The sequence below is a fragment of the Zonotrichia leucophrys genome, chromosome 9 (assembly GCF_028769735.1).
Source record: "Zonotrichia leucophrys gambelii isolate GWCS_2022_RI chromosome 9, RI_Zleu_2.0, whole genome shotgun sequence".
Lineage (NCBI taxonomy): Eukaryota > Metazoa > Chordata > Aves > Passeriformes > Passerellidae > Zonotrichia > Zonotrichia leucophrys.
The window spans coordinates 13,822,785-13,956,426 of record NC_088179.1 but is presented as its reverse complement, the minus strand read 5'-3'; the positions used below and the strand labels follow the sequence as shown (position 1 = coordinate 13,956,426).

Genomic DNA, 133,642 nt, shown 5'->3' with positions numbered 1-133,642 from the left:
CAGCATTTGTAACCTGCTGCCTGTTAGATGTTCAAATAGACTGCAGCAAGTGCAGCCCTGAGTTGGAAGAGCCACACACTCCTGGGAAGAGTCTTCCTTTATTCTACAGAGTTTAACACATGTCAGGTGAGAGAGGATGATTTTCCCATCAAAGAGGGATGTCCAAGCTGGGTTTGAGAGGCATTTTCAAGAACCAAGTTCTGAAAGCACTCAACACCTAGGTGAGATCAGAAAGGCTCCTGTTTCTGTTCCCATCTTCCACCCTTGCCCTGCTGTGGCCAGGAAGCCCTGGAATAGCAGAGTTTTTTAGCTGTCAGTGCTACACACACCTGCCGTGCAGACCAGAGCTGGCCACAACAGCTTAGCCAGCTAAGAGGGTTCCCAGGAGCACAGTCCTGCTCCTGCCCATCCCAGCCATGCATCACTATTGCCCTTTCCCAGAATGTATTTTTCTACTGCACATAATTAGCCTTTTCTGCCCAGCATTTCTCAGCTGACTGATGAGCAAAAAGTGTATTTCTCTTTCTTAGTCAAAGTGGTTACCCTTTAAAACTTAAATATCAGAACCAAGCAGCAGCTTCAGCAAACAGTGCTAAGAGGACATTCCTCTCTTTGTCAGAGGACCAGCTGCACAGATACTGAATGGTGAGGGAAAAAACCAGCAATCCCCTGGGCACGTTTACAGCATTTGCTGCATTAGGGGTCAGGTTTGTAGAGCACCAACTCCACCAGATATTCCTTCTGGGCTAGGGAAGGGATCACCTTGAAATCAACACTCAGCATAGACAGGAGAAGCTGGGATCACTCTCACCAAGAAGGAAAAACTGTATCAGTAAAAGAAAAAGGTGCCAGTGAAGATCTGTGTCGTGTGGGAGAAGCATGCATTAAAATAGCTGTGACCTGAGAATCCAGCGCCACATTCAAGTTCAGTGACATGCACTTTGAGGGCCTTACAGCAATGGCAGTTGTAACTGGAAAAGCAGGAATGGGCTGAAGGTGAGGGGACACTGGAGAGCTCTGATTGAAGCAAATACCTGGATCTGCACAGAGATCTTCCAGATCTTCCTCTCTCCTCCTGTCTTCGACTAAGGAGAGGGGACAAGGCAGCCACAAAGGCAATTTATTGCTTGGATTAGGTCAGTCAAATAAGATGTAAAGGGAGGAGAGAAAGAGCCCAAGGACAGAGTGATATAGGACACTTGAACAAATTTAGATTGGAAAAGGCCAAAGGGAAAAACAGCATCCCCCAAGGAACTTTGTGGATAACAGTCCAGGGAGAGAAGGGAAGAACAGAGGAGTAACATCCCAAGTGATATGAGTAAGGACATGAGAGGAAAGAAGGGCTGGCTGATGGAGGCACTTTGCAAGTCAAGGTGCAGTATTTAGAGAAACATGTGGGGGCTTGAATAGCAAGTTTGTTTTTTTAAGGAAGAGCTGCCAGAAGAGAGGGTGGGCTGAAGGGAAAGAATAACAGCATGGATAGGAATAGATGTAGGGAGTCTGGAAGATGGGAGAAGGTGCTGGTGCTCACATCCAAGAGACAAGGACAAGAAAGAAGAGCATATAATCTTGCATTTCTTTTTAAATGTCAGAAAAAGAAATGAAGGCAGAGGAGGAAGGTTTGGACTGATTCAAGGTGGCAGGAAGCCAGTTGTGACTGAATCCCATGCCAACAAGAAAGCTAGAGAAGGAAAACTATTTAGTCAGCAAGGTGGCAAAACTGAAAAAGTTTAGCACACTCAGCATGGCAATATAGTCTGAGACCCTCCAAGTAACAGGAGCAGAAGCCCAGGTTAGAGTGAGAAAGCACTGGGAATCAACAAGTGCCACATTGCAGTGGAGAAGATGACAGATTCAGGATGGGAAGAGATCAACTGCAGCAAACAAGAGGACTGACAACAAGGAAATAGGAAGATGCATTGTCAAGGCTGAGAGCACTAGAAAACCAAGTGATGGGATGTGCAGCCAAGTCGGGGGAGCAGGAAAAAAAAAAAAAAATAAGCCAGCAAGTGGGAAAAGCAGAAAAGCAATGGAATTGTTTTCCTGAGGAAGACATTTTCCTGTCAGATCAAGAAAGCACCATCAAAGGGCTCCAAACTAAAAACATTTACTGGAAACCATGCTTCATCCTGAAGATTTCCTACATCATGAGTATGTCAGCAAAAAAAACATAACATCCTCAGTGTCGGGGTCAGAGCTGCACCCTAGTGTGCCAGCCCGGGTGGGAGTGATGCTGAACCGGAGCTCCCGGTGCAGGCTCTCCCCAGCAGATCCCCGGCTGCGAACCCCAGCCAAGCTTTGCCCCCGCTCCCGGTGCGGGCCTCCTACGAGCACCGAGCGCTGCGATCCCGGCAGCTGCACACAGACACGAGCCACGCTTGCAACACAAGGCAAAGCTGCTCTCCGTGCCCGCTGCCACCTGCTATCCCTCCCCTTCCCGCAGCAGCCATTCTCTCCTCTTTGGGTTTTTTTCCCCCAACTCCTCTTCCCCGTGCGCTTTCCACCGCTACAGAGTCCCCAGGCACAGCAGAGCGCCCTGGTGCTGCGGCTGCCCCGCTCCGGACCGGGCATCCCGCCCCCGGACCGGGCATCCCGCCCCCGGACCGGGCATCCCGCCCCAGGCCCCGCTCCCGGCCGGGGATCCTGCTCCCCCTGGGCCCCTGTTCCCGGCCGGGGATCCCCGCTCCGGACCGAGCATCCCACCCGCCGTGCCCCGCTCCCCGGACCCCCCGCTCCCAGCCCCGCGGATTCCCCCCAGCCCGGGCCCCGATCCCCCCGCGCTCCCCCCGGGCTCCCCGCGGGCGCCGCCGCCCTCTCCCGGCGGGCTGGGGAATTCCCGGTGCCGGCGGCCGCTCTGCACCAGCGAGCATCAGGCTCGGTATCAACAGTGCCCGAGATGCTGCGGGGCTGCGCAGGATGATACAGGGCTGATACCGCTGCGAGCAGGGTAAATGGATATTGGCATTTCGCAAACGCCTTTCCGATAAATCGCATATAGGCACGGCGGTAAAAGCCCGGTGTAGATTGTGGCACTCAGCTGTGCATGGAGCTGCTCCAAGCACACCCATTATCCCAAACGCTAAGGTACAATTATCCCTGAGTAACACTCTGCTTAGCTGCTAGAGCCAGGTTCATTCAGGACATGGCAAAAGGTGCCTCTTTATTTTCCATTTAGCAGTTCTTATTCCCATGTGCACAAGTTTAGGTGGCTCTCACAGTAATTCATTTCTGGTTGGGGAGCTAAATAAACTGGGTACCAGTAGGACCTAGTGCTGCACGTGTCAGAAACTAAATCCCTGCCTTTTTGCCCAAATTCAGTTATAAGCACACAGTCCCCCTTTTAGGCACTACTACCAACACGTGTCCAAGCAGCTTCTTTCCCACCCCACAGTGGGAGAGCCTTTGCCAGAGATGGGATCAGGACATGGATCACCTCACCCAGCTCTCCTGTAGCAGTGGGCAAGCAGTCCTGCCTCAGCTGAAACCATCTGTTCCTCTTACTGGGCTGGGTCATTCTTGTTACCATCCCAAATCGTTTAAAGCTGGCAGCACATAACAGCTCCCTCACACGAGCACTTTGTGAGAATTAAAAGAAAACAAATGCAGGAATCTCTGTGGCCCCCAAACTACTTGATAACCAACTTCTCACAAACTGTGAGGAACATCAGGAGACTCCCATTGCAATACCAGTGACAGCAGAGCACAACCACACACATTCATTTATTTAAATGCATTACAGATATTGCCACAAACAAGGAGTTGCAACTGCTACAGATGTACAAGGGGGCAATCACCCATTATTTCTGCCTGATCCTGGCCTTGCAATCCCCATCCTGATTAAATTACTGAGGGCAGGATTATCAGCAGGATAATCAGATGCAGTGTCTAATCTGGATAACCCAGCATTACTGGGCCTCACAACACAGGATTTCACTGACCACTCAGCCAGAGCATTCCAGAGCATTACATCTCATTTTCACCACTTAAAGGATTCAGACACCCTAGAGGCTTGTGCAGAGGGGAAACCTAAGGAACATAATCACAATTTCAATCAAATGCAGTAGTATTTGCATAACTTGGGTGTTTCCAAGAACTCACAGAGCCATCACAACCAGAATTTTCAGAGCAATCACTTATCTGAACAACTCACTCTGTATTTACAGGCTTCAGAATCTACACCTTTGGGTTTTTAACAAAGCCTCAAGTTCTCAACACATATACCTTTTTTTGGTCTAGATACTTCCCGCAATCCTCCTCCAGGCTTCCCATTTCCTTGGCCTTAGCCTTGCCAAATAACAGTTGTGCTTGTAGGCAGCCAGGAAACCTCCCAAGAGGGAGATCTTGAGTATAGGGACAAGTCCTGGAAATAAGAATGGTCTTATACTTGGAGCATTTCAAAATCACAATTGTCAAAAATTCTTGCTTATCAGAAGCATGTAATTGCTCACAGCAGTCTGGCTTCCCCTCAGCTAAGACTTTCCTCTCCATGGTTCTACAAGTTTCTCAATCTGGAACAGAAGGCAGGACCTCAGTGATGTTCTGAATAAAAGATCCGGCTTCAGGAATCTGAACTTGCTTAGCTCTCATCACACAGCAAGCAGGGCTTTTGTTCAGTAACAAAATGGCCTGGATTGGGCACAAAGACAGAATGCAAACCTGATCTTTCACCTAGTCCTCCATTGTTCACAGACAGCATGAGAGGGTATTTTAAAATCTCTTCTGATGATCTGCACAGCCTGAACTCCTGTTCTGCTCAAAACATGAAACACTTGGAGGCTTTCATCACCTTATCAAAGTCCCTAGTGGCCCCTGCCTGCCCTCCTATGAAGAGTTTGATCTCCTTTTAGGAAGGGGATAAAGCTGTCCTTGAGCAAAGCTGCTTTTCTGTGAAGTATTGTGCAGTTTTTGTGAGAACATCAGACACCTCCAGGTGTCCCTCAGACATGTATCCCTCAATAGCTGCAGCTCAAATTTTTCCAAGCAGCTCACAGAAAATAGACTGTAGGCATCTGACTTGTGTTTGAAGGGCACATTAGAAATGTGCTTCATGGAAGAGATGTCTAGATTACATTTTTGATGCTGCATAACTGTGTGCGTCCATCTTATCTCCAATTACAAGGGCAAATAGGAAAAAAAAGTCTGGGAAGGAAGAAGTTGAGCTGAGAACAAATGAAAACATTGCAGGCTGCCTTCAGTTCATCCTCACTGCCAACAGCAAGGTCATGCAATACTATCTCCCTACATTGTTAAAAATCTCAAAGGTAAAAGGGTGCTATCATTTCAAGAATAAAAATGGCTGAAGAAACAACCTTATCTCCTGTGAGGGATGATGACTTTTTACCCAAGATAACCACATCCTCCAGCAATTACAAAAACACACAAGATCTAAAGAATCACTGCTGATTTAGCTCCTCTCCACACAGAAATCAACAGCCCTCATTCACCAAGCATCAGGGAAAGGAAACAGAACAGCAACTGGCTGAGTCAGACACCAAGAAGGGAGCACACTTTTGGCAACAGTGTTCATGATGCACGTACAGCCACCAGGCAAAACAAAAGTAGATAAACACCCTTCCCATTTGGTTTTCACAATCAACCAGAGGTTGGAATAGAGAAAAGAGAAACTCCCATTCTACCACCTGTAATGGAAAATGGTAGGTAAAGGCTGTGGTTGGAGCATCACAGGAGGGAGAGTAGAGGCAAAAGAAGGTGGTGGCTTTTCTTCTCTATGATCAGAACTCTGAAATTGAGAACTCTGATTTCTGTCCATTTCCACTGATGTACTACTCAGGCTATGCAGAGAAGCACAACAACAAACCTACCACCTGGCTGAGACACCTGCCTGAAATTTTTACTTCAGGGCCAGCAGAATGAGTCTCTCCAGCACTTGGTGGATTTGCTTCTTTGGAGTTTTGTTTGCATTTTTAACAAGTCACCCATGGGGAAGCTGTCCCTTGGCTCCACACCCTCAAAGTCACATGAGGGTTTCAGTAAGAAATGAGACAGCAGCTGCTCATCTCCATGTCAAGAACCAGCTGAGACAGAGAATATCACCAGGCCCCTTAGCTGTGCTCACATGCAAGGAGAGCTGGAACAACAGGATAGGAATTGTGGTCTAAACAACACTCCTCCAGAGCAGGACTTTTCTTTCCCAGGTCATTGTTTTCTTTCTTTAAGAAGGGTAGAGAAATGAGGCAGTTTAGCATGGTGAGGAATCACAGCATTTAAAATACAAGCCAAAACCAGTTTGCATTGCAGTTTCTGCTTTTAAAAATCTGAAGACTTCCAGGAGTGAGTAAGGGCTTTTATAATACAGCCTGGAACTCTTGTGCATTGCCATTATAACTTACACCTGTGCTCTGCTGAGGCCTCTCACACTGCTTGGGTCAGTGAAATCATTCCTGCAGGCATTTCAGGCAGGGTAATCCTAGGCCGATGTGCAGGCAGCACACTCCTCAAGTAAGGGAATAACCAAGCTACTGAATTCACTTGATCAAGAGATCTTAGAGTTCAGCTTAGGGCTCTGGGCTTCACAGCAGGCACCCTGCAAGGCAAACAGCCCCTCAGCCCAACACCCATCTGAGCAGAAACAGGGCTCACAGACACACCTGCACCCACACTGACCTGGCTGAGCCCTGGAGCACAAACACAAAGCACATGGACCAAACACTTTACAGGCTCCCTCAACTGCCCTACCAAAGAATGCACCTTCAACTGGAATCATAAGCCAAGGGAACACTTCACCTTCTGTCCATGGCACCTCACAAGGATTTACAACCACCTACAAGCACCTGCTAATGTCCAGCTTACTGATGAAAGCTGACTGTGTGCCAGGATGTGCCCTTTCTTTCCAGTCTGGCCACGCAATTCCCCACCAGGGAAGTCTGCAGGCTGGGTAGTGGTACCACACAGGAGCCAACAGCTCCAGCCAGCTCACACCCAGCAGGCTTTCCAAGGCTTCTGGCCCTCAAGAGCAAACAACTCTCTCCTGCCAGAGCAAACAGCTCCCCCCAAACCAGACTCCTCCAGAGAGCACATCTGGAAGGCAGCCGCAGTAACTTCTTGTTTTGCTTCCTTGATCCTTTCCTAGGGAAAGAGCAGGCAACAGGACAGCTGCTACTTCAAATTCCCAAAGCATTGCCTCAGGCTCTCTGGGCACCCACCAGCAAACCCTGGCCTTCCATCTCACTCAGCTGTCAGCTTTGCTGTAATCTCCAGATAAGAGGAAATGGAGAAGTAGGAAAGACAAGCACATACTTCCACCAAAATGAGAGTTCACCTTTTCCACTATTTCACAGCTCAAGATCTATCCCCTTTATGACCATAGGGTCTGCCTGAAGCTCAGGGGCCAGACTCAGGACACAGAGCTGCTTTTTACATTGTGCACAGATTCACACCAGTACTATAAAAAAAAAAAAAAAAAACAACTCACTTACTTCTCCATCCATCGCTGACCTTCCTCTGAGTGCAGCCCCCAGCCAGTCACCTTCAGAGCACAGAGACCTCTCCCACTGCCCCTCATTCCCTCTTTATAACCCTTCTAATGGCTGCTAATGCCTCTCACCTGTGCCCAGCCTTGCTGAGCAATCAGTTCCCCGTGCTGGAACCAGCTCCCGGTGGGAAGGATGAACCTCGCCAGGCACAGCCATGGCCAGGTGTGCCACAAGGGTCAGGGCTGCGCTGCAGAAAGAAATAAGAAAACTGAGGGATTTTTTTCTCCTAATCTACTTTGCTGTGTGTGACAGAGGGAGAAGGAGGTCAGTACTGCAATTGCTCCAGCTTACAGATGGAATAAAATGGTGATCCCAAACCCTCGGGGCCTGCCTGTCAAAACATTGGTCTCCCTCCATGTGTCACCTGTGTGTTCAGAGCAGATGAACTGGATTTCAGCATGAGCACATTGCTGGCCCAGCCACTGCTGAGGGCATGCAGCTCCAGCTGAGCTGGTGTGAGCAGCAGGGTCTGGCTCCAGGGACAGTCAGGGGCAGCTCCAGGCTGAGGGCTGGGTACTGCAATGCTGATGCAGTGTGGGGGCTCAGGGGCTGCACAGGAGGCTGTGACAGCCATGCACCAGCTCTGCCTAGAGCTGAGTCAGGGATATGTACTGCTTCGGTCAGAAGCAAGACAGAAACTCGAGGGCACTAAGCAGAGGGGGCAGAACCCAGTGAACTCTGTCCTGATAGGCTTCTTGGAGATAGCCCAGGATAGCTCATCTGTCCTTGAGTGTGTAAGCAACAGACATTTGTCCCAAAAAAGAGGTGCTCTTTTCTTAATTTTGGCTGCTACTACCTTCTACACATTCAGAAACTCTCTTTTTTCCCCCATAAGATACACAAACTACAAAAATAGGGAAAACATTGGGAATTATATAGGGAATGGAGGAATCAGTCCTGTTTCTTTGCTTGTTTGAGCAGGTGTAGTCTCTGGTGGGAGGCAGGGTTTGCATAAGGAACATTAAAGCTGCACTTAACAGTTTCAGCTGCTGCTGTTCCATTATCGATTGGCACCATTCAAGCTCAGCTTTAATGCCTGACAGCAGACATAAGCTATGAGGCAGCTATGTCCCTACTGGGAGCAATGATATATTATCACTCTCTTTAAATGAACCTGGAGCAGTACTATATATATTTAACAGAAAATCCTGTCTCTAAATGACTGCAAAGGAATTTCAGGGGTTGCAGAAGTGCAAACCAACACAGCCTCTCTGTGACTAGACTGAAAATCATGTACTAAAAGTGAGTTATGCATACAGGAGATTATTTTACAAACACATTCATTAATTTATGTTGCTATCGTGTCCTCATGCCCCATCTCTACAACCTGAATTCAGGTTGGCAAATGTGGACATTTGCTGAAGTAAAATTGTAAAATTGACAGCTGGCAGGAAATCCAAGCCTACCACAACATTAAAATGACCATGTGAAGCTCCTTTTCACTCTTGCCCCTGCTCTGTGGAAGGGCTGTGTACAATGTACTGCTTCTTAGGTGTTTTGGGTTTTTTTCCCCCACCCTCTTTCTCTTGAGCCATTATTCAGAAATGGCTTTCACGCTGAAGCACTGACTGTATTGAGTGAGTTTCACAGTGAAGCACAGTGCTGCAATCACAGGTGCCAGTGTGCAGGTACTGCTCCCACACCCTGCAGCCTCACTCCACCCCTCCACACAGCCACACTGCTGAGTTTCCACCTGCTCAATGAGCTGGAAGGTCACAAGCTGGAGGCTTTGCTCAGTTTCCTCCATATCTGGCTTTTCCTTGGGAAAGCGTGATTTCTGTGCATGCTGGACCTGAGTGCCCTGGCAGCTTGGGCAGCTCTGTGTATCAGAATAACAGCCAGTGCCTCTGAATTATTTACTCCAACTCACATGAACTTGCGTTTCTTTCCTTTTCTGCCCAGTCACCATGGTGTGTGCTGCTCCACGAGTAAGCTGGAGAGACAGATGACACAGACGATGGAGTCACAGTAGGTGATTATAACAAAATATGACAAAGCATTTATGCAGCTCCACTCAGCAGCATTTAATTTAATTTTATTTCATTAGAGTTCATTACTGCATAGCAGAACACCTCTGGAGAGTTTATTTAAAGATGGAGAGAGGAATGGGGCAGGCTGGGTGCAGTGCCAAAAGAGACCAGAGGAAACAGTTAAGATATATTTCTTTCCACACCTCCTGCTGCACTGGGTTTGACATTCTACCTTCAGTAGGTTTTTTGTGAAAAGAGCCATGCCTTGGGGAAAGAACAACTGAGGAACTGGTTTTGTGCTACTGCCCCAGCAATATAGGCCTTGGTGGACTTAGTCCCAATGGGCTGGTGGGACCCAGAACAGCTGAGTTCCATTTCTAGAATCTCCTTTACCTAGTAGGCTTGTGGCTTTCCTAGAAACCTTCTGTAATGACTTCCCCCCATTGTTCCATCTATTTCAATCAGTAGTGGAGATGATGTTAGTGCAACTAGCTCAAGAATTCCACAAGATAACATCTGGATGTACCCACAGCAGTCCAGGGGTTAAGTACACTTTCCAATCCCAGTTTTGCCACCACTGATTAACAAAATAATCTAATGAATTACAGCACTGAGGAGCACTGTGCACCTCAAGCAAGATCAGGCAGAACCATTAGCAAATAGAGGAAACTCTTGGAGAAGCTCAATGAAGTTGCAGCTTTGATTTTTATCATTACAGCTCTTTTGCCTGTTACAGGGTGTTAAAAAGTGTTGGCCTGGAGGTGGACCAGATGAGCTCTGGAGCCTAAACATGAAAACCACCAGAGACAGTTTGGTCTCCATCCCTCACGGTGGCAGAAGAGCCCCAGCAGCTGTGGCTGTACATGACACACAAAGCTCTGAGACACAAGGGTGCCTCTATGGTGGCACAAGTCATGGAGACTGCTCCTGGTCACTGCAAATGTCATGGTGCTAGAAAGGTTAGACTTTGCAGTGGCCTCCCTGCAGGAAGCATTATCTTTTCTGTGTTCTTTCAGATGAGACAAGTGGATTTATCTCATTGTGTAGGGAACCTGGCCTGCCATCATCCTCAGTGTACACAGACCCAGCCTGTGCCCTTCAAACACCACCAAAGTCTGCTCTGAGAGCACAGACTTCAGTCAGGAGCAGACTTACCTGGCAAGGGATGCTGAAGGTTGGAGACTGGTTTGCACAGAAACACCTTGGCATTCCCTCTGTGATCAGCTGCAGCCCACAAAAGTGGCAATTGATAAACTGTGTGCGTAAGCCTTGGCACGCAGGAGCAGGGGAAGGACACAATGGGTCAGCAGCCCTTCATGAAAAATGCCCATTCCTTTCTTTGCACAGTGCTGAACAAATCATAAAACCCTCTCCCATCCTGTCAATGTCATGGCAGGGCATAAGCAATGGAGACCTGGAGACAAAGCCATTAATGAGTGAAGTGCCTGACGTCCTCGGCCACAGATGTGGTTTGTACCCACTGAAGTGGACAAAAGCAGCTCATCTCTCTCCACCTCCCCAAAATAAAGCTAAAACAAAGGAGTCAGATGAGTTGAGAATCAAGGAGAAAAGTGGCTTTTTGGGCTCAGTTTTCACTTTGCACTGGAGCTTGCTTGACTTCAGAATCACACACAGTGTCTTCTGTGTGCTTAGCAAGACCTCAGTCATGTCTGTCACACTGATATTCCTAACACACAAAAACTGAGGGAAAGACAGGGCTGAGTCAGTTTGAAGGGAGCCTGATGCCCCCGATATGCACCCACATCTCTGCCTGGTGAATCAGGCTGTCTGGAGACTGAATAAGAGTGTGCTCCTCTACCACAGAAGGCCAGTAAGATAAAAATAACCCCCAAAAGCCTACATTCAGCCTGGAAGCACAGTGCTGAGCCAGGGACAATGATAATAGGAAAACACAATAGTTCCTCAGAGCAGTCCTAAAATAATAGATTATAAATGGCAAAAGGGGAGGAGAAGGGAGCGAGGGCTATTTTATCACTGCTCTAAAAGCATTCAGAGGAAATAAATTTGGATTCACTTGACAGTTCTCAAAAGCCAAAATGTGCTAAATATAATGCTGAATGTCCCTAAAACCAAAACATGTCAGCAAGAGTCCCTTGACCAGGGTGTTCTTTTTCCCCCCCTCCCCTGGTTTAGCCTTTGCCCCATGATGGCTATTTGCCTTTCTGGAGAGCTTAATCAGGAGCTATTAGAGACAGTGCTCTCTAAGCTGAATAATGTTAAAAGTCCATTAGCTCACCCCAAGCAAGGCTGGCAGGAGGGAGATGATGTACTTGCTGAAGTTGAACGAGCTATTTGCATGCTGAATACTTCTAATCACTGAGCAATGCCAGGAGAATGTGAACATTATTACCCTCAGCTGCCCAGCAACCTTTCAAACCTGCTCACTTTAATACAAGACAAAGTGGCAAAATGCATCCAGCACTGAACCCATAAAAAGGGACAGATGGATGTTTTTAAGCAATTCTATGCAAGGACTATGCATACCTTTAAAAATTTTTTTTATCAGAAACAATAATTAGCAAATCTATCTTCCTTCCCCTCTACCACATTGCATTGTGCATGGCCACTTGTATTATGCATGGGTTAAGAAAATATGATAAATGTCTGCTTAGTTTTGGTCTAACCACAATCAGATTTTACCCAGCAAAGCACACACACTTTGTTTTAAGCATATTTTCAAGTTTCCCAATGGAATTTATTGTGACTGCCACCTTTCAATGCCTGTTTCAGTCAATTTTTAGCAGACACAAGCCTGTTGCACAGCCCTCCATGGGGAGACCAAGCAGAGCTCAGGTGTCCAGCACAGAACCACCACAGCTGCCAAAGGAAGGCTGCTCTCCACTGGAACAAGGCAACCAGGGAAAAGTCCAAGAATCTAGATCATAAGTACTGCTATTTGTCACAATAACAACAGAGAAAACACACTAGTAAAAACCAGCTCTTTCAGAGGCTTCTATTTTGGGCAGTGCATGGTTAAAGTCCTGCTGGTATTTTGCTGCAAAGAGTGACTCTGATGCCCAGTTGTAGTTTTCTGGTTAGAGCACCAACACTTCTCTGGGCTAAAGTATTGGAATATGTTCAGAAACCAATTTATTACAGCCAGACAAGAGTGACTGAGGCTCCACACAACCTGCCTGAAGGAGCAGAGACTGCAGGCTGACACAAAGCTCTTGGTCTCTTGTTCCCTTCTGCCTTCACATGAGTTCTCCCAACACAGCACAGAGAGTAACCCCCATTAGCTGGTAGTTCTGTCACCTCTGCAGCAGCTCAGGTGTCCTTCTGAAGAAGTGACAGCTATTTCAGCATGTCCCAGAACTTACAACTGGAACCAGTCAAATTGGTGGCTTCTGCCACTGTCCTACTTGAGAGAAACCCTATGGAAATAGCAAAGGCAAAAGCATGTTCCAAGAGTAGGACCAGGACAAGATGCCCAAGGAGGATCACACTGGGAGAAGGCAGAGGAGCCTCTGAAGGGCACTTTTCCTTCCTCCTCACCTTTCTGATGCCTCCTAGCCAGACCCTCTTGGCTGGGACTCCCTCCCTTTTAACCCTGTAGTAGTCATTAATTCACAGACTCACAAGGGATCCATCCTACATGCTGCCAGACCCTCACAAACTGTCCCAGTCCTTTTGCAACATCACTCACGACAGGGGGAAGTCAGCAGAAAGGTTGCTAATGGGCAAAAGGAAAAGAAAGAAAGAAGTCTTACCGCCATAGCAGTGGGTGCAGAACTGAAGCTCCCGTGGAGACACTGGCTCACAGCACTGACTTGTCTCCTCTTGACATCAGCAGGGAAGATGCCTACATTGCTAGTTTAAAGCAAATTCCTTCTTATTTCAGTGTTTGTCAGATTGGCCAAGTCTGTAACCCCATGGGGCTGAGTGCTCTAAAATGCTTGTGTGAATGACTTTCAAGAACTCCCTAAAAGGAAAAGCACCATGGTTTCCTTGAAACTTGCAGAGAGAAGTAAAGAGTAAAAGGTCATTGGTATCTAAACCCACTGACTACTTTGAAATCCCACACAGAGACTTCTGCACCTCACAAGTCTGTGCCAGCATATACTCAAAGGCAAAAGGGGGCAATAGAAAAGGAAGAAAATAGTCTTTTGTATTCTCTAATATACAAAACACTTGTCACCTCTGGGCTGGCAGCTTGCTTCATTAAATTAACTATAGTATGTGGAGAGGAGCAAATACTAGACAGATACAAACCTACTGCAGATTAGGATTCTGTCTCCTGGGAAGACAGATGGTCCAGTTGGAGGATATAACATTCTCACAAACCTACCTGGAAAACTGGTAGGTTCAGCCCAGTAAAAAGTCAAGCCTCCATTCCCCCACAAGGGAAAAAAAAAAAAAACAACCAAAAAACCCAACAACAACAGCAAACTCCAACACACAGAATGCAGGAAGAACAAGGTGGATACTTTTCAAAATGTTTTTTTAATTAAAACCAAAAAAAGGAGCACACACCAGAGCTTGACATGGGTTAGTCAAACTGCTGGTCAGCAGGACATTGAACTGGCATGAGGAAGGCTGTGTTTCTGCATATCTCAGGAGCACTGGCACAGACAATGGGTCTCCTGGGAGAGTACTCTGCCTGCCAGGCTACTGCTGCTTTGTGCTGAGCAGGTTTCTCATGTAGTGATGGGAACTTCATCCTGCAGCCCAGACTCTTCTTTCAACAAACAGAAGTTCCAGAGGCTGGGGGAGAAACCATTTCAACAAATCTGCATTTTCCACGCACTTCTGGAGAGGATTCCCCATTGTTTCTCCTGCCTCCCCCAGGCAGGTTTCACAGGTTTATATGGAAACTCATCTTTGGCAATGGCCACATGGGTAGGACCCAGCTCTGCTTCTGCTGATCCAAGCCAATCCATGTCCTTCCCAGGACCAAACTGCAGCTGCACAGGACTCATGATCAAGAGCCAATTGTGCTTTAAGGTTAAATCCTCATCCACTCCATCAGGCCAGCAACTTCTGAGAGCTTCTTGTAAGTGTGTACCAGTAAATTCAGGTAAAAGTGAGCTTCTTCGCTATAGCAATGGGGTGAAGTTTTCAATTATGCCCAAGAGATGGAGGAACTAAAGTTTTAAGACATGACTTGGGCACTAGATCAGGTATTGGAACCTCCCTGCCATCTAATAAAGCAGTTGCCAAAGCTGTTGGTGTGCTGCTCCACCAGCCTGGTTTCTGTACCACAAAGGCTGGACTGAAAAAGTGACACATTTTTCATACACAATTTTTATCAGTTAGAATTTACTAGATATGCACCTCATTTGTCTGTCAAATATTTAAAAAATACTTCAACCTGCTCTAATAATCACATTTTAACACATGCATCAAGTTTGGATCAGAACAGCATCTCTGGGATAATCAGTAAGCCCAAATTGCTGATTTAAGGCCTAAATATCAGTCACTGGCCAGCCAGCCACAATAAGTCACTCTATCCTTGAACTCTTGGAATTATTTTTGGCTCAGACTAACCCTTGTTACCATACATCTTACTCTACACACAGAAGAAAAGTGTATGTGTTTTTCAAGGCTACAGTTGCACCACAAGTTTACACACAAACACAACTTTTGCAAACATGAGACCAGAGTAAGATCTCCCATGTCCCAGGGTGAGTCAGAAAGTTCTCAGGGGTCCAGGGAATGGTAACTGCCAGAAAGGATCAGGCCTAATACATGCATTAGAGAAGCAAGGTAGCTCCTTTGCTGGAGGTCTGGCTGATTCACTTTGCACATACCACTGCTTTAGCATTACATCCTTATCTAATGGTAAACCTGTTTCAACAACATGCAATACATATTAATGCAATATGCACTGCAACACACAATACGCATCCAAAGAAATATGCCAATGCAAAACTCTGACTGCTCACACATAGCTGGGCTAACAAGGAAGTCTTTTACAAAAGACAGTCAAGAAATCACCTGAAACCATGAGACCAGAGGGGTCTCAAGCAATCAGCAATATTGAGACCTAACAACAGATGCTAATTCATGAAAGAAACACAAACAGTGGGACTGAGGTAATGGCAGAGATTTCATTAGTGCAATTACATTTAAAATGGTATGTTCTTTAATAGAATTTAAATAAGGCTTTGAATAATTACACACACTAAAACTAACATTCCATAACCTTATTCCGCATGGAAAAGCAGCAGAAACAACCCTCTGGACTGTACAAGGTCCAATTAATGAACAATTACATTCAAAAAGTAGATCAAAACAGAAACAACTCTTTCCCCAAAAAGCTGCATCATCATCTGTAAAGTCACCTTTCTCCCCTGTATCAGAAATGTGAAGAACAGATGAACTGGGCTTCAGCCCAGTAGATTTGGCCTCGTCAGATTACCAGGAGTGCTTTCCAACCCAGCCTCTCCTCATTTCTTTAGGGTGATGGAAGCTCATGGAAAAAGAAGTGAATTTCTGAAGCAACGGAAGGGGAGTTGTTCTTTCTTCCAGCCCAACAATGTACATAAATTATGGAAGCTTGGAAAAACTCCTACATTACACTGTGGCTTGTATTTACGATGCATGTCCTCCTTTAGAAACTACTCACAGACAATGGGCAAGGTGGGTGAAAAAGAAAAAAAAAGCAGCATATGAAATAGTAATATACTGTTCCAAAATCTGCACTGTCCTGCAGAAACAGGATTTATAATTTGTTCAGATTGTTCTCAACAGATCCAATCTATGCTGGATATGTAAAAACCAAGAGACTAATTCATCAAGGAAAACCAAATTAAAAAACCTGCGCACTGCAAGAGTTTTAAAAAACAAAACAAATAAAAATCCCAAGAAACACTGACGAAAGCTCAGAAAAATTTATCATCAATTCTGAAGTGGGGCCTTGTGACATCATCTGGGTTGATGAAGACAGAGATGGACTTCCCGGGGTTCTCAGTCACTAGCTGCTGCAGCTTTTTGGCTAACCGGTCGTCGGGCTGGTTGGGGTCCCCTCCGTCGGACTGCGGGGAGGGGATGCTGGTGGTGCTGCCCCGCCGCTGCAGCTCCAGGGTGAGCCTGTTGGCTGCCTTGACGTGCTCGATGGCAGTCCGGAGGTGCTCGGCGGGGTCGGAGCGCACCGAGGACAGCTTCCGCGCGTGCAGCATCACCGTGTCCTCGGACAGGTGCTCCAGCATGTTGCACTGTGGGATGAAGTAGTTAGGGCACATCTTGTTGACCAAGCAGTGCTGGAGATCATCGATGAGCCCCAGGAGGAAATGGGCTGCGTAATCCTCCTGGGCCAGGTAGCTGGCTGGCAGCCTGTCACAAGCCCACAGCATCATGCTGCGCAGGTGATATGGACTAATGGCTTTGGGGCGGGACAGCAGTTTGATGATGATGGCTTTGCAGGCCTGGTAGGCTTGCATGAGGCTGCTGGAGATGCACTTTTTCAGCTGCACTTCACTCCTGGCAAATGACAGCCTCCATTCATTGTCCTTCTTCCCCTTGTAGGAACATGCAGGCACTAAGTAAAACCCACTTATGACTTCCTCCTCCGTGATCTTCCCGTCCCAGAAGTGGTTCTCCATCAGCCAACTCTGTGCCACAGCCGGCCAGCCTTTGAAGGACACCACAGGGACAATGTCATACAGCATGCGGCTGCTGCCCACTCCCAAAATAATGGATATGATAGTCCCGTTCTTTTCTACCTTCTCCACCTTTGGCATCCCTCGCTGGGGCTTCTTCTGGATCTCAGAGAGCACGATGCTAATGGACTCATAGAACCAGTCTGCAACTTTTGTTGGGGAGAAGAAGTAATTGGTGGCTCCATTGATATGGTCCACGATTGTGCAGCAGTCCTTCCACTTGCTGATGGTTCCCTCGTCGAAGAGGCGCAGGCTGAGCCAGGAGTGGCACAGGGCCGAGTGGCGCATGTCCAGCGTCACCGGCTGGTTGCGGTCGTGCAGCTTCAGCGCGGGCACCAGCAGCGTGAAGTCCATGTCATAGTCTGTGCCCCGGGCATAAACATTCAGCTCATCGAGGTCAATGTCCACTACACCTTCCCGCACGCCGCCCGACAGCAGCAGGTACTCGTTGGCTACAGGCAGCTTCTGGTCGAGTTTCTGAACCATGCCTGAAAAAGACAGAAAGAGAAATCCTTTAAAAAAAAATGATCCAGGATCTAACCAGGATTAAAACCCATTCCATGCCCAGCAGGAAAAGAAAGCAACCAGAGGTATCTATAACTTTTGCTGTGGCAAAAACATAAATCAGGCCCAGCACTCAGACAACCTTTGGTCTCACCTGACTCAGGGCAGGGCCTTCCCTGCATTCCTGAGAATGTGTGAAGTCCATCCTAAACATCATATTTCAAGCAATGGAAAAAAGCAGCAGCCTCTGATGAAACATAGCAAAGCTACTTCCAGAACTAAATGTAACTCTTTTAACACCTTCTAAACCAGTTTTTCACCATATTGACATTCATTTCCATAGTATCCAAATGTTTCACCAACACGTCATAGAGAAAAGAGAATATTAATTGACTCGCTGTTCTTATTTTCTCTCTGCTATAGAAAAAAGCTGGACCAGCATCAGGGAGTTGGTTTGTTCATGAGTGAATGAATAGCTACAAATGTTAGTTCAAGCAGGTCTGATTTTACAATCTGCTTTACATTTACTGATGAACAAGGCAACATGAACAAAAGAAATGCATCCTTATGGGTGAATGAAGCAGGTTAAATGATCAGGCAATTAGAGAAGCCAGCTCTGAAATTGGCTCTTCAAGCTGCAATGACATAAAATATCTGATCAGCTCTCCAGAACACAGACATGAAGACAGATTTTTACTTTCAACACCAAAACCAGACGCGACATTCACCCTGCAGTGCCTGTACCAGTTGTACAAAGCCAGCTTTTCACCAGGAATTCTATAAATACAGCCCACTATACTGTGTCCATAGAAAATGAACAGCAGACTGAGACTCTACACAGAAGCTGAGATATTAGCACCTCATTCAGTGTTCAAATTAGGCTTAAAATTGAGCTCTGCACTTCAACTGCTCTGCAGTCTGCTCCTGCTTTCTGGGCTGATTCACTGCTGGTGTTCCTCTTGTGGTTAAATGCTTTTTGGTTGCTTCCCAGCCTCAATTCCGCTGCCACACCTCAGCCATGAGGGAACAAAGGCCAGTGGCTCTGAATGGAGATGCTTAAGCTGTTATGAGCACTGCAAAAGGGATAGATTTTATTCCTTACAAGTACAAATGCACTAGTTTCTGTTGGCATGCATTACTGAGTCCAGCTTCTGAAAGGCAATATGGTTTGTTTACATCAAGAATGGTCAAATGGGCAACTTCCATTAAAAGGAAGCCAGTCTTAGAGAGACAGCAGTGGGAATAACTAGCCAGAGGCATAACAGAGTGAGCCGGAAAGCTGCCAGTCACTCTGTCAGCCCAGAAATCACAGGCAGACACATCAAGAATGTGAAACACAAATGATCAGCACTACAGTATGAGTACCCATGCTGTCATGGTCCCAGTGACTGCAGAGCCTTTCCTGAGGTAATGCACCCCTGTAGTATCACAGACACTGCCTGCACTGAGCGGGTCACCCTAGCAGAGAGCAGCAGCAGCGCCCCAGGGCACTGAGGGCTGCACCAGGCTCAGTGGCACTGCAGGGCTTTCAGACACTCACCTGTCCTTCCCTGCATGCTAGGACAGCAACAAGGAAACACTACCTGCATGCTTACAGGTAAGCCATGACCAGAGCAAAATCTAAAGCTCTGTGGACACTGATTCCTTGGGAAAGCCAAGGATATTGGAGGAAGAGGCCTCTGTGTGAGGCAGAATGCATCCTGGGGCAATATTCAGTGTACCTGAAAGTCCCCATGTGAAATTCCTTGTTAAAAACACTTTACCTGTTTCATTCCTTCCAAGAGCACTGGACTCAGTCCATTTTGCTGCACTGAGCTGGGATGATTTTCCTGCCAGACAGGCAAGGACATAAACCCTTCTATTTCATGCAGCTCCAGGGGCTGCAATAGAAGGAAATAGCTCTAAAGGAGTGCTAAGAAACTCTTCCTGATAAATCCTGAGCTAATCCCATTCTGCGATCTTGCCACACGCTGCCCTGTTCATCCTCAAAGGGTAATAACTAAGAAAAGCTTCTGTCAACCTCAAAAACATTTTCTGAGGCTTAGACACACAGTGAGCTGTGGAGCAGCAAAGTCTTACACAGGCTTCTCTATCCCAGAGGCTAAATAAGTAGCAGTCACTCTTTTGCTGTACCCAGAAGGGGTTTTCTAATGGGTACCTCAATTGATGTGACTTCTGCAGACACCACTGACACACTGCCTCTGAATCCTGTCCTTGAACCAGTGCAAGCAGCCTTAGTGCTTTACACCTCTGCTGGAAGCTGAGTCCAATACCCACAGAGTAGAGTCTGGATCAATCACATCATAGGGACAGGGAGCAATTATTTTCCCCCCCAAAGATTAATGTACTACTGGCCCTTACATTGGGGCAGCACAGCTATTCATGATATGAAGGGTTTGGATGGCCCATCCTGCCTCTACACTCAGCCACAATTTCCCACTCAGGACAGTGCTCTGCAGCATCTGCCATGCAAATCTGCACATGTTCCTGAGACAGACAGACAGAATGTAACTATCCGACAGAGGAAAATGTTCAAACCTATAGGACTCAATAAAGGATGCATTTTTCTAAATATTTTTAAACTTAAGGGATGAAAAATGCTCTGCAGTGGGCCCTTTGCACCAGAACTTCTATCCCAGAGCCTTCAACTAAAAAAGAAAATCAGGATTTTTCCAAAGAGATTCCCCACTTCAGAATCTGCTGTTGGATGAGTTGCTCTCCTTGGCCTGAAGAGATCCTTTGTCCTTACATGGGAGCAATGGAGTTGGTAGTCTAACCCAATTTAACCAGCAGCAAGTGGGACTCAAGCCCTGCCTTCTGTACACTGTCAATGAGTTACTTCGTTTTCCCTCTCCAGAACTCTGGACCTACCAGCAGAAGAGAAATATTGAAAAACAGTAAGGAAATGGTTACAGGAAATTATCTAACATGTCATCAATATCTCTCTACCTGGCTGGCTGCAGTTTAAATCAAACCCTTGAGCTCTGCTTGGCACAGAATTTCCCCTTCAAGTCCCAAACCAGCAACATCTGCAGCTCTGCCACAGAACAAGAGAAGGAATTTTTGCTAAATGATCACAGCAGCATTGCTGATCCAACTGAAGTGGTGGAGCAGGGAGTTGAGATAAGGTCCCCTTGAGGAAAGTATATTTAGAATAGGCATAGAGTGTTCTATAAATAGTTGAGCTGGCCAAATTCAGGATTACCTAAGGCTTTAGGGGTTTGCAGTGTCTTCAAACTGCCCCCCTTGCTGACAAATCTATTTGAAATGTGAAGGGATTTCAAGGAGTCCCATCAGCCACCACTGTGTGGCACACACCAGCCTGTCACAAAGCTTTCACCCCAAGTTTCTGCAGCCCATGAACGTGCAACACAAGTAGGCACTCCAGTTCAGCAAGCATGTAAGTGCAGATACAAAGAAAGATACCAAGACTGGTACTCAACCCAAGTACTTAATAGCATCAGTGGGCAGTTTGAGCTCTGTTCTTTTCATCTCAGTCCCAGGGCCACCCGGGAGGAGAAGGCAATAGGTGTTACGGAAAAACTAATGAAATTTATAGATCTGTGGAGTTGTCTGTAAAGACCAAACCAGAATTTGTAGGGTCAAACACACAAAACAAATTTTAGCTGAAGGACCAGCTCTCATGGTATCAAAGTAGGTTCACTGATACATAAGAAGCCTCTTGCTGCTACCAGGCAAGACATAATTTGCAGTAGTACCTTGTGTGACACTGAAAAGGTGTTTGGCAAAGCTAAGTGAGGGATTGGTGTACAGTTACCTCTTCTTTATAAACCACCTTAAAGGATTCTGTTTTTCTAGATATGTAACTAATTGAAGATCTTCCCAAACTAGTAAATTTGGCATTCTAACAGGTAAGTATGATTGCAAGCATGAGAAAGGCAAGAGTTGTAAGAATCAGTAGCACCACCTGTAGGCCAGGCCTGCTGGTTGGTTTACTAAACATGAATTCAGAGGAAGACAGGTGAGCAAGTGAGTTCCACCAACAGAACATTGTTCCTTTGTTGTTTCTTCAGTGTAAGGGAAAAAAGGATTTATTTCTACTTCAAGCACTAAGATACAAAGAACAGAGAAAAGATATTTTACTTTATATAACACCTACATTTGGGACACATCCTTGAATGAACTGTGACTCTGATGCAGATGACACAGAGACTATTCTTCCCACTGAAAACAAAAATTGCAATGCAAAGATGCTCTCCAACCATGACAGAATTTCAGATTAACAGATTTCATGACCATTGCAGTGTGTGCTGGGATCCACTGCTATTTCACGACTAGCTTTGTGTAAATAAGTGGGAGCACATAGATTTGTCTTTGAAAAAACTGATCACAAGAAAAACATGATGTAAAAACTTATTTCTAACATATGCATTTCCTAATTATGGGCTCCTTCTTGAAGTCTTTCTTCCTGACGCTTTAGATGCACAACCATTGCCACCAAAAGGAAATGTGGCAAAGCAAGATGCTGTTCTGTTAGTCTAACTTCGTCTCATCAAACTGAATGGGGTGATGTTCAGGGCAGTCACTGAATTCAGGGAGGCTTCTGCTGCATGGGAACCAGAGAGAGGTCAAAGGAGCAGTGGGGGGCTCGGAAAGGTTCCACAGAGGAGAATCAGCAGAACCTTGCACACAGAAGAAGCCTACCACAGGAATTCTTCTGGGAGCCAAGCCAGGCACTAAATGGTGTATGCCTCCCTTGAGTTCCCTGGCAGCCTAGGGAGAAGATATATAGAAGGGATCTTCCCTATATTTGTGATCTGTTCTATAGGGAAAGCTAAGGACCACTCACATATCCTATTGCCTCCCTCTTTTCTACTACTGCTTAATCCTTCCACAGGACCCAGCATGCAAAGTCAAGGCTCTTGATTTTTCCTCACAAGTTCATCCTTTTAGTTGCATAACCTAGAGAATGCCTCTTTTCTTCTATATGAAATCATTACCATCCTGTAAGTCCAAGACCTAAGGAAGTCTGACTTTCTGGATGATCAGACAGTGGCTGCTCAAAGGAAAGATTTCTGCAGAGGTCTCCCAGCTATGCCTGAGCAGTGTGTGTTGAATTTCAGAGGCTTCTTTAAGACGAGAGGCCTCTCTGATGCATCTGGACTGCGCAGATTCTTCTGTTTCCCTTGGTAATTGCAATTCTATTTATGAGCAGCACAAGTTTTTGTTACGCAGGAGAACTGGAAGAGTCAGCTCTTTAGGGGAGTCTTCAGTTACAAAGCACATTTTGAGAGGACTGTTGGCGGAAGCAGGCAGGGGGTGGGAGAAGAGTGGGGAGACTGAACCATGTGATACCAGCTCAGTCAAATATGGGATGTGAACGAAGGAAGCTGCTCCTTGCAGACTGATATACCAGTGTCCTACTGATTCTGCTCCTTTTAGAAATCTTGTGACATGGTGACAGAACACACTGCAGGGAGACAGCACCCCCTCGTAAAAGAAATCAGTTTCTTTCTCCAAAGTCTTCTTTAAAAACAATCTCAAAAGTGGTGTCCCAGTTTTTTGCTATTTTTCATGTGTCCTGGTGGAAGCCACCCACCTTTCTGTTTGGCAATGGAAAAGGGTGTTTCATGGTGCAAGCAGGAAAAAAAAAAAGAGAAAAAGGGCGAGCCTGTACAGTGAAGAATGGTGCTGTCACAAACATCTAAACCCACTCTGGCACCAAAACCAGCAGCAGTGTTTCTGTAGTGATCTGCTTGGCTAAACCAGTCAGGGCTCAGAGACCACAAGAGCAGGACCAGATTGCTCCCAGAGCTGGAACCAGCATTTTCAGAGGGAGCCCCTGCATTGCTGTGCACCTCTACTCTGGGCAGGAAGGGTTTGAGAGTCTGTTCCAAACTGATGCTGGGTTTCCACCATGCCAGTCTGCTTGTTGAAGAGTCTTATTTCCAGAGTCACATTAGCCAAACTAATAGGAGTGATGAAAGGTGAAAGCCTACATGGAATATGAAGTGCAATTCAAACAGGTGCTCTAGGGTCTGAAAAATGTGGGTGATGAGGTCTGAGAGCAGCTGACAAGCAGAACAGAAGGAACAGGGGACAGAGAGGATAGCTGAAAGAACAAGTTGCTGCTACACCCCAGTTAACACTGCACAGTGTCCATACGGTGTCCATATTTTCAAATGTGCATAAGACATGAAATTCCTTTTGGAAATGGCACAAGATGCCATCTCTCCTGGAACTGCAATGCCAGAGACAAAATATGCCAAGGGACAGATTGTTTTAACAGCTCCACCCTCTGGGACTGAGAGTGCCCATCTGGCAAGGGCTACACAGGGTCTAGATGGGCCATTTCTGCTCACACCCCTATGGAGCGCTGCTAAATACTCAGCAAGATGTTACCCTGGGGGAGACTCACCAGGATTCCTCTCTTGGATCTCATTACAAGGTAACAGCAGTGGGCACAAACCTGGTTGAGCATCTTGAGTGCAAACACGCAGCTTGCAGGAGAAGCTGTTCTGCTCTTGTTTTTCCTAGTTCCTCCCTGTTACTGGGATCCTCACAAGAGCCCAACAACCTCAGAGTGGTACATGACATGTCCACCTACTGTGGCACCCTGGCTCAGGCAACTGCTGCTGAGGGCTTTCAGAAGAGCATTAAGAGCAAGGAAAGCACAGCATATTATACACAAAATATTATATTATTTTCCCTCTGCAATCTCCAAGAATTCTCTGGCTTTGCTATTTCCCAACCCAGAGGCAGTATTTGCAGATTTGTCTTTAATAGCACTGACAGACTTATCTGCCTGGAATGTCTCTCATTGCTTTGTAAATCAGCTATATTTTTGTTATAGTCAGTGCCTTGCAGCACCGTGTTTCACAAAACACGTGTCAAAAGGACTTCCTTTTGCTAGCTTGCTAGGAAATGAAGAAAATCACCTAACCATGGCACCTCCCATAGATCACTGAAGATCTTACACAGCTTCATCAGTCATCTTTCTTCCACATTGAAAAGGACAACTTATTTAAACTTTGTTTAGCTGACTGTCCTGATCTGCAATTGTGTGGGCCCTGGTATTGCTACACTCAAGTGAAATGAGATGGTCAACACTGCATGAAAAGGTGACTTCACGTGAAAAGTGACTTCTGGGTGAATGCCTTCAGTCCTCTGGGAAATACCTCAGCAGCCTTGCTTGCTAAATTAGCCCCACTCCACTGCAGGTTTGCTCAATGTAATGGAGTCCTCCTCCCCAGTATTTAATTTCACCTTCAGGATGTTCCCCTTGTAAAAGCCAACACCAATCCCATCACTTTACAAAGGGTGCTGCTGACACTGCAAAAGAAGTGTGGAAGTAGGACAGGGTAAGGTTTTGGAGACTGCACATGGGAACAAAGTCCCCACCTCCCTCGTGCTCTCATCCCAATCTTAAGAGTCAGCACCAGGTGCCTCTCACAGCAAACATGTGGCAGCTCTCCACTGATGAGCAAAGCCATTCCCTTCCAAACCTGGGAACACACTCTCCTCTCACTCCAGTCGGCCACAGAGGCACAAGTACGTATCAGGCAGAACTTGACTCCAAGGTTGCAAAAGCACTTTGGGCTCCTCTGGGATGGTTTTGTGTTCTCAGTTACTGCCTGGTACCTTTCTCCCACCCTGAAAGGGCTAAGTTGCCACACCACTTTATGTTCTGGTGCCAGTGGGCTGTGCACAGAGGAATGCTACCACAAACTCACATCCTCTAAATAACATAGGAGCCTCCACTGTAAATGCACTTTGAGCTGTTCTAGCAAGACTCCTGCTTACAGCTATCCAACACACCACAAATTCTCTCCCCAGCTGCTAAATTACCAGCTTGCTTTCTTTTCCTTTAGTAGCTGTTTTCTACAAAGATAAGTCACAGACAAGACAAATCACAGCACCATACTTTATGAACTGGGCCTGAGCTAACACTGCCCATCCTCAGGGCCTGCCTTTTCTGTAATAACAGCTCTACCTTGCTGCAGAGCAGCAGGAGATTTGTCCTTGACTCAACAATTCTTCACTAAATCATCCAGAAAAGGTAAGCTTACATGTGGAGTACACATGGTGACTAACAGCCATCAGGGAGCTGATGGATAACCACAGCTGTAATTCATGTCCTTGATTTTCCCTTAAAATCCACCAAACTTGGCTCCTGGGGTCAACGACATGACCAGAATGGCACCTCTTTCAATTGCTTTCATTCTCTTAATCTACAAATAACAAAATCTATTTAGGTTTATACAATGGGACAGGTCAGAAAGAGAGGGAATGAAGGATGTTTCCAGGAAACCAGCCAAGCACCAAAAGAGTGCTGGAAATCCTGAGTTCTCTGAGGGCAGAAGGAAAGCAGCTGTCTTCAGAAGCCTTTCTGAGGCATGTAGTGGAGAAAATTATACGAACTGAATCTTCTCTCCAGCCCTTAGAATTCACTCAACTCCATCTGTACAGACCCTTTGACAAATCTGGTATCCAAACACTGGGAGAAGACAAGACAGATAGGCCAAATATGGCTGAGACAACCAATGCCAGAAGCACAATATAATTTTTCTCTGTCCTTGCATGTGAGCATGGATTGGACTAGCAAAACGAGGCAGGGAATGCAGATCCTTGTCAGAGAGTGCTGAAATCAAAAAGGCTTAAACAATACAGCTGTGTCTGAGCTCATGAAGCCAAGAGCAAGCTTTCCTGCAGTATTAACCAACTTCCCACCCACACTGAGAACATTCCCAAAGCCATGTGGAGCTGGATCAAGTCACCTATAGGAAATGCTTTTGCCAAAGCCTCATGTGCAGCATCAGCTGGATGTATGCTGGTTGGCTTTGACATTCATGCAAAATTCCTCTTCATCCACATCACCAGAAGTTGATACAGGCCAAATTTGTTGTTAGCAGAAAACAGAGCAGCTCTCCTGAAGTGAATGGAAATGTCAAGAGCATTTCTCCTTGCTTTCCATGGGAGACAGGCAGAAGAAAACCTATGTCCTCCAAGCTTGCCTGTCCATGTCCCACTGCTCCTATCATCCTGCTCCAGCTTCATCTTTCAGAGGTCATACCTGACAGCACACAAAAGCCACCAGAAGTTTCAAACCAAAATCTCAGATTTTACAGCCTTTTTTTTTGCAGCTGAGCACTGTCATCTGTCAAAGAGCACAGCAGGAAGCATTGTGTGGATTCTCTCCATCAAGCACCAAGCCCACAGCCCCAGCAGCTGCTAAGGATCTCTTATCCCTGCAGCACAGCAGTGGCCAGGAAGCATGGAAGTGAATAATTAGGGTAAAAGAGAAAGGCAAGAGCAACAGGGTAGAACCTGGACCACCTGGTGTGAAGGTATGCAGCAAAATGCCACTGTCATTTTGGAAATGCAAAGGTGAAATGCAGTCCCCTGAAGAAGGCAAGGTAAGTAATCACATTGCCAGGTGGCCCTGAAAGATCCAGGTATTGCAACCACCCTCCTTCCAGTCTAAGGTGTGGATTGGCTGGTGGGAAGGAGGAGCTGGTGGAGCTGGCACTGGCCCATGCCCTGAGGCATTTGCAGTGAGATGAGGGCTGTATTTTTGGAGCAATTCTCTGTTACCAGGAGCAGGGCTTGAAATGCCCTTTGCACAGAACTCCCATCCCATTTTACCCACTCTGCTCACTCAGGAGAAATTCCAAGAGAACAACCACATCTGTTGCAAAGCTTTTTTGTGCTTACCTGGAATGAAATAAAGCCTCACACACATATTTATTTAAAGAAAGGCCTGGTGATCTCTTGGCTCATCAGGATGAAAGCTACTTTGCAAGGTGAAGGAAGGAGGAGAAAGCAAAATTGTTGCTGATCAAATATGAAATTTGCAAAGTATGTTCCAGGAAGCTGTCCCCACCAATAGCTGAGTCCTAAAGTAATGTCTCTTCTAAAAATCTAATAGAATAACGGCATGAGCAAGATTTAGGTCCAGAAACAATCAGAAACCTACACAAAAAACCTCATGAAGTAGGATCTCAAAGTCTTCTTGTAATGGAAAGCTGATGACAATCAACGCTCATTCTTCAAATCTCATCTCCTGTCAGGGCTGCTTCACCTTCCTGACTCTGAAAGCTCAGGTGAGCAGAATCCCTTTCACCAATGCCCCCATGTTTTAGGAAGCAGTATCTCCAGCCCAAATATACATGAAAAGACAGGCCATGAAATCACAACAATGTCTTTCCAGTTTCCTTCTTCCCAGACATTCTTGCAAGGAGGACAGAGGAAAGGCAACTACTGCTCAAAATCCAACAGAAATATAATTCAATAGAATAGAAAATTCAGTTAGCTCACTTAGATTTCCCCTGAAAATGTGAGAACTAGAAATGCTTTGTTTACACTCTATTTAACAGAGAACCGCATATAACTCCAGTAAAATGCCTTAAGGAGAAACCACAGTATACTGGTAGAATTTTCCTACCTGCATTTGGAGTTTCTTTCAAAAATTAAATACCTTCTTTATTGTGTTATACAGTGATAATCTGGAATTTTAATCCTACAAATTCCCTTGTACATACAATCATGAAAAACGCTAAAAAGCTTTGCTCACAAATGATGATAAGAAATCATGTTTAGAAGAGGCAGGTACATGGAGAAATACAGATCCTTCAAATGGATTCAGTAATCTCACCTGTATTTTATAGATGTTGCTGTGAAAATACTTTGTAAAATTTCCACGTGCATATTCAGCTCCTGCAAGGCTTGCTATCCCTTGCATGAAAACACTTCCCAGCACAACAGAGACAGATATTGTTTGAATACAGTCCTGCTACACAGAAAGCAACGAATAACACAGAACTTGCTGGTTTCCCACTGACAGCTGGTCCCCACACTGTGATTAACAGACAAAGAAAGAAGATTACAGACCTCCTAAATTTGCTAACACAGTTTTCAGAATTAATTGCATGAGGTAGAATCAGGAATACGAGGGTGTGAGCTGGTCCTGTAACAAGGGTGCTTGTCCCTGAAGTCAGATAGAGCTGATGCACAGCTCACAGCCAGCAGAAATCTGAGCACAATCCTGCTTGTTTGTTCCTGGCTGCACCCTAGGAAGGGGCTGGCAGAGGCAGGAAAACACTGGTTTGTAGCTGAAGCCAACCATCACCAAAGCACAAATCACACCCCAAGCTGTGCTGCTGCTCTGGCTGGTATTGTTCTACTTGTGCCCAGGGACACCTGCCTTGGGTGATGGGCTGGGCCAAGATCTGAGGCCCCTGAACAGCCCTATTCTCCTTGCCTCACAAACAACGCACAGGGAGGAGGAATGTAAAAATACCTTCCAGATTTCCTTCCTGACTTGATGGGGTTTGGGGCACTTCCTAGTTAAGCTCAGGGATCAGCCAGCTCTTGCCCACAGGCAGAGCCCAGAAGAGGGCAAAAGTGTCAGTTCCCAAACAGCCACTGGCATCCTCTGCCTATACACAGGGCCACCGCTAGGAGGACCCTGCAAAATTTTTGTTGCTAAAACACAACTTCCAGTCCAAATTACATTCTGAGCATTCAGAAACTAAGAAATATTGCACAGAACTCAGTGGTTGAGGAAGAAGCAGCACTTTATCCCTTCCCAGAGAGACGGCTCATGAAATCACAGTGCTGCTAAAACATTTCTGCTTTCCCAAGCTGAGGACATTCTACTTTGCTGCAGGTTCTTTAAATCACCATGTTGGGCTTTAAATCTGAAAGGAATTAGGGATTTGTCTTTACAAAAAAACCCTGTGGGTCTGCTGCTAAATAAAGATAGATACTGAGAGATAAAAGAAACAATGAAAAGGATTCAACTAATTGATGAAAGGAGTGAGAGGGATTTGTCTTTACAAACAAACTGCAGGTCTGCTGATGAATAAAGTCAGATACTGAGAGATGAAAGAAACAATGGGAAGAACCATAAATTCCATAGGAGTTCCACTGACTGACACAAGGAAAAGAAAAGGAGGGTATACATTAGAAGGCAGTCAGGTATTAGGCACTCTGGGAATTCTGTACCTCTCAAGTACCTCAGCTAATGGGAAAACAGAGAGGGTCATGTGGCCAGGAAATGAGGATAAAAAGGAGGCTGCATCCTCCAAAAATTAGTGGCACCCCAGGGGAATGCCCCATGTGCTGTTATTTGAATAAAGTTACAGGACTACTCTGTCTCCTTTTTGGACATAAACCTCTGCTGTTTGTGTATTAATTTTCCTGACAAATCTGACTTCAAACAGATTTCCTTCCCGACTTGATTGGGTTTGGGGGATAATTCTAAACTTCACCGGCAGTTACCCAGCCGCCTTACCAGGAAGGCAGGAATCATTCCCGTGTTCATTGTCCCTCCGTGCAGGAGGTGCCGGGGAAGCAGCAGCAGGAGCAGGAGCGGAGCGTGCGACGCTCTGTGTCGGCAGCAGATGGCAGGAGCGCACCGGCACAGAGCGCAGCACAGCACGGCACAGCACAGCCGCGCCCGGGACCGCTCTCCCGCCGCCCTGTGACACTGCACGGGCACACACACACACCGCAGCATCCCCATCACCCGACAGGCTTACCCTGTCTGACACAATTACAGCTTTGAGACAGCACCAGGCCGCCACACCGCGTTCGCTCCATCCTTTCCACCGGCAGCAGACAATGTACGGGGTGGGAGTGAGAGGCGACTTTAAGAGGAGATAAGCCACAAGATAGACACCAAACCTACCTACAAATGCTATTTAATGCCAGATTTCCAGCTTGTGACGACTGAAGGAAAAGGCCAGCATTTTGTCTAAGCCATCTGTACACAGCTCCTTTTGTGCTGTTTCTCTTTGAGTGTTTATGCCACTTTGCACAGCAGCACAACTGAGCAGGCAGCGAGCACCACGGCTTCAAAGGAGAACAACTGCTGTTTATAGAACCACTGTCAAGAATTTATTGCTAATGCATTTTGATAAGTTATGAAAAGAGAATGAATCATTGCAGGTAAATTTAGTTCAAAAATTAGATTTTCTATTTCTTCATCAAAAACCAGGTAATCTCTCAGCAAGCACAGAGCTGCCCAGGAGCAGTTCTTGTGTTCAGAGGAAGCAGCTACTTCAGTTTAAGGACAGAAGCCTCCAGAGATTCAGATTAAAAGTGAAGTCAACATCTAACTAATCAGTTTCCCTTGTTTATTTTGCTCCTCAGAACATAGTGAATACAAAAAAAAGTAATCTAGGAGCATTCAAAATAAAATGCAAAGGGGATCATCTAGGAATGCACATACACCCATGTATTGAAGAGCAGAGCTGGGATTTTGGAACTGTTTCAGGGCAATAAATAGTCTATCTAGAAATGGGGGACGAGCAGAAAACCTTAAGAAAAAAACAATAAAAACAGTGTTGTAAAGTCGTGTTTGCGTGTTTTAATCCAGTGTATAAAATTTCTGAACTAAATTGATTTAAAATGCACCTAAATAGCAGAGACAAAAGAAAACAAAGACAGCTTCTTAGTCAAAGGAAGTGTATTTCTATTTTGTCAGTGTAACTTCCAGAGATTTAAAATACAGACCCTCCTCTATGGGTGATGTGCTGGGAAAGGGAGAAAGGGAGAAAAGGGAGGAGGTTACAGCATGACTCCACCTGTAGGAACAAGATCCATCAAACTGTCCATGTGTCAGGCTGAGTTATGGGTCAGGGAAGGAACAAATCCAGAGTGGGAAGTGGGTGCATTTAATGTGTTTAATTAATTGAATGTGCGTGCTCTAACAGATAGCTGTGGACATCTGGCAACACAGAACACATCTGGGATGAGGGAACATCAAAGGAACAAACCCAAGCATCCTCTGAGTTTACAGAAATAGCAAACTACCACCACAAGTGTTGTGTTGGTAACACTGCCACTGTGTGAACTACAGCACCGTGCCCAGTAAGAGCAGCAGCACACGGGGGCTATAGACACTTCTGAAGTTGCATTTAAATAGCTATTGTCACACCCACACTGTAGCTGTAGGCCAGCAAAAACCTTAATGGAGGAGACAAACATGTATTTCTCTGCCCTAGAACACTCCCCAGCCTCTGAACACTGCTCAGACACCGTCATAGGAGACATTGCTGGGATACCTCTCTTGCCAGCTCCAGACATGCATATCCAGAAGCAACCCACCAGCAAGCCTATTTCAAGTCCTAGAATTGATTTCCAAGTATTGGATAGTGATGCAGATGTCCTGTCATGTTCTTTCCCCCTTGCCCCCAACCCCATATTCAGTCTGGAGTCTGGTAAAAGGGAGGTCAGTGGATAATTCTAAATCTTCACACCTATTTTCCCATTCCACTTCAGTTAAAAGGAAAGGGCCCAGCCCCAGCAGTCAGTGTGAGGGACAGGGCATTTGTTGCAAGGGGGCTGGGTGGAGATCCAGTTTAGGGATCATGGGAGGGAATTCTCCACTGTGGGGAAGTCAGTAAGCAGGGACAACAAAACACATTTGGAAAACAGCAGAGGAAGCAGAAAAAATGAATGAAGTGGTAAACAGAGCCCTCCTAGGGCCATTAAAGTTGCAGATTCCGTGAGGAATACTTGTTGAATCCAATGGGATGTGGTCTGGGATTAAAGCAAAATTGTGGCAGTTCAGAAGACACGCTCAGGTTTTAAGCATTGAACAGCAACACTCACTAAAGCTCCTTAACTTTGGTGCTCACTCTGCCAAGGCAGATGAGCTGGGCATGGAGCAGAGAGGGGCAAGAGACTAATTCAGAGTCATGCTTTTGAAAGTCCTGAGTATTTCATCTCAGAGGCCTGAGACCAAAGCTTGTGTAACAGAAGAAACAAATGTGGAAACAAGTGAAGCAAAGAGAGCTTACAGCAGGGAGGAAATGCAAGAATTGGGCTTTGGGGGAGCCTGCACTGCTAAAGAGCAATCGCTTGATTGCACCAAGGACGAATGCTGGGAGATGTCTGAGTCTCCTGCCTGCTTGAGATGCTCAGCACACAAACAGCCCTGGCTCAGTGAGCCCCAAACCACAGCTGCATTCCCCACACCAGTGGATGAAGTGAGGGCAGCCTCTCTCATCTATTTCCCCTCCTGCTCGAGTGAGCTGAGCTGAATTTGTGATCATCACGCAAGCCTTGTATCCCTTGCAAGCTGAAGCACTTTTCCTGCTTTTCCCAACACGTCAGCTAGGGTCAGAATTTGCTCTGCCGACCCTTGTGCTCAAAACTTGCAACATGGACTTAGCCCATGGAAACATGGAAGGAACACGAGGTCCATTGCTTGTCCCCAAGCTACAAGCTGCCAGACTGCTTTCCTGACTTCCTTCCCCTGCCCAGAAACAAAGCTGGAATTCTCACAGCATCATCTACTGGCTCCAGAAGATGGAGCTTTAATGACAGCTCCATAAAATTTAACATCACCGTTGATTAAAAAGAGAAACAAAAAATATGAGTTGGCATCATTGCAAGGCACCCAGGTGGTATTTTGCCCCCTGCACTGGAGAATGCAGGGGCAAGTCCAGCCCTGGAGACTTGCACAAACACAGCTCGGGGGTAAACCCCCTTGGCCCCTGCCTGCTCAGGGCAGAGTTGGTGTGTGATGGTGAGAGCCAGCCTCTCTGCTGCCCTGGCAGGGGCATGACATGCCAGCAGCCTCCAGGGTAACAAGGAAAGATGTTTTTGACCTCTTCTCTATTGCTTCAAATGTGTGTCTCCACACACCACCCCACTGTCTGTCCTTCAAGGTCACACACACGCACCATTGAGGCAAGGGCTGGGACAGACAACCACCCTGCTGGCAGAATGGATGCTCTTCCCATTTTATGTCTCTTAAAAGCTGTTAACTTGAAGCAGAGAGAAAAGGAATCAATAAATGGAGGAGCTGCAATCTCTTTTGGGTATCTTAAGAGCCTGGCTTTTGGCTATTTTCAGCAAATTAGTGTGGGGCTCTTACACACTTCTGCTCCCTGTGAGGTGAAAGCAGGACTGCCGCCAGCTCCGTGACTCATACAAACACAGGGGAGGAAACATAAAACAAGCTGCCGGCTTGCTCTTTCCCAGGGCTTAATCACACCCTTTGTAACTATTTGATGTGCCTGCTCCAGCACATCCGAAGTTGCAGCATGAGAACAAGCGGGGCTGGGGCTGGGCTTCGGCAGCTTTGGCACAGAATTGCTGCCAGAGCCCCATCTCAGACTTCCCACTGAACAGAGAGAGGAAAACTGAGATCTGTCTGCACTTTTGAGAGAGTAGCTCTCAGCAGCCCCTGCCAGCTGGACAGAGTAACTGCTATGTTTTGTTACAAAATATTTTTGGCTAGGACACACAAGAAGATCCCTTCTCATCCATCACCTCCATCTACCAACCTAACAAACACCTACAGAGCTGTTCCTCCCTAAGTCTCCAAATCCTGAGCCATAGGTAAGTATTTGTATTGGATTCAAGTTCAGGGACTTGGCAAAGATGTGCTGGAGGTGCTTGAGAAATGTTCAATATTTGTTGTTATTGGGCCACATTGCCAATTCTCATCTTCTGTCTTTTTCTGAAAATCCAAGTTTCTGGAGTCCTAAGGCAGGGCAAAAGTCTCAGCTTAAATTTATGGAAAGAAATTACCAACTCCTATCCATCACAGCTGCAAATAACCAAAAATACCCTGAAGGAGATGAGTCTCACTTAAAAGTAGAAGAAAACAGAACAGAAATAAAAATACACCAAGAGCTTTTAATTTTAGAGTCAAACTCGGCTTCTGAATGCCTCAAGTTTCACAAACCAGCTCACTGCTGTTCCCCCTAAGCTTTCCTTTGGATGGCTGGCATCAGCTCTCTCTACAAATTTATTGAGTGAAAAAATGGCAAAGTAAAACCCACTGGCTCTCATATAGGGAGGGAGATAGAAAGATGGCACTGAGGAAAAGGACAGAGGGATCCCATGTATTGTTCCTGGGGCAGTGCTGTTCTGGGAAAAACACTCCAAAAAGGAATCTGCCCGCAGCCTAGGGATGGCAGAGGCAGGCTATACTCTTCCCTGGACAGAGAGCTTCCTCTGGAGTGCAGGAGTGCAGTGCATCTTCTCCCAGCACTGGTCCCTGTCTTGCTGTGGTGCTCTAAGTGCCCGCTTTCACATCACAAACTCTGCTGGATCTCTAACATCCCTTCAGAGCTCTTCCATGCAGGCAATCTCCCTCCAGACTCAAAGCAGAACAGCAGCACTGTACACTTGTACTGGAGAAGTTAGAAACACCACAGTGAGCAGGGAACAAAGGCTCTGTTCCAGGGACCACTTCCTGCCAGGTCCTGCAGTGCAGCACAGTTTGGGCACCTCTGCCAGGGAAAGAGATTTCCAGGAGCTCAGAGAGCCCTGACTTCCCCACCAGCTTTACTGCTGGGCTCCCTGCTTGCTTCCCTGCCCAGCATGAGTTAATTATTCCCACCAGAGCACAGTGCTTGCCCCATGGGGGCATCTGGAAGAAGCATTCACACAGGGCACTGGTGTGACTTGGTGGGGGACAGAAAAGCAAGTTGAGTTCAGCAATTTTTCTAAGACAGCAAACAGCAGCATGTCCAAAAGCCAGCTCCTGCCTTCCCTTCCAACTACTGCCACAGCTCTCACAACCCCACACCAGGCCAGGAGAGGCTCTGTCCAGGGCTCTGCACACCTCCAGGCTCCTCCACCTTCAGCTGATGTCCCACAACATCCCCTGGGACACTGACAAGCCTGTCAGCACCCAGCTTCACGCAGCTCTCAGGAGCGCCAGAGCTCTGCTGATCCCCAGAGCCCAGCAGCAGCAAACCCCTGCAGTGCCACGCTCTAACACCGACAGCTGCAGCCTCCCTCGCTGCCTGGGGATTATCCTCCTCTGACCCCCTCCAGCTCCTCTCTGTGATCTGCCCACCCCACGCCACAGCCTGGCACAAGGCCAAGCTCCTCTGCCTCCAATCTCCGTTACTCCATCTGTCCAAGCCCTGGCCTTTTCCAGCACCCTTGTGATGCTCCAGGGGCACAGCTGCTCAGCCCCAGAGTCTGACACCCCCAAAGGGCTCCTCAGGGGCTCACAGAAACTGACAAAACAAAGTTTTGAACACCATGGAAAGACCACTCGTTTTATCTTCTCCTCATCTGTGTGCACACAGGGAGCCAAGAGCCTCACTCCCTCGCTATTTCTGGATGTGGGCAGACCCTCCTCTGCCTCTGCTATTGAAGATGTCTGACATTGCAGACAGGCCAGGGCCTGGCATTTGGTTACCTTGCAGGCTCTCTTTCAGCTTCCACCCAGAGATAACAGATCCCTGCCAAGAAACTTAGTTGTCTAGGAGACCACTTTCAAACAAGAGTTTGCTAGAAACGATGTTATTATCCAGGGTAGCACATCTCCACCGGGGAGCACTGGGGTTAACTGCCTGCTAGCTCTGCCTCAGTTAAAACACAGCCTCAGAGACAGAGAGAGAAGATCAAAATGAAGTTGGCAGCATAACCAAGTCCCAGAGTTCATAATTTCACATACATACAGGATTCTCTGGAGGCACTGCAAGGTCACGAAAGAGAGCTGTGCTCCTCCTAGTGTCATGGCTCAGCCTCCCCCTCACTCTCTTACACTGATTTTATATTCCTAATTCAAGCCAAAATGCAAAGAAACAGATCCTAGCCTTTCACTAACATTGACTGTGTCTCCTCTGGGAACTGCATATTTCAGGTGGCAATATTTAACCTAGAAACAAATGAAAGCAGAAGCAGCTGCACAGGGAGAGCACAAGAGCAGACAGGTGGGTTGGGATGGTGTGAGCAGAGGGCTGGCAGGCACATAATGAAAGGTGCAGCCCAAGGGCATGCAAGGAGTTTCACTCTGTGGATGCAGTTTTCTGGCTCCCACTGCATGTTTCCTCCCAGTCCTGGCAGAGGACAGAGCTCTACGGCAATAAAATCGCGTTTTTCATTTGCCTCTGCCTTCAGCAATAACAATTCCTATTTTCTCCATTTCCTTCTTCACACATTGGGTTAGCTAAGAACAAGAAATCTGCCACTTCCACCCCTCTTACACTACAAATAAAGTAATGCTCCCTCACAGCAGCATCACCAGCTACCAATAACTTCACCAACACTGAAAAGGCAGCCAGAGAACAGCAGCCAGGAACAAAGAGTGCATGTGGGTAATAAGGAAGAGTTACCCTGCACGTAATCTTCAAAACCAGCCAGAGATGAAGCAGTTGAAGGAAAGAAAGGCATTTGCAAAACTACCAGGTGTCAGCTGATCTATTTCTAATTGCCTGAAATGACAGCTCCTGACAGCATGAAGCTAATCTTACATCTCTGGAGAGGAGTTTCAAAGGTAGCAGATATTTCCTGGCACAGGGAAAAAGCTGAGCTGGGAATTCAGGTTATAAGGCACATAACAGAGTGGGAGCCATTTTAAGGTCTTCAATCACTTATTACAACACAGAGCTTTATTTGGTGCAGCCTCTTCCGTACAAAACATGTAAAAATAGCAACTGGTGAGACATGAAAATCAGAGACAGTGAGCTTGTGCCAGAGACATTTAAGGACAATGATGATCTGCTGTTATGGCTTCAAGCAGAGATTTAAGTCTCCATAATTAATTCTTTGCTCTACACCGGACATGAATGAGGGGAGAGGTATCAAGGGTTATAGTTTTATCTTCAAGATAAAGCAAGCCTGAAAATGCACTGGATGTAAAGGAACAAAATTTAGCAAAGAACTCAGAATATGAAGTTGAGAGTTTCATTCCATACCAAGTTTTCGCTCAGTCTCCTACCACAACAAAGACCTAGACAGTTCAGCTTCTTATGCAGTTTGTCTAGAGATTGAATTCAGCACCAATTTATCATGTGGCAAAGTCTTCTCTGAAGAACCTTTCAATAAAAGACCAGAAACTCTTAGCAGGTAAATTCTTTTTACTATAAAGATTTATTGAAATCTGAATTCAGCCTACAGGGTCAAACTAAAGAATACAATAAAATTTTAAGCACCAAATTTCTTTTCTCCCTTTTTTTTTCCCCAGGAGACTGGTCACTAGATTTTCACACTTTCTTCTCAGTAATGTGCATTTAGCACCTCTGTCAATTTATATAAACTCTAAAAATTATCACATTAAGAGGCCCTCTATGCCCTCAGCACCATGATGAATGCATAGTGACTCCCTTAACCTAAGTAGTTTGTTTTTATTATGGGAAAATGGGTTCATAGCCCAGCACCAAAAGATTATTTGCTCCCTTATTGGGCCACTGGAGGCCCCTAGAATTAATGCTGAGTGGAGGGAGAAAGTAACCTTAAAAAGGAAACAGCAACTCCAGAAATATGTTTCCAGTGAAACCATGGGTCTTGGAAAAAAATTGGAAAAAAAAAAAGGTAAAATTTGTCCTCTTCTGTGCTGAAGTCTGTGGGGTTTTTTAAAATATCAAATAAATCCACAGAGCAGTACAGAAGACAGAAATCCACTATGGCCAAGATTGAAACATTCTAAAATTTGACTTCCTTTGGAGTTGAAACAAAGGACATAAAACCTCTGAAATGATCCACAAGAGGAAAAATCTAAAAATATTTCAGGTACTTAGGTACAGGAACAGCAAATAGAAAATAAACAAAACATTTCATAAACTTCAAGTGCTCTGTTCCAGAAAAGAAACATCAAATCTCATTATTTTTTCTTTATCATGGAAAATCAGGGCAATGCAGTCTTGTGAGTTACTCCACTCAGATGGAAAATGATCAAAGGTTTTTGCTACAGCTCTGCTTATCGGGTGTTTAAAACAGCCTCACTGATGCCCTTTGCCTTTCTGAGCAGGATGCTCCGGACTGAGAGGCCGAACCTGGCCAAGAGCAGCAAGGTGAACTTTTCCTTTGGGTGAGCCAGAGGACACCAAGCTGTGTGCCCAGGGAGAGGTGGTGCCCTGCAGACAGGGGAGGGCGATTCCTGTTGGAACCCAGCACATCCCTCTGGTCCTGAATGGCCAAGACCCCTGCCAGGGGGCTCAGAGACCCTGGCACAGAGCCCAGAATGCCTGTGTAGGTTTGATTATGACCCTTGGAGCAAGTTACCAACCTCAGATGAAGATCTGCAAGCTGCAACAGTTTAAGCAGAATGATAATGAATTTATCATGGGGTGAAAAAGCAGATTTTGGGGTTTTTAGAATGAGGGTTCAGGGGGCAAGATGGAGGGATCTGGGCGTGTCCAGCCTTTCTCCTTCTTCTTGGCCTCCATCTTCTGCTGTGATGTTGGCACTTTTGGATTAGTTTAAGTAGAAGCTCACTGTCTAACATAGGTGATAGGAATTGGAAAGTAATTGTAAATATTGTACACATAGTTTTTAGTATGAAAAGATAACACAGCCCTGGGGCAGGCAGAGTGCCTCAGACTGTCTTGCTGAGCAGACCTCAGCAGGACAGGACAAAGAATTTTATAGATAAGATACAATAAACAACCTAGAGAACTGAAGAGCTCTGACTCCTTCGAGTGCTGGGCTGGGAAAAGAGACTTTCTAACGTTTCTTGGGGTCCTTCTGACCACAGAGACCCCGAGAGATTCCCCCCGACAGCAGCAGAACCCCCGGCCAGGCCTGGGCGCGCGCGGGACAAAGGAGAACAAGCTGGAACCCGGCCGGGAGCGCTCTGCCAGAGCTGCCTGCCAGAGGGAAATCCCAAAAGACTGTGGCCTGGAGCCAAGGATGTGAGGACAGGGAATTAAAGAAGCCCATCTAAAGTTGACCGAATTTCCTTCTCCTCCAATTGCTCCTCCTTCCCCTCAAGACTGATGGGGTCTTTCTGTGGAACAGATGTCAGGATAAGGAGTGGAGCTCCTTTGGAAAAACCCAGGAGAGTGGAAAGAAGTATTTGTGAGGGTTTCTCATCCTCAACACAAGGATCCTCCACTCCTTGCTTTAATGAAAAATGACCACACAAACCAATGTTTCCACACAAAAAATTGCCAATGTCCTGTGCAGCTAAGTGCCATATGTGAGCAGGAGCATCACATAAGGACCTAGGAAAGATCTGGTGCCAAGATGGACTCCAAGCAGCTAGTTTGGGACCATAAAACAGGACTGGATTTTCCACAGAGTGGGAAAGGACACAGTACAAGTAATTTCTAATCTGGGAAGGTACAAAAAATCAGAGAGTTTGGTATCCACAGTTCACACCAGGACTTGGCCCCCTTTGCTCAAAAAAAGCCCTAGAGATACTCAAACAGAAAGAAATGAGACAGGGAGATCAACCAAAACCAATTAGCAGGCTCCAGCCAGAAGGCAGAATTATCCCTGCCATTACTGGCATGCTGAATTTCAGCTGCAGATGAAGGCTGGAAACTTTGACAGTAGGAGAAAATCAGCTTCAGGGCTTCCAACAGGCCGGTCCCAAACCACATAGTTAGATTTATTTAACAAACAAAATACACTACAACTAGCATTTTCCCTTATCACTGTTAAGTGGGGATTTTCCAGTTTGTTTTTTTCTTTAACTCTTTGTAGTTTCCTAAAAAATTCCAGGGTAGACACTGAATTTCTTAGTGAATATATAGCCTCCAGTAAGCTTGTTTCTCCCATCCACCTTTCAGAAGCCCTGGAGCAGCTGAATATTCCTTTTTAAAATTAATTGAGTTGGACTGAATGAGCAAGATGTCAGTCAGCAAAGCATCAGCATGTTCTCAGGGCTCAAAGATCCAGAGGGGTGGGGCAGAAATGAAGAGTTGAAAAGGATGTGACATATCCATGCCCAGGACTCAACAGATCACTTTCATTAGATACTTCCATGGCCAGTTATCCATGCTCATGTATTTGTGTGGGCAGATACCAGTACCCTTTCTCAAGATGCAGAGCAAGAAGTAATCCCAAGACAGCTCCACTGACATCCTAAAGATCTCTCCACGAGTAAGTTACAACTCTGTGAGAGCAAGGACACCAAAGATAGCCTATAGCAAGTCTGTAGCTCTCCTATCCTGGATTGATTTATTAATTTCTTCTGTGCTGGTGATTATAAAGAGGGGGAAGGGGATGAGGAGACAGAGACAAGGCCCTTGTGTGCAATGAAATTAAATGCACAGCAGCAGCCATCATTAATGATGCATTATGGAGTAACAAAGGGAGCCTGGCTGATTGACACTCCCTAACAAGTTGTGTATAATAAACACTTCTCTCTAAACAGAAGGTTCCTGATTATGGGATATGTTCCCCCTCATGTTAATGATGATGTTTATTGTCATAAACGCACCCCACTTGAAAGGGGAGTGGCACCCAAAATAAAAGGAGGATTGACTGGGAGATGCTTGACTGAAGAAGCCACAAGGCCACCTTGCTGAGGTCTGTACAGAGCAAAAGGCATAAGGCTGAAAAGTAATCCAGGAAAATAAATAACTGCATAAGATGAGGGGCATGGATGCTCTGGATTTAGCTGCTTCAGAACAGGATCTGGACTGAATTTTTATGATCTTCTTTAAATAGGTATTAGTGTAGAACCTTGGTTCTACAGCACATAAGCTTTCACATAGAGCACAGAGGCTGCCTGGGGAACCTGCCCGGGGTGCAGGCAGCCCTGCTCACCCACACACTCAGAGGAGCACCCTGCCATGGGGACAGGCTGCTTTCCTTCTCAGCACTAGCCTGGCTCAGAGCACACCTGGAGCATCAACACTTACCCAGGACTGCCCACTCCAAACTGGTGGGGATCCAGCCAGTTCATGCTGACGCATTCCTGTCCCCCAGGATCTCACCTGCTTTTAACAGCTCGTCCTTCTCTCCCCTGATATCTCTTAGTGCAATCACTGTCATCTCCTTCCCTCATCCCTCTACCAGTACTCACTCTTTCCATTTGATGCTAATGATCAGAGGCTGCTTCGAGCTTGTGAGAGTCCATGGCTGACAGACCACAAGCCAATACTGGTTGGGTTCAAGCCACAGTCCCTCAAGCAGGTAGAGTCCAGCCCAAGGGCTGTAGGGTCCTTGCAGGACCAGAACACATTCCAGGCTACTCAAGGCATGTAGAGCCACACCAGTTCAGATTTCCCAAACCCTGTCTCACCAGCAGAGAATTTATCTCCAACAGAAACAGGGTCATCTAGTGAGGGATAGAATTCTCATAAAGGGAGGGTTAACTTCATTGCAGGGTTTGAACACCTTTTGCTCCTCAGGACTGAATCCAAAATGAAATGGGATGAAAGGACCCAAGCACAAGAGAAGCAGAGGGGTTATTCCTAACCAGAAATGTTCACATTCAGAAATGCATCTGAGCAAGCATCCCAAACAAGCCCATTTCCAGAGGTTAGTCCCTGGAGCATGTCATGTGGAAGGCTGCTGGCAGACATTGAACAGAGGGTGTAAACTCTGAGTTTCCCAGAGAGCAATTAGAAGAGAAAGGCAGGAAATTTGCAGATCTGTAATTAATGCCAGTGAGAAGTCAGAACAGAGGGTGACATCACCACAGCTAATTACAACTAGGGGGAAGGGTAGGACTAATCGTTATCCTGACCCTGTGATCCATATCTGCCTTGCTTCAATTGTACTGCTGGCCAGACTTCCCAGGACGAGCGTGATTCCCATGGCATGTTTTGGGCTCTGTTCATCCCAAGCACGTGTGAGGCCAGACTCCCATGTATTTTACACAGCTATTTAAAAAGGAGAGTAGTCAGGAAGGAGTCTAGGGACAGATCATAGGGCTGCCCATGGGTCTTGCAGCAAGATAGTCCCTTAAAGCTTCTGCTGTAAGAAGATCCTCTGAGGCACAGAGGAGCTGCCAGCCCTGACCTCTCTTCCCCTTCCCGCATTTAACTGCCCAAATCCCTTTTTCCACACCCACCCCAGAGTTGGCATTACTCCAGCAGTCAGAAATAAGTAGACATCTGGCACCAAATGTGAGCGAAGCACTTCTGCACTCCTTGTGCCAAGACAATTCTCCCCAGGCTGTCACCATCGGTGGCCTGGAAGCGATATTTCCACATGCACACAGGGGATGGATGGCAGGGCTCTACAGCTCATTGCCATAGAGGGGGAGATGGGTCACAGAGCAAGAAAACCCAGAGTAATCAGGAGCTGTTTAAGGAAGGGCAGCTCTCATCTGCCAGGCAGACATGGGAAGACACTGTTGATACATCTTCTAGTCCTGATGCCATCGGTGTTCTGGGATGAGCCCATGAAAGGAACTTTGTGTCACCATAGGAAAAAGTCAAAGGTATGTCCTGATCTGAAAAGCAATTCTTTGGTCACTAAAACTTCAGGGTACCAGATTTTCAGTCATGATCTTCAGCTGATCCTCACAATCTGTTTAACCCTCTGACTCAGTGGCATTTAGCTCTCCTACTGCCACACAAAAGGATACCAGAAGACTGACAAGTGGTCTGCAGAAATGCAACATTACAGCAAAAAGTTCCTCTGAAACAGGAACTGAAACAAGACAGCCAGCATACTGCAGCTTGTGCCCTCCATCACCCTGCAGGGACATGCAACCACTCTGCCATGGAAAGGAAATGATTTCCAAAGTGGTTTGGCTGAAATGGCATATTGGTACAGGGAGCTGTCAGTTCCAAGGAAAACTCAACAAGGTCAAAAATTACCCAGACAGAAAAAGAAAAGCTATATCCACAGGAAAGGGAAGTTGCATCGTCTTGGTTTTATTAAGATTGTTCTTTATAGAAAACATGACGTTAGTATGTGGAGTCACTATTTTGGCATTGCATGAAAGCAACGGGCCCAGAAGCAGAAGCAGAGAAAGCAGCCAATTTCTGATGAACTCTTCAGGGTGAATCCAGTGCAGCAAGTTCAACCTGACAGCATAAAGAAAGAAAGCCCACCACACAGAATTTTACTTTGAGTCTTGATACAGGAGGTGTTAATAGCACACAAATTATTTTTAAATGCTTTTCTAAATTGCTGCGTCAATGAAGCAACCCTGCCAAAAAGGTTTAACTATTATATTGAAATATTGTCAGAGATGGCATATATTATATGTTAGTGAAAATTTCTTGGTAGAATTTAGCTACGCTTCAATAATGCTTCTAAGATTAAAAACATGATGGAAATCTACAGCATGACTTCAAAGTAAGACATCAGTCAGTTTACACAGAAAACCACAGAAACAGACCTGTAATACCTAACTGCTAGTCTGCAAAGGTTCATTACAAATTCCTTTTAAAATCTTTCTCACATCCTTCTCCCCTCTCCCTACTCTTGTTTTCAAAAAGACTGCAGGAATCCCCTGGATTAAGGGAAAACTCACAGTCCAGTAGCATGCAATATTCAGTCAGTCCTAAGGCTATTACAGCACGCCGCTCCCATGCAGAGATAAGCAGTGAGTTAGAAAAATATCTGAGCAGTTCCAAACATCAAGATGATTTCACACCTCGATGGAAAATATGCAGGCTAATATTGCAGCAGTCATTATGGCATTCAGCATACAGTCATGCTAAAATCCACAGAAGAATGTAACTACATTCCTTCACAGGATTAGAAGACTGATCCATATACCACTGAAACCAATAAGATTTCTTCCCATTAAGTGGGAACTGGGCTGGATCCTATAAAACATTTATTCAGTGAGCTTTCACAAGACACAGAAGTGCAGAACAGCTCCACTGTCAATACCAAGATACACCAGCATACAGTGATTTGTAATGCACGCTGCATGTGCTTACTTTCTTTCCTACCAGAAGGGATGAGCTGATCACAGAATGGGGTAGGTAATGAGGTAACATAGCTGGGTACTGCAAACAATAAACAGGAACAAATACATGAACTCATGACTTTCTAAGGAATAAAGCTAAGGTAAAATCAATAGCACCACTTTTGCATATGCCAGAAAGGTCATGCATGCAGCTTTTGAGGACAGCCACATGCTAATGTGATGCTTTGAGAAAAGAGTTTAGATGATATATATAAGCAGCCCTAGCAGAATTCAACAGTTCTTAAAGAGCTTTAAGTAGCACATTTCTGTAGTGCATAGAATAGTATTTTATGACCTGTGAGCACACAGGCTTCTGAAGTCACAGAAACACACGAAGGCAGCCTAACGCATATGTGTGGCCTTAAAAATCAGCCCAGCCATCTGTGTCACCTGCTGTTGGAGGTGAAGAAGCTGACCCAGTGTGTGTTTGAAAGTCTCACTCAAAGCCCTGTGCTAAGGCAACAGGGGCAGAGCGAGCGCTGGGGCATCAGAAATAGAACTGGAATAGGAACCCAGCAACATTGTGTGTGTGTGTGTGTGTGAAGAGTTGGGTGGGAGGAAAAAAGCCAGCACTGAACATTGTCAGGAGGCCTTCTCCTAACAATCCTGGCCAAAAGATATCCAACTGCAGCAGATTTCCATGTCGGAAGTCTATTTCCATCCCGAGGTTTTACAGAATGAACACCAGAGCCTGGACCTACTGCCATGGAAAGAGCCATTTCAACAGAAATCTAATGAATGGCTGATGATATTCCTGTCTACTAATAAGTATTGGATAAAACTGATGAAAAGCAATTAGCAGAGAGGATAGTGGGTGAAGGAGGGGGAAGGTAGAGAAACACACAAGCAATCAGGCCCACAAACTAAGAGCTGTTCATGTTTGGACATAATGTTCATTCCAGCAAAACAAGCTTTGTCAATTACACGTTTTGGATCCAAATCCTTAAGGAAGACTGTGTCTGTTATAGAGCACATCCCTGTCTGGTCTCGGAGAGAGGGATCTGTGTTGTACAAACCACCCATTCAGACACACTGGTGAAACAGCAGTGTTACCTCCCTGTTAGCAGAACTCTTGAGTTCCTTATCCAAACCCCTTAAAAAGAGGGTCTGAAAAGGGGGTGGATAATATACTTTAAATTCCACTGCAATGAGTAAGAGTTGTTCAAGAAGCCAGAAAACATGCATTTATCTCTTTAACATACTTGGAGACTCTTTTAGTCATAATGCTGGAGACAAGGGCTCAGCAAATTAAGAAGGAATGAGAAGGTATCTAGCTGCAAAATACAATGGCAGCCACATCTAAGAAGCTCACACATGTGAAAAAGCCAAGCAGCTGATCTGTCTGCACAACTGAGCGGCTGTGCCTTTTATTTTTAAACACTGTTATTGCTCATGATACTTGCATCTACTTTTCCTCTCTCACCCACACTGGAGCAGCTGCCCTGCTTGTGTGAAAAAGGAACTTGTGAGCTCCAGCACTCATTAGGGCGATACCTCACACAAGTAGGGTCTGACTGGGATGCCAATGAGACAAGTCTGTGCAAAAGGCAAAAATGACAAGGTGGGAGAGACCTCATGGCAAAGAAAGAGTAAGTGCTCAACAACTCTGGAATAACAATCCTGGGTCATTTCATCCACCATGGACTGTCTCACAGTGCCAAGGAGGAGAAACTTCAGGGGCAAGTGTGAAAAGGCAGAGTAGCCTCCAGCAATACCTCCTCTGACACACCTTCCCTGGCTTTCAGCAGTGCGTAGCTTAAAGGCTTCTGCACACAGCCTTGTAAATGCTACATAGTCACTTTTACAGGCAAATTGTCCAGGAATTTACACAACTCCTTTTATACTCATTTGCATTTTGAATTTCATGTGTCATGGGGCAACAAGGTCCATGCTGCAACTATGGGTCATGAGAAATGTTTGCATTTCAGTGGCCACCTGCTATGTTTATTGGTGCCTGTAATTCTTCTGCAGAGTGGGAGACAATCAAAATTCATGTCATATCACCCTTTCTACCCCATTCACTGTCATTCCTTTCAGGGGAAGAAGGAGTAAAGCACATAGGGGAGAGTCTTTCTGGATTGCAGTCACAAATGCCATGAGTCAGTTCATTATTCTAAGCTGTTTCTTTCCTAAAGGAGTATCTTAACAGTTTGAGCTGCTCTATGGCTGCTTTACAAGGAAGAGAAAGATCATATTCTGATCCAGGCCTGATAATCAGAAAAAAATCTTCACTACCAGGCAATGACAAGTAGGGGCAGAGTGCTTCTGTAACTGGTATGAGTATTATCAGTCCAGACAAGTCCCACTGCAGAACAGAGACTGGGGCAAAGGGAGGAAGGCACCAGGGCACACACATCCCTTCTGGCACTGCTGGCTAACAAACCCTGCTCCAGGGGAGAGAACTGACAAACTATGTCTGGCTTGTGCATTGCTAAATTAAAGTTGATGTATGGGAGATTTGTAAGAGCTGTAATAGAAGAATGTTGTCGAGACTAAAGGGAAGATATGGAAATTTGATAGCAAAACTTTCCCTGTCCATCCACCCTGCTATGTATCTGTCAGACTAGAGCTACAATCACCTCAGAGAAGAAGCAACTGCCTACTGAGCCCACCCTTCTGCCTGCAAAGCCAGCTGTGCGGTTGCTTCAGGAGAGGATGAAAGACTCTGAGGTTCCTCCTAACTTGTGCTACCACAAGGCAGCAGAAGAGGATTATTCCTCGGAGCCTGTGGGGTGGCACTCCCTAGAACCTGCTTCCATCCTGGATCCCAGGCAGCCTGACAGCAGCACTGAGCACCAGTGTCCTCCAAAGCAGTGCCCACAGCTCTGTGGTTCCCTGCACGGTGGCTGGACCTTGTGCTTTGTGGAGCAGAGCAGCTTCTGGTGCTCCTGAGGAAACATCTGCCAGGGGTCTCACAGGGAATCTGGGGCCAAGATCCCAAAGCTAGACTCCACCCCTAACTAGAGAGGTCTGTGGGCCAGGCAGCAGCTTGCAGGACACTACTGACACCCTTTGTTTGCTCCTCCTAGAAGCATCACGTGGATGTGCACCAAGCTCTGTCTTGAAAGGCAGCGAGAAAGGAGAGCAGTGTTGCACAGAGATTTCACTCCCATGAAGTCAGCAGCATCATGAGTTATTCAAAGCAATTTTTCCATCCAGGACATTTCAGGCCCAAGGCTAGCACTCACAAAAGGACAAAGGAGAACAATACCTCACAGGTTCTGTTCTCAAGCCTTTTCTTTCAAGAGTTCTCTAAGTCCCAGCACACAGTAGAGTCCAACCTTAGCAGTGTTGCATACAAATATTATCTATTAACTTGGTACTGTCCAGAGATTGAGAGAGGAAAGAAGGAATAAGCCTAGCCCTGCTACCTTGCTCAGTTTCACACTCTGTGCACTGTTATGATGTGGTACTCTCTCTTGCCTTAATGTTATATCACCAGTTACAGTTTAGGGAGGTATTTGGGGGCCTCCTGTAGCCCTTTCTCACCGATATTACATATGTTCCTATGGTTTATAGCCACAAATTAGAGAACCCCATGACTTTAAATCATATCATCATGCTCCAGTGCTGCCTACAGTAACAAAGTCCCTATTTCTCCTCCACTGTGTTGGCTTGGCAAACTTGCTCCTTGCATCACCACACAAAGCCATGTCTCTTTTCTTTAGCAGCTACCTGCTTGCTACCTTTGATCAAGGCAGAACCATTCCCACTCTGAACAAACATTCCAGGCTTAAAGACCTTATACCAGTTCTCAGATAGCCCTTCTCTGAGAGCTCCTCACTAGCTACAGGAGAATGCCATGGAAGAATTCAGAGAAGACTCAAAATCCACAACTGGAGAATGTCCCTCATCAACCTTACCAGTGCCAGTGTGTGCCACAACCACTGGTTTATGCCTTAAGACATTTTAAGGGCCTGGAAAGGCTCATAAGGAACAATCTGCCCCTGCCTTCTGTGGCTGGGTTCATAGAAGCGTTTTTGCCCACATTTTAGTAGTTTGAGAATATCATCGCCTTGGCATTTTTTAACAGGTTTTTGTTTCCAGATATGACACTTAGAGGGAAACCTAATCTTCATGCAGGCACCTGCTGACACTCAGGAGGACCCAGAGGCAGTAGATGTGTGCAGCCTCATCCTTTGCTTACACACAGCGTCCCAGGCTGGACAGAAAGCAGCTCAGCCAGCCAGGAGCACGGCCACTTAAACCCATTAGAGGGGTCTTTGCTGTGACTAAGCAGCACAATGGGATTAGGCAGGAGGAATGGGGGATGGGGAGGACCCCGCAGCTATGTGCTACAGACACACAAGATTTTAAGCATTACACACAACAAGAGGAAAGTGTGGATGGGAAGCAGGGCACAGGATAATTTTTTATCTGCAGGGCTCTTGTTTAGTTTGCTGCAGCCCTGATCATGGTGATACACAGGCAGTGAAGGGCTCATCCAGGAGACCAGAGCACAGTATCTGGGTCAGTACAGCTGAGGTGCCTACCCTGAGGCAAGGGGACAGCGTGGCTACCACAGAGATTTGTCTCCTCTTTGAAAGGGGCACAAAGGGATTCTGAGTCTGCTGGATTTAAACCCTGGCAGAGGTCAGTGCCAGCTTCTTTTCAATATCTCCTAAGAAGGTCAACATGCCCCCTCAGTACTCAAAATGATTAGCAATCACTTGAACAGCTCCAATATCTTCTCCTCCTTTCCCCCAGTTTTATTACCAAGCAAGTCTGTGAGTGGGTTCAAAGGAACAGATGTCTTCATTGTGCCTTCCCTCTCCTTTTGCTCACAGGAAGAGGTGGAGCAGAGAGAAATTCGTTTCCTCCAAATAATATTTTTTGCTTACTCTATCCTCTCCACTATTCAGTAGTTACAGAGCGAGGGAGGAAACTGCAAACTTCTGATATTTAAGCAACTTATTCAGAGTGTGACTAAAAACTTTCACACTTGGAATACATGAAATAGCCTCTTTATCCAAATAGCACCCATGCTTTAATTCCAAATCTTGGTCGTAAATATAGTAAAAACTTGGTAAATATATTTTATTTCATTTTGTATCCAGCTGGAATTGGTTTGTGGCTTTTCACCTGTCAAGGCACACCTCAGTTTGCAATATGCAGCATTTTACTGCTTAGGACCAAAGCATGCATGCACTCTAAGTGAAATTCCAGGGTTTGCAAAGTACTCTATGATTAAATAGAACTTGGCAACAACACAAAAGCACTACTAACCCAGCCCCTAGTGCAAGCTCTTCCATCAGCATCACCAAAAATGCAAGAGATGCAACTGAATTGCCATTAAAGCCCTGCAGCACAAGCCCGGTCTCTTTGCCACTTGGTGCCGCCTTTCCCCCAGACACAGGCAAAGGTAGCAAAGAGCCTTCCTGGAGAAAAAGTGAAAGAACCTTGGCAAGATTTTGCTGACAGAGCCTGCCCTTACTAACGTGAAAGGACATCAAGCCTCCTGCTTTGAAAGCACCAGCCCCTGCACTTTGAGCTGCATGAAAATCCCCAGTGGCTGGACAGAGAACAGACATTTTAAACACAAAAGAAGCCAGAGCACATCTGGGACCCCAACTGCTTTATTTAATAATGACACAGACAGAGGCATGGCAGAGTGTGCAAACACTGTCCCCTCCCTGGGCAGCTCCAGAGCGTGGGGAGCACCCCCCACTGTTCAAAGGACCACCATGTCCCACAGAATGCCAAGGTTACCTAAAACAGTGTGCACTAGCCCAAGCCTGCCACTCTTGACCTCTTCCAAATTACCAGGAGCTGTAGCAGTGGCATTGGGTGGAGAGTGCTGTTTTGGCAGCTCTGCTCACTGCCACAGGAGATCTGGTTTGTAGACCACAGTCAAGAACCAAACAGCAATCAGGAGGTACCCTAATTTCTCATGGAAGGTAGATAGGGCTGCTAAACCATAGAGTGAGCTCCCAGAGGACAGACACTGAGAGAAACTATTGTGCCAAGCTGTGAACTGCTTTCCCATGGGACCAGAATGACAACTCTGAGTTTCTCATCTCCACCCCCTCCTGACTCAGCAGTTGCAGGAAAAAACCACAGTTCTTCCTATATTTCTCTTTATTAAGGCAGAATGTAGTATGTATTTCAGCAGAAGACTGACAGCTAAAGTTTTTTCTGGGAACATGAAGAGGAGACAATGCCCACCATCCCCTATAGACATTTCCTTTTTTTGATCCATCCATGAATGAGGCCACTAGTACCCCATGTTCTGGCTGGTGGAGGCTGCTGGTACCCTGCAAACATTTTGCACAAATGTCTTCTCTGACAGGCACAGACACAAGACTATAGACTCCACATTCCCCAGTGCCAAGACTTGCTACACTGTATTCCCCATAAATGCCATGTGTGCAATAAAACCACATCTTGTTCAGCAGTTGTGATTAACACTTCCCTGTTATGGGTTACAAAATAACCAGTTTCTCCTCCTTGGGTCCTACGCCCCAGGCACCACCATCAGAACACCTCCCCTGGACTTCACCCATGCACAAACATTTAACCAGCTTTAGGGGTAAAGTGCTCCAATTTACAATGTTAGCAGCAAAGTCCAAACAGCCATGCTAGTAAGGCATGTGGACTGAATTTGATTAAGCACTTCTGCTTATTCTCTGCACTCTTCAGTCTACATATAAGCAAGTTTTAAACAAACAAATGTGTGTTTACTGTGCCAGACTTTCAGGCAACTGCCCAGTCCCATCTCTGGCATGATTCTGTGTATACATAGAGCCTTAGAAAAGCTCATTCCAGTGACTTTCTGGGAGACTGCCAAGTGTGACTGCAAAGGGAAAAATAGGTGAGCTAATCACATTCCTATTCATGAAAACAGAATTTTCTCCATCTCAGCAGAAGGTGGAAGGAAATACATTTGGCCAGAGGACCCCAGTGATCTCTGTGCTGATGGCATTTGACTGCAAAGGAACACTTGCAGAGGGAGAAGCACACATGGGCTGTGTGTAATGTGCTTTTCTGAAGCACCTCCACACATTAACCAAGCCTGTCACAAATGCATTTCTGTACTCCTTTCAGGCTCCCGGGCTGGTATTACCCAGTTCTGGACACACATTCCCTGTGCCTCCCTGGTCTCATGGCACAAGACCCATCCCTCATCCCATCACTCTGTTAGACCTTTGCTACATCAAAGGGAACTGTACCTGACGTGGCTGCTGTCACAGACATGGAGGGAGAGCCAGCCCAGCACTTCAATCAAATAATTCCTTCTCTCAACCCAACTACCAGCTGAGAGTTCTGGAAAATGTTTTGGCACCAGTCTTAGCTGAATCATCTAGCAATATAAGCTACATCTGTTCCACATGCATGATCTGGAAAACATCTTTTCTTTAGTAATTTCACAGGAGGAGAGGGCAAAATTGATAGCAGCTTGGCGTATGGCCTTGAGCATGCTGCACACCAAGGCAATCAGCTTTTCTAGTCCCAATTGCAAAAGGGAAATCAATCCAGCTGATTCTTCATAACTCACTCAACCACCTCAATTATTACTAGAGACAGTGAGCAAAGCCCTGCCAAAGCCCTCAAAAGAGGAACCTCCAGAAACAAGTAAGACAAACATTGAGAAACCGTCAGCAGGGATTTTTGCTGAGATGCAAAGAGAAAAGAACAAAACACCAAACAACTGCCAACAGTCCAGTCAATAGTTAATACCATGCAAGTGAAAGTTAACAAAGCAGCAGAAGGCACAAGACTACTTAAAACGCTTCTGCTACTTATACCTTGAAAATCTGTGAAAGCAAAGGTTGCAGTTTTCAACTGGTCTTTACACAGACTGGAGTACAAAGGGGCTCTGTCCCCAACCAAGCCCTAGAGGTACTGGCAGTATAAACCAAAAATCTCTATTTCAGCATGAAAAGCTGGTTTTAGTGCAACATTTTAGTATGACTGCCTACCATTAACCTGACCATTGTGGGATGCCTCTGCTGGATGTGTATCAGGTGAAACAGTACTGCTGGTTCATTCCCTGCCAAGACACCACCACACACTGTGGGTGCCTCGCTGGCCACAGCACCAGGAGCCACATGCAGATGTCTGTCAGCAGGCTCCTCTTCTGGGACAGAAATCTTGAGTAGCAAAGCCAGCTATTATGCTGCCTCTTTTCTGAAGCCTGCCATTGGCCAATCTGGCAAGTACAACCTGGTCTGCAGTAACTGTAATGTGTATGCATCCTCTGGTGTCCAGAGGAAAAAACTAAAGAGATGGAGAAATCCAAGCTCTTTGCAGATTACACAGCACCACTAGGCACAGTACACCATTCTAGATCAGTGACTGAACTCCAGCTCTTTAAAAGGTAGATTAAAAATACTTGCTGCACTGGGACAGAAAAGAAAAATCTAAAAAAGGAAGGATTTAATGGCTCTGCTCACTCACAGTCCTTGAAAAAACACTGCAAAGAGTTAAGTAGAAGTCAAAGTAAAGCTTAAGTTTTGCCCTCATCAACCTTGGCTGCATATTTTCAGTGCCAATGAAGACACTGTAAGAGTTGGAAGAAAAATAAAGTGAGAACAGGCAGATAAGGGGATTTCATGGTGATCCAAGCCAAGCACTGCTGTCTTGTACTGTCCTTGAAAAGAAGTGAGAGATCTTTCTGCAGAGAGCACTAGAAGTACAAAATCAATATGCCTAGGAGCATTTTAGGTTGCAAAGGACACATTATGACCTGACTAATAAAAAAAAAAATCATCTCTCTTTTTCTCTTGGGCACTAAAAACAACTAAGCAAACTTGCAAAACAGACTCAAACCTTTTGTGCACTTTCCTTCTCTCTCCTCAAACCCCATTTCAGTATCTCCTAGATCTAGCCTTCCCTTATGGCAAGACAGCACAAAGAAGTGCTTGAGTTTTTTACCTATATAGTGCTTAAGTGTAGAAAAAACTGAGTCAGTCTGGACTGGAAAAAATTGTGTTGTAAACTGCTGTGAGTGATTAAAACTACTCCGAGAATGGTCTTAAAAATATAAACAGGACATACAACAACTGATTTCAAAGTTAAGCTGCACATGAGAATCCACAGCACCATTTTGAAGCTCACTTCAAGGTGATGAGGATTCACACTAGGAGGACTGTGGTGACATGGTCAGGTCCTCCATTGAATGCATCTGCCTTCTCAACTCTTCACTGTCATGTGGGGAGACTTCAGTTTGTCTCACTGCTTGGAAAAGTACCCTTCATAAACCTAAAAACCTGTCAAGAAATGCAAGAACAATTGCTCCATTTGCTGTGCTTCCATAAAAACCCTGCATAAATCAAGTTGCTGGGGACATGAAAAGCTGAATCAAATACTGAAAAAACACCATACATTATACTGATTTAGGAGAGGAAAAAATTCAGTCCCAACCTTAAATACGTCACAGTGGAAAGAATCGCATCGGAATGTGTGAAAGGAGACAAACTCCTCTCTGTTACAAATTGGAGCCCTCCTAAAGCACTGGAAAAAACAGAACTCCCTCTTTGTTTCCAAACACATTTTCCTCTTTTCAAATTCTACTTTCGTTTGTTCAAGATTCTTTATAAAATGGGAGAAGCTAGAAACAAATGTAATTTTTTTCTTAGAAGAGCAAAACTGAAACTAAACCTCCACAAAACCTCCACAAACTGATATATTCTCCAGAAATTAGGAATCTGTATGAAATGTCCTTGACCTAACAAAATCACAGTTTAGGAGAAAGCTACACAGCACCAAAGGAAAGTTGGACAAAAAAGAGTCTCTATGTCTTATGATCCAGAGCCATGAACATCCATGCACCACCAGTCAGCCAACTCTTTTCATAATTAAACTTTTTTATTTCTGTCCAACAATTATCTATCCTTTCCCAATAGCCAAAAATAGTTATTTACGCCTAAAGAAATTTTGTTTCGTAATAACCAAATGCAAAATTTGAAACATTGAAGAAAAGCAACAAGATAGTAGTTTGCAAGTTCACCAGCTGGATGAGGAGATCAGCATTCTAGAATAATTATCATTTTACTACTGGAAAGAAAAGAGCTTTGCCTTTACAGAAAATCAGCACCATGCAGTTCGGACAGAAAGCAATCACACCTCTAGATGGACAGAGGAAAAGAAGGAGGGAGGATGGGAGAGAGGGTGAAGCTTTTGTGCAACCCCACCCTGCCTATGAAATGGAAACAACTCTCAAGACTTCCCTCTAGGCTGAGGCTGGGTAAGTAAATATTCACTTTCCTGGCATGTGCAGACAGATGCCACAAGGGAAGATGGAGCTACCTCTGTGTGGCAGAACATGCTTGGAGTGTGACAGCTTGGCTCTGTCAGGTGTTAATTCACTTCATGTGTCCAGAGATCTTCACCTCCAAAGCAGACTCTAGCTGGGGTCAGCACGGCACATGTACCTCATTTAGGAGTGCTTCTGGCAATTTACAGGTAAGGAAAATATGTGTGCTGAGAAAAACAGGTCATAAAAAATCCCAACAGTATTTAAAAATAAAATAAAATGCCAGCAAAGTACACTTTGTGGCCACAGTAAGACCCTTAGGAATACTGAGACACTTCCTGACAGGTTGCTGGTAAGCACAGACTATTTTTCCCTCTCTCAGATGGCAAACAGGATCCAGCCCTCCCCAGCACTTAAAATTCAATATTGCAAGAGACTGTGACTCCTCTGTACATCGGAAGCAATGGGGGAAGCGAACAAAGCTGCTTTACTTTCTCTAATCTTTCTCCCTTGTGTGCCTGCACCAGATGGTGCTGAGCTGCAGGTTGGAGAGAGATAATAAACCCAGAGGGGAAAAAAAAGATAATATTAGGTTATAAAACAGCTGACCTTCAAATATGACGTCAGCTGCTGTTTAATTGATGGGACGGCTCCAGACAGACAGACGCACACACCCTGGGATGCCCATATTCAGCAACTCCCTTTCTAATATGGGAAGAAGCCATACAGAGCACGGAGAAAATGGACTGCTCAACCTTTAGAGGTGTGAGAATGAGCAGAGGAAAAGTCAGAGCCTCCTTTTAACTTCAGACAGGCAGAACCACTTGTGGAAAGCATTCTTGCTGAAAGTGGTTTTGCTTAAACCCTGGTCCAAGATTACTGGTCTCTACTGATGATAGCCTGCCTCTCCCACCATAAGGGAAGTTAAATAACCTCTGAGTTAGACAGCACAGTCTTCCAGAAGATGAAAATTATCAAATATTAGATGTTTTTAAGCTTTTGGCTATTCTGGACCAGAAGATTGCTTCCACCTGCCATCACTGCAGGCACTGCTATGAACAGTGGTTTTAAACACCGTATTAGGGACAGGAGTTATTGTGCTTCAGTCAAGCACAAGCTCTGGAAAACTCTGCCACAGCATACTGTAAATTTTTGCAACCTTTTCTGATATGCTGATGTCAAACAATTCTTACCAGCCTAGTCTTGGATGACTCTTTTCTATGATGTCCAGCTTTGGGTTAAAGCAAAACACACTAAATGGTATTCCTGCTGATGAAATGGAAAGCTAGACTGCCATGAGGAAGATGGAGCAGTGTAAAGTGCACAGGCCTGAGAGTGGGAAGCCCTGGGTGGCTCTCTGCCTCCCCTGCAAATGCAGCACAGAAGGTGGCATCTCCCCCTCCTTGGCAAGGAAGACACCTCCTGCCCACCTGCCACAGCTCTTTGCATGTTCCTGAAAAGGGCTTCAAGGCTATTAACTGATTTAAGAAACATTAGATTCTGTTTTAGGGCTGCCACTGCTCTCTAGGCAAAGGTGACAAAGAACAACCTCAGCTAGAACACTGCGCCTCTCATGCACATCCTGGAGGAAGCATTTTGCCAGTCTCAAGAGAAATCTATGCAGAGACTCCCAGCAGCAAGGGACAAAGCCACATTGAGTGACAACACTGAACAGTTCAGTATTTATTAGACATGTACAAAAAATAAAATAGCTTGTTGTAAGCAGCTCAGTGCTGAAGCACTGAATTCCAGTTTTCTTGCTGTGTCAAAGATACTTCAATCAAGGAGGAACAAAGCCAAGAGCAGAGACACTCAGTCCTGTGTCCCAGCAGTGTCTGCACCCAGACACCAATACAAACATCCCTCAGTCACATCACAGCCGTACCAGGTCTGCCTGGCTCTGCTCTCTGGAGCCAGACAGATGCCTGGACACTGGCCAGCACACAGGTCCCTCACCACCATCATCCTGTGAACAGCCCTGTAACTTGCCTCTGCTCTCAGAAACCAAAGGTTACTGACAGAGAAAATGCCTTCCTAGGAACTCAGAAATTCTGCAGAGAGATTGGAATTGGGGCAGCAGTGATTTAACATCTACCATTAAATGCAGTTTAAAATTTTATGGTCAGAGATAATAAATCCTATCCAGACATTTGCAGCTTGCAAGCCAGGCCATAGGCAGGGCACAAATAGCTTTGCTGCAAGATGACCAGGAACAAATTTAACTGCATTTCATATACAGAACACAAGCCCTGGATTGCTTCAAACCCTTGCTGTGTCCAGCACCTAGATGAGCAGATGCAGGGTCACAAAAGGAGGTGCTAAAGCAAACAGTATTTACCAGTTAAAATAGATGGGGCCAAGAAATGAGGAATAAGGCTGAACAATGCTGACCTTTAGTGCAAAGCTGGAGCATTATCTTCCTTGGTGCACAACACAATAGCAGCAATCCTAAAAATAACCTTACATTTTCCTCCAGAATCACCCTGGGTTTTCATTTTGGTCCAGGCTGCTTCTCATACTGCATGCAGTTTCTCAAACAGCTTGAATCACTGCCTAGTTATCAAGTGTAGCACTGAATGCCTGCATGTGTAGGAATTCTGCATTAACACAGTTTGCATGAGACTCCAAGATGCACTGTTGAGATCTTTCAGAGATGCTGGTCACATGATTATTCTGCCCTGCTGAGGACACAAATTGCTTTGCCTTCCTTTGTCAGCTGCTTTTCAAAGCAAACAGAAGGACCTTCAACTAGTCACCAGAAACAGAGACAGGGATGTCCTTGTGACCATATCTGCTACAAAACAAACCCACAGACTCCTGCTGCCTTGCTGTGTGAGACATATGCAGCAAAAGCCACACAGTCCACAGAGCTGTGCACAAAGCCAAGCAGGTGGTGGGGCCTCTGTGCCCAGTTTCCCAATTTCCTCCCATATGGGTCAAGAGCAGACCTCCCACATCCTCCAACAAAAATTACTTAAGAGGCTGGAGGCTAAAGATGGAGTTGCATCAGCATGGAGGGGACATCAAAAGACAGAGGTTTGCATCAGTAACACTGGCTCTACCCTCCCACTTCTCCTCTTACCTCCTTAGATCAATTGCCCCTGTAATTGTGAGCAATACAACACTAACTACAGTCTCTTCAATATTCCAGTCACTGAAGTTGTAATGCCTTAAAAACAAAGGAATTGGGAGAGGGGATAGCAAAGGGAGAGGGCTGAAGCTGTGCTGTGTCAGGGAAAGGGAAGAGGCCTTTCTCCAGCTCTTTGATGTTGACTCCTGCGGTTCTAAATGGAACCTTACCCAGGAAAATAAATCTTCAGTTAAAGAATACTGCAAACCACAATGGGGTTTTATCCTGGCAATACCAACCCCACACCAGCTTCTAAAGCTCTTAGTTGAGCAGAGGGTGAGCAGCACCAACACTGTGCTGAAATGCGCATTCCTAAAATTCCCCAACGAATGCAGGCACGCTCAGAGAAGGCAGCTTAGGGGTTATTAGCTGAGAATTCAGGTTCAGATGTTCCATGGGACAGAGGTCAGGGCAGGGATACAACCCCCTGGCTCTCCTGCACATTATTTGAAAGTCTTCAAGCGTTCTCAGCACTCTGTGCTCTCACTACCCACCATTGCACAAAGCGCATTTTGCTCGTGTTCCTTCAGTCCCTGCTGTCTCTGGGGCTGGAGATCCACACTGCAGCAGCTCCTGGAGACCTCATGGAAACAGCAGCCAGCCCTACCCCTGATAACCACTGAATCTCTGTGAGGAAGGAGAGTATTAATGCAGCAGAAATCAACAAGCCTGCTTGTTTCTTATTCCAAAGCGAAGACAAAGGTGGGTTTTGTTCAGCTGAGCAGAACAGCCAAGCCTTGCAAGGAGAGCAGGAAAACAAGTGGATATTTTTCATTTTGGTTTGGACCAAGTACCATGCAACAGGATGGACATAGAAATATTTTCTGAAGAAAAGTTTAAAATTTGAAATGCAGAAGAAAAAATTTGAAATGCTCTACACCTGTTCAGTAACACTGCTCCTCTGGAGGCAAAGGGGACTGGGAGGAGGGGATAACACAGAGGGAAAAATCCAATGCTTCAAGCTTTTATTATCCTAACTTTAGAATAGAATGGAGTCACTAAACCTCTCTGAGTTTTAGAGCATAAGGGAAACAGAAACAAACATCTGATTTTTTGGGTACATTTTAGAAAAAAATACAGCACAGTAATACTTAAAAAGCAAAGCTGAAAGGTAGCAGAGACATAGACCGCAAAATGTGAGAGTAAAAGAAGGTCCCTAAATTCCATATATAACAACTGGAGGAAAAGAACTGTGAAGGGAGGAATCAATTCCTATTATTTGGTAGAAGTTTTCTGATAAATCAGTTTGCTAATCAAATCACATAATCCTTTTTATTTAAAGTTATTCATTTACAGTGTGTAATAGGTACATTTTCAGCCTTAGACTCTGAGCTGCATTTGGCAGCTACAGTGCTAATAATTAACTGTTAAAATATCTTGCTCCTTCAGCTCACCAGCTCCCTTAAAATGTCTTGTGGCAGAAGCCAATGTGCTGTTTGACCAGGAAATCAGTTGTCTTGGAGACATCTTCACATGCTACAGCAGCTCAGTCACTCACTTTGAGTGATGCCACCCAGCAATCTGCACATTACCTTCAAACACAAAATGAGGATATCAAAGCCACTGAAAGAGAAATCATCACCTGCAAGAAACATGCTGTTCTTCTCTCATGCACTGTTAGCTGAAGGAAGAGCTGTAGCAAAATGAGAGTTCTGATCTCAAAATGCTACCTGCCTGTGTAATTAGGTCACTAAAAGGCTAATGGTGCTCCTGGTTCATTTATAGGAAAATTATACTCTATGCTGGTCTTGCAGAATCAGTTTCAGGTCAAACCTGCAGGCATCCACTTCTAAACCAGAAGGTTACTATAAGATTAGACAAAGAGGAAATCCAGAGGTGTGACCATTAGCTATAACTTAATCTCTCAGATCAGAAAAACAGTTACAACTGTAAAGCCATTCTGAAGTACCAGGCACCAATTTACAAAGACTACAAAACAGTTATTTCCAAGGTAAACCACTAATCCACGTTATATGACCTGGTTAAATAAGATGCTTATCTTCTAGCCGCCTGAATGGAATGCTAAAACGGTGCTATTCTTGGGAAGAAAATGTGGAACCAATCCTGCCCAGCTTGAAGGTGCAGACAGGGATGCATCAAACTCCTCTCACCAGCTCTATACACATATGCAAAATACCAAGGCAGAACACGAGTCAAGTGCCTGACAGATTAGATTCACACCAGTGCATGTCTGGGACCCCAGACATGTTTGGGATTCAGGATTTCAAACAATAGGGCATAATGTCTTTAACTGCCTTCAAAACACCTCTTACATGGCAACAGGCTTCTGTTGAGCTTTCTCCTGCCCCAAAAGTCAGGTCGGTGGCCTAGCAGGTGTGGGATCTAGGGCACCAAAGCCACCAAGCATCCTCAGTTTTCTTAGTACATGGTGTGATGATCCAACACAGTCAAAACTGACAGAGACTTATTCTCTTCCTGAGCCTCAAGGACCACTGGAGATGGTGTGCCCTGAAGACCTTATGGAAGCACAGAAAGAAGCATTTAATGTAACCACATCTTTGCTAACTCAATGACTTCTGAAACCACAAATCTATTAACCCTGGGTCTGCATATTTGCAGCACAAAATACTAAGAAAATTCTCCTGCATATCTTTTTCATAGTATCACATATGACTGGGGAGTGGCCCAGTTCCTGTTCAAACAGAGGTACATGCAAATGCTTAAAACCTTCAGGAAGAAAGACACAGGCCCTGTATAGAACATTCGTACCAACAGCTCCAGTTAAGGGCAAAAAGAAAAGCTTTGTCCCAGCTGTAATAAAAGGTTCCCCTGGGCAGCAAGAAGAGTAGTTTTGCTCACAGAATATGTGCATCTCAGCTGAATTAGTTAATGTGTGTTGAACACACTGAAAATTGTGAAGTGGTATATAAATGCTAAGGATTGTTATTTATTATTGTCTCGGTGCACAACAGCGGAAACCAGTGCCATTTACAGACACGAATTAAGAACAACAGGAGGTCTATCAACATGCTGTGGGTCTGGGGATTTTCTTCATTTGTCTCCCTCAGACAGAAATCTTTTCCATAGGACTCCGACAGTCCTCGCCAAGCAGTGCTGGCCTTGGCCCAGTGAAGCCTCTCACACTGGAACAGCTCTGTTGGGAGGGGGTGAGACCTCCACATGGAATAAAACAAAGGCATATACACATTTTAAGGTAAAGAAAGAGTCACTTAAAAGAAGTTGAGAACTCAGTGATGAACACAGAACAATAGAGTGATTCATGCATGTACAAGCAATGCCTTAGAAGACTGGTCTCAGCATAAGAACAGGTTTTTAAACATTGAATTCTTTACCTGAATGTTTAAGAAGCAGTTTAGATAAAAAGATTATTCCTGATTTTTAGGGTGAAGGAGTGAGAGGGTTTATCTAGTTTCTAAAGTAACTCATGAGTCCTCTAGTTCAGAGCCAGGATTTAGGTTTAAGAGGATCGAAATAATTTTTTAAACTTTGATTTTCCAGACTAACTTGTAACTTAACTCTGCAGCTCTGATAGTGTGAAAATAGTTTTGCTAAGTGCTTATATAGCACATATGAATCTCTCCCCAGGACAATTAAAACGACTGGACAGAAACAGTCTTTCTTTGATGTTACAAGCCTGTGTCAAAGGGGTTGTTTTCACTGTAACATTGTCGCCTCAACTGTAAATTTTGCACATGCATTGACATTCACAGGATATTAAGAAAAAATGCAAGTTCAGGGTCAAACTTTTACAGACAACTTATTACATAATGCAAGCTTCTGAGACATGCTCAATCAAATTGTAATGGTTCCTTTTTCTCAATAATGCACTTAGATGTGCATTACAGCTTGCTCATTGGAAAAAAACATGGGCATTTAATTCAGCTTGTCAGAGACATGCTGCGCTGGCAGAGAGACTTGCATTCCTCTTATTTTCCTCAAGTAACTGATTGCTTAGCACATGGTTGTCCTACTGTCTACGAAATACAGATATTTCAGCAACTCAAGCTTTAAAGGCCTTATATCAAGGGGCCAATATCAATACCTGATCTGCCATTCAGCACACTGTATTGCAAGTGTAAAAGATGAATTTCAGAGGCCCTGAAGTGTTGTTACTGTGACATTCCCTTCTCAATTTGCAGAGCTGCACATTTTTTGTTTAATACTATTAAACCAAAAGTTTATTTTAAACAGCAATTCACAGTCCATGCCAGAACAGAAAGCAAGCTTTGCTTATTGTATCTCAAGGACTAATTACTGCAGAGCAGTTTCTCAGCTATCCCTGCATACAGATTTGCATCCACACCCAGGATTTGGAATCACATAGAATGAAGAGGGGTGGGTTTCACAGAATCTGCTGGGTTGGAAGGGACCACAAGGATCATCAAGTCCAGCTCCTGTCCCTGCTCAGCACCATCCCCAAGGGTCACACCATGTGCCTGAGAGCATTGCCCAAACTCTTCTGAGCCCTGCCAGGCTGGTGCTGTGACCCCTTCCCTGGGCAGCCTGTTCCAGCCCAAGCACCCTCTGGGGGCAGAACCTTTTCCTAATATCCAACCTAAACCTCTCCTGACACACCTTCAGGCCACTCCCTCAGGTGCTGTCACTGTCAGCACAGAGAGGAGATCAGGGCCTGCCCCTCCTCTTCCTCTCAGGAGGATGCTGTGGCTGCAGAGGCCTCTCTCGGCCTCCTCCAGGCTGAGCAGGCCCAGTGCCCTCAGCTGCTCCTCACACGGTTTCCCCTCAGCTCCTTCACCATTCACAACCTTCCTTTGGATGCTCTCTAATGGTTTGGTGTCTTTGGTACATTGTGGTGCCCAAAGCTGCCCCAGCACTCGAGGTGAGGCTGCCCCAGAGCAGAGCAGAGCAGGACAATCCAATCCCCTCCCTTGCCAGGCAGGTGAAGCTGTACCTGATGGTAAGGTAATTAGGTTGTTACCTTGTCATGAAAGCAAATCAGATTCAACAAGCAAGACTTTCCTCTCTTGAAGCTGTGCTGGCTGTGATCAATGACTGTGTTGTCTTCAAAGTGTTTTTCAATACCTCCCAGAATAATCTTCTCCATAACTTTACAAAGCACCAAAGTGAGACTGACAGGCCTGTAGTTTCTGTGGTCCTCGTTCTTGCCCTTCTTGAAAATCAGGAATGTTTGCCAGCTTCCAGACAGCTGGGACTTCTCTGGATTCCCAAGACCACTCCAAAGTCATTAAGAGAGGTTTTGTGATAATACCAACAGGTCTTTAAAAATTCTTGGATGAATCCTATCAGGCCACACAGATTTGTAAGGATCCAACTGGAGCAGCAGACCCCACGCAATTTCATGGCTGATTGGGAGTGATAATTGTCTCAGTCATGGTCCTCCAGCTCAGGGCACTGAGACCCCCTTGGGTCCATCATTCCCCCATCCAAACTAGTGCAAAGCTCTGTGATCAACAGAACCATGCCTTGCTCTGATGGCTGACAAAGGAAGAGGTGCATTTAGAAGGAAATGAGGGCATTTCCCTGCTGCTCACACAACACCCCTTATTTCATCTGAAGCAGACAAAGTTAGCTCCTTTGTTTGCTCTCAACTCCAGATTCCTCAGTGTGCCAGACAATCCTGTACAATCGTGCTCGAGAGTGGCAATTTACAAAAAAAGTTTAAATGAATTGGTCACAAAGTACCTACAAGAGCTTGCAAGATCATGCAAAACGCCCTCTAGAATAGGTTCCTGTTGCACTGAGCTAGGGACAGAGATTAGAGTTATCAGCTTTGACACTCAGCAGGAACGTGTCACAAAGGATTAAATCATTATTTCATGAAGTGTCAGCAAACGCAGCTTTCCTGCTGTTCTACCACTAACTTACACATTAATTAGTGAGGTACAAAACAAACACAAAATATCTCCGAGCACGTGCCTGTGGATGGGACACAGCCAGAGCTATCAGCACAGGATTCATTTCCAAAAGGAGCCACCCAAAGCATCACAAAGAAATAGATCGTCAGACTATTAAAATGCAAAGAGTAGAATTGCTGAAGGGAAACACACAGAAGCTAATTGCAGTGTTTGTCTCAGCATTTTTGATAGATGTTTAATACTACTCCTTCACAACCTCAGAACCTCATTTTCTAAACCAGGTCAAATATGCATCACTGAATAAAAACATCCATCCTTGAGAGAGGGTTGAGGAGCAGTGCCAAAAGACCCCACAAACAGGAACAGGAGAGTTGAGACAAGATATTTTAGAACAAAAAAAAGCACACTGCCATGTCTTGTATTTTTCCCTTGCCTTCTGTCCCAAACTGCTGCCTTCTACTGAATGGCATTGCCTGACACTGCTAAACTGCATCACTATGCACACCACAGACAGGATGCATTATTTAAACTAATTTGCCCCAATTTTGCTTTGGGGTCCATTCAGTACAAAATAAGATTACTTGCTAGAACTGAGTTAGGTTGTAATCTCTCTCACAGAGGTTGAATTGTACATGATCTCAAAACCACTAGATCAACGCCAAGTGACAGGCAACTATTTGCCTTCATTATTTAAATACTTTTCATGGCAAGACTCTCAGAGCCAGACTTCCCTTTACATGGGAGAGTTGCATGATTAAATCATCCTGTCATGAAGAACTGCAGCACCACAATGTTCCATTCTTGCAGTACCACCCCACCTTTCACAGACTGCTGAAGCACAGGAGACAAGGAAGGATTCTCATAGTACCAAGGCCCTACTACATATGATTATATTCCAAAACTTGCATAGATCTGTATAAATTCGGGGGCAGTTCAGAACAGAGGTCTAGGGTGTCCTCACTCTGACTCAGTGTTTCACCCACAGAATGATTTTCTTAGGTTTAAATAGATGCCACCCACCTCCTGTTCTACCAGCTGAAGCCACCCAATGCTGTGAAAATGTCTGCCCACAGCCCTAAACATGAGTGGGTGGCAGTAGCTACCACTGCTGTGTCAAAGACATGGATATTATGAACCTTAGAGCAACCAATCACCCCCACTCCATGGTATTTGTACTTTTGACACCAGCATGCTGATAACAAAACACATTAACAACCTTTTAATTAAATGCTTTCAATTAGGTTAAAATCAGACTGTCTGGCAGTTGAAACAATGCATTACTAAGATCATTGTGACTTTCTTAGCATCCAGGGTTTATTAAAAGCTCAAAAGTCAAATATGTTGGGGAGCAGGGAATCTATCTTCTTCAAACTGAATGCTTCCCATACAACCACACAGTCACTGAAATAGTGCCTTGAAAGAACTGCAGAAAGTTTATCTATTGTAAAAGTACATGATTCAGAGACCTGCCAGTTTGGTTGAAGTACTAAGGCACAGATTAATGCACTCAGTCCAGGACAATTGCTATTTACAGTAAAAGGGAACGCAACAGAATGGTAGAAATGAAAGCAAACAGTGGAGTTCTCTTAATGAAACATAGCAAAATCCATAGCTGCATCTGTCAATTGGAACATCAGCTGCTGCTGAAAGATTTATTTTGAATGTCTCACAACCTGCTTTCCAGTTCCATTAGAAAAATTTAAAAAAGTAAACCAAAAAGAAACCAACAACAACAAAAAAAAGCAACCTCCCACTCCCCCCACAAAAAAAACACCAAGAAAAGGCAACTGCCATATTTTTGTTACTTAGACAGTAAGAGAGGTTTGTGCTAACAGAAGTCATAAAACTTCACTGGTTAAGATGGGGAACCTATGAAATATGGTTGTGAGTTCCAATAAAACTACAGTTCAGCTCCTGAACTCACACCACTCTAGGAGTCATCAGGACAAGACTCAGACCAATAACTTGGGCCATGCAGCTAGAGGTCATTTCTCAGCTCTCTCACCCTTGCTCCCATGCAGGCTCACTGCTCTTTTCCCAATAAAGGACATTCTCTGAATTCAGCCTCCAAAGCTGCTTTCTGCTTAGCTCCCATGATAGATCTTCTGCTTTTCCAAGGGAAAAAAACGCTCCAGATACTCCCCATTTGCTTCTCTAGAACTCCACCCTACTCTACTTGTTTCATACCCCAAAGATAAGCAAATTAAAGATAGTCTAAATGGAACATATGCTGTACACATGAAGGGACTGTCACTCTCAAAGAATTTTCTCCTTGTTCAGAGGACAGCAGGCCAAGGTACCAATGGCCAGAATTAATGGTTTTCTTTTAGGACATGGAACTTACCACCCCAGCTGTTGCTAAGGGGAAACCCAGGAGATGTGTCACCCTATATAATGCACTCAACTCTTAAGCCTCTCCTTTCACAGCAAATGATCTACAGCTCTTGTGTCTCAAGTGAGCTTCATACATCAGCATCACCCAGACAAAGGCGATGGACTCCACAGCAGGTCATTTTTCCTAGACTCACAGAAACCTGACAGGTCTATTCCAGGGCCTCTACCTGCAGCTGCCACCACAGGCTTTCACACAGATGCGCTTGGAAGTGCAATTTGCCATCTCAATCACTGTCCAGTGTCATGCTGAAGCAGCCCTTGCAGCTCAAGACCCCTTGACTGGAGGTGAAAGGCAATCTTGGCCTCAGCCACATCTCTTCCTGGCACTTTCTCACCTAACCAATCCTGCAGAGTACAAACAGGGCAGAGGAAGATTCCAGAGGTGTGCCTGGGAAAACTATCTTTGCACTAACAGGACTGGGACATGCCCCTAAAGGTGCACCTCAATGCAAAAGTGCACATATCAAGGCCCAAGAAAAAGTGCAAAAATTTCAGCTGCACAGGAGACAAAGCCGGAACCTGGCATTTGTGAAATAAAAATTATGACAGACAAACCTAACTGTTAAAAAAACCTGATCAGTTTGAAGATTCTCTTTGAGAAGTCCAGGCAGGACTTGTACCCTCTGAGTTTCCTCTAGACTGGACATTGTTGATGGGCTACTCTGGGTCTCTGAGCACAAATCCAACCTGCAGATTACCAAAGCTATAATAAAACATGTCCTCCAGCCTTCCTGAGCAATGCTGGAATCATCTTTAATTTAGCTTCACCTATAAAAGTTGCTAGCTGCTTAAAAGGAAGTTGAACAACTGGTTTGTAACTAGAATTGCCCCGAATATTTTAGCATTCACACAAAGTCACATAGGGGAAAAAAAGGAAGAGTCAAAACCTCAACAACTCCTGTATCCTGGTTACCATCCTCCACTGTAATTATAAAATTGCCCTTAAAACATAATTGCATAATTGGGCTTGGCAAGTATTCTCCCAAATCTTTTACAAATATTTCCACAGACTGAAAGAACAGGCGGTGGGCAGTCTGACAAGCCTGCCATGAGAATTTGTGCCCTCAGGACACGTTCCTAGCTATTACACTAAATACTTTGCATCACAGACTAATGTTTCAAAACAGTAGTCGAGCAAGTAAAATACCAGCATCTTAAAACAAACTGAGACAAAGATTTTCAGTCTATTTTCACTGGTGATACATATATGGACCAACAATCCCTTTGAACAAAGAGACAGAGGAGGCTACCAAACCTTTTTAACTAATTCCCAGTGAGAAGAAATTGGTTGATTTATGAAAGGTACAACCAAATAGAAGCTACAAATGCTTTGTAGCCTTACCTTACCAGTTTAGTACATTGTCCCCTAATTAAGAGAAACAAAACCACCAAGAACCCCCCCAGCCTCAAATGCAAATACAGAAACATGTGGCCTGCAGGGAGAGGAGACACAAGTGAAGCCAGAAATTAAATCTGTGATAGAGTAAGGTTGTTTTTAACAGCTGTGCATTATGCATTCAGCAGCACAGGGAATGCCAGCAGGGAGCCTTTATTAACATAGGCCTCAGAGTACAGTGTGCTCCTATCATGATTGGCTTCTCTTGAGAGAAGGCACACACACACAAAAGACTTAACCCTAGAGAGATCACTCCAATCCTGTTGCTATTTCATCAGCTTGACACTACAACAGGAAGCGCAGAATTTCCATGATGTATCCTAGACACATACCTAAACAGGCAACACTTCAAACAATGCCTGAAATCTAATCTACAAGAGATTTTATCAGCAAGTTATGGCAGGTACGGGAGGGGAGGAAAAAAATGCCACACAAACCCACACAAGAGTCACACTGCCAATGCTGTTCTGCTACACAGACCTCAGGTACAGGGGGAAACTGGAAAATTCTTTCCTTGTAGAAGCTGCTGACAAAGGCAAGCTATTGTGAGGACACCTGTGTTGTCAGCACAGCAATCTGCACCTCCAGAGCACATATTTTAGGGGCTCATGAGTCCAGGAAACAGCTGGAAGCCTTGCTACTGATGCAGGGACTCAGCAGGGTAGTTCACTCCATTTGGGAATCTGGTATTTGCAGCAGAAATAATTTGCTGATGCCAGCCCTGCTTCCACTGAGACTTGCCTCTATCACAAACACTTGCTAGCACACCCAGCACAGCAGCAGGCAGACACCAGAGAATTAGGAAATGATCTCAGAACAGGATCACCACCTCTCCTGTATCAGGTGCTGAGACAAGCTCTCTAGAGGTCTTGTCAACAGCTCTAAGTTGCAGCTGGCTGCAGATGCTCAAAGTACGGCCTGCCCTGGTGGCCACTTCCCACAGAAGTAACCACTGAAGAGACAAAAAGACACACTAGAGGCCTTAAAACCCCAAAAGGCCACTTTAGCACCAATTTAAACTAGTCTGTTCCTTGATTTGATTTCTCAGGAAGGAGAATGGCAAGAAATGTCCTAAGCATCTGTCTTCTGGCTCTGCTGAGAAGTCTCATAGTAGGAAATAGAAACAAAACACCAACCTAAAGAGCTTGAAAACTGCTCTAGATGACTGAACCCTGATGTGTACCTGGAGTGAAGAATATAGCTCTATATAGTCTGCACAAATTCATATATCTTTGTTCCTTTCTCTTGTTACTATATAAAATTCTAGAGTCAGTATTCCAAACATCATGAGCTGGTTTGAGGCAGGAATAGCACTAGAAATTTCAAGGAGTTATTTTATATGCAATGTTCAATTATGTTCTCTCAAGAGCATAATATATGTTTTTTTTAAGCCTACCACATCTATGCATTAAAGCACTTTTTACTTAGGTGCTGAACAGAAAGAGACAGCCAGTATTCATTAAAGAATTTCCTGAAAGTACTTGTACTGCAGGAATAATACCCTCTAGGTCAGGTACCCTTAAATGGTTTTTAATATGACTGCTATGCACCTCCCATCACAATGGTAGCAAGTACTTTAAAAATCAAAATATCATTGACTGTAATATCATCATTTGATAAAAATACTCCTTTATCACTTTTTAAGTACAAAACCCTCCCAAAACTGAGTCATCAAGGGAATAAGTAGTTAGCTCCTTTCATGACTAGCAGGTAGAGACTTTGTCTCAGCCTGTCTTAGCCAGCCCTCTGCCAGCACACAACAGTCATTTCTCCACTCTTTCTCTTGATTCCTACAGCCTTTCCCTCCTCTGAAGCTCAATCATACCTGAATTAAAGAGATAAGAATTTATCAGGCACAGCTCAGTGTGAGTACAGGAATTTACCAACAAAGGCACCAAAATACACCTGTTGTTTTGGTATGGGGTGTTGGCAAGACCATATGGTCTTAGTGGCTGTGAAAGGGACTGTGAATGGCCAGGAACCACCCACATTCAGAAAATGCTCACTTCTCCCACCAGAGAGGCAAGTCATTTTCAGTCCTTTTCTAAAGCCTGGGACACAAGATTTTGGATAAACACACGACAATAGTGCCTCTCCCTAATTTTCTCACAGTCCAACTCTTTAGCTCTCCCAGAGTTCAGTTATAGCCAGGGCAAGACAACACAGATGAAAAAGAGTTAATACAAATTAAAAGGAAAGTCTGACCTAGAGGGCAAGCCATGCAGAGTACAAACATCTGAGAATCTTCACAAGGTCTCCTCACCTATCATTCATCCACCAGTGTAATTAAATCAGGAAAGCTATGTTTAATTTTCCTATCATCACCCGACGAGATAAGAGCAGTACGTTTGGGAGAGATCAGGCACAGGGGAAAGAGCTATTTATTAATAAGTTAAATCCTTTTAGATTTAAGAGCCTCTCTTGCTAAGAAGGATCTGATCCACAAACACAACTTCTAGGGTCTAATGCAGGCAAATCAGACATCTCATCTCCATTTCTGTCCTGGGCTCAGTCCTCAATTCTCCTCTTTTATTCAGAAACAAGACTTACTGAAGATTATCAGGTACAACTTAGACAGAAATAAGTTTTTTTATTGAAACCAATGGTTTAGCTATACATTTAGAAATGAAGAATGCTCATCTCCCAGTCATTATATTAAGAAAGACAACCACATTAATTTACATTACTTCTGAACAGCCTAAGGCTCCCTGTTTCATGAACAGCAAGGCATTAGGGTGTATTTGCAGAAATACAAGGCATGCTCCAGTTTATTCTTCTGTCTTTCTTCTATTGCTTTCTCCTATACGAGGCAGGAAGAAAATCTGTGATCCCTGTACCCTGCAAAGACTGTTAATGCTTAAACAGGATCATACAAAGCTTTCTCTGCTTGCTAGCCACAGCAGTTATTGCTCTTTTCTCTCCACTCTTCTTTGCTCCATCCCATCCCGCCATGTTTCCTCAGCCAGTTATTTAAAGCCCTGATTGAAAAATGTATCAGATCATAATGCTGGATGACTTCCACCAGCTCATGTTTTTATGAAAAAAAATCCTACAGGCTTTGAGGCAACCATAGCTTCATCACATCTTTTTTGTTGTTGTTTAGCTGGGAAGGGGGAAATATTTATAACTGCAACTATAAATATACACACTACTGACTTTTCAACTTGTTGTCCTTGTTCTCAGGCTAAATTTAGTCTGCTATATCCTGTCCAGCCCTTGGTGAAAAAGCAATACACACATAAAATTGTGCAAATCCCATACAGTGGGCAATTATACTGATCCAGGTACCTTACAAGATAACCAGTGGGACAGGCAGATTCTCATAACAGAGTGTAGGTGTGTTCATGGCTGTAGAGGAACTGGTCTATCATAGAGACAATCCTTTGAGACAGAAAATAATAATCATTGCAATAGGACAGCTCTGTGTTTCTGGATGAGAAAAGTGATGTAGGTTATTCACAGTGTACATGTAGATCATACACTCGGTTTGTGCCAAGTATGCTTTAAGGGTGTATGTGCACCTCTGAGCTACAAAGAGCCATTCACCGGCCACAGCAGCTGTTTACACAAAAATGCTGAGAGTATGTTTAAGACAATGATTGAAACTTGGACGACTGATTTCAAGGTCTAATCTGCACGTTAAAGAGCATCCTTTTGTACCCTGAAGGCTCTTATTCCTCTGAGTGATTTCTTAGTCAATTCACGGTAAATATTTATCAGAAACTGACTACCTGGAGAATCAGAGCTGTTAGTCATTCTACTGTTACTCTTAAGAAGCCTTAGTCATGCTAGAGCCCAGGTGATTTCCGCAAGGGCCAACACATGCTTCACCCTGGTTTAAGGATCCCAGCCTGAGATTCAAAGTTTCACACAGATGAAGACTCCCCCGCCACAATCTCACTTGCTCCACTCGCTGCGAGTTTTGCAACCTAAGCAAGAAAGGCAGTTCGGGAGATGATCCTGCACAAGCATCCGCCGATCTAACAGCCAAAATAAGCGGTCCAGGAAAAAAAAATTAAAAATCTGTGCTTCCTATGTCTCGACAGTTGGGGGTAAAAACAATAAAGGGCCGGACTCGCCTCGCCTGCAGGCTCGGCGTGTTTCTCGGGCACCGGTCAGCTCTGCGAGCCAGCCTTTCCTCTGTGCTTATAAATACATCGCTGCCAAGGGCTAGTCGGATAGCACAGGAAAAATTAGTTTCCTGGGGGTGAGAGCCGCCCTGCGAGCAGGGACCCCCCAGGCCGACGCGGGGAAAGGCTCCGCTGGTGCCGCACGGCCGGGAGCCCTGCCCGGGGGTCCCCGGCCGGCATCGCCCCCGCCCCGCCCCGCTCGGTCCCTGCCCTACCCAGCATGGAGAAGATGAAGTCCTTGGCCGTGTGGATCTCCAGGGCTCGCTGGTCGTCGTACTCCCTCTGATCGTGCTTGGTGAATTCCTGGATGAGTTTATTTAATTCCTCCACCCTGGCTCCCGATCGGAAATCCAGCTCCGGGAAGGGAGGCTTGCTGGTGGTGCCGGCGGACCCTGCCTTGCTGGCGAGAGGCGCCGCCATCTTCATGCAAAAAAAAAAAAAAAAAAAAAAAAAAGGGAAAGAAAGGGAGAGGGAAAAAAAAAAAAAAAAAGGAAAAAGGAGGGGTTTGCACTGTTGAAATGGAAGAATGCGAGCTGCGGCGCAGCGGCAAGCCCGGGCGCGGGGCTGGCCGCCGGCGCGGAGCCCGGAGCGGCGCCGGCCGCGATCAACAAGCGGCCGCGCGGGCTCGGCCCCCGCCCGCGGCACCGCGGAGCGCGCAGCACAGCTCGGCTCGGCGGGGGCTGCCCGCGCCGGCCGGGCCGCGGGGGGGTGCCAGCTGCCGGCGTCACGGCGGGCGGGTGCTGGGGCTGGAGACACGCCGCTGGCTCGGGATAACATTCTCTCTCTCCTTTTTTTTTTTTTTTTAAATTTAAATTTATTTTAAACTTCAGCAAAAGCCTTGTCCTGAAAGTGGATTAATAACTGGTTATGAACTCTGCTATTCCATATCCCCAAAGCATTCTGTGTTTATCACTTTTTAGTTTCTTACGCTACCTTGAGGGTTGATTTACATATACATATATGTATATGTATAAGAAATTAATTTATGGTATGTCCTAGGAGAAATGATCAAGATAAAGTATAGCAACTCCTGCGCTTGAACCAACCCTGTCTCGAAGCTCCTGGGAGCCACATAGACAAAGGAAAGGAGGGGAAATGGGATCTCGGAAGACTTGCCTGAGGTCAAGTAGCCTGCGGCAAGGAGCCCAGACCTCTCATCATCATCCATTTCTCCCATCGACAAGACTACACCCTTTCCTTCTGTATGTAATTTTAATGCCTTCTAACTTTTCAACCTGCATTGGCTTTTCTCCCTTTAGCCTGATCTTCTGTGCCTTGACCCATCATTGAACATATACAGCACTATCCATTACATGTATTAGTGCATCCACTGGAAGAACTGTCTGTCTTTCTGCCCAGGGAGCATACAAATACATTGTTTTTGTCTTCTGTAGGGCATTTAGATGCCATGGATGTAAACTGCTTGGATATGTATTATCCTCTCAAGATTCTTGGCAGGAAACAAAGCTTTCAGCTCAGTCTCAGACTATGATAAAATATGTCTACCAAAATCAGGCATGAGCATTTGGATAAATAGTTGGAAGGCGAAACTAAGCTCAGTGTGAAGAGGTTACAGGCTGGTGTGCCTGATACATTGTAAATACAGATGCCAGTCTTTAAACCTGAGCTTCGGGATGTTGCCTAGCTCCTCTGAATCATTGCCTTGATCTGAAATTCATCAGAAGGGTAGGTTTGGACCCTGTAAGAGAAACCACAGACCATTCAAGCAGAACACCTGGTGCCTCTGGCTTTGTCCTGTGGCCACTGATAGATACCGTTTTGGGCACTGATATGCTCATTATCTAAGAAATTATGTCCCAGAGGTACAGGCAGGACTGTGTGTGTGTGCACATGCCCTCTGCTGGGTACACGGGCCCTGTTGTGCTCAGACGCTGCTCACAGCTGACTGACACACATCGACTTCATTCACCATCGGAGCCTTGGTGATCAGCTGCCTTGTCACATGAACCTCTGACTAGCGCCTTGTCTGACTTTGACCAACCACCTCTCCTCTTCCTCCCTCCCCAGCAAAGCCTACAGAAAAATAAAATAAAAAAAAAAAAATCCAATTAACTGATGGCAGTAGCACCATGCAGGATCTGACTTGCAGAAGAGCAATTAGCAGTGTGCAGTGTGGGCGGCCTGCCCTGGGGGATTAGTTCTGCTAGCCCGGCTCAGCCCATGTCCTCCACTCCAGGCTGCTGCGGTCGCTGCCTGTCTGAGCTCTCTCGCCTCCTGCCCCTGCCAGGGTTTGGGAGCCCTGGTGCTGTTTCCCTGCAGCGTTTCTTGCCGGGGTGACAATCTCATACAGGCGGACAGCTCCCTCTGGTGATGATGCTGCTCCCACAGAAGTCACAGTAGCTCCTGAGCCCCAAGCCACTTCAAGACCAACCCTGTCCGTCTCTGAACACCTCTAAGTCTCCTGCGTGCCTGTCATAACCATTTTAGCTGTGTGGGTCTCCTTGTTTCCCTTTCACGTGGTGCAAACCTCCAGCAGCTCTGCCGCATGCATCACGGGCACCACTTGGGCAGAGCAGACAGATCTTTTTATACCAGTTACAGTTTTCATCCCCAATCCTCTTGCTTCATCTTTTTCAAGCTGATGACCTCCACAAGCTTCATGGACCAGATAGCTTTCTTCCCTAACCATATTCTATTTGCTGCATCATATTTCAATACTAGAAGTTCCAGTCATTTCTTTATGAGCATTTTGTCTCAGATTCTATCTTTCAATGGACCTCCAAATGGTCCTGTCAACTCTCCACCCACATCAACCACAGACTTACATTATCATTTTCCTCCCTCTTCATTTAACAGGTCTAAATCCCATTCAGTGACAACTTCGTAGCTAGCTTTCATTGCCTGAATTCACTAAGCACCTGTGGAAAACATGAAGTTCTTCAGGAACAGCTAACACCAGAAGCAATGGTGATTTCATTTTGTCTTTTTTAATGACACCTCTACTTGAAGTTATAGTCACCTTCATACTTAGAGAAAATTTCCATTATACTAGGCTCATAGCTGCTCCATGCTTTTTGTTCATATGATTTGTTTTATTCCTGGTACCATGCATAATTCAGAAATTGCTCAGATCCAAAAATTTGCTTCATTCAGTGTCTGAGCTCAAACCAAGACTGCTCACCAAGAGCAGCATCAAACAAACAGCTTTAATTTTCTTCAAAAGTCCCTGACAGGTACTGCAACCCTCTACCTCACCTCAGTGCTAAGATAAATTTTGCTTCATGAAAAGCAGTTGTACTTATAAAAGATCTTTCTTACCACCTTCTCTAGAAACCTTTGAATGGGCTTGGATTCCTCGGTGGCAAGTGGGATCTGCCTCACCATCATGTGCTTGTTAATACCCTTGAAACTGCATCAGCTTGCAATTTTACCTCATCACATCAGTGTAATTTAAGATCTCTGAATAAATACACAGTTAATTCAAGTCTTACGTAAATCAAGCACTGGGGATTACTTGAGCAAATAAATGAGAATGAGATTGCAAATAGTGTTGGCCCAGAGTTTTCTACCAAATCTTTTTTCTTTCTGAAATTGAACTCTTTTTGGAAAAAATGCAACATCCTCAAAGCTCCTCTTGTGAGCATTATCTGGGACTAGGAAGGAACCTATAGCCTCTGTTATGCTGGCCCCAGGAATTGCCAGCGAGGACTTGACTTTATTTGGGATAGGGATTGAAAACCTGGATTACTAAACTGCTTCTCACCAGCACTAGAATCTGTGCTCTCCCTCTCATATTCACCCTTTATTTCTCCCATGTGTTCTCTCTTTCCTTCAAACAGCCTTCCTATTTTTTCCTCCTTCAAAATAGACTTCCTCTTCCTTTTTTCTGCAGAACAGATACCCTCTTTCCAGTCCCACTTCCAGCATTCAGAAATACAACATGCCACAGAGAAATTATGTGAAAGAGAAGAAATAGCTATTCTCACTTCTGTAGCATGACCTGGGACCTCAAAAAGCTTTTCACACTTGAATAGGCTGGCTCAAAAAAACTGCTGGATAGCAAGTGAGTATTAATACCATCATCCTAAGACTGGCAAAACAGTACTGCAGTAGCAATGAAGAGCAATTGGCCCAGGGTACCAAGGGAGATAGACCAGGCAACTCATGGCCTGATGCTCAGTGCATTTAGGTGCTGTAAACTGTAGAGGGAATTAATTGGAGCAAGATCCAGAAATAAGATGGAGCCTGATATACATCATCTTAGAATATTTCGCTGCAGTTGGTAATTAGTGCATGATGAAAAATGAGCTAAATTCATCCCTCATTTCATGGAAATTGTACCCAGTTTTTAAAATTTCAAAGTAGACTCCAGAAAGACCTCCCTTTTCTGTACTTAGCAAAGCAGCAGCTGTAGCTCAAAGCTTCATGTGGCATGGGACTTTCACCAGGAACAAAATTGCTGACTGGAAGTGCTCTATTTTCTCCATCTGGTGGCTGCAATTTCTGCTTTGTATTATTGCAGTACCTTCTAAGCTGTTCAAGAGTCCTTTGTGCCTTGTGCTGCACAAACCTGGTCCTGGCCTATAGAACAGGCTGTCTGTGCAGATAAGAAGAGTGACAGAGCAGGGAAATGAGCTGCTCACATGGAGAGAGTCGTTCAGTGGCAGACCAAGGATCCTGCTGTGCCATCTTCCTCCCTCTCCTTCACTGGCTTGGCACTCAGCTGTGCTCTTCCTATTGATAGCTGGATCCTGGCCAAGACTTCTCCCTTTTCTTCTGCCTGTACACTTTCTCTGTGGGACCTCAATTCCCAGGTCTGCACCAGTCCCAGTAGGAAGGAGCCCAGAGAAGCACCTGTGGATGCTTCTCTAAATGTGAAACCTGGTTTCACATCATTCAGGACCTCACTTTCATTGAGGTGGTGATATCCTAGTGTACTGCAGCTGCTTCACCGCTCTTCAGATCTTTCCCTCCATAGCAGTCCCTTGTCTGGTTCTGTAGCAAGGCTTTTTTGGGACTCCTGGACAAAACTGGAATGTCACAGAATATCATGATGTAACCAAAGCACTCCTTGTGCTTCATTGTGCCAGGTTTTTCCTTCCTTCTGATGCCAGAATTTTATACACAGCAAAAATATCTTCAAAACAGCACTTACAGGTAGCTGTCTTCAGGCATCACAAGGCTGGAATCTGCAAAATCTGGGTTTAGCGCAGACTCAGGGCACACAGGATCTTTCAGATGAAGTCTGGACTCAGGACATGTCCCTGGCTGTGCTTGTCAAATTATGTGCTTTAAAGGGGCAAGAGTTTGAGGAACTGCAGTCACAGAGCCCCATCAGCACTTCCAGACTCTGGAGATCTGGAACTGGCAAGGAATTTGGCTCCTGTGTTGTATTCATGGTTCCCTCTTTATTTCTCCTGTTTTTAGGGTAAAATCAGCTCAATTCTAATAACTCATGCCACCTGGAGCTGTCTCCACATGGGACATGTGTGGTCACAACTATTAAATTTGTCAGCCAAACTAGCAAGGATTATACTCAGCTGTGTCCCTCTTCAAACACCTAGTGTCCCCCAGGTGTCTCCCAGAGAAAATGACAAGCTCTGCTTCCTCCTTATTCCCCCTCCAGGAACAACAAATTTTGTGTCTGGAGCTAAAAAATCTGCATGATGTACAGGCACAATCTCAATATGCCAAGGGTTATGTCAGGCCAATAGCATCCAGCACACACCACAATCTTCATACAGTTTTAAAAAGGTGTGTGTTGCTTCCTTGACAGACTTAAAATTCTTCTCTAGATTAAAAAAAAAGAAAAAAAAGCCTTCCCCTGTGAAGAGTTGTGATCTGCATCCTGTCAGCAGAACACAGCATCGAGCTGTCCGCGTGGCAGCAGAGCTGTGCTCATTAAAATTTTTTGAAACAATAGCATTGCATCTGTCACAGCCAGCCTCAAAGTACCCATACTCAGGATGCTTAAAACATTTTCTAAAAGAAGAGCAGATGCTTTTAAGTAAGGTTCTAAGAAGCAAACTCCTGATTCTCAACCAGCTTCAGACAACAGCTACTGAAAGTCCCCAGGTGGATCATTTACTATTTTTGCCTCAGTGTTTTGTTTTTTTTTTTTTTGTCTTTTACTTAGGTGAAAATACACTAGTGATGTGTTAATCTCATTATTGTAAAGTGTCATTAGATTGTAGCCCGGGACTTTTGAAATTGATCTGAAAAACTTCATCGTCTCTAAGTGGGCTGGCTCAGGACCTCTGCAAGCAATGTTTGTATAGATTTCTGCTGCTCATTTCCTGGATTTATGTTAATTTTCTGTCATTAAATTTATTTTGAAATTGGGATTTTCTCAAGCAGTAAAATTTGGATTCATATCTGAGCAGTGCTTTGCATTGCAGTGCTGAACTGGAGCTCATGCTTTGGTACAGGGATATGACCAGAACATTAAATCCCTCACCCATGTGCAAATTTCTCCTACATGGAGAGGATACAGATTTGGTGTTTGGGTTTGGTTCCATATGTAATAAATAAATGTTGGTGGGGCAGTTTGGGAAACACAAACAGTATGACATGCTCCCTTACACATCTATATGCATTATGTATAGCTTGTCTACTCACTGCTGTTGTTCATTTGTAGCTAATTGCTTGTATTACAATAACAGCAAAACCCACAAATTACAATCAGGGCTCTATTGTACAGGAAACCAGATATAAATACAATGAAGAAGTGGTCATTAGCACTTCTGTTTCATTTCCTTGTGTGCTCAGAGACCTCACTCAGTGACTTTCTTCCTATCCAGGAGCTCAGAAATGTTCCCAGTGGGTCTGTGCCTGCAGTGATGTACAGACCACCAGACCCAATTACACCATTTCTTGAGACACCCCTCTGCTCACAACCTGACTACCAGCAGCAGTTTAAATTTCACATCATATTCTGCAGCTCTTGAGCAGATTTCAACACAGCACTTTACATGCAAACTCAGTAAAATAGCAACTGTGATGCAGACATACCTGCTACCTCTTTGGAGCAGTCTCATCATCATTTCTTACTTCAAATCCCATTGTGTAGTGGCCACAGCTGAAAAATGGCTGTAGCTGTAAAAGATGGCTATTTCTCCAAGTTCGAAAACAAGAAACACTCCAACACCCAGACTCTTTCCTATGAAGAACACACTTCTTACTAGTGGTCATAAGAGTGTGGGGAAAATAGAGGTTTGCAGGAAATGCTACAATTCCCTGTGGCAGCATCCACACAAAGAGGAAACCTCCCTTGGTCACATGTTTAAAGCCCAAAGTCTCTTTCTTCTGCCTTTCCCAACGTTATGCTTCCTGTTAGAATATCCCAATCTGTAAATGACTATGAAACCACACTGACATATCAATTTCCTTTTGATTAGCATGAAGATTTACTAGTTTTCTTCATGTCTTTTAATAAAAATACATTAACATAAAATGAAATTCAGGAAGCCTGAGCTCTGTACTGTTTTTAACTGCCCTGTTTCACTAAAAAAATCTCTCTGCATCTGGCCACTGCTGGCAGATTTTTAAGAGCTCATTTTTTGTGCTGTTGAGAAGAAGCTTTCAGCACAGCTTTGGCTGATGTATGGGTTCATATCTGAGAAAGGGAAAATCTGAGATGGATAAACAAAAAGCAGGAACAATCTATAATAACAACAAAAAATATTCTCCTGTAATTCTAGTGACAGCCTGAAAATATGTTAGATAAAACATTTTAGAGATCTATAATAATGAGTAGGAGTTTGTGTCCTGAACACAGGACTTGTCTGTCTGCCAAGACAGACAATTGCAAATGAAAAATAATGGAAGAATGGGAGGGGAGGAAAGGAAGGAAAGATAAGGAAAATCAAGATAATTGTGCTTTTCATGAAAGGCATTAAAGAGACAGGACTTGGTCAGATCTGCAACACACATGAATGGTTTTTCTAGCTTTAGTTCAACTTATAAATCTAGTAACTAACATAATCTGTTTTCCACTTCCAGTACTGAGCATGCTGTTTTCTGCTTTCTGGAATGATCTGTATTTATTCTTAAGTGTTTTATTTTAGCAGCTGGCATGTGAGTATCTGCAATATAAGTGGATTCCTGGAAAATGAAAAGCACCTTTTAGTCTGAGATTAGCAAACACCTTTTGTCATGTGGACTTTAAACACATGGGTATGCAGTGTTGGGATACCTGGCACAGGTATGCAATGTTGGGACAGCTTTGTAACATTTTCCTAATTTAATTTCTCTCAAAAAGCCCCTCAGTATCGTTCAGTACTAGAATCTCTCTGACTCCTGTGTGAAATCTTGGCATGTTGTCACCTGGAAAGTCACCTAAAGTCATTGTGTTTCCTCTTCTATCCTCACCTTTTTTGCAGAAACAAGCAAAATCTGAAGTTGCCGTTGACATTCTTCTTCCATTTTACCTGCTGGGCACTTTTAAGGGGTGATTGAAGATGGATGCCTAGACTTTTTCTGTGACTTCTCTTGTTCCCAGATCTGCAAACTTTGCATGTGGCAGCCTTAGCTGTACTGCTTAAACCCAGAGTAACTCTGGCAGCACACTTTGGAGTCAGGCACCATTCAGCATATTCCTCACCACATGGTGAAGTAAAAACTCTGTTGAATAGCACACAGCTACACTCAGCAAGGTCTTTTCCTTCAAGGTCATATAAGAAAAGAGCAAAAGCAGCGAGCATAAACCAAAAAAAGGAACAGAAAATCCCGTCAGAAATGGAAAACTCTCAAAGCAGATACTGTATGGCTCTTACTGCTGACCAGGGGAATGGAAGAGGTGCTTGGTATCACTCCCAAATACACAAAGCACCTGACAGTGCCCCACCACGCTGCCATTGCAAGCATCTCTCAGATGCTTCAGCATGTTAACAGGGAGACCAGATCTGTGTAGCAAACCACTGCACAACTGAGACAGTTTTCCCTAATGTTGTCATCTTCTTGCAGGGGTTCCATACTGTTGTCTCCTTATCACAAAGGTTTCATACCTTCTTGGTGTTTCTCATGGGCATCTCCTCACAGCACTGACTTTTTCACAAAGAAAGCAACTAACTCCATTTCCCTGCTTACCCAGCCACCCCACTCTGCTTCTCATTGGTTACAGCTGTGGCCTGTAAAGTCAGACCTAATCTTTGATAATTGGCCCAGCTGCAACTCTTTAGGGGTAAGATCACTTTCTACACTATCTTTATTTCCTTATATTCTATTGCCCTACACCCTAATTCCCTTGATGTCTGTGTGGTGGAAGTGAGGGTGCAGCGCAGGGTTCAGGGAGCCCTTTTCTGTCAGTTCAACAAGTACTAGGAGAGGAAGAAACAGGTGGTGTACAGCACAGTCTGCTCAGGAGGGAGCTGGGATTGCAGCTGAAAGACCTGGCTGCTGCTCAGCTGAAGAAGTAAACAAGGAATTGATCAATTATTGCTATATTACATGTGCAAACATGGATCCTTGCATGCAAGCTTTCAGGCTATGATCAAATTCCACTGTCAATGTACTGTGTTAGTTTAGGGACCTGTAATACAAAGTAAAGCTCTTTGCATCTCCCTAAAGCTGCAGAGTTTAGCTGGGAACAAGGGTCTGCCAACAGTAACTCCATGCATGATGACAACCTTAACTTGTTTCTGCCTTCCTTGGCTATGTGATGCATTTTCACAGGGTTACAAAGATGGTGTCCTGTAATTTCATGCAGTCCTTTTTCCCAGAAACCAGATCTCTGATCTCTGCTATTTTTGCCCTTCTTACTCTAATGAGTGTGCATTATAAACAAAGGTGAACAGCATAATAGAACCCCCTGGAAATATTTGTAAATAAAAGGCTTTTAGAAACCTTTTATAGGGAAGACCTATAGACATTAATAGATAGTGAACACTTTTCTAGAGGCATTGTTATTCCACTAGTCTATACAATTCAATAGCAAATTATATTCTTGCTATCAAATCCCAAAGGATGATTCAGAAAACCATTACAAAGGATCTAATTCTCTGTAATTTTCTGCAGTAATTAAGATAAAAGCCTTTCAGGGTCTCCTCTATTACAGTGCATGGGATTTTTCCACAGGAAAACAAATGATTAGTTTAAATTCCCCCTGGTTACTTGAGCAGAGTAAAGCCAGTAAATAATGAAGGTTTATTAAGATAAAATTTCCTTGCATTTCTGTGGGAAATTCAGTTAATTTCAGGAGACAATGAGGGCCAAGGATTATGCTCCCTGTATGTGATTTTATAACAGGACATCAAACTCCCCCTTCTGCTAGAGTCAAAGAGTCTCAGTGATTTTGCCACCTTTTCCATTTGGGCTGGCAGGGAAGGGGTGCTCTGTGGAGGCATTGCACACAGCAGCAGGTGCCATTCCAATAACACAGGGAGGCTCAGTGTAGCAGAGAGCTCAGGGCTCAGAGCCCTGGCACATCTGGCACACACTGAGTGCTAATTGAAACACCACTCGTGTTTTCCCCTTGTGTGCTTGGAAAGCTATCTGAGGACAGAGACAGGGATCTAGAATGTAGTACTGAGTTCCTGTCTCCACATTTGCTGCCCCAGGAGAGGCACTAATGACCTCTGCAGGGAGCTCAATGCAGAGTCTTAGGAAGAGGTCACACATAGAAGAGAAGAATGAGACGTAAAAGCCATGGTGACATATAGTAGAGCTTAAAGGCAAATATCACTCCACTGCTATGCTTTGTTGGAACTCCCTTTGTGAGGCTGTGACCTATACTTTGGACTACATATAGCTGAGGTCAGACCTCTGTGAAATCCTGACCTTGATGACAACAATAAGAGCATTTTCACTGACTTCTCTGGGTTTCTGGTGTGAGATTTGTCCATAGCTCTAACTTAAGTGTGGTCCAGGAAGTGCCCTCTCTGCCCATCCTAATGGCTTTTCCTCCAGCCTCCTCCAGTCCACCCTTCTCCTCCACCACTCTTTGAGGCTGACAGTGAAGAGTCCACAGTAAAATGACTACAGTAATAGCTTCTACTGTGTGGCATTTCTCATTCCCAGATCCTTTCAGAACCAAGTGCTTTAATATCACTGGCCTTTTACATGCAGCTTATAGCCAGTTCTTCCTTGGAGAAGCCAGAGCCAAAGCTGGTATAGAATAGAGCACTTTGGATTTAGTTGTCTTCACTAAGTCTTATACCTGTATCTTTCCCTATTTCATGACCTGCCTCCCAGACACAGGGGAGAAAATCTATTCCTGTGAAAGGAAGTATTCCTGTTTCCAGGAGCGAGGGTAGGCCCCAGCTGATTATACAAAAAGGTCATTGGGGGCTAGTAGGTCTGAGAGAAATCATCCCTTACCTTAGCAAAGGATGAAAGCCTGCAGAAAAATGGCTTATCAAAGATGTTCATCACCTCTGCTTCCCAGTGGGCATTTGGAGGTGTTGGGTGCACTCATCAGTTGCAGGACTTCCTGCTGGAATTGCTGCGTCAATTAGCCACATGAAAGTTGTCATCCTGCTCTCTCTACTTCAAACAGATCTTTCCTTTCAGTATGTGGTGCTCTCTTCATCTTTATTCCAGAGTTATCTATTTCATCTGGTGGCACTTTGCAAAATTTCCTGACCTTGATGCTTATTTTGCCTCTGTGTACCAAAGTGTGACTTTGATTACGTCACTGTCCCAACCCTCTGAGTCCTCGCCACTTATCAGTAAGCTTAGACTAAGTTGCAATAGGTTCAGAAACAAATGACTTGGAAGATATATCTTCACTCCAACACAGACCCCTTCCTATGTGGAGTGTTTGAGCTTATCAGTGGGCATTACAGAAGAAGGGGGCATTGCAGAAGAAGCCTGTCAGCAGTGTAGCAGGTGAATGATCTTTAAGTGGATGGCCGAGCTTAAGGAGGAAGTAGAAAGACTAAGGAGTATTAGGGAAAGTGAAACAGATTGGTAGGGTTCTGCCCTTCCATCCTTGAGGGAGGCCCACCAGGAGTCAGAGGACTCCCATGCCAGGCAGTAGGAGGACATCTGGTGGATGAGAGGGAGTGGAAATGGATCCCTACTCAGAGAGGTGATAAAAATTCCTTCCAATCCCCATCACCTACCCAGGTGCCACTTCAGAATAGGTATGAGGCCCTGGATCTAGAGGGACAGATAGATGACATAGAAGAAAATTATCTGCGAGCCTCTCAATTACACTTCATCTGTCAGATGGATCACCACCTCTAATAGTAAAAAGCTAAGAAGGGTTGTCATAGTGGGTGACTCCCTTCTGAGGGGGACAGAGGGCCCCTCACATGCTGGGTTCAAAACTGGCTGGCTCCAGAGTTTTCAGGGGACTTGTTTTATCTAGCTGTACAGACACCTATTCAGCTGCAGCCAAACCATAATAAATAATTTCCTGCTATTTTTACAGACAGGTGTTTTGTTCCTATGTGACAGTGAGTCCCCACATTTTCAAAAGCCTTCTGCCCATAAGTGATGTTTGCCTTAGTGTACAGTGCAAGCATACAAGGGCTCCCTCAGTACTCTTCAATGAGATTTTTGCTGCACACATCTTTTAGCAGCCCCTTTACATGAATGAATTTTATACAAACAAAATAGTTTCAAGATTCTGAGCTGAAAAGCACTGTGTAGGTGCCTAGGGTTATTTTCAATTAACAATATCTAATTCCAAGCACACCATGAATCACATTTTTCTTCTCTCTTTAGAGCCAACATGTTAATCCTTTGAAACAAAAATGGCTGCATTTTAATGAGAGTTTAAAGGGGTGAAAGTTCTGCTCTAGTACACTGAGCATAATAGAATATTTTCATGATGTATATCTTCCATCCACTCACTTTAATTTTCAGAATAATATTTGGAGAGCAGCCTGTTTTATCTCTGGGCTCCCCTCATTCACTCCACTTAGCTTTCACTGTGTGTATTATAGTTAATTTGAAGTTGATATTTGCTTTTCCTTGTGGGCATGAGGTTACAATAACACCAAAAAGATTAGAGTGTTGTCCTCTCCAGACTGGCTTGCATGACATATCTCAGAGAAGTATTAATTATAATGGTGGTTTTACACTCTCTTTCCTGGTATTAAAACATAAGAATTCTTTCTTGGATTAAGTCCTGAGCTGAAGACATGGATATTAGCACAAGAAAGCCTTCCAGCGTCTGGCACAGACCCCATGTGGGTCTGCAGTGGGCTGGCTCATGTCTGTCCTTTAGTAATGGTGAAGCACTGTAAAGCAGCAGGCAAGACCACCAGTAAGGGTAGGATAGAAGTTGGAAGCTAAGAAGGAAATTTCCTATCCCATTCATGCGAGGCCAATACCTTGTCCACAACTCCTCTGTACTGTGATTTTGTGGCTTTTATAACCTGGCTCTCTGTTTCTTTAGCCAGCATTCAAGCCAAGAGTGTGGGGAGAAATGAGGTGTCTAAAAATACCTCTGTGTGCCCTTTCCCCCCTTTGTGCTCAGCTCTAGAGCTGAGAAGTCCAGGTAGATGTTTATATTGCAGATGGGGAGGGGTCGAAGTGCCCATGCGGAAGGTTTTTCCAAAGACTTATTTCTTATCCCCAGAGCTCTGAGCTGAGGTAGGTGAAGCAGGTGGATGACACCAGACACTGGCTGTGAGCCCAGTGTGATCAATTCAGTGCAGAGGTTTGTGTTTCCCACTGATGTATAGACAGCTACAATCTTACTTCAAACAGCATTTTGAGCTGGGTAAAACTGGCTTCTTCATTTTATGGGAAAAAGGAGATTGGAGGAAGCCTGTATAACATTACTTCAAGTCTTGAAGAAAAAGCTTACCTTTAGGCAGAAAGTCAAACTGCATGAATTGGGCATCTCACAACTTCCTTTGATTGCTCTGATCAGGGCATGTAAACAACATGCTGCTAGAGGAGAAGAAAAGGAAGACTTTAAGTAGGAAGAAAAAAGGCTCTAACAGCTGCTCAGAAATTAGTAAAATAGACACAAAAAACCAGCAAAATATTTTGGGTAAAACTACAACAAATCATCCTTTTGGCCAACCCAGCCCAGGTACTGAGCTGCTACCCAGTGCAGTGTTTGTGAGACGAGCAGAGGGGGGCAGATCCATAGGGCAGAGTCGCTGTGAAACTGGATAGACAGGTGGCTGACCATGTTTTGGCTGCAGTGCTCAGTGGCTGGTGTCTCTACCTATCCGTGCTCTCTGCAGGTAATTTAGCTCCTGACTTCTCAAGCTATCATTTCTCAGTTCTGTTCAGTTACTGTCAATGAACTGTGACTTTTTAGTTTGCTTTTTAAGTATATGTACTCAACTTCCAGCAGGAAATGTGTAATAGAAGCTGTGCCTGCATCATGCCAGGAACCTGACACCGTAGGCTATGTATGAAAGTCAAAAGGTTGGTCAGTCAGTCAGTTTCTGTCCATCTCTGTAACAACAGCACATTTTTACTGTAAAATCTGGAGAGCTGTCATCAGTTTTCCCCATAGAGACCCCTACAGTGAAAATGTCATGGGTAAGATAAATTTCATTTTCTTGCTGGCAGATTTCCCTAACTACTCCAATTTACCTTTTCTAACCAGCCTACAATATGTTGGGTATTCCATGCAGTGTGGCTTCCTCAAGCAGATCTATGAGCCTGCAACAGTAAAGAAGTTTTAAGTTGTTTATTTGTCTGCTTGAGTATCCTTCATCCCAGAAAGGAACAGTCAGCACTGATGCATTCTTCAGTGAAAGTGGAGGGTGAAAAGAGGCCTCCAAATTTAAAATACAATTTTGTGTGTGCTAACCCTTGCAGATGCAAGAATTTCTACCTGCCTGGTTACCAAAATTAGGGGTAGGATGAACTGCAGCTATAATGATGAAGTAGATAATGACAACAAAAGAGCTACTGCCAGTCTTATTCATACCCAGGAGCCATCAGATATTCTGTAGTTGTATGTGATGTGTGAGCATGGGATAAGTGGACATATCCTCCATTAATAATCTGCTGAAGTTTTAGTTAATTTTGGGTTATAGATTAATTTACAGCCTCTTGCATTACAAATGAAACCATGAAATCATATCCCTTCTTCCACTAGATTTACAGATGGGCACAGTTCTCTCCTGGACTGGTTCATGGCAGTATCATGGCAGTATCTGCTTTGCTGCCAGGTCTGTACCTGTGCAATTTCCTTCCTCTGCCACCTCCACTTACCCTAGCTGCAATCTCTCCAGATGTGACTGATGTCACTTGTGTCCAAATGAACTCAGGACAGGAGAGAAGCAGTAGACAGAAAAGGACAATGTGTTAATATGCTTATTTGTAATGGTGGCTGGATACTCATGGCTCATTTAGACAAAAGCAAAAGAAAATTAATTTGCTAATGGAAATTAACTCTGTAGGCATAACAGAGAGCTTGCAAGACCTGATCCTTTTACCACTGAGGGATTTCAGATGCAATTTTCATTGAATTCAATAAAATTTCCCTGGTATTAGCAAGGAAGATCAGTCCTTACTTTCAGCATGCTGTTTAAAATATACATGAGAATTCTCCTCTCCATTGTGGCAGAACAAAAGCCATTCTCACAGCTCTAGCTGGAGAGGCTTTGGGCCAAAATGCATGTTAGCGTGTTACCTCAACTGACTGATTTTCTTTGCTGCACTGATGAGCAAACTAGGAGTCATCAACTTCAGCACATCACAGGAATCAGAGCACCTGTCCCTTTGCACTCTGTGCTCTGCGGGAGATGAAATGAAAAGCAAGTAGATCAGTGCCTGTGAAGCAGAGTAGCTAAGTGAGCACTGAAACAGCCTTGCAACACCCTTGGTCTGGCCTGGCCTGACCTGGCCTGACCTGACCACTCCCTCTTGACCGAGATTTACACCTCTGCCAGTTCAGGTAATGAGCATCAGTTCAGAGCTTCTGCTCTCTGCAAACCAACATCTTCACTAACAGCAGAGACAGCTAGCTCTTAATAAACAGGCAGGAGATTTTATTACTTTGATGGAGTGAAAGAGAAACTGGAAGGAAGGCAAGAGTCCAGAGCACCACTTCCAGACTGTGTTTCAGCATATTAAGTGTTTAACAGCCATACTGGTTCCCATAGTCCACCAGTACTACTGCTCCTTCCCATTCACTTGCTGCAATGAACTCCCTTGGCTGTACAAGGGTCTGAGACCTTGCTTACTGTGCCAGCAGTGAATATATAGTTGCATTCTTTAGCCATTTTCTTCTCCCAAAATCCAGATCAGTTCCCTATTCTTGTTCTTAGCATGGGCCTCAGAAACATTTGCACTGATATAATTAAGAGGGTAGGTGGGGTGAGATGGAGGCCATGAGTATTACCTAGATCATTGACTTTGAACAGAACATAAAACCCTGCCCCATAATGAAATCTCAAAGGGCAAAATTCAGCTGTACACAGAAGCCTAGCACAAGAGCAACATGCTGGTTAAAAGTCTGGTTTATTCTTAAATATTGCTTGTGTCAAAAATGTTTAGTTCTAGTTCACAAGAGCTGGTTATAAATTCAAACTTTACCATGTCAGATGCTGTGCCAAAAAAACAAAACAAAACAAAACAAAAGTAGGATCTCTGCTTCAGAGGGCTCTCATACAGGCATGAGTCTGTGAAGAAACACAGAAACAAGACAGTACTGGCCAGCATGACAGATGGAGAGTTCTGCAACCACATTCACCCTGCATCACATTCCTGGTGTTGCAGGAAAATCAGTGAAAAAAAGTGAAAATCACAGGTTTATTTTCTTTTTGTGCTTTCATGTGGAAGGTCTATAGAAAAATGATATTTGTATCATCTGTCCAGGTTCACTGGCGTGGTTTCAGCGACCCTCAACGTTTCTGAACATTTTGTTGTGAAACTCAATTTATCAGGGACATGTTAGAAATTGTCATGCAGCCTCACCATATTCGAGTCTGATTACCCTTGAGCAAGCTGGGTAAGTTTGCAGACATTTTTCTCATCTCTTTTGACTGACAAGTACTGAAAAGTACAGAAAGAGAGCCAGGCTTTGTCCACAGACAGTGTAAACACACACATACACACAGAGTGAAAGCCCTAGGAAGTTTTCCAGAGCCACAAAAGACTAATATTCACCTTGCCATACTTTGGTCATTAAATGCTTCACTTCTATTGTAGAGCAGAAATAACTGTTGAGATTTTGAACGTTAATGATGTATTTATTCACAGGTCTATAACCCATAAATAAATACAACATTTCCTTATATTACAGACAACAAACCTCATAGCCAAACTTCTGTTCCTACAGCAAACAAATGGACGGTTTCCTGCTCCAAACAAAATGTGTATTTTGACATCTTGGAAACATGGCTGCAGTGTCACTGATGTCAATCAGGTAAAGCTCTCAGAATGCTCTGGTGCTTCAGCCACATGCCTAAAGAAGGGTTTAGAAGTCTAACCAGAGACACTTGGAAAAGTTACCTGTCAAAGTTAAGATGTGATTTAGGAAGAGCCACCCATACATTTTGGAGCTGATCCAACATGCACTGAAGACCTCAAGGTAAATTCATTTATTGCACTCTGCCACGGAGGATTCTCATGATGAAGAAACCAGGATGGAGTAACAGAGTGTTATGATTAGCAGAAGGGGATACAAAGGACTCCTGGAAATCACTGCAGGCAGGATAACCTTGAGCAATGGAGCAGCCATTTCCTCCAGCTTTGCGGCTAAGAGTTTCACAGGACTCTCCCTGCTCTGGATCTTTGCCCTTATTATGCCACTGATCTAGTGTAAAACCTCAGGGCTTGCTGATCAGTGAACTTTTGAAAGGCAGCCTGCAACACAGTAAGTTGCAGAGTGAAATTGGAAAAGCCATTCTTGATTCACTCAAGGAGGAAGTACTAGTAACCCAAAAGCAGAATGTTTCCTTCTGAGCAACCCTGAACCTTATTATGAAACCAAATCAAAATATGGTCATACTTGGATATCTACTTAAATCACTGGAATTTCAAGAGGTGGAGTTCCCATGCACAGCCAAAGATTTATGGATTTGAGAAGGTACATGTCAGCACATTTTGGGTGAGCAGAATGGCCTAGAATCAGACACAGGCTATGGAGAAGTGTGAATTCAGCACAGAATCGATATTTCAGTCCCTTGTCCATCAAGACAGCCCCTGCTTCTCTTTCTGACTGATTAGGCAATGAGGTGAAATGCTGGTATCAAGGGTAGCTGTTATTCACAACTATATCTTGTCTTTGCATTCAGAAGCAATTTTATTCATCTGTCAAGAGAAACAGGTCAAGATAAATTTCCAAGTTGTGTGGGAGGATGCAGCCATGAAGCTCACAGCAACAAGGCCCCAGTACAGCAGCCTTGTGCTGACATAAGCAGATGGCAAATGGGGAGTTGTGAACTGGGGGCTGGCTGGGTGGGAGCCCCACTTTTCTCCCTGCACTGAGGTCTATAACAATCATGCTGCAACACTGGCTGCAGAAGGTTAATTTTGAGAATTTATCCTACAAGTCTCACCTAATGAGATGTAGAAGTGTCTACGTGCAGCTTCTGCAGCTGCTTTGTCATTAGAGGTGCTCATTTCCTAGGTGGGCATGTGATTTCCCATTTCCTTGGGTTAGGAAAATAACATAATTATACTCTGAATTAAAATCTGCTCTGGTTTAGAGAGAAGCAGGGTCTGATATGCGTATTTTTTAATAGATGTTACATTGCCATTGCACAGGAAACAGTATCAATTTCTCTTCTGTGTGAATTTTTCTTTGAACATGTCAAGAGTCACTTTCATTTATACTTAAAGTCCAGAATTAATATTAGCACAAACTTAAAAAAAAAAAAAAGGTGTCCCCAGTAGAAATTAATAAATAGGTGACCATCTATCTTCCTAACTTCTGTTCAAAGAGTCAGACCAGTTGCACTGTTGGCCACAGGAGCACAACTGTAATGTGTCAACAGATTTTCACTTTTGTGCAGGTTTTTTTTTTTATTTAATTTTCATTTTCTTCTCGTTTCTTCATTTACTCACTTTGTACTTGACTGTAATTTTGTACTGTGGATATCTCATATTTAAAACATAAGTCTGTTATTTTGCTGTAAAACCATGCAGAACTCTTTTCTTTCTACAGCTCCCCCATTAAAATTTCACAGATGAGAAATTCAAGCACTAGACTCATGCAGACCTGAGCCATAAACAAACCCTCTGGATTGTAAAGGCCCTAATTTTCACAGACACTTTGCTCAGAAAGGCTTTGGGCTTAAAATGCCCATAGTTGAGAAATGGAAATTAGATTGTAAGTTGCTGGTTGGAGATATGCCAGCTTCATTCTGCTTTGCTTCCCTTCTGCTCAGCTAGAGGATCATTGACCCAGTGTGGCCTTGAATTTGGATTGAGAGCTCTCTTCAGCACCTCACTGTGTCCTGCTGTTCATGTGAAAAGGCACCATGTTTTAGGGGTGTGTAGTAGTCCACAGCCCATGCAGAGATTGAGGATAACCCACTTTTTAGGGACCACATCTCATTTGAGATGGCAGGGGGAGCTCCACAACTCACACTCCCTTCCACATTCTGCTTATATCCCGGCCAAGCTGTTTTGTTCCCTACTCCCCCAGAGTAGCACTTGCTGCTTCTCCTATCTCCAGAAAGCAGAGGATGTCCTCTTTGCAGCAGCACCCCACACTCCTGCCCCATATGCATGAGCAAGGATATTCTGATTGCCTCCTTCATTAGGAAGGAGTGAAAGTCTCCTCTCTGTGCCCTTGAAACAGTGAGTCCCTGCTGGCCTTACAGACTGCCAGGATACTGAGTGCCATCAGTCCTGCTGATTCTGTGGGTGACAGAGCTCTGCAGACATTCCCTCAGGCTGTCCTCTCCATGTTAATATGTTATCCGGACTTCTCCAGCTCTAAGTGGGTCATTTCCTCTCTCATTTGTCTCATCTCATAGAACCCTGGAGGTTTGCTCACATTTATTTTTGGCTCTGGTGGAACAGATTTGCCTGTTTCAGTTTGATTTACCTTCATTCACAGACATTTATATTTCTCCTTCTTAGAGAGGCCAGTATTAAACCAACATGTTCTTACTGGTAGTATTTTGGAATCAGCATTTTGCTCCTTGGGAAGCTGGAATCCCTGTCTCCATCAGTAACCTACAAGTGGCTGGAAAGGTACCCAACCTGTGCAGACACCTGTGCTGTGAGGGCAGCTCCCTGTGCAGCTCAGGTCTGGACTGTAGGCTCCTACAAAGCTAACGCTGGAGGATGGGTTTCAAGCATCAACAAAGCCAAGAGTTCACCTTCAAGTAGGGAGCAGAGAGTGTGGCCAAGGGCAGTTTGCCTTGGCATAGAAGGAGTGCCCAGAGAGCCACTGAGGGCTGTTCCCCTGGGAGCAAAGGGTGGTACTGGGGCACACTCCACATAGCACAATTTGAGGTCTCCAGCAACTTGGTAAATCACAGACATTACCCCTCATCCCCTGAGATACATCTGGAGGGTCCACGGGCTGGGCTGACAAGGATGCTACAAGTTCCTTTTACTGGTAAGGGGTAACACTGCTCCCACAGCTGGAAGGCACAGCTCAGGCCCTGCAGGCAGAAATACTGAGCTGAATATTATTCCCCACATCCAGCTGTAACTCAAAGAGCAAGGGAGAGCTGCTCCCTCCCCCACCCCGTGCTTCAGGACAGGGATTATGGTGTCTAAGGAACCATGAAGGAGAAACTCTCTCAACAGTATTTCTAGTCTTCTCTGCAGCCTATTCTTGCCACTGTCCTGACAAGTGTAAATCATGTCTCAGTGTAAGTATACCCAGTACATCTGTCACATCCAGGTGGCAATATTGGCTACGCTGTTTGTAAATTCACTGAGAATAATGTATTTGAGCTGTGGGATGACATCCCATAATGAGATTGTGATATTCCATAGCCCCAGATTTGCTCTTTGTGACAAAGACGGATTTCATGAACAGAAAGGCTGCTGGGAGATCCCCTAGACACAGGGGACATTCATGAGCTGGGGATCCTTCTAACCTACTCAGACATAACTCAAATACAAGGGAGATACTTTCTCTTGCTTTTGAAACCAACAAATAAACACCATTAGCTGCATATGTGACCATATATTTGCATTCAAAACATGACAAAACACAAAATAACTAAATGTAAAAAAGCATCGTCAAGAACTGCATATATTTACAAGCCAGACTGTCATATTGATCCAATTACACTTAATGTAGCAAGTATAATAGTAAAAAAAAAATATTTCCATGTCTAGAACAATTCCTTTTTTTTTTTTTCTCAAAGATTTAGAAAATTAATCCTTTTAATAATGAAATTCTGATTCTTTGTTTTCCTTTGCTTCCAGGTGTAATTCATTTATGGAAGGCCTAAACAAAAGTCTTCATCCTTTTTCAGGAAAATATATATATGCCACACCCTTCCCTCCTGTGTTGTGAGCAGATGTACATATGTGTATTTATGCATATGTAGAAATCTACAAGTAAATACATACCTCTCTAAGCCTCTTAGAAGCAAAACAACTTACACCTAAGTTGTTTCCTCTATCTCACTGGGAATTAATCTAGACTAGATTAATCACCTAGACTTTTAAAGTAGGTGAGTTAATATATTTATGAAAAGATTTTATTAAGGCAGCCTTGGAAATGCTGGTTTGTTCAAGGCCAGACAGTAAGAGAAAAATTGTTAAAAACACAGCTGCTGTATAGAGCTCGGCAGAATTAGGAACTCAGCCTAACCCTCTTGAGTCACAATCTTATTTCTCTGTCTCTGAGACCAACTGTCTTGTCCTTATTTAAATTATTAGTCCTTCAAAATTACTGTTCTATGCTACTAGATTTCTAATTCTTTACTTACATCATCACATGTACAAACATGGAACAGAGTTTCATGTAAGTTAATAAAATAAAAGAGAACCCAGGGTATAATGTGAGCTCCAAACCTCTATCCATGCAGAGCCCAAGGCACTTTCTGGAAGCTGAAGTCCTATCTCAAGCTGGTGTGAAGCAAATGCTTCCTGCACTATGGGGAGCTGTGCCCAGTGACCAGGGCATACTCTTAGCCCTCATTTCCCACAGCTGGAGCACAGACATTTTACATGTGGGTTAAAATATGAAAAAGCAAAGCAGAGCAATCTGTCTATGGCCACACAACATGTCTGTGACCATGCAGAGCAGGCCTCAGTGTCCCACAAGCCTGTCCTATCAGTCCCTGCAGGTGGAGCTGTGTGGGCTCCTCCTGTGCTGGTTACTGTGTGCTCAGATGTATAAGAAAATGTGTTTGTGTTGGCTATCTGCTTTGCTTCCCACCTCCACACGCTCCCTAGCATAACAGCTGATCAGGGCTGCAGACGGGTAAGAGAGGTGCTTACACATGGATTAGCACATATTTGAAAGTTGCCATTTCCCAGGACTGATCTGGATATCTGGGGCCAAAATCAGCACTGGGAGGAGTGGACAGGGTTTCCCTTACATCATCAGTGTTGTGTCTCCTGAGTCACAGTGCGTGCTTGGCTCGCTCTCTATGGCCTCAATCAGGCAAAGGGCTAGTAAAGTGGTGTAAAAGGAGCATTCATGGGATTTAACATAAAAGGTAGAATCAGGCCACTGAAACTGACCATTTAAATCCAGCAGGTCACTGATTCTTTTGTCTTGCTCTGAACTGGAATAATCAAAACCTGGCTGGGTTCCCCTTACAGTCTCTCCATCGCACCATCTGAATTTCCCTGCATTCAGAGAACACTCCCACTCCCTCTGTCCTGCTCTCTGAAGAAACAGTTAGTTTGAATTATAGGTTCCCTTTTTCAACAACATTCTCTCAGAAAATCCAAATGCCAAGGACTGCATATCAGCCTGTACAATCTCAGCCATTCACATGCACACATCAGTGATTTCTCCCATCTCTGATATATCAATGCTGTTTACAAAGTTAATACTTACATAGATATTTCTTCCCTTTAAAAAACTGTAGTAGTGTGACTGCAGTGACAGCCCCACATAACTGCAGAGGTTCTGTCCTAGAGATACTGCTGCCAAGGGGTGATCTTTCCTGTAAACAAGAGGCTGGTGAAGCCTATGGGTATAGTTTCTAGCTTGTATTTGCATTAGAAGTCCCATAGGTTTTGTAAAGCAGGTAATGGAAGAGCTTTTTTCCATGTTTTGTGAGCCGTATTTCAGGTTTATAATTAACAAAGGACAGAAACCTCTCCTTGCATTACTAATCTTCAGGAAAATGTCATGGCCACCACCAGTGAATATACTAAAACCAAATTTATCACTGGAATCTGGAAAAATGCCAATCCAGTGGTATCCTTATTTCTACCTTGCCTGTCCAGACATTTGCCTGACCCTGGTTTTCACTGCCCCAGGAGAGGCAGTGCAGTTGTGCTGGTGTACCTGAGATAACAGAGATCCTGCACCGAGGCTGGTTGTGCAGAACTGGCCTCAGCCAGTGTTCTGCAAAAGAGAAGAAAACTGGGGAAAAATCTTAGAAAATAATGTTGGGAGACAATTTCCAAAAACATGGGGTGCTGCTGAGGAGCTCAAAGAGTACTTTGAGCATCTACTTTGCCCAGTCACTCTGGTTTCTCCATCTTATCAATGTACAAGCATGAAAATTTAGTAGCAGATATCTTTGGAAAGTGGAGGTTTCTCCTCTATAATGTATCACCAAAAAGGATGTTTGGAAAAGTCCTTTGGAAAGGGCTTTTCCAAACAAGAGGAAAAGGCAGACAAAATTCCAACAAGAGGAAAAGGCCTCATGTCACACCAGGAGTGGTTCCGGTTCAGGCTGGACATCCAGAAGAATTTCTTAACTGAAGAATATTTATTGATTTTAAATCAAATTTCACTGGACTCTACCCCATATATTCAGCTCCATTTGCTCTAAGCTCCATGCTGGTACCTCAACATGGGACTGCAGAAGTTGGAGACAGTGGGAACAGTGGGAAGGGAAAGACAGTGAGGGCTAGCCAGGCTGCCACAGAATGTAGCAGTTTGGGATGACATAAGTAAATAAGTTGGATGGTTCTGCAATGTGATCAGCAGCAAAATGGACTGCTGTGGTAGTAACTGTAGTAACTTGGTTGTGATAAATGCATGTGGATGTCTCAAAACTGGTATCCCACACTGTCATATCAGAAAAGTTGTATTTTATCAATGAAATTATCTCTGAAATTTTCCCCACAGCTATAAGCACTTGTGATACCTATACTTACCTGTATCTCTCCCTAGAGGAATGTCATGTGGCAAGAAACACTAAAGGATTATGCTGGTCCTAGAGCAGGGCAGCACTAAATAAACAGGCCTGAGTCTCTCAAAACACTGCTGCCAACTCCAGTGGGACCAGTGCCTGCTTGCATCAGCATGTGATTCACTCAGAAAAAAAAGCCTGGTGATGGGCTGGATTTTTCTTAGTACAACTCTCTTGACTTCAGTGGAGTTTCCCTTGCAGTGAACTTGTTCTGACACACTCACATTGTGCAGTCTAGCAAAGTAGCAGAGGCTCTGGCTGGCAGGCCACAATCAAATTCCACTTCAAGTAACCCAGGCAGCCTGCTGCCAGGGGTTTGGAGCAAGGAGAGAGGCAGTGTGCCAAATTAGTTCTGTCCTACAGAACTGTGCTCTTTTATATTATTTAGTTATGCTGATGCTTACAAATGTATTTTAATGCAATAGTAGAAAGACTTGGGCTGGAAGGGACCTCAAAGGTCATCCAGTTCTCATCCCCCTGCCATGGGCAGGGAAGCCAGCCCCCAGACCAGGCTGTTCAGGGCCCCATCAACCTGGCCTCGAGCTTCAACTACAACTTCATCTACAGGTTCTCTGGCAGCCTGTGCCAGCACATCACCACCCTCTGAGTAAAGAACTAAAGAACTTGGCTCTGACATCTAATCTAGATCTCTCCTCTTTTATTTTAAAACCATTTCCCCTCCCTATCACTATCTGCCTGTGTAAGAAATACACTGTTCCTCTTTTTAAAAGCCCTCCTTAGGTACTGGAAGGCTGCAGCAAAGTCTCCCTAGAGCCTTTTCTTTTCCAAGCAGAACTACCCCAGCTTTCTTAGCTTGTTATCATAAGAGTGATGCTCAAGCCCTGCATTTTGTATTCTTTGTGGCTACCTCATCAGTGTTGACAGCTCAGAGTGACTTCTGACTAAGCAGCCAGACCACCATCCCTGGAGCTCAGCATGCAGTGTCTTGCAGTGTTTGCTGTGGGCACAAGCAGCACCAGGACTGCTCTGAAGGAGTTTGTGCTGGCTCCTCTCCAGCTGCTGTTTGCACCTCTGGCTTTGGGAGGCACTCTCTCTCTCCTCTGCAGACGCACTTGCTCTCCTCTGCTCGCTGCTTCTGCCGCTGCGTGTGACTGCCTGCCTTAGTAAGAGGAAGACAAGAGGAGTCTGTTCCAGGTTGCCAAGGAGATGCTGAGTAAGATATGTAAAGATATGGTCAATTACTTCACCAGAAAACAGCAGCATGAGGAAGAAAAATAAACCTAAAAAAAAATCCCTCTTCTGGGATGAGCATGCTTATTTCTCAGAGCATGGGACTAGAATGCTAGAATGACTAGAATCATTAGCCATTTGTACCTCAAATTCTGGTAGGATATTTTTGGGAAGAAATAAATTTCCCTGTGACAGGAAATTTTATGTAGAAAGTGTTTGGAACAGATAGGCACAAGTTTACTTGTAGGCCTAGTATGAACTACTCAATTTCTTTGAAAATGCTGGAAGAAATCACCTCACTGTGATTTGTAGGAGCTGAGGAATAAGACACTTCCCTTCACACACTTTCACAGAGAAATTCTCTTCAGAATTTCCCATGGATAATTTCCCTCTGACAAATTGTGACCAGCTCTCTCCTTACCCTTAAGAAATGGGAGCTGACCATTGCCAAAGTACTAAATGATGGACTTCACTTGTGAATTTCAATGAAAATAAAAGGACTATTTTTCATGAGAAGATAAACACTTCCATACATCAAAAATATTTGTGGGAGGTCTTAGCTTCCTCTGACCAAGGAAAAAGCCCTCCCCTGTTGCTTCTCCCTCCCTTGTCCAATTAGTTCCAATCACAAAACCTAACAACAAGCTACCATGGCATTCTCCTAACAGCCTGACTGGTACCCAAGTCAGAGGAGGCTGACTTAGTTGAGTGAGATTCCTCTTTGATGAAAAAGTGATTCCTTTTCTTTTCTGTTTCCTAGCATAGATGGTCACAGACACTGGTATCTCAATGGCTGCCTGGTTGCTGTGATTGTAGAGACACTGGGTTTTGGTCACTTTGATGCTCTCTCCATGCCAGTATTTCTTTTTCTGTTGCTGAGAAAAAATGAGATTTGGAAAACTGAACCTAAACTTTCATGACTGTAGCAGTGGGTATCCATAACCTACTCCTGCATTCTTGGCAACATTCTGCAAATACTGTATCTTGTGTGAATCACAAGTCTTGACTGATACACCATTGAATCTGCTCTGCTATGTCTGATTTGCATTCAGATTTCTTTTTGCTCTGTTTGTTTCTTACAAATGGATCAGAGTAGTCAGTGTGCATCCCAGGGTGGTGTACTGGAAGCTGTATCTTGGAGCCTGTGACTTAAAAGCCAGCAAAATTCTTGTTTTCACTGGGCTGAGCTCAGAATCTGTTTTGCTCTATAAAAAGGGCCATAATTTTTTGAGCATTTTAATTGTTTTTATTATTTAAATTTAGCTGCGACTGAATAGACTGACTTTATAGCTGGTGAAAATGTCCCTCTACAGCATTGCAGGGGCAAAGGTAAAGTTATATAGTAGCTTAGTAATAATGTTATCTTTTAGATAAGTGCAATTGTGATGTACAAGCCTGTGAATCTTAGAAGTTCTTATAACAAAGGATTGTTGTTGTGGGAGTGGCCTTTCAGAGGATGTGAACTCCGTGACTGCTATTTCTTGTGGCAGCCCCATGGTCCCTGGTTGCCAGTCCCAGCCCAGTGAGCAGGGATTACACGCTGTCACCTCCCAGCAGCTGAGCAGGGGCCATGATTTGATTGCTCTTGGGAGTGTGGGGGAAAGACTTCAGTCCATCTTAAATTAAAATCATAGATAGCAAAGGCAAACAAGTATGTACCAGAACATTAAAATCATCTTGGCTAAATACCCTTCAGGGAAAAGGAAAGATCTTTTATTTGTCTAAAATTAAAATCAGAAGGAGATATGGCAACAGGTTTTCTAGGAAAATGAATATGCTTTGTTGCAGCCTGAGATAAATGAAAATGATTATTACATCTGTCACAATCAGAATCACAGAATGATTGAGGTTGGAAGGGACCACAGGACATCATCTAGTCCAACCTCCCTGCTCAGGCAGGGTCTCCTGGAATATGTTACTCAGGGCTATGTCTTGACAGTTTTTTAATATCTCTGGAGAGTGACACTTCCCAGCCTCACTGTGAAATCTGTGAGCAACCTATCTGGGGAAGGGTCTCCCATAACTGGTCTCCAAGAAGTCTTGCAGGAAAATGTGCTGGCCTGCTACAGTCCGTCAGCAATCTGGACTCCTTTTTTCCACCATGCCTCCATCAGCATTTTCAGGAGATATTCCCACTAGGCCAGTTCAGGATATGGGGAGACCAGAGCCTAGTTGGAAGTGGGCTGAATCCCTTTCACATCATCATTATTATTATGAGACTTCGTCTTTCCTCTTCTCCTGCTCTGCGACTATTAATCTCTACCAATAACAGAGAAGATTGCTGGTTCAGTGCATCCCCACTTCTCTGTGAGTGTATGAATCCCACTGGCCCATCCTCTACAGAGTGATAGAGAGCGCTATCCAACACCAGACAACTTTACTGCAGCATCAGCAGGTGCAGCTGAGGCTGGGGTAGCCATATGCCTTGTTTATGTGGCGGTGTGCTTTTGTTGCCTTGCTATTACATAACAGTCATTAACTGGAAAGTTGTGGAACAGAATTTATTTGAGAGAGCTGACGTCTCCCACCAGGGACCCGAGAGAGAGAAGATTTCCTGACTACAAAAACATCTGTCAAATGTCTGCCTCTGTCAAAGGCTTACACAGCCAGCACCTTCTTAGGGTTACAAATTTCTTTTAGAGAAAAATATATTCTAAGCAGCAGGTCTTAATTCTTCAACTGCTGCTACAATTAAGCCTTAGAATAAGATTTCTTGCAGTATAACACTTTGGAAATGTACATGCCAGCAGTGGTAAAAAAACCTGATACTTGGAAACCAAATCTGTTTCAGTCATGTGCACTCAGACATTACTTCTGATTTGCTTAACATGCATCTTCTGTCCAGTCCCTCTGAAAAAAGACCAACTTAATGAAGCCCAAAGATGTAAAGTCTTTAGATATTTTCATTATATTGTGGATGAAGGAAGAACTGTGGGGTGGTGAGCATCAGACAACAGAAATAACATTGATACATGTCTTGATTTATTGTAAAGCAGCCATATGGCAAAGTTTTTGTTTCTGAATAGACAGCAGAATTCTCTCAGAAGTTGCCACACAGGAAATCCCTAAGGAATCCTTACAGCAAAGAGACAGGTGGCCACGAGCTGTCCCACAACACATGTTGCTGTCAGAATGGAAATACAACCCTGACAGAGCTACAGCTCTCTGTACCACAGTAGCAATCAATTCCTGCCTGCCTCATCTGGCATTGCTTTCTTTAGGAAGGAACTGCTCTTTCTGCTGTGCATTCCAGCTCTCTGGTTTGGCTTGGCTCCTGGACAAAGAGGAATTTGTGGAAGTTGGCAGCACCTTCAGCTGCAATCACTGAATACCTTCCCCATCTTTAGGCAATGAATTTTGTCTTCTCCTCCTTTCCTGTTGGCATCATTTCTTGATAGACAGTGAAAATTTCAGTCATCTTGTAGATAGAACATTTTCCTGTTCATGAAACAAGCTAAACCTGATTTAAATATTAACATTTATTTGGCTGCAAAAATAAGTACCCCACGCCCAATGACCTGTGCTCTATCCCACCCACAGACAGAAGCCTCACCCAAAATATAATCCATGGTCATTGTCCTGTCAATGCCTACAGTCTTGTTCAAGCAAGAGAGACTTTGACAGTCAAAGGTAGGGCCCTCAGTAAAATTATTTTGGCTTCCAAATGGATGAGTCTAGGGGAGACACTGCTAGATGTCTGTTGTGATGACACACCAGCAGATAGGTGCTCTGTAAGGCAGAATGGGTCTGGACCTAAGCATTCCTGAGATCAAAGTCAGTGGGTAAATTGCTGGTGCATTTTACTGAGTCATGACAGGATACAGGAAAATGACATTAATTAGACAAGGTTTTACTGCCACCCACACATTGCGTGTCCCTGCTAAGATCAGGCTTCACGTCAGAAAAGGGGCAGTACAAAAGGTCAATGATAGACGGGCAGGGCCTGAAAGACCTTGAGTCCTGACAGATGAAGATGAGAGAAGGAAAGGATTTTTGTCTCTGTGCTATGGGTAGACGATGGAGGATCTCCAAAGTGCATGCTGCTGCTCAGGGCCCTGAACCAGGTGATAACACTTGGTGTTACTAAAAACACCAATCTTGGATGGGCAGAGGCAGCACCCTTTGACATTACCTTGAGCTGGCACACCTCTCATCCCATCTTCACAGAATCCTGGAACAGTCTGGATTGGAAAGGACCTTAAAAATCATCTAGTCCCAACCCTCCTGCCATGGGCAAGGACATCTTTCACTAGACCAGATTGTTCAAAGCCCCATTCAGCCTGGCCTTGAGCACTTCCAGGGATGAGGAGTCCACTACTTCTCTGAGCCTTACCACACTCACAGTAAAGAGTTTCTTCCTAATATCCCACCTCAATCTACTCTCTGTCAGTTTGAATCCATTCCCCCTTCTCGTGTAACTACATGCTCTTGTAAATAGTCTCTCTCCATCTTTGTTGTAGATTCCCTTCAGGTACTGGAACATCACAATTAGGTCACCTCTAAGCCTTCTATTTTCCACATGGAACAGACTTGCCACATCTGTACTCTGTGAGCACAGTTAAATTGTTTCCAGACTAGACTGGTGATTGCACAGCCGCTCTGGCTCTCCAACCCAAAGGTTTTGTTAATTTCTTGGTATCAGGTTTAGTATGGCCAAGTCAACATCTGGATGCACACTGGTACATCCACCCTTCTCTATGTGAACAGGCTGCAAGGACCAGGATTTAACCATGAGTCTTCTGTCCAATACCTAACTGAAAAGAAATTTTCATGTTGACCTCCAGTAAAAGGCCTTCATTAATACCTTCATGTATTTCAAAGCTGAAGAGTTGGCAGAGGGCACCTAGTTGCACACATTTCACTATCTACTTATTTCAATCTGAGGAGGATTCAGGGTACCCAAGGGCAACAAAACGGTGGTATTTCTTTAGTAACTACTGCAGTAAGAACAGATAAATAGATTTCATTGTTCAGTGTCATTCACCACCCCATAACTCACTCAAAGAATCCTGATATAGAGAGATGAAACAATCTTGAAGAAAAAGTTAATTTTCTGTGAAGTTTAAAGTCCTTTCAGAAATTTGAGGGAATTTCCTAATTGGCCTTTTATAGATTCCTTTTGTATTCCCAAAGAGTGTTTTAGGTACCATCTTTTGTCCGTATGTACCTCAGAGTATGTCTTTTCTGTATTGAGACTTTTTGCTCACAGGTTTCAGGAAGGGTTTGTGATTTGTCATGCTTCTATCTAAGGATCCTACCTTGTACCTGGAAATGTTGAAAATATTAAGCTGTCTAAGATGCACCATCTGTCACTTTCAGATGGGAATGACTACAGGGCCCCTGTTCAGCTTCTACTCTGCACCATCAACCTGAGAACCAGACAACCCTTAAGACTTCATTTACATAATACTCTCAGTCCTGCAATGTCAAAGGGCACCAACTGGAGTATTCCACCCATCTTTGTACTTTCTACAGTCACAATCTAAGACAATTAAAGAACATGACTCAAGACATGTCTACACAATGCAGTGCAATGCAGAGATTTTCAGCTACCACTGATTCATCCCACTGTGGAAGTTCCTCTGACTCACAGAAGTCATTAAAAACTATGAGATTATGTATAGCTTCCAGTGATAAAAATTCTGCTACAAGGCTTCAGATCTTTCAGTGTCTTCAAAGTCCCAGAGATTGTGTTAGTTAGGTGTGAAGAGTTAAAATATTTTTCTGAGGGGGCAAATATTTAAATGACATGCATTTGTAGTTCCTAGTAAAAGGCAGCCTAAAAGACCAACAGATAACTGGTAGAAATTGACAATCTTCTGGTTTACTGCATTGAGTCTTCAGGATATTTCACTTCTGCCTATCCTAATTATACCCTGAGGAAACTTGGTTTTCAGAGACCATCAGCAACTCAGACTGAAAGTCTTGAAATGGAGACAATCAGAACAAACACTTACTTTTGAGAATTTGAGCCGTTAAAAGCAGGACTCTTCTGCCATCTTTATTCATGAATGATATAGCCAAACTGAACAGTTTGGGAGAACCTAAGCCTCAGGTTTGGCTTTTCTGGGGTACTCCAAGCAGAACACCTGTCATTTAAAAGCACCGCCCCCAAAAATCAGTCCAAAATTCTACTTGGCTTGTGCTTTAAAATTCTAGTGACTTTTTCCTTGTTAAAGGCTATTATGTTCTCTCTTTAAAAAGTAATAATAATTTGCTTGTAGAGAAGCACATTTAACAGCACTGCCCTTTTTGAACACCATATCTGTTCAGCCCCACTACAGTTTAGTCAGATTCCTGCAACTGAATTTCCTCTTCTGGCTCCATTTAGTGCATTTAGCAAGCTTTGTACGAGCTGTATGTGAGTAAAGCCTCATTTACCCAGCACCAAAGTGCAGCTAAAGATTAAACAGGTAAATTGTTAGGAACCAGATCTGGTACCCTGCTTCCTCTTCACCATCAAGCTGCTGCCTCAATTCCACTGGACACAGACATAGGAGAATGCCCACAGCCTGGTCAGAGTGACAGGAACAGCAGGGCAGCTCAGACACATGGAACAGGTAGAACAAAGTGCTGTGCTCTGCTCCTAGAAAGCAGCAGCCAAAGCAGCGGCAGATCAAACAGATCACCTGCAAGTACTGAAACAGCTGAAGTGTGAGGAACTAATAAAAGCCACTGGTAACGCCATGAGGCAGCAGAGGCAGTGAGTCTCATGTCGCTGGTAACTTTAAGGTATCATTACAAAGCTGAGGAAATACTTCCCTTTTTAGCATGTTTTAACAAGAGAGGAACTTACTACGCACAAGAAAATTATTTCACCACAAGCAAAACAGTTTTCTAAAAAAATCAAGAACAAACCAAGGAAACCTCATGCCTTTATACAGCCTATAGATTCCAAGATTAAGTAATTCCATAATGATATAATTTAAAAGTACCTGGGCTGCTTGCTTCACTGTACTCTCATTCTCTGTAGGCATTATGCCATTTAAGAGCACTTTGCATTTGATTTATCCAACAATATGTTTTTCAATATTCTTAGCTTCTTCTACCTGCTCTCTTCTAAATGATTTCAATGTTCTCAGCAGGTTTCTTGAACCTTTGACTCCAGACTAACACAGCATGCTTCAAATGATAGCATGCTGCCACAGCTGACTCAGTATTCCTAGCCACAGCTGACTCAGTATTCCCAGCCCCAAATCAGGGTAGCCCTTCTGTTTATGATATTGAATTCTGCTGATTTTACGCTGTGAAGATCCAGTCTGTTGGAAAGCTCCTTTAGCCCTGTCATCTTCCTTGAATTTTAGCCTGTATTTTGGTAACAGGAGTAGAGTTGTGTATTTGCCTTAAGTGAACATCCATGTATATCACAAGCACTACAGATCTCTGTACCACCATTCTCTAGGTTGCCTTATCTAATATATCCATAATGTCTCATCTGAACACCCTATCAGTCATGATTTTATGGTTTCCTCCATATCATTGCTCAGATTATGAAACAGCATACACCCAAGAAATCAGCCTAAGTTCCACACCCAGACTGCAATAATCCCTTGTTTATAGTTACCCACTGGTGTTTAGCAAATAATTCAGCTGGGAAAGAAGCTCCTCAAAAATTAAAACATTCTCACAAAAACATTTAGCACAGTGGATAGGATGTGGATTTTCTAGAGAATTGCATTGACTTCCAACTGTACTGGCTGCCAGGTAGAGACCGTGTAAAAATATTTTTACCTACAAGGGGGTTTACTCAGGTATTCACAGCATGTGAATGGCCACACACAGGTATCTTAGATGTCAGTCCTACATAAGCAGGGCATCTCTTTGAAAACATCCTCAGACATCTCTACAGCTTCAGGCATCAACAAGTCTTTAATTAAAGGACCATAGCACAGTTTGACCAGAGCCATCATGTGCAGCACTGGGATTATTCAAGCATTAAGGGAATAATGGACTAGCCCTAATGATTGCCTCCTCCTCACGCTTTTACCCTTGCTTCATTTTAGGCAGCCTTCTCAGTGTCTGATGGTGTCTGGAGACAGCAGAGGCGACAAAATTTAGCAGGAATAGCATCAAACAAGATTAGAGAAACTACTGCCCTTCCTCTTACTGCCCCCAGTTTTGGTCCCAGGGTGTTTAACTCCATGAGTTTTGCTTCAATCTAGTGCAGAGAGAGAATTTTTTTGTGGAATTCAGTCCTAAAGTTAGGAGGAATAGGAAGAAAGGACTATGCCTAAAGACATATGCAAGTGCAGAAAAAAAATTGTTTGCCAAACATTGAGGAGCTTTATCCTCAGTTTCATAGAATTCCAAGTCTGGAGTCAGCAAAATGTTTAAGAAAGCTCAAAAGCATCTGAGGCCTTGGCTAGGCTTACCAAGGTCAATAGGGCAAAACACAGGCCTGCCAGAAGATGTTCTTAACTCTTATTGAACTGGTCTGAAAGATGAATATGATCTTATTAATATCAGGAAATTAATCAAAAGCCAAAGGCCATGGTAGCTGGATATTTGACTTAACAAATAGCCCAAGATTTTCAAATCTAGAGCAAATCTAGAATATGTGTAAATCTAGAGGGCTAACTGAAACAATTCTTTTCTCATTTTTCTCATTTTATCTGAATATATTAAATCAGTTGACAGCTTTGTACAATCACGAAGAAGTGGCCTGCAATGAAGAAGTAATTCCACAGGTCCACAAACAGGAACAGATGCTGGACCCCAGCCAGTTATGTGCCAGGTCGTGCTGGCACAGTGCACGTCAAAGCTCATTCTTTTAACACCTAGTAGTGTGAGAATGAAGTTTGGACTCAAGGAAGAAATCAATGCCATCAGCTTACTCAACAACTGAGTTTCCCACTTATCAAAATCAGACCAGACACGAGAAACCAAACTAGAGTGACTCTGGCACAAACAGAAAATTGCTATGGCATTACTGCAGGATGCCCTGGATGTGTAAGCCCCACAGGAAACTGCGTAAACGGTAAAACCATCTCAGCCTGAAGAATCTCTCGCTGTGAGGAGACAGCTGGTGTGACAGGCTGGGGACCTCCCACCATGGTGTCCATCCATGTACCAGCCTCTTCCTTTTCCTGTAAGAGAGGCATCACACCACAGCCCCCAGCTGGCTGCAGCACAGGCCCCTCACGAAGGGGATGTGACCCCCCCCCCACCCCGGGCTCAGGGATGGCAGCTAGGTCCAGGGACAAGGACCAGGCCCAGGGACAGGAGCCAGGCAAGCCAGGCCTGGGGATGGCAGCTAGGCCCAGGGATGGGAATCAGGGACAGGAGCTCAGCCCAGGGATGGGAATCAGGCCCGGATGCAGCAGAGGCTTTGTGGGTAGCCAGGACCCAGCCTACAGCCAGGCAGGGCTGGGCTGCTGCAAGGCCAGAGAGTGGCCCCAGGCTGGGCTGCTTTTAGTTCAGGTTTTGAATACCAAAATCAACTCCTTGCTTCTGTGATCACCTGTAAACTCCAGCTTCTGTTCCCACATCTCTGGCACGTGCCTCAGCCCGCTGGCAGGCAGAGGGAATGCTCTTAGCAAGGCCAGCTGTAAGCCCAGGGACTTACAATGGTGGCTCTCAGATTGATTGACCATTGTGCCTCCCAAAGCACACCATCTCCTACCAGAACCAGGGAAACCTGGCAGTGTCTCAGCCATTTGCCTTAAGGAGAGAAGCCTCACCCTTCACCACGCTTTCTAACCCACAGGTTTTCATTTCCCCCATGGCTACCACAAGGCAATTTGGTCACCTTCATGCCTTTAAGGCTATAATCTGCTCATGTGCCCACAGGCTCCATCACTGCTGTGGTTTCACTTTGGTGAAACCTAAGTGCTTTACAAATTGCGTGAATGCTCCAATCCCTGAGCTGAACAGGTAATTTCATTCACATTTTTCCCCTACCAACTCGCTCATTTCCTGTGAAGAATTAAATACCCTCAGTCCAGAAATCTAGGCTGACTCACATGGGATGCAGGAGACCAAGGTACAAGAACTCACCCTGCAGAACAGACATTGGAGATAAAGGAAAGGCCAGGTTTCCTTTCCAGTCTGTGACGTCTGACAAGCCCTATCATCTCTTACTGTTCCACCCTGAAAACCAGGAACAAGGCAGCAGCTCTGAAATCTCAGCTTGAGGAAAAGAAAATCAGAAGGAGAAACCATGTGTGGTTAATAATAAATTATATAAATATAAATAATAATAATATTGCAGTAATTTATTGTACCTAGTCCTTTAAGCACAGTGGCTTAGAGACCTGTTTCTGTATGTCAGCATGCAAAGATAGCCCAGAGAAACATTTTATAGCTCATGGTCATATAAAAGATTTTTCTAAGTATATTATCATACTATTTTCTTCATTTTATGTCTCTCCTGGATTTGCATGTTAACATAAAGCAGAAGAAGAGCTGTGGGATAAAATGAGAGTCATTTTCCATAGTAAAATCTTAACTGATTTGCACGCTTAATTTTCATTTAGGTTTATTTTTTTTCATAAAGCTTTTCTCACAGATTATCCTCTGCTATGCTTCTACAGCAGGCCTGAAATAAAGAGAACTTGCCAGGACTTGGGGGTGTCATGCACTCCATCTCTAAAAGGCTTATTAAAAACTACAAGGAAGATTTATGGCTTTGCTTTTCTTCGAAGTTGTGTATTACCAGCATCAGTGAGAGGGGAATTGCCTCTGCTTCTGTTTCCCAGCTTTACTTGGATGTTTCTCTAACCTTGCTAATTCTCCCATTTTGATCCAAGTCTTAAGAAATTATTTTCATAAAGTGAAAATTGTGCACTGAAGTGAGTATTTTTGATTTACAGGTGGTGATTTGCTTATAAACAAAAAAAAGAAAACTTCCACTTCTTTGCAAATCTGATAACATAACCCAATGGTGACCTGGAAACTTTGAGCATTGGGCGCTGAAGAAAAGCAGAGTTGTAAGCTTTGTGATTATTAAGCCATCACACAATTACTTCTGAAGCCCAACACAAAATCTGGACACTTAGCGCTGTAGCACTATGTACTATCCAGGTAAATATCGTGTCCTCTCTTGTCTGGTTCAGCTATTAGAGAAAGGCCTGTCTGCTCTGTCAATTGTTATTCCTGACTAGAGCACATTTATAGACACTTCTGCATGCATTGCTGAAGGCAGGTGTGAAGAGAACCTCATTTCAAGATGGATATCAACTCCTAATTACATTTTTAAATCTTCATAATGGGAATGGTCAAACACAGGAATCACAGAAGGACCCAGATATGTTGTGATGTTTCCTTCTTGATTGGGCAAGGGCCAGATCAATCTTCTGTAATCTTGGAGTTACTGAGATTTTTAGCAGGGTGTGAACCAGGTAACTTTTAGAACTTCCTTTTTTATTGATAATTCTGCAAATTGTATGCATTGCCATGGGCCTGCCCAACTAGGGAACCTTGACTGATATAATTCCAGATGAATCAAGGCATTGCTGTAATTTTACTCATACAATTACACACATGGGCATACTATCCTGAAATAAGGGTAAAATATTCTGGTAGTATTGATCTGATCTGCAAACTGTAGTATTATTGTTCAATTTTCTTATGTACAACAAAAGAAAGAAGGACAGACTGTATGTGGTAGACATATCTGCTCTCAATGAGGCATCTCTGCAGGTGTCTCAGTTTTCCAGCTCTGCATTTTAAAGTATGTGGAATTTGCGTACTTCCATGGAAGCTTCTAGATTGCTGGGATCATATGATTTTGTTGTAAGGGCAATTTATCTTTCTGAATCATGCTAATAGTGACTTATGTTCTTGTTCTTATGAGTATAACACAGTGATGCTTTTTAAGAAGTAGGTATGTAATAAATCACTGACTTGATTGCCATGGCTTTGGCATCCTGGTTTCCAAGAACTATTTGTTTCCTTGGTTTGATGTTCATTTCCGAACCCACATCCTCCATTCAGGCTTTCTTTCAGCAGCCAGATACTACTTTGCTAACCCCTTCTATCTACTAAATGCTAAAATAACATATCCAGTGGCTTTTCTCTTGGGTCTATATCCGCTGCTGTAGGCACTCTTCCTCCACAGATTATATTGTCTTTAATGGTTGAAAGATAATTTCTTAATCTAGATCTTAAAAGCAATTTATATGCATGCATTCTTTTTGATAATTAACATTTCAATTTACAGCACCATGGTAGTTGATAGTCTTCATTTTTATCTATATGTGTTTGATTTTAAGATTCAGTGGCAAACGGAGAAGCTTAGAAGAAGTGTGTAAACTTTGAATTTTGACCAGCAGAACCCAAATTGAAATATTTTCTCTTGATCAAAATAGAGTTATGTTATCTAGAATGTTACATTTTGAGTGGACTCAATATGTTAGAAAATGCTATCCAACTGTCTTGGTTTCTGAAAAAGGAAATCACAGTCATTCACTTAAAAAAAAAAATCATTTTCTGTGGCCAGCTACATGCCCTAAACTTTGTTCACACAAGTTTTTATGAGTATATAAGCCTGCAAACACACCCAGGTGTCAGGTGGAGTACTAAATGCCTTGCTGATAAGGAACCCTGTGTACCTCAAGAGACACGAGCCTTGTTTTCCTGCATAGCTCCAAATCAAGTACTCTAGTGTAAATACAGTTCACTCCAAAGCAAACAACAGAATCACTCTGCTTTGAACCCATCAATGACACAAGTGAGTTCCATTTCAGGTTTGTTCATTTCATTTCAGGTGCAGAACAAAGTGCAAGTAGCAATGCATTCCACAACCTTCATACTTTACTAGGGTCCAGAGGGAACTTGATTCGTGATCTGAGGACAGACTGTGCAACGGGTTAACTTTCCTCTTTCTCTGGTTGTAAAAGCTGCAGGAGCTGCTGGACTGAGACTTATCTTAGCTGAACTCAGTCACCTCTCAGTGTGTCTTTCTATAAAGTGAGCAGGGAGTTATCTGTGATCTGGGTAACAGAGAGCACTGCATAACTCCAGTAGTCATGGGAAGCATAGGATTTAGATCAGAAAAGGCCATATGAATAAATTTTGGCAAGTTCCTTAATGCTTAAGCAATTTATAATTTTACATCTCTAAAAATTTACATAAAACCAAAATTTTATTATAATTATTTTGTGAAGCAACTGTAGTAACAGCTTATAATACCTTAATTGCACAAACCATTTGCTATTCAAAGGGCTGTCTTACTGAAGAGGCTGAAAGAAGTGACCATACCTTACAACTGGGACTTGTGAGGAAGCAGATTTATCCAGAAGACAAGAGATGGGAGAAGTCATCCTCTGTGAAATGACCAAGCAGAGTTAAAAGGCTTGCAGGATTACTCAGTTCATGAGGAGCTGGGTTTGGAAGGCAAAGGTCCCAATTCATTTGGGATCTGTAGCAAAAATAATCAAGTAGACACAGACAGCTGGGTAGAGTCATGTTCAAGTAAGCAAGAGGCTTGCTGAAGCCAGAGTGCTGACAAGAGGAGAGACAATGCAGGCTTCATCAGCACCAAAGGAGTATGCAGTGCTGAGCAGAAAATTCAGACCTCAGCACTCATTCAGCCAAGCCCAAGACTGCTAATTTTAGACACAGCTACTGCTGTAATACAAGTTATATTTAAAGAATTGTTGTACATCTTACCTCAAAAGTCCCACACCTTCTCAGCAATTTCTCACACGCAGCTCCACACAGCACAACCAACAAACTCCAACTCCCTCCTCCCACTCTTCTATAGCACTCATCATTATTGGACACAGCTGTGGCCTGTTAAGTGCAGGCCTGTTGCTAATCTTTGGTGATTAGTACAGCTGCAACTCCTCAGGGATGAGATTACCTTCTGCACTGTCTTTATTTTCTTACATTCTATCCCTCCACAAAGAATGAGCCAGGAGCCCCATTTGTTTAGATCACAATGAACTAGCATCAGCACCACCAGCTTTAAAAGTAGAATACTGAAATTCAAAGAGTGCAATAGTGGAATCAGGCCTCTGTCTCTATAGGTAACTTGGATTTACAAAATCATGGACAATTACAGGGCAGCCCTGCCTCTGAAAGAAAATGACATTAGGGTATGGTCTCTGCTTACCACAGGTATGTTGTGCAGTATAGGTGCAATGATAAATGCAAAATGTATAAAGGTGCAGATATAAAATTACTGAATTCCAGTGAACCAGAGACAGTTGCTTAGATTATCATTGAACGAGAAAAAACCCAACCCTATATAAAGAAGTCAGTTAAAGAGATAAATATCATCTATTTCCTCCTGACAGAGATCTACACCCAAAACACACATTCAAAATTGTCTTTTACATCTTATCTATTATTAAGAGACAGACTTGGAAAATTTCTGGGCTTTTATGAACTAATTTAGTAATCTTATGATTGTAAGTGTAGCCCCCCAAAATGAAGAAGAGTTTTACCTATTACAGTCTTTTCTTCCTTCAAATATCCACTTGAATACCAGCAAACCCTCTTTTTTCATTATTGTGAGGAATTTTATGATCTTTACCTCAGTATCCTGGAAATAAAATATATTGAGATGTATTTCAGCTGAAAGATAAGAAAGGCCATAATAGTTACAGATTTAATTATACATTATCCATATCGTAGACATTTGTAAGCACTGAATAAACTCATGAATGCCACCTTGAAAAAGCATTTCTTTTAGATCACAGTATAAGAACACTATTTGCCCTCAGGAATTTTGGCCCTAGGCAGTTGACAACAGAAAATATTGGCCAAAAAGCTGCTATCTTTTTATTTCTATCGTCTCTGCATTGTTCAAACCATAAGAAAGAGAATGAAATCTGAATCTGGCATCTGTACTCTAGTAAGAATGCTACATTTCCTTTCCAAAATTATTCTAGATATCAGACCAGGAAAGAGATAGCTTGAATTTCAAATTGAAGTTTCAGATTGGAGGGCCAGTAGTTAAAAAAACAGCCTCAGCTTGTGCTCAACAGAACGCAATCACTTTACTCATCAAGCAAAAATCTAGTTCTAAGACACATTTTCTGTGTCCTATCAGCCTGTCACCACATATTACTCAACAGTATGAAAGTGAGATTAGTTACACTTGTGTATAATCTGAATTTATCTGTTTATAGATTTATGGGTGCTGACTACTTGATTTATAACTCCTTGGTGACTGTTTCTCAGAGCAGTGACTTGAGTGTAGCTCCAACAGGAGTCCAGCATAGAAAGATCTCTGAAGGAATGGGACATCTATCAGTGCCCTCTCACCCACAATGCCAGTAAAGGCAGAATGGAGCCATAGGTCAGTGAGAATTCCAGGAACAGTGACAGAGGTAACACAGGCTCCAAAAACTGAGTCAGTAATTTGTGAGGACAGAGGAAGAAATTATTAGCTGAACAGAAACAGAAACAACAGGAGAATGCTTTTACTTACACAGGTTGTATCAATTAAACTGAAATTGATGCAAAAAAACCAGGGCAGTTAAATCTGTGCAAACCCCAGTGAGATACAGTTGCACTGTCTGACAACCAGAGAAAAATCTTGAATTTTTGTGTGCAAATTTACAGAACCTAATGTATTCTAAATTAGGGGAATCTGCACAGAATTCTGCCATTTCAGAGCAGCCATTTAGTTAATTAATTTAATTTTTTTCTAGATATAGCTTCAGAAAAAATAAGTCTTGAGATACACACTCTTCAAGTGCATCCCAACAAGACAGCAGCATTTCATATCAGGCAGTCACCTCTGCTTTTTGCTAGGTAGCAGTGTGAGCAGCCTCCTGTAGTGTCACTGTGAGGCTCAACTGGCCTCAAACTGATGCCTTAGGAAAAGAGGTTTTGTGTAATTTCCCCCATTCTTTAAGCTTTTCAAGCTGCCTAGCTTTCAACTGATTACAACACCACAGACTGAGCATTAGCTATTCAATGAATTGCAATTGCTATTCAACAGAGAACACTTGCATTCAAGAAAATGGGAGGAACCAGATTTAGGTACTTGAGGACAATTACATCTATTGGAGTAACTGTGCAGCAAAAGCTGCTCTAGACAGCACTCACTAAAATGGCTGAACTGCTGAGTTTGCTTCTTTTATTATTTGATTTATCTTGGTTGGGCTTTTTTTTTTTTTAATTCTGTTTTGTTTTGTTATTTTCTTCATTTTGCTGTCCCCCTGCATGCATATCAAGCTGATTCTATCTCTTGGAAAACATAAATTCATCCTGAAAAAATTAAGAGAGTCTCTTGAAATGACCCTTTCTGACCACCAGTCAGAAGTAAAGTTGTGTGCAGTATTATCTGTCATTTTGAGGGTGCTGCAGGTCACACTGATCATTGACAAGCCCTATTATTGATATCTTCTGCTGCAGATTTAATGTGGGAAATGTCTTATATCACCTAAAGGCAAATAGTCCCATGATCAGCCCCGTGTGCCTTGTCAGCAGGCAGCAGATGAGGTATCTAATGCTGGCTGCAGATGGAGTGCAATCTGCTGTCAGAAGGAAACACAGCAGTACAGAGCACTAGCACACCAGTCATAGGCACTACCAACCAGGTATGCATCACTTGGACCCTGGATTTAAGGCAGAAGTAAAACATAAACTGTTGGTGAGATTCCCTGCAAATGCCCTTAGAAAGAATTTTAGCAACACTGTATTAGCAACTAAAAATTGATGTTGCTTTCCTTCCTCAGGTTACTGTTTTTATACAAAGGGCAGTGTCTCCCAGGAACCTTTCAGAGATACATAGTGTGCTAGTAGAGGAGAGAAACAGTGACCTTGCAAAGTGATCAGATTCATTCTCGGGAATGTGGGATGCTGTCACATCCCACTGGAATAAAATGGCAAGTCATTTCCTTGTCATCCTTTCCATTTGGAAAAAAGGTTATTAGTACGTGTCCTTCACTGAAAAGCTTCAATCTGTACTTCAGTTCACCTTTCACAGAGTACCTGAGATGGCAGTATGTTGGAGTGACAGAAAAGTCACAGGAAAAGTCACACAGGCAGGCTGGAGGGATGCTCATGGTGCTGCAGGGCCTCACACTTGCTGTGGGTTGGGAGGAGTCACAGAATGTGTGAATGAATGGATGGGTTTATCAGAGGGCTGCTTTCTTTCCAAGACAGACTCTCTTCTTGTCAGAATTGTACAGAGCAGCGCCAGATTCAGGGCAAACCCCTTGTCTACAGAAGGAAAGCATGTGAGTACTGCTCCCCACAGCAGTGCTAAGCACATCTGTAGCCCACAGATGTGCTGCTGGACCAGCATCTCAGGTAGTAGTAAAGGAATTCCTTCAGCCCTGCTGAAAATGCAGTGTGTGCTATGCATCTGTGTCTGGTTGTCACTTGTATTCTCCCTGTCCCAATGAGTTCTCCTCAGTTGAGCTGGAAAGTATGGTCAAGGATTTTGTGCAGGAAACGAGTCTCTTTTGTCTCTTAATCACAGAAATCCTCTTCCCTCTTTACTGTGTGGCCAAAGTACACACATTTTCATAGGAAAATATTTGCACTGGAGAGGGATTATTACCAGTCAAATGAGCATCTACCCTCTTGCTTGGGAGGGGCTTGTGTGGGGCATGGCATTGTGGCAGAATGCAGGCCCAGGCAAATTGTCAACACAATCCATTAACATCTAGCTTGAAAGACTTTTGTGTTTCTCCCTAGCCTCACTTGATCTGCCCCTATTTCTCTTGTTTCTGTACGTTGCCTCTTTTTGCTTAATGAGTAAGGCAAAAAGGAGTTGAAGAAACTCCAGACCTAATTTAAAAAGGCTGAATTATCTTAATCATCAGAATATAATAGAAAAGAGAAAGTGGTTGCAACTAAGAGACCACTTTTACAGCAAGGTCCACTCCCAGACATATACTCCTAGATTTAAAAAAAAGAGCCATGGTCTGGGGTTTCCTGGCAGTGCAAGGAAGCACTGTACTCTTTATGATACTCCTTTGACTTTTATCATTCACAAAACCTAATGGAGAAGGAATTTATCTGCCTTTGAACTATTTGTTGCAGACCCCAGTGCAAGAAATGCTGCAAAAGAGCAGGTAAAGGCCCAAGTGTCAGTGGGAATGATCCACCTCCTTTTTCTGGACTGCCAGCAACTGACAGAGACTTCATGGAAGCCCAGAAAATGATCCCTTATTTTTAAGCAGGACTGATATGGTATCAGTAATATTTCAGCAAGTTCCCGAATTATGCCCATGACTGCTTGACTGTTGTGAGTAAATTGAAATGTTATCTGCTCTGCTGACTGCTAGTTTCAGAAAGGGATAAAATTCAGTCAGAGTGAGAAATCTCACTTAGATTTGCAGTAAAAGCTGGGCAGGAGTTTAAAAATGGAAAGAGTTGTCTTGCTATCTATGTCAGAAATAAATCCCTTCAATTTTCCAGATTTAATTAATATACAAGAGCAGCAAGAAAAATTTCCAAAATCACATCAATTTCTCTAGCAAACAGCAAAGGGTGTCAATGAAAATGACTCAGAGTATGAGCCTTCAGTTCATAGGTGCTTTTCTCAAGGTAGACAGCCAAGGGAACATGATATATGGTTGGACAGATTTTTATAATGGCCTCCACCCTCTTGTCAATATATTCACCTGCTTCACTGTAGCTCATCCCCTTTTTCTCCTTGCTCAGTACAGCAGGTGGATTACTATGCAAGCTGCACTACACAGAAGATTTAACTCTGTCTTCTAATATGGGGACCCCCCTGCACTTAAAATACATTTTAATTTTACTCTGTATTTCAGCGCTGAGTACCACAGGGTAAGTAGCACACTGCTGAATGTAGTCTACTTCAGGAAGATTAGCTGTTAATGATTAATATCTTTTCTTCACTTTTCAAATGTGGAATGTTTCTTCCCTTTTTAAATTATGAACGTTGTACAATTGAACCATGTAATTTTTTGAAAGAAATATTTTTAATTTGTGGTTACCTAATTCTGCTCTGGCTTCTGTCTGAGAGAGAAATCTTTAACACCTGGATTTCTAATGGAACATCTGAAAAGAAGAGATCTGGACAAATAGCCACAATACTTATAAAACTCTCTTGACTCTGAATATACCTGGAGTAACCTTTGCTTTAGGATTTGCCTGATGTGTAACAGTTTTAAGATAGCACTCAATAGAGACTGAGTGGCAACTTTTCATGGTTTTCCCTTTCCCATGCAAGATGAAGTCCAAGGAGAATAATGAAGAAAACTTTCTTACTCTGTCTTTACTATATTGTTTTTCCTCCTTAGCCTGAGATCAGTTTTCCAGTTTCTTGGTGCATTTCTTGCATTATTTTGCAATAAATTAATTGTGATATTTGCTCCTAATCTCCCTGGTTTTCTGAATGTCATTGCTTGGATTTTGAGCAGTGCAAACATTCTTTGTTCTCCATTCACTTTAAGGACAGATTCTCTATACTGTATCAAGTACAATAAGGATAATTAAGGAGGGAGCACCACAGAGTTTGGAACAGAGCTCTACCTCCAGAAATTGGGGATCATCCCTTCCTTACGCAAAACACCCAAAGAACAGAGCCATTTATGTTGTGATCTGCAGTGGGATTTTGATCTTGGGTCAAGTCATCTCTGCAAGACTTTGCAGTACACAAGAACTGCATATTTGTAACTCCTTTTGTTTTGCAGCATTTTCAGAGCAAATTAGAAGTGCTGCATGAAATTTAACCTTTGGGTCATGAGAGGTTTGCAGGGATTAAAGGAAATATGTAGTCTTCCAGCAAATAACCAAGTTACACAGAGCACTGGCTTACTGGCATTGACGCTCTTTGCTTAGCAACAGTGGGGATAATAAAGCCTTGAGCAAGTTCCTAGAAAGTCTTTGCTATTATCCTGGTGCTGTCTGAGCTGAGATGTATCCACCTGCAGTTCTCTGTGCCCAGAACTCCCCTCATCCCAGTTCAGAGGGATAGAGAGCAGAAGTTCCTTCTCACCTTTGCTCTCAGAGTTTTGCCATGAACGAGTAACTTCGATATGGGAAGAGAAATTAAGACATGGGGAAAATCCTGGGTCTCTTCAGTTATGCAGTGAAATGCCCATAGGCATACATTGAGGTCCCAACATACTTTCTTTACCAGTTTTTGAGTCACTAATTCCACAAGGGTTTCACTCTGTTTTTTGATTGACAGGATCAAGCAAAGACCAAGAGGTGGCTTGAGGACATGGGATCCTGAAACAGGTAACCACATGGCATTGGTGCTGATAACCATCCAAGGTTCACTTTGGACATGCTGGCTCCTCTTCCTCACTGTCATGTGTTGTATTTCAGCTTACCTCACCAGATGTGATTTTAACAATAACTCAAGGCCATTCTGTGACTGGACCCAGCCTTGCAATATCAACCAGGGAATGTGGATACGAACCAAGCATGACACTCCAACTGATGGAACAGGCCCTGATGGGGACTATCCTGATGGAAGTAAGTGCTCAATTGTGGCCTCATTTATTCTCCTTTTCTGAAGACAGCTTGACTACCTTTATTTCTCCTTTCCTTGAAAGGGAAAAGAGATTAATGAAGTCTTTTGAAATGTGTCTTGTGTCTTTCATGCTGACACCTGTCTTTGACTTTTCATCGTATCAGACAGGAGCTTATTACGCTGACTTCACATCATAGATTGGATATCTTTATCAGTGGATGGAAGTAAAAGAAAGCAAATTATATCACGCTTAAGGCCTCATAGAGAATAATAGTGACATAGAACAGATTCTTTTTCAAGAGAGGGCTTCTGGCCAAATTCCACTGATACCAGTTTATGGCAACAAATGTAATGATTACTACACTGGCATGAGATAAAGTTCACACCAGCTAGTTACAAAATCAAGTTTGAAACTGAAGAACATTTTTAAAACCTTGTCCTCTGATACCTGTGATTTAAATACTGGAGTCTAACATGCTCGCAGTAGCAAAGAAATACTCCACAGTCCTGTCTCTGTGTGTTTGAACCACTATCCTTGCCCCAGCAGATCCATTTAGGGGGATCAGTCTGCAGTCATATGGCTTCCTGTAATTATCCCAAGACTGAAAGGTCAGCTACTGTCAGAGTCAGTAAGCAGATTAGAACAGATTAGTTGGGATTGTTGCTAAATAATTTTCTACGGTTTTTCGATTTTGATAATAACAATTAAAATTCTCTGTTGGAATAAAAAAATGAAGCATTTCTATTTGGATTGACATAAATAATAATGTTCTTCTTTTTGAATTAACATAGACCATATAACTTTAAACGTGACTTAGATTTTCTTGCCAACTTAAATCTATGACTGAATGTTAGATGCTATGTGCAGAGCCATACTTTACCAGACAGAAATGGTCATTCATTTATTCTTGATTCTTTTCCACAGTCAAATGGGAGAGACTTGAATTTAGCTGCACTGGGGAAAGCTAACTTTGATCTTAGCCCATGTAAAGCAAAAGATTTCAGCCCTAAGAAAGCAAAATCTGATTTCATATTTCAATCAGACAAGAGCATTTCAAATTAAAAGGAAAGACTGCAAGTTTCTGAATTTTGAAAACTTTCCTTTCTTTTCATAATGTCAAATTTCAATATTTTTAAGGAAATATCAGCATTGCTTTCTATTTCTTCTATTTTGAGACAAAACAAAATGCTGACAGTTTAGAGTTTTCCTTGTGGCAAAGATTTACTCATATTGAGACCAAATATTTATGAAAAAAATATATCTCACAAAAGAACGTGTAGATGATTTCCTTATTTTCCTTTGGGGAAAGTGGAAACTGAACATAGATCAGTGTGGCAGTGTCTGGAAGCGCTGTCTCTTGAAAGAGTCCCACGTCTTTAATTGTGATGCCAAAATAGTTATTCTTGTGAGATTAAATGTATTTGCTTTGCTCTCAGGCTCACATTCTACTTTGTATAACTACACGAGTTATCCATTGTGATATGAAGTCCAAACACCCTTTGCTTTTCTTCTTTACACTGATAATGATGCCTTAATTTCTCCCAGATTGGGATTGTACTTCAGTTTTAAATGATACCTAATAAATTATCAGAAGCTTCAACCATATTTTAATTTTTGTTTCACTCTGCAGAAGGTTATTTCATCTACCAAGAAGCGAGTAATCTGATCCCCTTCGACACTAACAGGCTGGAGAGCCCAGATACTGTAGTTTCTGGAAAAATATGCATAGACTTCTGGTACTACATGTTTGGATCAGAAGAGATGAATGAGCTGAGAGTGCTCATCCAAGATAGCTCAGGGGAGTCTGTGGTGTGGCATCGGAAGGGAAACCAGAGTTCCTTTTGGGAATACGGTGCCATCACTCACACTTTTCCGACACAGAGGAAGATAAAGGTAATAGATTTGCAGAATATATTTCTTTGTACAGTGACAGCATTTATTCTCACCTTGGAGGCTGCAAAATATTGTACATGTAAGCTAGAAAATATAACTGAGATTTGCTAGGTTTATATTTTGTAAATAGAATGGCCTCATGATTTCTGTCAATGAACTAAGAGAAGAAACCCCCAACCTCCTAGTTTCACTAGTGCTGTTAGTTAAGGGATAAAATTCAGTTTCATTGTCTCTCTTTTTCCTTCCTTTGCTCCTTAATTCTATCATGAAGTTAAGGACTTTAGATGTTGTAATTAAATGCAGACTTATCAGCTGTGAGTTTCAAGGTTTGAAGTTTGGGATGCTACTTGTTGGACTCCTCTGAAGAATCCAGATCACTAATTCTCATAAATCATTTATAAGTCAGCAAAATCGAGGAAAAGGTTTCTTGCAGTCCTTACCTTATTACAGAATATATATTCTTTTAGCTGTTATAACCTCATTTTGCTGGTTGCAATTTTTAGCAAAAAAGCAGACAGGTTAGTTTGAAAACATGCTAAAAGAAACGGTCTTGTGTTTGCCTAAACATCTCTGATGCAGAAATCACTTTGTGTCCTGCCTAGGTAATTTTTGAGGCTGTCCGAGGACTGACAGAGTATGGGGATACAGCACTGGACAATGTGAGAGTAAGGGATGGACCCTGTGGTAAGTCTGTGTTTGCAACCAAGTCTGTGCTACTTCCTCCTCTCTGTTTAGAGCTGAACACAATTTTCCATTATTCTACTCCATATACAATATAGCAACCCCTCAGAACTTGAAACCACAAAAAAGAAATGGCAAAAAACTTTACAGCTCACTTCACTTTTATATTATGTGTTTTGCTGTAATTTCTTCTTAAATCTTTCCTCATCACCTCCACCATCCAAGACAAGCTATCCCTTTCTCTGCAAATGGGAACTTTTTCACCAAGTCCAGCAAAATTCACCTTCACATCTAAGTCTGAAGTGCATCTCTAAACCTAGACAAGGCTTTGCACATTGATCTAGGCTTCCAGATTAAATGGTCTAACTGGCATTTTATAGCAAATATCAGTTCATGCCAGCTCATTAAATACTCAGTACAACCACATGTCACAAAAAGAAATAACAACGAGTCAATACAACTGAGTTGCACTACCTACTTTGACTATGAATCAGCAATTTGAGCTCGATCTCTGACCCTGTAACAGATCAGCCAAGACTAGCACAAGCTGTTCATGGCTGGGATCCATTTTTACTGACAAGCATGAAATACCTACAGAATGTGAATTGACCAATAAATTTGCTGAAAAACTTACAGAAAATTTCATTAGGTCTCAATAGGCGTTGTTCTCTGTGAAATACTACTAAGGTAATGACATAACATCTTTCAAATGTACAATACCTGTGACAAAGATTTCCTTTCAGGTCCACATTCTCTGATCATATGATTTTATTTAAAATTCCATGAAAAAGACTTGGGGTTTTATTTTGTTTGAGGGCTAGGCAGAGCCAGTTCTTCATTTTCCCAGTTGTATTTGCACACGATTCAGCCACTGGATGGTGCACAAAGGTAACTCCAAGAGACAAGAACTTCTCTGTTCATTTCATTCTCATACCTGCCAGCACTTGCTGACAGTAGGACCTTCGTGTATCTTATCACACACCAGAGGGAGTCACACGCCCAGCTGTAACTACACTTCCAGCTCCCGAGAGGAGCCCAAGCTCAGTCACCGTGATCTAACTAACAATCAGACTAGTTTTCCTAAGAGCTACAAAGACCCACACATCCCCAATTTTAAACACAGGCAGTTCTACTTTCTTCACTGGAGAACTTCTAACTTTATGCTGGTGAGGAGTAAGTGAAAATTCCTGTATGTTAGTGTGTAAATAGGGTCCACCTTGTAATGTTAAAGCTCATTGTATTGCTTTGTCTTTTCCACTAACAGAAGCTGTCCCTACACCTGTACCACCAACACCTACACCAACAGAACCTACACCAGCTCCAGTGACAGGTAATTTTAGCCAATCACATATACTACTCAATGGGTTGTAGGACACTAGGACACTTACAGTTTTTACTAGCAGCACTGCTTCTTTGCTTCTGTTAATTTCTATGGGTGTTTGTATACGATGTTTCTTTATGCTGCACAAATCAGCCTTTTCTATTTCAGTTCTTCCAGGTGTAATCTACAAAATGAGGGTGATTGTGCGGTAGGAGGACACAATAAGATGGGCTTTTGGGATGTGTTTCTATGTTAATGAGAGCATATTCCTTTTTCCTGTCTCCAGAAGCTATTTGCAGTATACATGGGGATCCCCACTACACCACCTTTGACAAGCAGCGTCATGACTTCATGGGCACCTGCACCTACACCCTCTCCAAGCTGTGTGACAGCAACATCTCCCTGCCCTACTTCAACGTGGAAGCGGCAAACGAGCACAGGGGAGGCAACACCCGTGTGTCCTATGTCCAGTATGTGGATGTTGATGTCTATGGCTACAGGATCAACCTTGGTCAAAAAAGAGCTGTTAAGGTGAGGTTGGAGCCCATTGTCTATCCTTCATAACTCATAGCGTGAATGAAGGTGCTGTACAGTGACTACAAATTTCCAGCATCTATACAATAATTCTTAAAGGGCAGTCAGATATTTAGGAGCAGGAGTACTGTGGAGTTCCTAAACATGGGAAATTCAAAACTGAAAGCATAGGCTAGAAGTCTGTGCTGTGCTTTGAAAGGTGGGCTAAGAGCTGACAATCCAGATGGGATTGGTGGTCTAGACTACCTCTCTAACCTGCTCCCCCATGCTCAAGTTTGGCATATAACAGGGAGCAAAGAGGCTCTGAATTAGATGAGTTCATGCTGGTCGTCATTTCCCAATCCTGTGTGGTAGCCTGTAATGCTGAACACTTCTCCCTGATTTTTACTTTTTCCACTTTCTGTTCACTTCACACCTGGCCTTTGCCATAAAACAGGGTCAGATGGCAGTCCTGGAGTGACAGTCTCATGACTCTCCTTACACTATTGTACCCTTGGCCTGCTATACCCTTGGACTTCTTTCTGGATCCTTTCCATAAAGGGCCAAGACAGTAGAAATGATTGAGCCAAACTCCCCACATATGAACAGGTCACCTTGCTTCCTTATTACCCTTCTTATAAGAAAGTACAACAGTGGTTTAAAGGAGGCAAAGGATTAAAGGTATACTGAAACCTTTCCCATCTGATCTTAGAGACATGGAGAACTGATATGTCCTCATTTGTCCAACAAATGCCTCTCTCTTTACCTTTCCCCTATTTACTGGTTTTATTATAAAAAGGAATAGGTCTGTAGGCTGTTGCTGCAGACAGACCACACTGTCTTGGACTTTTGCCAGCTGTGTCTGGCTCAACAAGACCACATTAGTAAGTTATGTTGTAGCCATGATGTTATGCCCTCAAGCCCTTGATTATGTGGCCATATACACAAATACTAGCACAGAGTGAGTTCTTACTGCTCATTGTGTCAACATAAGGATCTAGGAGGGTCACCATTAAAAATGCTTCTTGTCAAGTGCTTACAATACTTGTCCTCCTCTGCACCTGCAGGTCAATGGAGTCAGCCAGGTGGTCCCTGTGACCTTGGTCCCAGGTGTCAGTATTTCCCTCAGTGGGCAGTACGTTGTGGTCACTACTGACTTTGGGCTGCAAGTCAAGTTTGATGGAAACCACAGAGCAGAAATCACTCTTCCCAGTACCTATATGTCTAAAGTCTGTGGAATATGTGGAAATTACAACGGACAAAAAGCAGATGACTTTCTCAACCCAGATGGCGAGATGGAAGCCAACTCAACCAGCCTTGGCAACAGTTGGCAGGTTTACAACGACTCCAGGTAGGACTCCTGCCAAGATGTCAGGTCTTACCTGTTGACGGTGCAATGACCAGTGGTTTATGCAACTTTTCTTTGGAGGCCAAAAATGTCTGACATGTGGGATAAAATCTACCCTTTTCAGTGTTCTTTATGCATCTGGGTAAAGTTTCACAGAAAATTTAACTGTGCTTAAAAAAGAACATTTCTTAGGCTCTTAGAACTGTTTAGGCTGGAAAAGACCCTTAATATCATTGAGTCTAGCAGTTTAACCAGCACTGTTATATCCACCAACAAACCATGTCCCCAAATGCCACACTTAGGCATCTTCTTAATTCCTCCTGGGATGGTGACTTCACCACCTCCCTGGGCAGCTCCAATGCTTAACAGCCGTTTTGGAGAAGAAATTTTTCTTAATACTGAATCTAAACCTCCCCTAATGCAACTTGAGGCCACTTCCTCTCACTCTGTCACCCTGAAAAGAAACCGTTTCCTGTCTCACTACAACCACTTTTCAGGAGCTGCAGAGAGTGAGGAGGTGTCCCCTGAGCCTTTCCTCTGCTAAGGCCAAACAACCTCAATTTCCTCAGCCACTCCTCATAAGATTTGTGCTCCAGACCCTTCACCAGCTCCCTTGCCCTTCTCTGGATACAGCCCAGCACCTCTTTTTGGTAGTGACAGGCCCAAAAGCAGGAATCAAGGTGTGGCCTCAACAGTGCCAAGGACAGGGGAGTGAACCCTCCTTCTTCCCCCTTCAAATCTTACCCCACATATGCTTTGTGCCCAAAGAGAGGCCAGCTGGTGTGTGGAGGGGGGGAGGATTTTTGCTCCCTCACATCATGATGATTGCTCAGAAAAAGCTCAGGCTTCTGCTGGGCTCAGGCAGCCAGAGCCATCCCTGTAGCCTCACCATGGGGAAGGGCTTTGTCCCTGTTGTTCAGGGCTGGATCCTGCCAGATGCTGGGCACTGCATACACAACACCCATATCTTCACATCACATACCTCTGGAGGCACCCCTGGGCCTGAGTTTTAGGGTTACTTACACATTGAGGTTTTCAGGAACAGCAGTCAATTTAATCAGAAAAACATATATATTTTGTAATGTCTCCATAAACGGTCTCTTCAGGAACCCTGATGCAACTCAGAGCACAAAGCTGCAAGGAAAAAACACTCTCATATAAGAGACACTGCCTTTCTCATTTGCTTTGCCTTGCTGATAGGAGAGAAAAGCCACGGGGGCTGCTTTTGTCTCCTGGTGCTGTTTGAGCAAACCCAAAGAAGGAGTGTATTAAATACAAGCACAGGCAAGACAGGGAGAATGATCTGTGAGTTTTAGCATTGACTTGGCTAAATTCCTTTTGTACATTTAAATGTACATTTTAGTATTTGAATAAAACACTGAAGGTGCCCAGTAAGATTTCAGTTATTGTTTTAGTTTATGAATGCTAATACTTGAAGACATTGTTTTAACTCTTCTGAGATGCTTGACTTGTTGTTAATTATTTCACAGTATGTTATTTAATGACAGTAGGATCTGAACTTTGAATGCTTTCACTTTCTAATTCCCCTTCCATGTAAACAGCCTGACTTACGAGAAAGCCAAAAATAAATACCTGGGTTTCATCCAGGCTTCTTAAAGATTGGGAGGTTGAGATCATACTAAAATCTGAATTTCTATCCTAAGAGTCTGAAAGAGAGGGATTGTAAATACATCATGTTTAGTCTGGGAAGGGATCTGTAGTTTTGGTAGATGTGCTTTCAAAAGCATCTAAGGTGTCAGTGAACCCAGAGTTGATCTGTAAATTTTTCCACATATATTTTCTTTTTTTTCCTCATTAGGTGCTCACCAGATTATGGTCATACTCCAAACTGCACTGATGAAGAAAAACACATGATCCAAAGCAATGCATACTGTGGCCTGATCACAGATCCAAGTGGTCCATTCCAGAACTGCCATGCAGTGGTCGATCCACGGAGTTATTTTGAAGACTGCCAGTATGATCTCTGTGAGCTTCACTTGAACAATGCAGCCCTCTGTGAAAGCCTACAGGCTTATGCAGACGTGTGCCAAACTGCAGGAGTCCAGCTGGCACCATGGAGAAACGCAACCTTTTGCCGTATGTATCAAAGATTGCTAGAAATTATCACTTGTCAGGAGGGTTTAATGAGGATTTCCTGAGGACAGAGCCTTACAAGCCTCTTTTGAATTCATGTAGCACTGAGAATCTTGACTGATCAGACTAATGATTTCAAGGTTATATGTAGTTCCTCAATTTGATTCCTTTGGGAAGATGCTAGAGAAAATAGTTCAGTGGCTTTGAATGAAAAGAAAAAAATTCCATCTAATCCATCTTAAAATTGAATTGGAATTCCTCTCTGCAAAGAGAGCAAGTTGAAGGAGGAGCTCTCCTGACAAGCTGAGTGGGAGATCTGGGATAAAGGGAGGAGAGTGTTGTAAACACTATCAGTGGCACAGACTCCCACATGTGTAAGAGAGTAGGGAGTGCTGACCATTCTTCCCAATTGGATGTGGAGGAAAGCATTGGAGTGTCCTGTACAGGTGTAGTCATTCATGCTTTCAGATGGGAAAGGAGCCAACACTGATAGAAAGCCTGAAATTAAAGGCTAGGACTGAAAGTCTGTGAAATGTATATTGTAACAAAGCTACTGAGTGTGGAGAACACAGGGAAAGTAGTGAAGAGATGGAAGAGACAGAAACACACAGAAGTACAAGACAAAATGTGTCAAGTATTGAAGTAATAGATAGATGTCTGTGCTAGGGAGAAAGTAGGAATAATGATTTTTCTTTTTTGAGTGTTGGTAAAGAGTAAATAAAGAACATTTCTCAAGCATTCGGGTATATAGTATAGGATAAAAAAATCCATATTCTTTTAAGAACAGAATTTAAATACAAATTTAATGTCTGAAATCCCTGAAAAAATCTGTTCCCATTAGAAAAAATAAGAGGAACAGGAACTAGTAATTCAGTGACCCATGTGCCTTCTAAAAGGGGCGACTAAAAAGCTTATCTGAAAACACTGGAATTGCTGAAGCCTAATTTCTTTTCTGACTTTTGTTTCCCACTTGACTTCGGTCTCCATCAAGCACATTTTCTAGGCTGGGGACATTACTGAGGCTTTCTCTCCTAGAGGTTCTAGGGTCTCTAAGCAGGATTGAGCTGCCTCCGCATCCCTTCTTTCTGCTGAAAGAGCTTGCAGGATCCCTTCTCCTTGCCTTGTGCCTACTTCCTTTCATGAAGCTGTATATATTTTTGACCTCTGCCAACCTTACCAAGTTATTTCCTGTAGAGCACCTGGGTCAAATTAAGTGGGAGGATGGGCAGAGAAATGTACAAGGTCATTGTATAATTTCTGTCTCCTTAAAAAAGTAGGCTAAAAGTAGAGTGAGAAAATATGTCATTAAAAATTGCCCCACGTCATATAAACATCTGGAAGCTGAAAAAAGATTGCTCAGGAAGCTCCAGTTCTCAGACCTGCACATCAGAATATGACAGTGTCTAAAAGATCTGATTACAAAGGGTAGTTATATGTCATGCATGTAACAAAATATAAAAATAGAGTAGAGTGTGTCTTAAAGAAATTTAAAGACCTCAGTGAAGTGATAAAATAAGAATTAGACATTAAAACATGTCTGGAATTAACTATCAGAACTAGAGACTAAATGTAGCAGGTCTAGTACAAATAGCTAACATGATATTGATATCCTCTGTCCAATGCAATAATTCGAGAAATTATCTTCAAGTCCTAGGAAATGCTCTCTCTGAGTGAAACTTTAGACAGCCAAAACTCAAAAAAAATTTCAAGTGTGTAAGAAAACAAAGGCATGCATGAAAATTCTGCTAATCCCAAGATGTTCACAAGCATTTAAAAAGAAATCAGAATATGATATTAAACAAACACCAAGACTTGAGTAATTAAAAATATATTAATTTATATCTGTATCTTTCCTTACTCAGCACTGGCCTGTGCAGCCAACAGTCACTACGAGCCCTGTGCTGCAGCCTGCCCTGCCACCTGTGTTGACCCAACAGCTCCCTACAAGTGCAGCCTGCCGTGCGTGGAGGGCTGTGTGTGCGACAGCGGGTACCTGCTCTACAACGACCGCTGCGTGCCCAGCCAGCAGTGTGGGTGCTGGCACAATGGGCAGCACTACCCCGTGGGCTCTGAGTTCTGGACGGACAACACCTGCTCCTCCAAGTGCACCTGTCCCTCTCGGGGAAGCAAAGTGCAGTGCTTCAATGCCTCCTGCCCTGCGGGCCAGTACTGCGGGGTGCAGAACGGCAAACCCGTGTGCCTTGAACACTCCTACGGCATCTGCCACGTCCACGGGGACCCCCACTACCAAACCTTTGACAAGGTGACGCACAACTTCATGGGCAACTGCACCTACACCCTGGCCAAAGTGTGTTCCAACACCACCTCCCTGCCCTACTTCAACGTGGAGGCCAAGAATGAGCACCGTGGCAGCACCCGGGTGTCCTACGTGCGCGAAGTCGTGGTTGAGGTGTATGGACAGCGCATCGTCATTGTCAAGCAGCAGATGAGCCACGTGCTGGTACGCAGTGGGGCTGGAATGAGCATGGGGCAGCTGCAAGGCAGGTCTGGCTGCTGTTGTCAGGTTCTGGCACGCACCAGAAGTCCCAGGAATGGGTGGGTTTCCCTGAAGGCACCGGCTGGCTTTTTTTCGCTTTTGGGAGGGGCTGGAGGAGGAGGAGTCAAATGGGGAACATGGGCCATGTTGAGCACAATGCAGAACCCATGACACAGCTCTGTGAGCCCCAGGCCTGTTGGGGTGTGGGCACATCCCAGACAGCTGTTTGCCATGCCTGGCCTGGCTGCTGCTTTCCCAGGGCAGGAGCAGCCCGGCAGGCCGGGAATAGGCCCGGGGCCCACTGTGGTGTGTGTGCCGTAGGTGAACAACGTGCGCCAGACGTTGCCGGTGAGCGCAGCAGGAGGGGCCATCACGGTGAGCAGGAGCGGTCGCTACATCGTCCTGGAGACAGACTTCAGCCTCAGAGTGTCCTACGACGCTGACCACTCGGTGGAGGTGAAGGTGCCCACCACCTACTTCAACCTGACCTGTGGCATGTGTGGCAACTTCAACAACCGCAGAGACGATGAATACATGATGCCCAATGGGCAGCAAGCTGCAGACTCCAATGCTCTGGGGGAGAGCTGGCAGGTGCCAGACAGTGACCCCTCCTGCGGTGTCCCTGTGCCCTCCCCACCCTGCAGTGATGAAGACGAGAAGCTCTACGGGTCCGACCAGTTCTGTGGCATCCTGACCACCAGGCCTAGCCCTTTTGAGAGCTGCCATGGCGTCATCAACCCCCAGGACTACTTTGACACCTGCTTGTATGACCTGTGTGCCCTGAACGGTGGCCAGGAGTTCCTGTGTGCTGCTCTGGAGGCCTATGCTGACGCGTGCCAGGCAGCTGGTGTGACTCTTCTTCCCTGGAGGAATGCTACCTTCTGCCGTGAGTTGCCATAGAAAAATGAACCTTTGAACAGCTCCATTTTGTCTTATGAGGCTGATTTTAGCCAGTAACTGCCATTGCTTAGATATCATAAATTCTTCACATAATTGCAAGAAATACAGAGAAATAATTTTCTTCAAAATTCATGCCATTATTTTTTTCTGGCAGAGAACAGAGAATAGTTTTGTTCATTTTCTCAAGAATCTTTGGTAAACCACTTGCAATATGCCCCTTTTAATGTAATCCCTGAATTTTAGATGATTTTTTGCCTTTTATATTCTTATTACATATTATGGTTTTAGCAATTCTCGTACTTGTGGAAATGTATCCCTTCTGTTCAAGATCTAGTGTAGAAAGGCATTATTTTTCTTTATTTAGAGATACTTTATAGCCAGGATACAGAGTTAAACATACTTTTCTCATGTTGTCTATTTTCTTTTCTTCTTTCTGATAGTAAAATAGGAATGGAATTTCAGGCTTCCAAAAACCCCCACAATTGCCACTAGCTCAAAACAATAATGTTACTGAATAGCAGTTTCATGTGGGTTTAGTGGTTTCATGCCGGTTGTGCTTGTTAATGCAGTGCTTTTTGTTGTTTCTCAGCTGTTGCATGCCCTCCCAATAGTCATTACAATCCATGCACCAGTGCTTGTCCAGCAACCTGCACTGATCCTCTTGCATCACAGAACTGCAGCATACCTTGTGTAGAAGGATGTGAATGCAACAGTGGCTTTGTCCTCAGCGGAGGACATTGCGTGTCCATGAGCAACTGTGGCTGCCTTCAGAATGGCAAATATTATGAGGTTTGTTCCGGAAAATCATTCTTACGCGGGGCTTATTTCAAAACTCAGCACTACCTTTAATTATTTTAATTTATTTTTATTTTCTTGTCTCTAATAGAAAGGAGAATCTTTTTGGCAACCAGACTGTGTAGGCCAATGTGTATGTACTGGAAATGGAACTGTAGTTTGCAATTCAGACACATGTGAAGTGAGTGAAGTTTGCAAGGTGCAGAATGGACTCCTGGGGTGTTATCCTTTGAATCCCAGCACTTGCCACATTTTTGGGGATCCACATTATATAACCTTTGACGGGAGACTGTACCATTTCCAAGGAGACTGCAATTATACTGCTGTTGAGAGATGCACAAATTCTTCTGAAAAGTTCTCTGTGACAACCAAAAATGAACATAGAGGAAATCCAAATTGGACAGCCTTGGACTCAGTTGCTGTCACGCTGAAAAATCTGCACATTGTTTTGAAGAAAAACAAAGAGACCTATGTAAGTGTTCTACTTTAGGCACAACAATCCATCACATCTATGCACTTTACATTTCTGCCCAAAAGAACTGAATCAGGCTTCTCTGAATTCTTCACCTCGAAAACAGCACATGCAAGAAGTCACAGAAGTTATTTCTTTTCCTAAGAAAGGCATAAATCAGCATAGCTTCTTTTTGTCCAGTTGTATGTTTTCTCAATGCAGTTGTAGGATAAAACAGCTTAATCTCTGTCTTCATCTATAACAGAAAGGTTTTACTAACTTTAAACTAATTATTCCACAGTTGCTTTGTGGGCAGTTAAGACAGCAGAAAGATAAAATTGTGCCACAAAGCACTATTCAAGGTCTGAAATAAGTGTACACCTTTAGTCTCTGCATAATCTCAGTCTGCTGTTATCTGTACTGTTCATTAGAGTAAAGCTGACTCTTGCTTCTCTGGGATTTCTTTTAGGTGAATGGAGATCAGGTTCATCTTCCTGTGGATTTGAACCATGAAGCCAGAATATCCATACAAAGGCACTACATAGTCATTGATACCTCTCTAGGGATCCAGGTTAAGTTTGATGGTGACCAGGAGCTTTTCATTCTGGTTGATGAAAGCCTCAAAGGACAGCTGTGTGGTCTCTGTGGGACATTCAATGACAACCAACAGGATGACTTTTTAAACCCAGATAAAATCCTAGAACAGGATCCAAATAAGTTTGGTGACAGCTGGATAGTGAAGGATGACAACAGGACGTAAGTATCAATAATACTTTTAGAAACAGCAAAATGCCTGAAGCATAGATCATCTAGTTATAGGTCAAGGATGCATTATTTACATTCCATAGTTGCCTTCTTTTGATACTACTTGTTTCCTCGTGTGTTCACCTTTGGGTAACTTCAGTTTTCAATAGAAAGCACTGAAATTTCAAAATTTCAGACAACCTTTAGAGCTTTTCCACAAGAGCTTTGTAGATTTACTTGTGATTGGCATTCTTTTTATGGATATAACTTGAATTTTTCCTTACTTCCCTATTCTAAAATATTGCTAAAATATCACCCTAAAATATTCCTTCCTCCTTCCTTCTACTGAAAGTCTAAATCTATCTCTCAGATTCAACTCCTGAGATAACTTCATGTAGATTAACATAGGTATGAGGCACTTATCTATCTATTAATGCTTTTACATACAAATTACTACTCTTACTACATCCAATAATGAATTGAAATTATCTTTCTTGTGTTGGATAGCTGGGGTTTTTTTGTTTCTTCTGGACTTTGTTCTGTGGATAGACAGTCACAATTTGCAGCTATATTCTTAATGGGGATTTATAAGTTAAATTGCAATATTTCTCACTTTTGAGTTTGACACACTAACCATGTCTATACATAACAAGTCTACAGAATTTGGCATAACATTCTATTGTAGCTGGGATGTGCCTTGCAGGATAGAACAAAACACAAAGGTTATATAACCACACCGCTCTTTTTCTTCATACAGATGTAATCAAGTTTCAGTTGTACCACCTGCTTGTGACACGGAAAAAGAGAAAGAATATGAAGAACTCTGCAAAATTATTTTGAAAACTGGTGAACCTTTCCAGCTTTGCCATTCACACATTCCCCCACAACTGTATTTTGAGAGCTGTGTCTATGATCTTTGTGCCACAGAGGGGGATTCTGATCAGTACTGCAAGATTTTAGAGGCATACGCTGCTGCCTGTGAAGAAGAAGGTGTAAATCTGGGTGAATGGAGGGAGGATACCATCTGTGGTAAGTCATTAGGACATTTAGTAAATCACCATCTAATTAAATCCTCATGCTACAAATATAAATTCAAATAACTAAGGAATAGAGCAGAATTTCAAAGATGGGCACTCAACAAAACACAGGAAGCTTTCAAGTGCTTAGCATCTCTGTAAATTTGGCTTCTAATTAAGCTTTTAATGGGCTGTATTCACTTTAGAATGTGATAACACATTTGATCCAAGAGTATTGTTCAGAATGGGGTTGAGAGAGACAGCATGCATTGTCAGCTAAGGGCTCAGCAAGGGACAATTGAGCACTTGTCTAATAAATCACCATTTTGGCTTTAAGAAAATATTTTCTCTTTTTGAGAAGTGTTAACATATCACTTAACCAACCTGTCTACAGCTCCACATTTTCTGCAAACATGCAAAATAAATTCCAAGTACACAAACCAGAGCTTTAAAATCAGTAAAGAATCCTGCAGCTTGAGGTCCATTCAACCTTGGGCTGATTTTACCTGGGTAGACTGGTTAACACAGGGGTAAGGTGGGAGGCATGACATTCATAGAATCATAGAATAGTTTGGATTAGAAGGGACTTTAAAAAGGTCATCTAGTCCAATTCCCCTGCAGCAAGCAGAGACATCTATAACTAGATCAAGTTATTCACCATCTAAGCTCACCCCAAATGTTTCCCAGATTTCACCATGCTCATGGTAAAAAAATTCTTCCTTGTATCCCTAAATTGCTTTTTCTGGAGCTACCAGAGGTAATTACCAAAGCCAGCAAAAAACAGCAGCCTAAGAATGAGGCTATTACATGAAAAGGCATTCTGTAACTGCTTTCCAATTCCAAGACAATACTTCTTATCCCAGTTTATGAGCAGCAAAAAGCAATGTCAGACCATTTTTATTATGAAGTCTACATTTCCACTTAAAAAGCACTTTGAGAGCCAGCAGAGTACTACTTTGTCAAATAGCACAGCTTTGAGCAATTTGCAATGGCAAAGGATTATGACTGTCGCATAGTGTAAAAATACAGGATCGTAGTGCATTATGATGACACATGAGGAAGGGAGCTGTAAAATAACTCACATTCTCACTTCCAATTTCATATTTTATAGTCAATTTTTCAGTACTGGTCAATTCTACTCATTCCATTGTAGCATCTTCAAATTTTTCATGAACATGGGTTTATTAGACTTAGAAGGGCATTTCCAAACAGAGACAAGATTCCAAACCTTATTGTGGAAATTCTGTTTTTCTTTCTGCACCATATACAGCTGCACCACCAGCCTGCAATATGTGGTGTACATTTGAGGCTGACTTCTGTGAATGGAAACAAGAAACTACTGATGACTTTGACTGGATAAGGCACAAGGGACCGACACCCACACCCAATACTGGCCCTTCTCATGACCACACAACTGGAGGTGAGAACAGTGAACAGCACTGGGCTGTGCTTCTCTTGGAAGAATGCAAGGAGCCTCTTATAACAGCAAATCCAGGCCATGTGTTTCTAGGCTTAATCCAGGGTCTTCTGCATTAGTCAGCAATCTGTTATGGGGGGATGAGCAAAACAGAACATTGATGAGCATGTGACTTCTTAGCATAAGTTCCTGTAAGGAGGCTTCTGCAAAGGTATATTTGTGCTGACACTGGATGACTGAGGCAGCCAACTTTTCCTTTAGAAGGTGCTCCTTTCCTTAAGTACAAAACAGGTATAATCTCCTGGTAGTCCAATTGAGAATTGAATATTGGGAAGAATAATACAGGTGCTGGGTAAAGTAATGCTCTACTGTACACACTCTGTAAATGAACTGACTTTGTCTTATTCTGGCCCATTAATGTGAAAACCTGACATTCTGCTGTTTCCAGAGGGCTATTATATCTACCTGCAAGGAAGCAAGCAAACGCCAGCTGATATAGCCCGCTTGGTCAGTCCAGTGTGCAGTTCAGAAGGACTTCACTGCTTCCGCTTCTGGTACCACATGTATGGAGCAGCTGAAACTATGGCTCTACGTGTGTATGTAGTTCACAATGAGACATCAACACTGGAATGGAAAGATGCTGGAAACAAAGAGGACAGATGGAACTTGGGAGAAGTCACGGTACACAGCAGAGGCAATATGCAGGTAAGGACACAGACTCTCCCTGACTCTCACTGAGATAAACCATGCTTTTGAATGGCAATTCATTCATGTGGCTGGAGCTAATGACAGGATCTATCCCTTCCCTTAGATTGTCCTGGAGGGCATGATCGGTGAAGATGTCCGGAGTGATGTAGCTTTGGATGATCTGTCCATTGTAAAGGGGCAATGCACAGGTACAAACCATGGCTGGGGAGAGGATACCTTGAAAAAGGTTATGCTTCTTCTAGCATTCAGTTGAAGTGCTGTCCTCAACCATGCCTGCTGTCTTCAACCAGACTTCATCAAGGAGAATTCATCTCATTTCTACTGTTGTTTCTTTCATAGATGTTACTCCAACAACACCAGGACCCACAATCACAACACCATCAG

The 133,642-nt window shown here is 43.8% G+C and overlaps 1 protein-coding gene across 5 annotated transcripts; it reads right to left on the bottom strand.

Annotated features, from left to right (window-relative positions):
• Positions 1-13,908: 13,908 nt before the first annotated feature.
• On the bottom strand, positions 13,909-85,717 carry MB21D2 (Mab-21 domain containing 2). 5 transcript variants are annotated; one of them, XM_064721243.1, is made up of 4 exons: positions 85,668-85,717; positions 84,922-85,007; positions 71,417-71,621; positions 13,909-17,573 (listed from the first exon to the last, which is right to left on the bottom strand). In XM_064721243.1, the coding sequence occupies exons 1-4, from the start codon at positions 85,702-85,704 to the stop codon at positions 16,309-16,311; spliced, it is 1,593 nt and encodes a 530-aa protein (XP_064577313.1). In that variant the 5' UTR covers positions 85,705-85,717; the 3' UTR covers positions 13,909-16,308. The 5 variants fall into 5 exon arrangements, with proteins under 5 accessions (XP_064577313.1, XP_064577315.1, XP_064577314.1 ...); XM_064721245.1 differs by lacking the exons at positions 84,922-85,007; positions 85,668-85,717 and adding an exon at positions 80,168-80,228; XM_064721244.1 differs by lacking the exons at positions 84,922-85,007; positions 85,668-85,717 and adding an exon at positions 79,533-79,669.
• Positions 85,718-133,642: the final 47,925 nt, after the last annotated feature.

Bases quoted from the DNA above. Each gene is read 5' to 3' on its own strand.
- MB21D2 (XM_064721243.1), bottom strand. From the start codon at position 85,704: ATGGAATACCCAACATATTGTAGGCTGGTTAGAAAAG. The intron at 71,622-84,921 runs GTAAGCTTTTTC...TTTTGCATGAAG, and splicing joins GTTTGACTTTCTGCCTAAAG to ATGGCGGCGCCTCTCGCCAG. The intron at 17,574-71,416 runs GTAGGGCAGGGA...TGTCTTTTTCAG, and splicing joins CTTCATCTTCTCCATGCTGG to GCATGGTTCAGAAACTCGAC.